Source organism: Centruroides vittatus, unplaced genomic scaffold (genome assembly GCF_030686945.1).
Source record: "Centruroides vittatus isolate TY-2023 unplaced genomic scaffold, ASM3068694v2 scaffold_712, whole genome shotgun sequence".
Classification (NCBI taxonomy): Eukaryota; Metazoa; Arthropoda; class Arachnida; order Scorpiones; family Buthidae; genus Centruroides; species Centruroides vittatus.
The window spans coordinates 1,146,935-1,291,113 of NW_027122715.1; the positions used below are offsets into that span (position 1 = coordinate 1,146,935).

At 30.1% G+C, this 144,179-nt stretch overlaps 1 protein-coding gene across 1 annotated transcript; it reads left to right on the forward strand.

The window, feature by feature from the left end:
* Positions 1-27,778: 27,778 nt before the first annotated feature.
* Dp1 (satellite-binding protein 1 Dp1) lies at positions 27,779-111,180 on the forward strand. The gene is made up of 23 exons (XM_067287796.1): positions 27,779-27,899; positions 27,987-28,062; positions 53,881-54,138; positions 54,447-54,671; positions 55,616-55,822; positions 56,254-56,469; positions 59,676-59,882; positions 63,490-63,597; positions 63,668-63,851; positions 64,058-64,197; positions 64,969-65,073; positions 67,300-67,500; positions 70,312-70,443; positions 71,169-71,387; positions 74,217-74,303; positions 74,420-74,554; positions 74,635-74,853; positions 78,676-78,817; positions 83,893-84,038; positions 90,096-90,335; positions 90,641-90,862; positions 109,722-109,940; positions 110,016-111,180. The coding sequence occupies exons 3-23, from the start codon at positions 53,914-53,916 to the stop codon at positions 110,244-110,246; spliced, it is 3,810 nt and encodes a 1,269-aa protein (XP_067143897.1). The 5' UTR covers positions 27,779-27,899; positions 27,987-28,062; positions 53,881-53,913; the 3' UTR covers positions 110,247-111,180.
* The last annotated feature ends 32,999 nt before the right edge of the window (positions 111,181-144,179 follow it).

Genomic DNA, 144,179 nt, shown 5'->3' on the forward strand with positions numbered 1-144,179 from the left:
GTCAACATGAATATTTAAAAATCTAGCGTCTGGAATAGGAAAGGTTCCCAAAGGGCTAGCGACATGTCTCTGGATCTTCGACCGTTGACAAGAAGTGCAGGTGCGAGACCATGTCTGGCAGTCTTTACTGATGGATGGCCAAACAAATTTTGCTTTTACCAATCTGGTTGAGCTCCTTACACCTGGATGGGACAGGTTATGGACAGTGTTGAAAGCAGTGCGACGATAACTAGGCGGAATGTATGGACGAATGCGACCTGTCGATACATCACAGTAAATTTCGACATCACTATCAGGAAGTTTAAACTTCTTAAGTACAAGTGATGAGTCACTTGAAGTCAGGAGAGACTGGAGCTCAGGATCTTGCTGTTGGTCTTTTGCAATTTTGCTATAATCTATAGATGGGCTACTAATTGATTCAATACGGGAAAGAGCATCAGCTGGAACGTTATCGATCCCCTTTATGTGTCTGATGTCTGTTGAGAATTGTCCTATAAAATCAAGATGTCTCAACTGACGGGGTGTACACTTATCGTGTCGTTGCTGGAAGGCAAACGTTAATGGTTTATGGTCTGTGTAAATGGTGAACTGTCGTGCTTCCAGCATAAACCGGAAATGTTTCACAGCCAAATACACAGCCAGAAGTTCTCGGTCGTATGCAGAATACTGACGCTGAGAGTTACTCAGTTTGCGGGAAAAGAACGCCAGTGGCTGGAGACCTTGTGCTGTAACTTGATGAAGGGCAGCGCCCACAGCAGAATCGGATGCATCGACGTGAAGTGCAAGGGTAGCACTTGGTGAAGGATGATGTAGTAAGGTGGCATCTGCTAATTGTGACTTACATGACTCAAATGCCTGAATCGAATTGTCAGTCCATTTAATCTCGCGCTGGTCGTTTTTCTTTGCTCCTTTAAGTAGGTCGTGTAAAGGAGCTTGGTGATGGGCCGCATGGGGTAGGAACCTACGATAGAAGTTCAAGATGCCTAAGAACCTTCTCAGTTGTTTGAGGGTCTGTGGTCGCTTCTGTTGAGTTATGGCAGATACACGTTCTGGAAGTGGCATAACGCCGTGGGGAGACACCATGTATCCTAAGAATGATACATGTGGGGCAGCAAAAGTACACTTGGATGCATTGATTTGCAGACCGTACTTGTCAAGGCGTTGAAACACTTGCCGCATGTGCATCTTATGTTCCTCCCACGAAGTGCTAGCAATGAGGATGTCATCTAGGTATGAAAAACAAAAGTTTAAGCCTTTCAGAACTTCGTGCATGAATCGTTGGAATGATTGGGCTGCGTTGCAGAGACCAAAAGGGAGGAAAACGAATTCAAATAGCCCAAATGGCGTTGTAATGGCTGTCTTTGGCACATCATCTGGGTTAACTGGTATATGATGGAAGGCTCTAACCAAATCGATCTTGGAAAATATTCGGGCTCCGTGTAGACTTTGACCAAAATCGTGGATGTGTGGCACTGGATAGTGATCGGGAACAGTTATCCTATTCAGGGCACGATAGTCTCCAGTAGGTCTCCAATCGTTACGGCCCTTCGGCACCATATGGAGGGGAGAAGCCCAGTTGGACTTTGATGGTCTGCATATACCTAACTCCATCATGTGCTGGAATTCTTGCTTTGCTACTTGCAGCTGAGCCGGATGCAATCTACGGGGTTTGGCAAATACGGGTGGACCGTGTGTCTTCGATATAATGCATTGTGTTGTGCCTGACTTTATCTGAAAACGGTCGAGGACGAGTGAGATGTGGAAAGTCCTTGAGGATATCCTGCATTGGGGAATTGCTGATTATAGTTTTGACTGAAGTAGGTGGTCCTGTATAATATCTTCCTCGTGTAGTAAGGGAAGTCAGGGGGTCAACCAGTAATCTGTTTCTGATGTCGAGAATGAGTCCAAAGTTGGCCAAAAAGTCTGCACCGATTATAGGCTTCTGCACATCAGCTATGGTAAATTCCCATCTGAAAGAACGTCTTAAGTTGAGGTCAAGTTCTAGCACCTTTGTTCCATACGTCGAGATTTTAGAGTCGTTGGCAGCATACAATTCAACCTTTGTAGGCTGATTCTTAGTGCGATTGGGAATGATCGATAAATCTGCTCCAGAATCAATTAAGAAATTTAGGCCAGTTTTGTTGTCATACACAAACAGACGGCTATATTTAGGAGCCAGGCTGGACCCACAGGCCGTTACTGCGGCTGGCTGCGCTCGTTTCCCTGATCAGCAGTTCGGTCGAAGGAACACGGCGAACGACATTTCCTAGCAGCTGATCCAAACTTATCATGGTAGTAACAATATCCCTGACGATTGAGGCTTCTTCCTCGAGGGCGTGAACTAATGCGATACCTCGAATTCGGGTCATGTCGGTTTCTCTCTCTACTACGATAACGGGGTCGAGCAGTACGCGATACATTAAGTTCTGCAACATTCGTTGTGAGTTCTAAAATCTGCATTTCGAGACTTTTGATTACGGGATTTTCGGCTTCTAAGTTGATGCTGGCCAGTTGGGTTGGTTCTGTAAGTTCAGCAACCTTGTCAGCAAGGATGGCTAGCTTGTCTAGTTCATCACCGCTAACAGCCAGAACTGTCTGTGTGAAATTTCTTTCCTGTCATTACCTGTGCGTGTAGCAATGATTTGTATTATGTAACCTTTGTATTATTTTTTTCTTATATAAATAAACGGCCATGATGTGGCGCCTCTATGGAGCCCGCCACTGTTCGGTTTGGTATAACTTTGCAACGGACCAACGTAGTCGTGTACGATTTTTTAAACTTATTTGTAAGGTATCCTGCTCACTATTTGCAAACACATAACTTGCAACAGTGATACATTTAACAGGTTATGGGCCCAGACACAGGTATTTACTGAGTGAATAGTGAGACAGAGTTTTATTTTACGTAACGGGTTTATTTAGCGTACGTGTACAAAAACAAAGACAAGATGGCCGACAGTGTGAAAACGGTTATCACGAAGTTAAACAGGAGTAATTATCCAGCTTGCAGGTTTAAAATGGAGCTGCTACCTATCGACAGTGACTTATCCCCCGTCCCTCACCACCCGGTCGCCCCATTGTGGGCCTGGCCAAACCCATAATGGGCCTTCTAAATGAGGCCCTCTTAGTGCTCACAGGGCGGAAAGAGTTAAAAAAAAAAAAAAAAAGACAGTGATTTATGGGATGTTGTATGCAATCCACCACCTGAGCCACAGACGAATGAATGGAAACTAAAAGATGGAAAAGCAAGAAGTAAAATCGGACTCGTGGTAGAAGATTCGCAATTACAGCTCATCAGAAAGGCAAAAACTTCAAAGGAAATGTGGGAATCGTTAGAAAAACATCATCGAAGATCAACACTTACACAAAAAGTAAGTCTGTATAAGAAATTATTTCACTTAAAGTATGAAGAGGGGCAGGATATGGAAAGACATTTAAATAGTATAGAGGATTTAGTAGATGAGTTAACCGCTTCGGGAGAACAAATGAGTGACAGAGTCATGGGAATTCTTATGTTGGGAAGTTTGCCTGATAATTATAATACATTAACGACTGCTCTTGAGGCAAGAGCAGATACGGACCTCACTCTTGGATTCGTAAAGATTAAGATCATGGAAGAGTATGAGAAGCAATCAAGAGGATCGATTGGACATACCATGAATACGGATGAAGCCACGGCTTTGAAAACAATGGTCCGTAAACAGAAAACCGGATGTTACTATTGTGGGGGTCCCCATTTGAAAAGAGATTGTCCTGAATTGGGCAGAGGAAAGAAAAAGAAAGAATACAAAGTAAAATTAACTGAAGTCCAGGAAGAGTATGATCCGTTGGACAATGATGAAACATACGAATGCCACTCTGCATGTGTGAGCGCACAAAATATGCCATTAGGTATGAAACAATGTCTTGCTGTGAAGACTACAAGGGATTGGTATGTTGATTCAGCAGCAACAGCTGACATGACAAACAACAGGAACTTCTTCAGAAAGTTGAACAACAACAACCGTGAAATTGTTCGTGTGGCTGATGGAAGAGAAGTGCCTGCAAGCGGAGTTGGACATGGTGAACTAATTTGTAATGAAGATAGTTCAAATGGCAAGTTAAAATTAGATAATGTGTTATATGTACCACAATTAAATGGGAATTTATTGTCGGTCTTAAAAATGATGCAAAGAGGTTATGATGTGTATTTCGACAGCAAAACAATGCAGTGCTACATAAAACGAGATGGCAAGACACATGCAAAGGCTGAGCTTCGGGGATCACTATTTGTGTTGAGCCAACACAATGCTTTACAAGTATTATCCATGCCCAAGAAACAGTGCGTACATCTGTGGCACTTGAGGTGTGGCCACCGTGATCCATCTGTAATGCGTTATATGGCTGCCGAAAGTGTCGAGGGTATGAAAATTAATGAGTGCGGGTGCACTGTGGGATGCGAAAGTTGCATGAAAAATAAAACGCCGCGGAAACCATTTCCAAAAGAATCGATGAATAGAAGTAGTACAAAGCTTGAGCTCTTGCACAGTGACTTGTGTGGACCCATGCAAGTGAGAACCCCTGGTGGAAATAGATATTACATAACGATTATAGATGATTATACTGGTTATACCAAAGTTTATCTGTTGAAGCACAAGACCGAGGCTAATGTAAAAATAAAGGAATATGTAAATTATGTTGAAACACAAATGGGATGCAAGGTGAAAAAGTTCCGATCTGATAGAGGAACTGAGTACATGAATGAAGACCTGCGTAAATTTTTCAAAGAACATGGTATTAAAATTCAGACCACAGCACCAGATTGCCCTCAACAGAATGGCAAGGCAGAACGGAAAAATCGCTCTCTTTGTGAGATGGTAAGAACAATGCTGCATGATGCAGAATTAGGAAAATGCTACTGGGGTGAGGCATTAATGACGGCAAATCATATCCAGAACAGATTACCATCAAAAAAGGATCCAATCACACCATATGAGAAATGGCAAGGTAAGAAGCCAAATATTGAGTACTTCCGCCGTTTTGGATGTATTGCTTACACAAGAGTTCCTTTTGGAGTAAGAAAGAAACTGGATGTAAAGGCAACTGAAACAAGATTTGTGGGATATGAAAGTGGCAGCAAAGCTTATCGATTGCTGGATATCGTAACCAAGAAAATTAAGATAAGTCGTGACGTTGTCTTCATAGAAGGAGATCCACATGACAACATGGGCTCGACCAACAATTCATCCCTCCCACATTACCACAGTGAAGATGACAGCAAAAGCGAAGTGGAAGTTAACCTAAATGAAAAAGCCATCTTTAACAAGCAATCTGAGGACAATCTGCCACTCCGTCGCTCTACGAGAAACAACAAAGGTCGTCACCCAGACAGATTGATTGAAGCAATGCCAAGTACGGTTGTTTCTGAACCGAAAACCTACGATGAAGCCGTCAACGGAAAAGATGCGAATGAGTGGATAAAGGCAATGGATGCGGAAATTTGTGCACTCGAGAAAAATGGAACATGGTTGTTGGCCAATCCACCACCAGAAGCAAATGTTGTTGGAAGCAAATGGATATATAAAATTAAACGTGATCCACATGGTAAACCGACAAGATACAAAGCCCGTCTGGTGGCACAAGGCTTCAGTCAAAAATACGGGGAAGATTATGACCAGGTATTTGCTCCAGTGGCAAAGCCAACAACCCTTAGGATCTTGCTCACTTTAGCAGCTAAACGTAAAATGCATGTGAATCACTATGACATTGAGACAGCTTTCTTGAATGGCGACCTACACCATACAGTATACATGCAGCAACCTAAAGGCTATGACACAGAGGAACCGAGCAAAGTTTGCAAGCTTGTGAAAAACCTTTATGGATTGAAACAGGGAGCTACTGAGTGGAACAGAAAATTGCATGAAGTACTGACTGAATGCGGTTTTGCGCAGAGCATAAATGACCCCTGTCTGTACACCGGAAAAAGATGCTATGCAACAATGTACATCATTGTACATGTTGATGATGTAATTGCAGCATCAACCTCCAAAGAAGCGTTAGATTGGCTTGAAGTGGAAACTAACAAATATTTCCACATGAAAAACCTCGGAAATATCGATCATTACCTCGGAATCAAATTTGATCGAGATGGTGATGGAATATTCCATCTAAATCAAAAACATTTTATAACTGACAAACTAGTAGAATTTGGACTCCAAGATGCAAAAACCAGCAAGATTCCCCTTGATCCTGGATATTTCAAAATTAAAGAGAGGGGACCAAGGATGGAAAGTAACAAACTGTACCTCAAGGGTATAGGTAGTTTACTGTACCTTGCAACTAACACACGCCCAGATATATTGGCAGCAGTTTCCATCCTCGCCCAGTGTACTAAGGAACCAAGAGCAGCTGACTGGAATGAGGTGAAGAGGGTGTTTCGATATCTGAAGGGAACAGCTGATTGGAAACTGAAATTGGGTGAGAAGAGCAACACTAGAACCACACTAGAATGTTTCGTCGACTCAGACTGGGCAGGTGATAACACAGATCGAAAGTCGCATACAGGGTATGTCTTTAAATATCAAGACAGTCCTGTATCCTGGTACAGTAAAAAGCAAAGTAATGTGACACTGTCCTCGACTGAAGCTGAGTATGTTGCACTTTGTGAAGCCGCTCAGGAGGCTACTTGGCTGAAGCGAGTGTTTCTGGACCTTGGGGAAGCCGTCGATAAGAAAGTAACTATGTACGAGGATAACCAAAGTTGTATGAAAGTGGCAGAGAATGATCGTGTGAGTCAACGTACGAAGCATATTGATGTCAAATATCATTTTGTAAGAAATGAAGTGAAGAATGGGAATGTATGTATTATGTACTGCCCTACCAAGGAAATGGTAGCAGACATTTTAACAAAACCAGTGTGTACTGGAAAACACGTTAAATGTGCTAGACAACTTGGACTCGATGACTGTAAGCAAAATGGGACAAATCATTGAGGGGGAGTGTTAAATTTCTTTCCTGTCATTACCTGTGCGTGTAGCAATGATTTGTATTATGTAACCTTTGTATTATTTTTTCTTATATAAATAAACGGCCATGATGTGGCGCCTCTATGGAGCCCGCCACTGTTCGGTTTGGTATAACTTTGCAACGGACCAACGTAGTCGTGTACGATTTTTTAAACTTATTTGTAAGGTATCCTGCTCACTATCTGCGAACACATAACTTGCAACAGTGATAAATTTAACAGTCTGAATATTTTTGGGGAGACGTTGGAACCACAAGTTTCTAAGAAATTCTTCGATAATCTTGCCCGTTGAAAGCTCCCTCATTTTACGGAGTAAAACGCTGGGTTTCTGATCCCAGATCTTCAAGCAGAATTTTAGCCTCTTTAGCAGCGGAGTTCTGAAAAATTTTCGAGGAGTCGATCTTTGAGTTTAGTAAACGGAGCCTCGGCTGGACGGTCAAATACTAAGTCACTGACGTTAGATAGATTCTCCGTGTCCAGGGAATTGATTAAATAGTTGTACTTAGTGTTCTCACTTGTAATCCGATTAATGGCAAAAGCTGCGTCTAGCTGCGCAAAAATAATTTGATGTTGGTTTTAGTGAAGATAGGCATTTTTGCCTGAACACGTCTGATTTCCAACTCGTTCTGTTCCGCCATTTCGGACGCCTAGCTATGCAGCTACAAGGAAAGCGGGATAGTCTTGGATTAGGCTTAGCCCGAGTCACGTACTCTTAGTCTTCTTATTGAATTTGCGATTCAGAAACTGATCATACCTGCATGTCCTGTTAAAAAATGTTCCTTCATAGACAGAGAGTTGTTCACTATCCAATTCAGTCGAAAGTCCAGGTAGTTCGTTAATCGAATCACGTTCAGGTCACCACTTTGTCATTCGATCCTATTGATCTTTGGAACTAAGCAGACAAACACGAACAGTAACAAAAAAACTTTATTAAAAAGGTGAGAACTGTCACCGACATCCTCGGCCAACACCCAGGCAAAATCCCCGCGAACTTTTTCGCGCCACCTTAACACGTTGTCAGCCAACTCTCGTTGGCAAGTGTTGCCAGGCAGTGTTCGGGATCTCTGGCGCTGGCGGCCACATATCTATAGTGTGGCTTTATTAAACCTTATTTATTTTCTTTTCTTTACTTTCCTTATACTATCTTCCTGTAGTAACAATTTTACTTCCGTTTTCTATTTACTTAACCACGCGGTAGTTAGTCGACACATGTGGCCTGGACGGTAATAAAAACAAAAAGGGTGTGACACCGAGGGGTCGAGGGGTTACGTCAGAGGAGATAGGAGGACAGGAGCGAGAGGAAGGAAGATTTTTCGGAGAGAGAGAAAAACGGGACGAACAGAAACAAAGAAAGTTATTAAGGAACGGATCCGAGGTTTTTTTTTCTTATTTATTACCGCCAGTCACCCCTTCGAACCAATTTTCAGTCTTATCATCTCTGTTTAATTCTCTTCCACCTTATCTTTCTCTAGGGCCCTGTACTTAGTTAAGCTAGATATAAGTTAGAATAAGTTCTTTGTCTTGTCGGCACGCGGGGACTAATTGATGACATTGTTACGCGCAGTCCCAAATGTATTTGTATTAGTAATTAGTAAGTGTGTGTAATCGTTTCTTTGTAAATTATTTATGTTCGCTGAAATTAATAAACCTCTTTTTTTAATTCTATCAAAGCCGAGCGACTCTCAGGGTCTTGTTATTTCATATACTCGGCTAACAATGGCGTCCGCGACAGGATTCTGTTAGTAACGGGATACGGTTTTTATTGTATAGAACGTAGCATTGTATTATCGTGCCTGTAGATTTAAGGCCCTACAATTTGTAATCAATTGTATTATTTTTATATCATTAATTATGGATGATTGTAACCAGAACAATCTTGCTACATCCTCAGGAGGCGAGGGTGAGGGGATCCCTCCGGTAGTCACAGGGTTTCTAGGAATGGTTCCCATTTTTTCTAATAGTGGCAGTGATTTGGTTAATGTCCGCCAATTCTTCAAGACCATAGATAATATATCTCGCCTGGCTGGGTGGAACAGTGAAGTGAAATTGGCTGTCTTACAAGCTCGGTTAAAAGGGGGGCCATTATCGACGTTCTTCAGCTTGGCTGACCAAGATCCTTGTACTTTTGAGGGAATTAGGCAAAAATTAATTCAATGTTACGAAAAGCGAGAACTTAAGGAAAAGAATGCACTCGACCAACTCTTAAGTATTAAGCAGAACCATGATGAGACGGTATGTGACTATGTCATCCGCATGAATACACTGTTGTCGAAGGCCGCTTCCAATAACGAAAAAATTGGTGCCTTGAGGGATGACATTATTAGAGAGAGATTTATAAAGGGCCTAAGGCCCCAGCTAAAGGGATACGTATTAAGGAGAGAACCCCAGACCTTAGATCAGGCAATTAAGGAAGCGGAGAGGGAAGAACGGGTCGAACTCGAGTGTAACGTTAGTAGAGAAAATAAATTTGTACACACCATTGAAATAAAGAACCCAACCGCTAATGAGGATCCGAATGGTGTGATGAATATTGTGAAAACAAAGGAAGACGATAGACTTGAAAGGTTGGAAAAAATGGTGGGGTCGTTATGTAGTACTGTTAATGGTTTGGTCGAAAGACTGGGTGGAAATCTAGATAAAAATAAGGATAGCCCGAACCGATCTGTCCTAAAAAGGTGTTACATTTGTGGGAATCCTCGCCACCTGGCCCGCCAGTGCCCTCAACGGAATATAAATGATTTAAACTAATTACGGGGCGTGATGATAGCCAGTATCACGTCCCATGCATCGAGCTAACCCTGGCCCCTAATGTGTTCTTCTCTAAAAAGGGCCTTCCCCTCATTCTTGGTGATGCTTATGGTACCAGTATCAAGTTTCTGGTCGATACGGGTGCGGAAAGGTCCGTGCTAAGCCTGAAGATCGCTCAGAGCGAGATATGGAGTAGGGGACCGAACGGTGCACTTCACAGGAGTTGGAAACGACTACGAGGAATCGGTGGGGAGGTTATCGAATGCGAATGGGAGTCTAATATCAAGATCGAAAGAGGAGGGAGAACTCAAAATGTTCAAATGACTTGCATGCACTTGCCATCCGAAGTCGAATACGAAGGAGTATTGGGTATGGATGTGTTAAACAGGTTCCCGGAAGTATTAATTGAAACAGGTGAGAATGTAACATCTTGGAATAGAACCGAAATTGATGACTTTTATCAGTGTTGTGGATTCAGAAGGGAGGAATCCGATAATACGATGGAGGTTAATTTATCCCATTTGAAAGACTACGAAAAAAAGGAAGTGGAGCGTATCTTTAATGAACACCCCGGATGTTTCGCACGGAAAATAGAAGATTTGACCGGTACTAAGGAATTTCTTCATACACCTATCATTAAAAGTAACCAAATAATTAATACAAAACAATATAGAATACCGCAATGTTATTTGAGTGAACTAAAGAAAATGATAGTTTCATATCTGAAGGCGGGGATTTGCGAGGAGAGTACTTCTGAATGGAATTCCCCCCTTCACATTGTCCCGAAGGAGTCCGGCGAGTTAAGGGTTACTCTCGATCTACGAAGAATTAACGAAGTAACCCAGTCCCAGGAGTTCCCTCTAGCCCGTGTGGATGAGATCTTAACGAAGTTTCAGGGAAGCAAATTCTTCTCGGTAATCGACCTAAAGTCTGGATATTTCCAGATACCCATACATGAATCAACACGTCATTTCTTTGCTTTCTCTACTCCTTGGGGAAAATTCCAGATGTGCCGCCTCCCGCAAGGTGGAAAGAATAGCGGGAGGTATTTTCAATACGCCATGTCTAGGCTGTTGGGGAGATTCATAGATATCAATTGTTTCGTCTTTCAAGACGATATTGTGTTGTTCTCCCAATCCTTTGAAGATCACGTGAAACTCCTAAGGGAGGTAATCTCTATATTAGACAAAGCCAACTTGAAATTGCACCCAAAAAAATCGAAATTCATGGTGAAAGAAGTGCGGTATCTGGGACACATCATCGATAGTAAGGGGATACGACCTGATCCCTGCAACGTGGATGCGATTAAAGAAGTCCAACCCCCGCGTAATGTGAAAGACGTCAGGAGTTTCCTCGGAATGGTGGGATTCTTCCGCAACTTTATCCCAAACTTTGCCGAGATTGCTCTTCCTCTTACATATCTGACTAAAAAATATGTAAAGTTCTTATGGGACGACCAGTGCCAATCAAGCTTCGAAAAATTTAAAGAACTATTATCTAAACCCCCTGTGCTATCTCATCCCGACTTTAAAATACCTTTTTTCATGCACTCGGACGCTTCAGATACCTGGGCTGGTGCGGTCTTAGAACAGGAAAGCGAAGGGAAACTCATTCCCATTGGCTACTTTAGTAGGAAGTTCCGTGGGCCCGAACTAAAATATTCCACTATCGAGAAGGAATGCTACTCAATAATCTTAGCCCTCCGCCACTTTAAACATCTTATTCTTGGTCAGAAGGTCACTGTGCTTTCCGACCACAAACCTTTAACCTTTGTGAAAAATATGAAAAATCACAATAACCGCCTCATGAGATGGGCCGTAGAATTATCTAATTTTGATTTGGTCATTACGCATGTTCAAGGGAAGAGTAACCCAGTGGCTGATTTATTGTCTCGACCACATGGTAGTAGAGAAGAAGCCCCCTCAAACAGCGATGTCATTAATTGCATCAGTGAAGAGTTGTGGAAAAAGGTAAAGAGGTCCCAGATTGGGGACAGAATTTTTGGTCCAATGAGAAATCATTTAATTAAATTCCCACCCTCTTACAATGATTACCCGAGTAGTGGCATACTTCCTGAGTATCAAGTAGATGGTGATGTATTAGTCCACGTACGACCGGGACGGTTTGGAATACGTCAATGGAGGCGTGTTTGTGTAGGGGAAACAGCAATTAATGACGTAATTAAAGCATTCCATGAATCACCATTAGCCGGACACTACGGCAAAGAAAAAACGTGTGACCTGATCAACCGTTACTACTACTTCAAGAAGATGAAAAAACTCGTCGATAGATTCGTGAAGTTCTGCAAAGTTTGCCAACAACATAACTTACATCAAGGAAGAGCCCCCTTTCAAGAAACGGAAGTCGCTAATTATCCGTTTCAAAAGGTGTCAATCGACATAATTGGCCCTTTAAATCAAACACATAAGGGTAATCGTTATATTCTCACCATAATTGACATGTTTACTCGATACACAGAAGCCGTCCCTTTAAGGGACCAATCTGCGGCCTCTGTAGCCAATGTGTTTTTCGAAAGGATAGTCTGCAGATATGGCAGTCCCGAGATCATCATCTCTGACCGGGGCACGAATTTTACGTCCTCCATCTTTAATGAAATGTGCAACATCCTTACCGTCAAGCACAATGTTACGACATCATATCGCCCTTGTTCGAACTCAGTTTGTGAACGTGTGAACAAATCCATCAGTAACCTTTTGGCCAGAATATCAGGCGGCAGCAACAACAATTGGGATACCTTCTTACAGACTGCTGTGTTCGCTTATAATAATGCTACACACTCCTCTACTAGTGAGTCACCTTCATTTCTTCTTTACGGATTTGATCCTAAATTCCCTCATGCGTTCCCTGTTGAACAGACAAATGACTACCCGGGTATTCGGGAGTATCGTGATTTCCTTATGGATAAGCTACGATGCATCCGTGAATCGGCATACGAATTAAGTCGCAACCGTAACAAACTTAACCGTAACCGCATCAACACAGGGAGGAAGGTGAGGAGCTTTGAGGTAGGGCAGAAAGTTTGGATGTTAAGGAAAGGGAAGAAGCAAGGCAAGTTTTCTCCAAAATATTTAGGTCCTTTCCGTGTCTCTCGCCTCCTGGGGCCTGTTAACGCGGAAATCGAAAATTGTAATAAAAAGGAAAAACTTGTTGTACACATAGACAGACTAAAACCATGCTTCTCAAACTTCCGTGAGCCTAGACAGAAGCGTAACATCCCAATTGGACACGAAGGATCACAATCCGGAGAGATCGAGGAGATTGAAGAGGAAGAAGACATCCCTCACCTACCCACTGCGCAACGGGCGAGCTACAATAGGTATAATCAACATAACCAGCAGCATCAAGGAGACCGCAAGGATTCGGGTAATGAGACCATGCTGGAACAGAGGGGTAATATCTCCCACCCGTATAACTTACGGGGGCAGAAAGTGGACTATCGCCGGCTTCACTTTGGAAGATGAACTGTAGTTCATCATCCATTAATGGTTGTGTATCTCCATATTAATGTTTCTGTTAATTGTTAATATGTCTTTTGGTGGGGACGTATGTGGCTTTATTAAACCTTATTTATTTTCTTTTCTTTACTTTCCTTATACTATCTTCCTGTAGTAACAATTTTACTTCCGTTTTCTATTTACTTAACCACGCGGTAGTTAGTCGACACATGTGGCCTGGACGGTAATAAAAACAAAAAGGGTGTGACACCGAGGGGTCGAGGGGTTACGTCAGAGGAGATAGGAGGACAGGAGCGAGAGGAAGGAAGATTTTTCGGAGAGAGAGAAAAACGGGACGAACAGAAACAAAGAAAGTTATTAAGGAACGGATCCGAGGTTTTTTTTTCTTATTTATTACCGCCAGTCACCCCTTCGAACCAATTTTCAGTCTTATTATCTCTGTTTAATTCTCTTCCACCTTATCTTTCTCTAGGGCCCTGTACTTAGTTAAGCTAGATATAAGTTAGAATAAGTTCTTTGTCTTGTCGGCACGCGGGGACTAATTGATGACATTGTTACGCGCAGTCCCAAATGTATTTGTATTAGTAATTAGTAAGTGTGTGTAATCGTTTCTTTGTAAATTATTTATGTTCGCTGAAATTAATAAACCTCTTTTTTTAATTCTATCAAAGCCGAGCGACTCTCAGGGTCTTGTTATTTCATATACTCGGCTAACAATAGACATTCCCATTAATCAATCATTTTAAAATAGAAGCAATAGTAATGAATAAAATATGAATTGTTTACATCTTAAAAGTAACAACATACAATACATTAAAATATATAATCATTAAATATATTATAATTATAATAATATGATAATATTTAATTATATACGAAGAACGTTCAATAAGTAATGCCTCTATCTTTATATACAAGCTCAGTGGCAAGATATCAAACAAATGAAAAGAAAAACTAAGTTGAATATTTCTAATTTAATTAACACACTTTATTTTTCTAAGTAGTCACCTTCGTGTTCGATTCAGATACGCCAATGTATAACCAATTTTCAAACTCGTCTCTGCAGAAATTTTCAGGTTGTTCTCGGAACCATTTCCTCGCGGCGGCTTGAACATCAACACAAGTGAAATAAATTTCTTCGCGATTTCTCTTGAAAGTAGAAAGCTACCAAAAATCTGAGGACGGCAAAACTAGGCTGTAAGAAGGGTTGTCCATTTTCAATTTGTAAAAAAATGTTCGATGCTAAGTTGTTCCGAATTCGAACACAATTTACCTGAGGATGGCTCATAAATAGAGTCAAAAAGCGTTTAGTAAATAAATTTAAATACCCCAGTGGGTAAGATGTTTTTTATATTTAGTTAAATTAGGAGCTTGGATAGAATACATTGCTGTCAATGATTTCAAACCCGAGTTTCTATGGCTTTCTGGTGCGAAAGAAATGGCGGAGAATCTAGCATAGTCATGTTGCGGAGTCATTGGCTTTGTCCACATTCCAGCATCATAAACTTCATAATTTTGCACAATTTCTTCGGGAGATTCATTTTCATGACTGGTCAATTTGGTAAGTGATCGTTGTTTCACTCGCTCCAATATAGTTGAAAAAGTATCATCTTTAACTGGATGTTACTTTTTAAACAATGAAATTTCAACTAAAACACGTTTCATATTTTACTATGCATTAGAATGTAACTAATGAAGCAAAGAATTATTTGTTTTTTTAACTGCTTGCTAAACGAACCATTTGCAAGGAGGCATTACTTATTCAACGGCCTAACATATAAGCATTAAATAACTATTAGCGAGGTTGAGGCCGAAATTTTCAACGCGAAAACGTGTGCGTCGAACGTTGAGCGCCGCTTTCCTGTAAGCCTAGAAGTTTGACAATAGTGTTTGGAAAGTCAGTGGAATCATGTTCGACATTCGAAACGCCATTACCAAACTTCTAGGCTTACAGGAAAGCGGCGCTAAACGTCCGACGTACGTTTTCACGTTTAAAACTTCAACCTCAACCTCGCTATTTACATAAATTTATACTTCTATACTTAAACGAAGAAAATCTTTTTCTATTATAAATTCATAAATTTTAAATAATATATATATGTAGTTATCTTTATCTAAATTTATAAAATGTATTCATGGTTACAAATAAGCTTACAGAAATTATCAGAGTTAAAAGCCATTTATTATGGAATTAGAAAAATTTACAAAAATAGAACAATCCCTTTCAGGTAAAAAATGCCAGGACACATGGGCACATAGCCAACTAGTGAAAAATAAAAGTAACGGTAAAAAGTTTAACAGGGTAGGACCCTGGTACAGGAGAAGTCGCGAAACATGCAAACATTGCCAGTCGGCAAAGTAGGACGCGAGACAAGGGCCCATAGCCAGCCTGTAGAAATACATAATGGACAAAACGTGAGACATGGGCATGCTTGCCAAAACAAAACACAACAAAAGAACGCGAAACATGGGCACGTTTGCCTGCCAGAAAGAAGTATATACAATGCGGAGTTAGCGTCGGTGTTGGTTGCTTAGGTGGTTGGTGTAGATATCTCTGCTCCACCTTATGCAGTTACTTACCAAGAGGTGACACTTGATTTTGGCGTAGTTACGTTTGATCCCTAATCGCTGAAGGACACTTTCATTTGCTGCATCGAAGCCGCCTATGGCACCGACTATGAAGGCATGTATGAAGGTGTCATACCCTTGGCTTTTGAAATGGGCTGCTAAGTCCTGGTATTTGTGTACCTTTTCAGAGCGTGCCCGGTGGAAGGCGTCTTCTCCATTTTCGAATGGCGTTTGGACATCCACAATGGTTGCAGTCTTAGGTTCTTCGTTTAATACTACGAGATCCGGGCGGCAGGTGCTGGGGTATCCTGGGATCTGTTGATTGATGTAGACGGTAAGATTACGGCGGTCGATGGCGTTGACAAGCTTATCCAGAATGGCGTTGTGCCGCTTGGGGATTTGATGGGAGTTCGGTGGGCAGTGGTTGATCACATGTGCTAGGTTTTCACTGTGTCTTTGGCACGTCTGACTGGCGTGGCCGAACCGCCTAAGGCTCCGCAGGGGAACCACGCTGAGCCTGGCTCGGTAAATACGCCAGCCAGCGAACCTGGTGTATTTACCTTCCGCCAGGAAATGGTTGCTGTTGGTGTTCCCTGCAATAAGTTTAAATGTCTTACCTTGGTCAGGCTTGCGAATGAGGGAAGCGAGGAATGACTCCTTAACGGCATCGGAGATTGCTCTGGTCGCAGTTGCTTTGGTGACGGGTTTGGTGTTGACGGTGAGGATGAGTTGCCCATCGTTGCCGGGGTGCCAGTCCAGGTCGACGCGCTTCTTCAGGCGACGAACAGCCATCCTAAGACGGGTCCATAGGGATGGTATGTCATAGGTTCGAAGCCAAACTCGTTGTCCATAGAGCCGGCGAGGTATATGCATAGGTCGGCGTCGCTGGGTGGACGCCGTATGAGCTTTTTTTTTTTTTTTTTTTTTTTTTTTAACTCTTTCCACCCTGTGGGCACTAAGAGGGCCTTTTTTAGTAGGCCCATTATGGGTTCGGCCAGGCCCACAATGGGGCGACCGGGTGGTGAGGGACGGGGCCCGACATATCCGAACGGACCACCCCCGAAAAATTCCTGGGGATTATTCGACCCGTTCGGATTCGATCCCGGGTCCCCCAGAGCGGTAGGCTACCACCTTTACCGCTCGGCCATCCGGCCGTCAGCCGTATGAGCTTTTCAACAACTTGTAAAAGGGATTTGGCTGCCAGGTTGGAAACGAACGGATCTGTGGAGAGGAAAAGGTGCACTGTGTGACTTACCTGTGCGATGTCAGCTAAGATGCCGCAGGGTGTCACATTGGTGCCTCCCTGGGAGTGCGGGGTGTACACTATTTCAGCACTAGCACGTTGCGGGAGGTTGAGCCAACGTTTCCCGCAGCGTTTTACACCTTTGTTGATAGTATTCAGTTTTTTCTTCGGAACTTTACCTAAGGTAAGGTGGAAGGTAAGCCTTGGTATAAGAAATGTGTTAATGCAGTCCATCTTCTGCCATGGGGCTAGCTGAGATTCGTCCACGCACTTCAGGTCTTTGAGGATTCCATCGGCCGTTTGGTCCGCTGATAAGCCCATGGTAAACCCAGTCGGGATACCCAGGTGGTGGTAGTGGTCTTCCTTCTTCAGACTGCGGATGGTGGTACCTTGGATAGTAAAGTGAGTATTGTCAGAACAATGGTACTTACTCGCTACTGAAAGTGCGGCACACTTTGCTGGGTTGAAGGTGAGTCCACAATTTTGGGCCCAAGATGTAAGGAGGTCGAGCTGAGACTGAAGCCCACTAGCGGTGGCGCTGATCACCGTGATGTCGTCGGCGTAGGCTAGGGTGGAGATGGTTTGGTTATGTAGCTGGTAACCTTCTTGGAGGTCGGCTACAAGACGAAGGGCTGGTTCGATAACGATGTTAAAAAGGATCGGACTCAGCGGACAGCCCTGCTTGACACCAGCTTTGATCGGGATTGGGTCAGTCAGCCCAGACCGGGAACGTATGCGTGTGTAGCAGCCAGTGAGTAGATCGCTGATGCACTGGACGGAGGGGGGATGGAGTCCACACCATTTGAGACAAGCGAGAATGGTGGAGTGTGGGACCGAGCCGAATGCATCGGCGAGGTCGAGCCATGCCACGTGGCATTCCTTATTCTTACGACGAGCGTCCTGGATGGCAGACTGTAGAGTAAAGAAGTGTTCAGAGCAGCCCTCATGCCGCATAAACCCCTTCTGTGCCATGGAGATGGTGTTGTTCTCCTCACACCAGCGGAGAAGGCGTTGGGCGATGCAGGCTGAGTATAACTTGCCCAAGGTGTTAGCAAGTGCAATCGGTCTCCAGTTGTTGATGTTATTCCGATCACCTTTCTTGTGCAGGAGTATCGTCGTTGACGTCTGCCACGCATGGGGAATGGTGCCTATACGTTGAACTATTAGATAATGAAACAAACTTAGTTGCTGTGATAATTATTAAGTTTCTTCTATCCAGGATATTCTGTAATCAGCACTAAAACTTTCTTCACTATTCCTTCATCAAGCATCACTCTTCCTTTTTTCCAATATTCTTTCAGGAATCGATAGCTTAATCATAAGCTTCTGCCACTTAGTCTTCGGTTCAGAAATTGATGTATTATTATAAAATTTTTTTTTTCTATTTTCTGATGTCAAATGTTGCTATTTGGTCCACGGGAAAAGTATTAAGGAATCTTTTGTAAATATTCCATTTCTAATTTCTAGTGCCAGTTGTTTCGGTGAAAATGTTTCTTTGTGAACTTACTCAAATAACCATCTTTAATAACAAGTAAATTAAATTCAATTACTGTATTATTATATAATTTTTAAAATACATTCCTTTCATTTATTTCTAGAAAACTTTTAATGAATTTTTAATAGGCCGCAATGATTTGTATAGTAAAGAAAGGAAAGTATCTATCTGGATTTTAAATTCCTAATTTATTTTCGAACAGTTTACGAATGCAATGCAACTGTCGTTTAAATTTTTGTAATATTACAAAACATTTTCGAGAAAAATATTTATGTTTTAATTTTACCGTTCTTTATTTTGAAGCAACAAATTTAATTCTTTACTCTTTACAGATTATACAAGGAACAAGCAGAAACTTGAAAGATGTCTGCCGGAGTATATTGCAGTGGTAGAGTTTCCTGTGTTTTAGCAAGTACAGAAAATTAAATAATTATGTAGACTAAATAAAATTTTTAACTAAAATCTTACCTTTCTGGCATTCAGTAACAATTATCCGATTAAATTCTAGATACAGGTGTAAAACTATAGAACCAGTATGTTTCTTTCTAAATTTTAAAAACTGTAGTTAAATATGGGTTAAATAGAAACGAAACAAATTCCTATTTAACCTATGTAAAAATGCAATTTAAGCTATTATTATTACAAATTAACCCATCATATAAATTTGTCACTGCATGCAAACATGTATTTAAACTCTTGTATATTGAGAGTGTAAAGTATAGGCTAATGATAAATTGCTGAGTGTACTGTAGGAATAGCTGAAGAAAGAATAAGTTTTTCCTTTGGAAATTTATTTTGTGTTAAACATTTATAAATGTGTTTAATTGCGAAAGATATTGCTTCACCTTCGCGTTAATGTAAGGAGTATGTGTTAGTGATTTTGAACGTTAATTTCCCATATTGTCATCTCTACAATCAATTAAAGATGCGGAAAGTGAGTTGAATTATATTAACTGTTTCCCTAATATATAGTCTAATAGCCTATATACGAAACATCCATTCTACAAACGTAATTTACGAAAGAAGATAATATCAGGTGGGTTATTAAATAATGTACTAAGTATATTTATTTGTAAAATTATAACGTAAAATATTATTAAAATATAAGCTTCTATATTAATTCAAATTTACAAAAGTCTAACTATAACCGTTTAATTATTATCGATATTAAACGAAAAGTATAGAAATTAGGCTACTTATCCCAATTCTTCCTTCTTGTGTCACGAGGGAGAAATGTCACAAGAAAATTCGATCTCGAACCAGGAATGATATTCAGCACAACGCTTATATTGCATGTATTTGACACAATCTTGTTCCTGTACTGATTTTATATAAGAAATAGCCTCTTTATGGTTACTTTCTGTCATTTACTTTATCTCGTATCGTTATTCATACATGAAATATATCTTACAGTTCGGAATTAAACTTCTCAGCAAACCAAATTATATCCTTTATAAAAGATCTTAAGAGAATTAAGCATACCTCCAGAATTGATTTCTGTTTAAACTAAAACAAAATTATCACACGATTATTGAGAATAAATACCAAATTTGAACGAAAATAAGCTTATGTTTAATTAAAATCTATTTTATAAATCAATCCAATTAATTTCATTCAATGATAATTTGTGTAAAAAACTTATATCTAAATGATGAAGATGTTTGAACTCGAGGCTTATTCAATTTTAATTAGATAAACAAGAAATTACTGACTTTCGAAACAAGTACCGAACGGAAATTCTGTCGAAAGACTTCAAAATGAAGAGAAAAAGAATAAAAATTTTCAGAGAAATCTTTGTCTTGGCCTACAAACAATAGAAAAAGGAACAATTTGAAACTATTGTTAATTAATTGTGACATCACAACAATGCTTCACTTACTACGTCGAAATTTGTCAAACCATTTAAATCATTACTACAAATGTCCAATATATTTATGTATAATTTTTATATTTCGTATAATTCAATTTAATTCAGAAAGTGAAGATGGGATATGAAATACGAGAGAGAAATATACTGTATTAATAAAACTCTATTACCTTTCTCCCAACTTTATGTTTAAAACCGACTTTTCTATTCAATAATAATTTAATTTAATAATTCTATTAAATTAAATTAACATTTGAAAACTTTTATCTTAAATTTAACTTATTCACTATTAGGGTTGCCATCTTTTGAAACTGGTTGGAAATTGCATTAAAAACACTGTTGATCAGTCTAAACGCTTAGATATTAATGACACTGAGGACGACATACATAAAAATAGAAAACATCTAAATTCCTTTATGATAATGAAATACATAGATGATTCAATGTGGCTACCATTCTAGAAGGCTTTAAATATGCAAAATACAATAATATCTGTTCCGCGGCTTACAGCGTATGGCATCATTTCAAGAGCCGAGGACAAGGGAAACGTCAAATGTCAGTAATTCATTTGTTACTAACATTGCAAAATTAATAAGTATAGTTTCCAGAAACTCATATTTAATATTCTTCAATATTACGAGAAACTGCAACAAAATTAAATATTTAGATGGATGTAGACATTTCGAATTTTTTAATATTATGTTTACGGCTTAATTTCTTGGCTTTTGTTTACAATAAATAATGTTTCGCACGATTACAACACAGAAAATCATATCCGAATACGTTGAAATTTTTTTAATATAACCAGAATACCGTTTATGAGACATTAGCCAGATTGAGGCCGAAGTTTTAAACACGAAAACGTGTACGTCGGACGTTCAGCGCCGCTTTTCTGTAAGCCTAGAAGTTTGACAATGGCGTTTGGAATGTCGAACATGATTCCACTGACTTTCCAAACGCCATTGTCAAACTTTAGGCTTACAGGAAAGCGCTGAAGTCCGACGTACACGTTTTCACGTTTAAAACTTCGGCCTCAACCTCGCTATTAGTTGGCAGTGGAAGATAGTGAATTGTTTCACCTTATATAAAACAAGCAAAGAATGCCCAACGTTGCACGAAAACTCAGGAACGGGATTCAATTATACTCATTTGAAGGTAGCGTATGTTTCCCACGGGGTGGCAGAGTAATTATGCAAAATTTGGTGAAAATCAGTGAAAGGATTTGACAATTTGTCGTGGATGAAATCAGGGGAAAAGTGAGAATCAGAGTTTTAAAGTAGCGTATAATTTTTGAAGGATTGTAGAGAGTAACTATGCAAATTCTGTCCAGATCGCTCAAAAGGTTTTCGGAATTTCGGGATAGGGAAATGAAATCAGAAAAAAAAGGAGTGCGAGTCCTAGTTTTATGGTAGTCCATGTTTCCCGTAAGTACCCGAATAAGTAGATAATAAGTTTAAAAAAGTCCATCAGATGACGAAAAGGATTAACGTCAATTTCCAGATAAATAACGATACAACGAAGCGAGACAAATGCCACTGTAAAAACATGTTTCTCGTACATTTTCCTATTTTAAATATGAAAATAGTATATAGCCTATGTTGATTTGGAAGGAATAAACTTTTCAATAACGAAAGAATTTTAAAAATCGGTTTAGTAGATTCCGAAATTACCTTCATCAAACAAACAAACAAACATTCTTGCTTTATAGCCTATATTAGTATAGATAAATATAAACACAAGATGATGTATAAAGAAGGCTAGAACTAGTTAATTGAGACTTGTTTGCTGAAATATATCGTACGTTTCACTAAAAATAATAAAAGGACATGAAAATGTAATTTTATTCATTAGTACGATTATAAGTGTATTTTACAAGTGGATCGTTATCGTATTTTATAAATTGATTTAATATACTGTAGGTCCATGTTGATGGCATAAAACACGTCGTTGGATGAATGGCCTATCGCTATGGGAACCCAGTGCGGAGAATTCCAATATATTTTATGGACGATATTTCTGGGATTTGTCGAATCCCGTCTATTTGGCAGCCCCATTGTGGACCTGGCTAAACCTACGATAGGCTTGGAATAAAGGCCATATTAGTGCTTACGGGATGAACAGTAATAAATAAAAAAAAAATTGGGGAAACAATCAGAAATGTATGAAATGAACTAAAATTATTTTTTGAACACGTCTCGAACAAATAAATTTCGTAGTAAATAAATAAAAGCTCATCAGCTAAAGAAAAATATTACATGTTTGATATCTAATAATATCTAATATTATCTAATATTTAATAACATGTTCGATATTTAATATCGTGTTTGATATTTGATATCAAACATGTAACTTAATTACATGAGACAATTTTTAAGTTCTGTGAATTGCATCAATGTATTTAGAGCGATCTTTATATATTGATGTGAACTCTAAGTTTTTCATTTAGAAATAATTTGAAACTATAAAATTATTCAAATTATTCATAAATATTTAATAAAAATGGTCCACTGTTATGACAACAAAAATATTTAATTGATATCTCCAGACATGTGATATGTGAAGCATTTTATTTATATCATACTAAAAATACTTTGATAAATACAATTAATGTTTACCGGGTGATGGTAATTAAAGTACAGGCGGCGCAGAAGTAAAAAACGGAATCGCAAAATGCATCTTTTCCACAAAATGCTGTGGCTACACTAGTAACATGCTGTCGCTTTCTCGCCACATTCAGGACAGAACAAGATGTGTTTGCATCTTTTATGCTTTCAACTTTTACTTTTATGTAGTTTGACCAATGGGCCGAGCGGTTAAGGTGTCAGTCTACCGCTCTAGAAACCCCAGAATCGAATCCTGATGGGTCAATTTTTCGAACCGTCTGGAGGTGGTCTATCCCGATAAGTCAAGCCCCCGTCCCTCACCATCCGGTCGACATTGTGGATCTTCCGGATGGGTCGAAAAATTCCTGGAGATTTTTCGACCTGTCCGGATTCGATTCCGGGTTCCCCAGAGCGGTAGACCACCACCTTTGATCGCTCGGCCATCTTCTGAAGTAAACTGTGATCGGTTGTAAAAATGGCGTCTTCGCAAAAGTTGGATCTCGCTCTATTAGCGCAGCATGTCAAAAAAAACGGCAACATTTTGAGGTTCGCGGCAACGAAAGTTATCACAAACTTATGTGCATCCAGTGGCGTAGCGTAGTGGGGGCTGCAGGGACGGCCCGCCCCGGGCGGCACTTTTAGGGGGCGGCAAAATTTTACAATAAATAATAATAATATCTTGTAAAAAATTTTTGTAATAAATGTGATTATTATATCGTAAAACATATATACATGACTTTTTTTATTTGTAACTTGTACAATACACAATAATGGTGATTGTTCTTGCCGAAAAGTTCTTTAGAATTACTGTATATTTTAGTTTTTTAAATTGAGATACCTAAATAAGGGGGCGGCGAAATTTTCCTCCGCCCCGGGTGGCTGACACCCATGCTACGCCACTGTGTGCATCCTCTACCTCTACGGTAACTCTGTCTGAAGAGATACAGTTTCGCAGGAAAACGGGCGATTATAAATAGGCGGTTATTTTGAATATTTTAAAATACATTTCATGTACAATACTTCAAACAAGATACAATACTTCAAACAAGACAAGATTTATGTTTTGATGATGATATCACTCATTCGTGTACAAACACACTTCATATCTTCGAAGTATGTCGTGAATAGAGCAGTGCAACATATTGTCGAGTGTGTTGTTGATTGAATGCCTTAAAAATTTTAATATTATTAGACGATCTTTCATATATCACACTCGTCGTTAACAAAATATTGAAATTCTTAACTTTTGTAAAAGATGTGAAGGATCATATTTGTAATGAGGCTGCGTATTGATCTTAAACATGTACTGTACAGTCTGCGGCCAGCTGGAGCTAGGCCTCATTGGCAAAGAAAGAAGCGAATGACAGCATTCGAGCTTCTCTAGTAATTGATTTTTCCCATGCAGAATGTTCTCAAGAATGTCATGAAAACGGGCAGAATACAAATTTACTTTTCCATTATTACAACAGTCGCTAAAATGAAAGTTGTTTCTACTACAAATTTTTCCGCATTCAAAATGTAAAGCCAAACAATTTTGATACACATGACAACGGTCCAAGATCGAAATGCATTAGTTGAACATTCGGGTCGAGAGTTATTTTGAGAAGATAGTCTTGCATTTGTGAATCAATCTCGCTCCCAAAATCCGACGAAAAGTCTAAATCAACAGCTTGCTGTAATGTCTGAACGGTTACAATTCTTAACCTGTTCTAAAGTCCTTGCGTATCAAGAATTTGTGTTTTTTGAGAAGAATCAGCGACGATATCTTCAACCAACATTGTCATATTGCGTGTTCTCCGTGCGATTCTTTACTTCCGATCTCGGTTGTGTTCTCTAACACCGGTAAAGCGTTTTTTTTTTTCTCCACTTTCTTTGCTGTGTAGTTTCATCGCCTTGAGTTAGAATAACTTTCATTTCGATCGGCTGTCCAGATGTTGAGGGTAACAGACCATCAACATGTAGACTTTGTTCATGTTCTTCAATGTTAAATAAGAAAATGGATGGTTAATTTAAAAATAGATTAATTATAATGTAATTAGTATGATAATTAAGATAAATAGCTTACTTTACGGTAAAATTATCGATTACACGATGAGAATAATTCAAAAAAATAGAAAAATAAAATGCATGCAGAAGATTAACTAAATTGACTGTTTATAACACTCACAACAACGGCGAACAATGTTGTTATAAATACTTAATGTACCGTACTTTAAATTGAACATTTTTTCTTGCCATCACATGGATACAAAATTGCTTTTATCCCTCAGGCAAAGCTTTAGTGGCGTGAAGTCTTCTTCTCAGTGAAAAGGTTTAAATTTGGTTTAGGTGGGAGAATGGTATGTGTGAAGAATCATGATTGTCCTGCTGATATTATTTATGCAATTGTTTCTCAAATATTATGCTTTTAATTATATTTGTTGCTTTATAATATTAAAAAGCACTTATTTTGTGCTTTTTATTTGAAATAAAATCATTTTCCATTGGTGGTCGTTTTTAAATAGAGAATAATTCACACTTAATTTACTCTTTGTTAGCAATCTTTTATGCCTTTGGTTGAGATTTGAGAGTTTTAGTTATTCTGTTTAGTGTGGTGATTTTTCTCTTTTCTTTTGAATAATCGACTTGTTCGTTTATATTCTATATCTACGGTTCCCAAAGTGTAGATTGCGAGAAGACGTGTGGGAATTAAAAGTTTTACAATCGCTCGTCATGTTTGTTCCGTAGTCTTAATATTGCATACCTTTGCCACTCCACCACGCCTAAACCATTGTACCTTTCTCAAATATCTCTTCAGGACATCATTCACAGCATAAGAGCTTTAATTTGATACCTGAACCGCATTTTTAGTCGTAACCGTTTACTCAAATTAAATCGGAAAACTGAAATCCTCTTTTAATTAATATAGCCTATATATACTGTATATAATTGTTACTGTTATAATAATATTGGTGTTCATAATTAACCAAATTAATATGAATATTTTTTTTATTTCCTATGGAACCTAAGAGAGCCTTTTTTTTTTAAACCATACTTATCATATGTTTGGCCAAACCCACATAGACCGAGTGATGAAGGACAGGACCGGTTGTATCCGAGATGAAAAATTTTCGAGAAGTTGCTTTCTTGGATTCGATTCCAGATTCCCGGAGCTGTACAATCTCTTCGGTCATCTCATTATAAAATAGATAAATAAATATAAAAGTATAATCTTTAATAACAAATATTGAAACACTAAAAAATTGAAAACGTTAAACGTCTTTTCGAAATTTGGACTCATGTTATTAGGGCTTCCCGTTTTCGGTTCCTAGTGTTAAAATTGAATAGATTTACTATATTGGAATCATTTAGCTTATTTCATTTTTAAGATCAAAGAGTCCTAAAATATCCTGCGAATCTACATCTGTTGCTTTATGATAAGATATTGAATTATTTCAAAAGCACAATGTAGGCTAAAGGCTGTTGCATTTAAAGATAAAAAATCTTTACGTTACCTTAAAATAGATTTTTAGATTTTCCTGCAATATAAAAACTATTGCAGGAAAATTAATTAGTTCAAATAACTATGTAAACTAACAAAATAATGTAAATAGAGAATCATAAAATTTATTAAATTTCAAATACGTAAAAACTGATTACGTAATATTCATTTACGAAATAATTTATGAGCATATCTTTTATAACACGATAATACAATAAAAATTTAAAATCCGTCTAACAATTGCATTGTTTGTTGATCCATTTTATTCAAAGTCCGTGAAATAAATAAAATTTGTAAAAAAAAAAAGGCAGTCGCGCACTACATTACTTTTTATGCTGTCAATGATTATTCGAACAAAAGTATTTACAAATTAATTAGGACAATTTCTTCGATCCAGAAGGGTTACTTAATCAAGAAAGAAAGAAAGGGGGGGAAATGTTAATTGTAAAAATGATTAAATGCGTTACATTTTATACGTGATTAAAATAAATAAATATAGGTCTATGTTAATTATATTTAACATACTAAATAAGAAAATAATAAAAATATATCTTTAATTTGAACTAAACATTAAATGATACGAGAACTGGAATTATTGTTTATATATATATACTGTATTACAGAAAACAATGCCTGGATAAAAACTCAATTTTCCGAATGAAAGATTAAATTTTAATTATCTGTTATATAAATTAACAAACGAAATTTTAATCAAATTTTTTTGAAATAAATAAAAGTATAAAATAACTTGGAAATTTTGATTAATTTATGGTAGAATAAGGACTATTTAACTATCAGTTTATTTATTGAAGATGAGGGTAAAGTAATGGCTATGTTTACTATCTTATGACCTTTTTCCTTCGGTGTACATTTTATCAACAACCACATATTTTGCAGTGTTAGAGGCTGCGTAAACACGCAGCTTAATCAGTAATGTAACTGATAACATTTATCAAAATGTTAGCTTTACGTAATAGAAACGATTATAAGTTATTTTTTAAAAATTATTTTTAAATAAAAAGACAACTTTTTACATATAATCGGTTCTGTCAAATTCTCATTATTTCTCTACAAAAACCTGCCAAGATACATTACATATAAAACTATAAACGTTGCGGATAGAATTTCACAAGCTCGATGAGCAATAAACAAAAATAGAGATAGGGATTTAAAAAAACTACATAGAAATCACAATGATTCAAAAAGAAACCCGTTTTATTGGTCGATTCGATCACGTGATTAAATGATATAACTAATCGTAAAATAAAAATAATTTTACGTCATCAAATCTTTTCTTATCATCTATTGGTTGTAATTTGCCACGTGGAGCTTAATGCGACCAATCGGGAAGGAAAAGAAATTACTGTAGACACGACGGTGAACTGGAGTCTTTCTGGTCTCGAAGTAGGAAGGAGGTTAGTACTATATTCGTTGTATTTAAGTAAAAATTAGTTAGGAAATTATATTTAAATTCGTTATTAAATGTTGTTTAACATTTCTAGACGGTCATCTGGCCACATTGGATCCAATTACAAGGTCAAAAACTAATTAGGACAGTCTATACCCGGACGCAGTACGGTGAGTTGTTAGGGCTAAATGGGTGACACGTCGACGTATTAGAATTAAGATCATTGCTATTAACTCTGTACATTGTCATTAATTGTTCACATATTTACCACCAGAGCATACACAAATACGACTATTAGTAATAATTTCTCTTCTTTTCATTGTCACAATCTTAACTTCTATTTTATTTATAACTCTTTTTTTTTTTTATCTTTCGTGTAATAATATCATCCCTTGTTATGGATTTAAAACTAATTTAGAACTAGTTTTAATGCCTGTAATTCAGAATTGTATGGTGGAGTTATCTACTTTCCTATTAGGAAATCTATCAGGTGGTGAGTTCACATTATATTCTATGGTGGTTTAAAGAGGTGTAACCTTTATTTGACTAACTATATCCACTTAAAATTAACAGTTGTAATAAGAGTGTCAATTATTATGACCGAAAGTAAGTTTATATACCACCAAAATATTAAATTATCTGTTCAAACAGTTGCTTCTTTTCGGTCGGTAAACTTGAAAATAGGTTACGTTAGATAGCTTAAATGATTCAATATGTTTTCGTATATTTTATTAATTTTATAATGAATTCTTATTATCTTAATATGTTTAGGAAATAAATTACTTAAATATATCCGTTTGTCAATTTGTTATATCCTATTAATTAATATTAAAAGTTATTTGAATGTAAATTTTGTTTATACAATATTTTTTTTTTCTAATAGCTGCGAAAGAAAATGATGATTTTCGTTATATTATGTTTTTATATTTTATAAAATTAATAACAGTTGTGAGTTTATTGGTGGTATGACTTTCATTATAAGGAAAATATACCTGAATTTTCTTTAAATATGGGTATAAAGTCAGCTTGTAATGGCATTACAATGAATCATTATCATAATATTGTATCTAAATATAGAAAAAGATATTTCTAAGGAATAGCTTTTTAATATATTAATCACATATATGTACTACGTACATACATACGTACATGCATACATACAAGGAAAAGATTTGAGCTACTTTTTTACTATAATTTTTATTTTGATCAAAGTATTTTTAATGTAATTAATTCATGCCTCTTACAATATTTCGGTTATAAATTATATAATCTTAAATATAGATAGTAAATAATCTTGATGTTAGTAATGTGTGTCTAATTTTTGTTAAAATTGTTAATAAATATTACAAAGTATTTTAATAAAAATTTCTTTTCTACAACCATTAACTTGTTATAATATTGAAATTTTTAATCAATAAGCAAAATTTCTTCTATTTTGCTAACAGATATAAGGGGGAAAAATAGTTTATTCATCAAATGAATGTGCAAGAGTTGCAATTATCAGCTTATGATTAGGACAAAATGTCAGTTATTTCTTTTGGACTTTAAAATCACACCATCATTTATATAAACATATTCAATTTATTAAAAATAATTGTGGATATGCAAAATTAATTTTAATTCTTAAATATTTTAATATAATGTTTCAAAGTTATAGTATTTATCAAAACACAAAAAATGATTAAAAATCATTTTTACATCGAGATTATTTTTATTAAAAAAATATTTAGAAATTTTGATGAGTCTAACATAAAATGGTTACTATTAAAATTTAATATAAGTGAATAAATATTTAAACAGAAGCAGTGATATATATATAATGTTTTTACATTTTCATTTATAACAGTTGCGAATTATTAGTGAATAGACTAATTTTTATCATGTAAATTAACTATTGTTACTTATATTTTTATAATTTTTTAATGATTTGATATAATTAGTATATATCATTATTAAAGTATTATTAAATTTAATGGCAGACAATTCATGTCATATTAAAAATACAAAAGGTAAATTGTAGTATAATTCTCATGTGCATTATAAAAATTCAATATTGTAAATTTTTCCTCATAGCTCCGATTGTGTTCTGTAACAGGTTTATTTGATTTTAAGTAATTTAAATGATCAACTTTTATAATGCAAAGAGATTGATCTGGAACTTTTAATTACATTAGCTTTTATAAGGTAGAAATATATTTTTTTAAGGTGGTTTTTTTTATAAGCTGAATTATCGTATTGCTTTAAAATAAAATTTGAAAAATTTTTTCACTAAAACTTATATTTAAGTAGAACTAAAACTACAAAATAAAATATATTTGAACATGATAATTTTTTAATAAAATTTATACATTTCCTATATTATAATCCTCTTGAATTTATCTTTGCTATTCCAATTCTTTTATTTATGATTTATCATTTCATACAGGATCAATGATTATAACTGATAGACTAAAGTTAAGCTGTAAACAAATTTATGTATATTAATATAAAACTCTTCTTCATCTTTATATTAGTGATGTAACGAATATTCGGTTACTACCCGGTATTCGGCCTATTTTTCACTATTCGGCCGAATACCGAATATTTAAATCACTATTCTGACGAATACCAAATACCTAAAAACAGGAGTAAGAAGTAACAAAAACACAGTAAATTAATCATTTTGGTAACTTTTATTAATACCGAACATTAAACTATAATTATTAAAGTTAATAAGAAATAGCATCTAACTCTAGTATTAAATTATTTCGTAATTAAATAATATTATAGCCTTTATCTAGCCCGATATCTTATGGCATTGATGGCATGTAGGTTAGAATGTATTGGGCATTAATGTTATTGTTTAGTTAATTACATTATATTCGTATTCGCGTATATTTTAATATTTTTTACGATGTTTTAAAATGATTTACAAAACATTTTATTGAAACTTATCGTATTTAATTAAAGAATTATTTATCTATTTCAAGATGATGAGTAACTAATATATAATTTATTTTATACATAAAGCAAAGAATGAGCATTTCTCATTATATGCAAAAGATAACATTTAAAATCTTGTTAATTTTAAAAATATTGACAAAAACAATAGCAACAAAATATCACAAAACTTTACAAATAGAAACCCCCCAATAATATATTTGAACTGTTCCACAACTGGGGAGAAACTAGACCATATGTCTCCACTAAAGTATATCCTTAGGGTACTATTCAGTCTACAAATACATAGTAAAAATAAAATTTTACTGCTTAATTAAAGAGTTAAAAAGATTGATTGCAAATAAAATAACTTATAAGTTATAACTTACATCTAAATACCAACAACTGCCGAATCATATCGGGCTATTTACGGCTATTACATAAATTATAAACCAATTTGGCACTAGAGGTAGACGTTAGACTCCATTTCATATTAACTTTAATAATTATAATTTAATTAATTAATTTAAATAATTTAGACCTACTGGAAGAAAAAATCGTAGTGACAGTGAGCCAATAGAGAGTAGGGCATGCGATCCTTGCCATAATACGGTTTGCGCGCCAATTTTCGTATGTGCGTTAATCAAGCTGGATATTCGGCCATTCGGCCACACTCCTGACCGAATATTCGGTATTCGGCCTGAGCCGAATATACTATTCGTTACATCACTACTTTATATGTTGGACCTGTTCTCTAGTGCCATTTCATCTTTCTTTGGATAGTCTTATCTTTCTGCATAATATATAATGTTTTTTTTTTTCCTAATCAAACTGTCTATTTAGCATACATGATGCACATCACAATTGTCTTGTATATATTCATTTGCTGATTTTTGTATTCTGCAAAGTTCTCTTAAGGTTTTTTTTTTAAAAAAAATTACAAGAAAATAATTGAAGAAACAAAATTCTTTATATTTCTTCATCTTTTTTCCATGTCACACCTCGGGAACAAACAATCTTATGACAGAGTCGACCTTTTATTGTAGGCTCTTATCAATATATGTTTTGATTTAGCCATTGCTGAAGGAAAATTTTATCTTACATATTTTACATATTGAGATGGATAAGAGTTTACAATAAAAGGTGAACTCAGCTGTAAGACTGTTTCCAAGGTATGACATGGATGAAAGATGAAGAGTTTGTTTGTTCAATTATTTTCTTGTAAAATTTTTAAAAGTATATATAATTGTTGTCCTGGCTATTTTGTTACTTTTTATTAATATTCTTTAATATTCTTGTTTTTATTTTATTTTTTCTTGTATTAATGATACTGAAATGAAAACATTCAACATCTTATGTAGTTTTGACATTTTAAACTCTTCCTACTGCATAAATTAATCAGATATATTATGGTTGTATAAATTCTTACCTTGGTTTCAATTCTTGGTTAATTATATTGTATCACTCAAAATTCTATTATTCTGGATGTTGTGATTAGTTTGTTTAACTTTTGATTTTAGCTTCCTGTTACTTATCATTCATATACAGGAGCTCTTCTACTTATGAAACATTCGACTTATGAAAATTTTGATCATATGTCTAAAATTTAAATTTTATGTGGATTCTGACATTATCTTGCCACTTGTGGGGTGACATTGAAGTCAATCTTTGGTTGGCAATAAATAATTAATGTAGACCTATTTCTATTACATATCATTATTTTTTGTTTTTGCATGCATATCATCTGAGGTTCAATTGCCACTCATGAGGTGGCATTGAAATTGGAGTAATGGCATTTTTTTGCTATTGTTTGCAACTTTTTACGAACTTTAGTGCTTCAAAAAAGCATTCAAAATGTAATAGTAAATCCAGCAGTGGAGATAAATGCAAGATGAGTTGCTCAATTACCATGGAAACTAAACTGGATATCATAAAACTAAGTGTGTTAGGTGAATAAAACTGAATTTGAAACACCTGTTATTTTTAAGTAGTAGCAAGTGGATAAACGAGTGTAATGTATTCTGTTAAGTACATTGAAGGGTCAAACACTAACAATAAATGGTTATTCTGTATACAAATGTACTTTCTAGGTTAGTTTTCGACTTATGGCAAAACTTTGGGAACCTAACCTGTTCATAAGAGGGGAGCAACTGTATCTTAGGTGTTTAGATTACATTACATTATTTGATTATCTGATCATATAGTAGTATTTTACAACTGAGATGATCTCTAGACTGTTGAACATTGTCTTTTTTTGTTGATTATTATATGTCAATATCTTTCATAACAGCATGCAAACAAAAACTCATTGTAGTGAGTCTTTATTATTTGCAGTAAGTAATACTACTACATTAGCATGGCAAATTATATTTATAGTTCTTTCTGTAATATCATAATTTGTAAGATTATGGTATTGGAAAATCTATAGTTGCAGTAATATCTTTGAGATACTCTTCAGATCAAATTGTTGCTTTTGAAATTATGTAATATCTTTGATATTGATATCATTCATTTACCAAATTAAAATAGAATTTTCATGTTAAACCAGAGCTGTGAAGTCAGAGTTGTGGAGTTTTGGTGTGTTTTAGTAAGAGTCGGCAGATTTTTGATGACTCAGACCTTTTTACTTTCCAACTTGTTATGTATATAAAACAGAAAAGTATTGGAAACGTGTCAAATTTGACCCTCTGAGTTTTTTGCAAATCTATACACCTGGAGACCTCCCGAACCCAAAATAATGTCAAATAAAGAAGGAAATGGTTGCGCGTGTGTGTGTGTAAGTCCAAAAATGTAAAAATTTGGGAAAGGTGATTTTTTTTTACCAATTGCTACACTTTCCTTCTGTTATATAGAACAATCGGGAAAGTAAAAATTATCAAATACATATTTATATATTGACTGTGTCATTACTTAGAGGAGTGTTTTAGCTTTGGAATAAAAACATTTCTGTGTTCTATCTTTATTAGAACTCTATTTATTGAATCTTTTATTCTGAGGTCATGTGATGATATCAAAATCCCTGGGCCTATTTTGGTAACAAGTCTGCCCCTGGTCAGAGTCAAAGTTGAAGTTTGTAGATTTTTACACAACTCCACAGCCCTGTGTTAATCTAAAGGCAACGGAATAAAAATTAAATTTAAAATTTCTTTTTAATGTTACAGATTAATTTATGCTCTTTTTGTTTGTGTATTACATTTTAGAAATTTTTGTTTTTGTCTTGATCTGACTTTGCAGCTTTCTCTTGAATTACACAATCATTATTTATTTATAAAACTATCATTTATTCATGATGGTGGGAAATCCCTGCATTTACAAAGTAAGCTTAATGTTTTGCAAAGGTTTAGAACAGATTTACGATAGGACTTGGCCAGCAAAGCCATCTTCAATATCTCTACAAAACTGGGATTGTATAAACACACAATGCACGAAACCAACATCAGCAATATGAAAAGAAAAAAAATGTACTAAGATTTGAATATATTCCTACCGTCATTCTACCACATTACTCCCTCTTGAGTATCATTTATTCATATGATTTCTGTCAAAAAGACAAATAACTTTTGTTAAATTTAAATATTTTTGTTGTGGAGTTTCACAGGAGTTTAAAAACAATATGGAATTTAATGCAGCTATCATAAAATAAATATAAGAGGAGATAAAACTGTCTGTTGGCACAGTATTAAAAGTCTTAGAGTACATAAAATATATACTCGTTAATTAAAATACATTAAAATGTGTTATAATTAATTGAATGTTGAAAAATATTTTGTTATATAAAATGTAACTCTGAATCTGTCTGAAATGTAACCTTTTCTTTTCTCAAGTTTATTTTCAAAGGTCTACATTAAAACATGATTGGAATACAAAAAAGTAATTGAATTTAAAAAATAATTTCATATGGAGTTATAAAATATATTTAAATCGAAAGTTTTATAAACCAAAACAGCATATTTTCATGAAACAAAAAAAGCTTAGATTGAGAAATTGATATTAAGAATTAAATTTTCTCTTTAGAGTATCAACTTTGACTTTTATTTTAGTTTGATCTAGAATTCTCTTAAGTTTTGGTATTATAAAAAGTACCCATTCAATGAGTAGCCAATCAGAAATTAGTTGGATCAGTTTGTTTGCATGTGAAGGAGAGATACTGTATCCTGCAGATAACTTAGTGTCATATATCCTGAAAAAAATTTGCTAGAATAGAAGTAAAACTTTTGCACAACCCAAGTCACCTTATATCTCAATCCTCTGAAGTGCTTATTGAAAAAACCAACAACTGCCGAATTATCGGGCTAGCAAATGGCTATAGTAATATTAATAATTTAAGTTAATTTGGTACTAGAGTTAGGCGTTAGGTGCCATCTCTTGCTAAATTTAATAATTAGAATTTTAATTAAATAATTTAAATAAATTTAGGCCTAACTGGAAGAAAAGAATCGGCCCGAAGCGGGACTCGAACCTGCAACTTCTGCTATCCGTGCAGACATGTTACCAGTTACGCTACCCGGACCTTCGGTCCAATCTCCCCTTCCAGTTGTTGTTTGTTTATGTGCTTATTGAAAACATGACAATAGTATTAGTGTATAGCGATGAGCTATCTTTTCTGGTTGCAAGCTGCAAGTGCACTTTGTAGCATATGATGTGCTGCATGCATTTTTTTTTTTTTTTCTTCATGAAGCTTTGCTTAACAGTCGTTAAGCCTGTTAAGCAAAGCTACCAAGAACTTTTATGGGCCCAGGGGCAGAGTAGGCCCTTTTTTGTCTATTGTTTTTTTGAACAAATGAACTATGTAGAGTTTTTTTATTAATAAAAAGATATTAAACATTTTATTTTCTGTTAGCAAAAAGTAACATAAATTTTATAGGAATAGGAATCAGTACAGGCCCTTAAATTTTCTCTGTACTCTGGAGAAAACTCCTAGCTTGGTCCTTTCAGTGCCCTTCTGCTGCTTCCAACATACATCAAAACCTCCAATATACTACATACTAAAATAACAGTTAAACCTGTCTATCTTGAATGTCATGGAAACAAGGAAAAAATTTATGGTAGACAGGTTTTGAGATATAGATGTTCCTACAAAGTAAATTGTAATAGGTTTGTTTGTAGTTATTATTGTATTAATAAAAATAAATACAATAGCAAATACAGTACATACCTGTATTAGATATAAATGAAACATTTTTGACATACCTCAACAGAAACAATTTGTCAATAGTTTCTGATGCCTGACTTTCTTTAACCAATAAGATGCAAGCCAAACTTGCAGCCAATTGGAGAAAAGCATATTAATTACAACTGTATACTGTATTGCAAGAGATGTTTCTCACCTGCAATTTATGCTATCAAAATATAGTTGCTGAGCTTTGAAACTGTAATTGACACTTCAGTCCATAATTTGAGTTAGGTGTTTGGGAGAAAATTATTTGAGATGAACATGGAAAATATATTAAATATAGGCTGAAAATTCAGGGGAGAAAAGTAAATTTTGAGATAATTTGAGGTAATATACAAGTTCATCTGTATATGCTAATGCTATGCGAACTACTAATAAATAGTTTATTCTCATCTTTTTGCTATTGACCCATGAAGTCAAGTTTAGTTTGAATGTTTTTTGCCAGGAATATCAGCTTAATTAAGGTTGAATAATGGCATTAGAACAAAAATGAAATTACATTATCAAAGTCACAGTAGCCACATATCAAACATCACAGACTGCTCATGGCTGGTTTTAGAAGGTATTATTTCAAATATTCTGTTTTCTCCTATTTTTTTTTTTCATTTTATTTTTGTTCATTTAGATGTAATATAAAAATAATTGAAATAGAACAAATTGTAAAAGTAGAATATTTGAGACAGAATCCCCAAAACAGCAAAAATGCAGCTGAAGAATGGCTGTTAAATGCCAAAATCTTTTATTTTGCTTTATTTCTGCTTTATTTATCAATTAATAATAATTATTAATATGTATTTATTATTATTATTGTGTTTTTGGATTGTATTATGTTCAATTTACACCTGTGACTAGTGCTATGCTGGACCAAAATTAAGTTATATCTATAGAAAAAAGCTGTTACAGTATTTTACTTATGTTCTCTTTGTGTGTATATGTGTTTAAGAATTTCTAATAAAATTTGGCCAATAAAATGAAATTAAAAAACTTATGCCAATATAAATTTTCGAGCTTTTGTTAATTAATTAAAAATCTATCAGTTTGTTTTATAATTGATTTTATTAAATGTTTTGTTCTGCTGGAAGTTTATTTTTTGATGCAACATTTTTTCAATTTAATTTTTACTATACTGCACTCTAATAACACACTATCTAATTACATAAATAAATACAATGGAAACTTGATGGGACCAGGGATCTTTTGGATAAATGAAATTTCAGATAATCAAGAAACTCTCCTGTTTTTGCATTTTGGGTACCTCAATCATTATACATTTAGGGTTTCATGAACAAGAAATATTATAGTGAAATTATTGTATTTGAAGGTAAATTAATATTTACTCAAAATTTAACATAATTATACATATGTGACCTAGTTTTATGGTGCTGTAATTGACAGTGATTTCCAGTTACATGCAGAGTTTGGTCTCTGTGTTATGTAATATACAATGCTATGTTTTTTAATCATTTTGGATAATCAGGTTTATATTGTGTGTGTGTGTGTGTATATATATATATAAGTGCCCATTAGTGATGCCAAATGAGCTGCCATATTATATAATGGGTTGTAACAAGTAGAAATAAAGTAATTTGACTAAAGGTAGACAGTTATTAGTTCAAATTAATTCACTTATACAAACTTTTGAGATTTCTTTACTGGCATTAAATTAAATTAATAGAAATTGAAAATTATTATTTTATTTTATCAGATTTTCTGATTATTCTCATATTTTGTTTTCCCATAATTAATATGATGTAATATGAAAAAATTAACATAGGACAACCTTCATCTTCAATAATGCCTTCTGTTATCAATGTGATAATTTTTATATCATCTTGACTTGTCAATAAAACAAAATTAATGAAACTTTCAAAAGGAATTATATCAAAACGAAGCATATTAACTATTATATTGAATATATCAGATGACTGTAGTATAAATAATCATTAATGATTTGTTCTGACTTATAAATCTGATGGCTAGAACTACTGTAGATGAAAGACCAAGAATGAAAACTTTTTCTGGTAACAAATAGAAGAAAGTTATTTGTAAAGCAAATGAGTAGGATTGTCTCCAAAACATAGGAAATCTTTCCATGATGTTTGTCATTTCAGAAGCAGGAAATTCTACCTAGGCTGCCATAAACATTAAACTTTGGATCATTATCATTTTAGTTTTTTCTCCATAAGTGGATATTCTTTTCTGTTCATCACTCTATGGGAATCAGGTATTGTATAACAGTTGTCCACTATGGATGATTAGTGACATTGTTGATGTGTTACTCTTGGCTTTTCTTTCCATAAATCTTATTGGCATAAGTGACCCTAATATGAATTTGTTTCCACTAGCATTGTTCTGTGATTCATTGGAATTACTGATTTCTTTCACCTTGACAAAGGTAGTGTTATCTCTATCATCATCACTCATTGTAAATGTTTCTCTCATTGTTTGTTACCACAATTTATAATCATTAATTACTAATGATGAAACTAAACTTCTATTTCCTTGATATTGACTAATTCATTTCATTCGATTAAATTGCATGTCAAAAATGCCAAGATCATTTGAAACTATTTATAATTGTGATTCCTAATACAGCCTAAATGTTGTTAATTTCAATTTAAATTCATTAGTGAAGTGTAATTTTTCTAATAATTGCAACTAATTATAAAATGCAATTGTAATTATTTCTAGTTACATATTTTATAATCTTCAAACACTTACTGTTTTTACGAATGTGTAGAAATGTTATCCATTCTTTAATTATCTAACTGTATGTGGGTGTAAATTAAAAAATATATATATATTTGTGAGCTTACATGAATGTACTGTACATTGAATACAAAAAGATCATCTGCAATTTACACTAAACTGCTATAATTAAAGGTATATTATTTAACTATTTCTCCTATAAGACAATATTTAGAAAATATATTGACTTTCTGTGCAAAAAATTTGCTTATTACAAGAAATTTTACAAAATTTACAAGAAAAGAAGGCAAGTTAAAAATCAAAATTAGACTGAAGACACAGTTGAATACTGCTAAACTTTTCTACTATATTTCCTCATTTCTAGTATCAGAATGTCTTATTTAATAACAAATTTTATTCAATATTAAATGAAATATTCAGTGTATGAACATTCTAGTCTGTTCTATAACAATAATTTCATTTTGTCCAAAATTTACAGTCTTTGACAAAATATATTCTTAAGTTACAGTTTAATTATTAATAAATTTCATATTGAAGGTATACAGTGCTGCCTACCTTTTTTTAATGTAATAAAATTTAGTAAATAATAATGAACTTGTGATAAATTTAATGATTAGGAATTAATCTATAAATAATCTAGAAATATCTGGAGGATAAATCAATCTATACAGTTGTATTGTGATTCAAAATTATTTGTCTTTATATTTGTTCAGCATGTAAGAATTGCAGATTAAAGTCCTATTCTGGCCACTTTTCTCTACCAAATTGAAAATTGATTTACTAATAAATGATAACTACAAGTACTAAAAATGTGTGTGTTAAAATAAATTCTTTTAACTAATAATTTTTTTTAAATATTGGAAAGCTCATTCTTTCTGCTCTTTTCTTTATCCTGACTTGAAATTCTTGCATTGCTTTATTGTCTTTAAGAAATTCCAAAAACAAACAATATCCTAAGTAATTCAATTATTATGCCTTTGTGTCCTTTATCATAACTTAAATTTATCTTTGTATACTAGTACATTTATCAATTAACAGGACTTATTATACTGGAAAATTATGGATGCAGATATTTAGTCTTACAGATCAGAAATAATATATTTTTTTTTATACGAGGGCTATTTTTTAAATAAGGTTTGTTTGTGAATGAAAGTGAGAATAATGCGCAATCACGGCGGTATGCATGCGCTTCTGCTCCGAGCAAGCTTGGCGCGTGTTTTGACGCCAATTGCAGCCATATCGTCTGTCTGTATGCCGAGCTGTAGAAGTTTAAAATGTTTAAGAAAATTGAGTCTCCCGCCGACCGTGAGATACGATCTGTTATTCGATTCTTGAATGCAAGAAACTTGGCAGCAGCGAAAATTCAACGTCAGATTTGTGAAGTTTACAGTGATAATGCTACGAGTGACAGTAAAGTTTGAAAATGGGTAAGAATGTTCAAGGATGGGTGAGTTAATGTGCACGATGAGCCATGCCCTGGCCAACCTTCTCTGATTTCTGAAGATTTGATTCGTGATGTGGATAACAAAATTCGAGAGGACCGACGATTCACGATTTTAACATTATCAATTAAGTTTCCACAGATTTCAAGATCAGTTTTGTATACCATTGTTTCGGAGAAACTGAGTTATCGAAAACTGTGTTTTCGGTGGGTTCCAAGACTGCTTTCTGATGATAACAAAACAAAAAGATTGGGCAGTGCTTTATCGTTTTGACTCGATACGATCATCCACACAGTCCAGACCTTGCACCCAGTGATTTTCACTTGTTTTGATACTTAAAGGAGTTCCTTGGTGGTCAACATTTCAATGATGAAGAAGAAGTGAAAACTGCAGTCGTGGATTGGGCTTCTTGACAGGCAGCAGATTTCTTTGAAGTCGGAATTCAAAAAATTGTTGAGCGGTATGACGAATGTTTAAACAAAATGGAAATTATGTAGAAAAGTAGATAAAAGTATGTAGAATATGGAAAAAACTATATTTTAATGATATTTACAGTATTTTTCTTTTTATTAAAAAACAGACCTTATTTAAAAAATAGCCTTCGTATATATTTAGTTCACCTGTGAACTAAATAAAAAATATTATTTCTGATCTGTAAGACTAAATATCTGCATCCATAATTTTCCAGTATAATAAGTCCTGTTAATTGATAAATGTACTAGTATACAAAGATAAATTTAAACATCCTAAGTAGTTGCTAAACTGCATATAAATTGTGCAGTTTAGCAATTACATGTTTTCTCTACAAGATTGAATTCTATAAATTGAAAGTTAGCTTCATGTGAAGCTTACATCTGATTCATTTTAGTTATGCTAGTATATCTTTGTACAGACTGCAACTATGTCTAAAATACATCAGAAACAACTAACATACGTTACATTTAAAATAGCAATAGACTTAATGAAATTGATTGTATTTGATTAATAGTGTTATCAACTAGAGTTCTGATCAAAACAAAATATACTAATAATAGTTTTTAATCATTATTTTGTGAATGTCATGATCAGCTGATACTGGTGTCAAGTACTATGCTGGACTAAAGTCAAAGCATAGAAAAACAAGTGTAACATTAAGCTGTGTTATTGGTATGTCAACATCTAGAAACTTCCTAACAATGTGACATGTGTTCAATATTTCTGCTTTCTGTAATGCCATGTATATGTTTTTATTAAGGTTTAATGTTTTTAGACTTTTGTGTATTGTATACAGTATGACACCAGTAGAAGAGAGGACAACAGGTACTGTACAATGAATACCTTATCCATCCTCCACATCTGTCTTATTTCTTGAGCGAGTGGAGTGTACTTGTTGACTTTTTTTCAGTGTGAGCAATTTTTATGTTATGACTGTTTTGAACAGAGATGTCTATTATTTAAGTAATCTTATTGCATTTGTCAATGAGAGTGATGTCAGGTTTATTGTGATGAATTGTCACAATCTATGATTATGTCTCTGTCACAGTATATTTTGTGTGTTGTTTTCTAATACTGCCTATTGAGTATATTTGTAGTATGGTACCTGGGTGTTTAATAATGCATGTTTGTGTGCAAGTTCTTGATGTATTAGATTTACTACTTTATTACACCTGTGTAAATAGTCTGTTTGTTCTAAGAACTTGAAACCAAAGATTATATGTTTTATTGTTTCTAGCAGAATGTGGCATTTTCTGCAAGAGTCATTTGTGAGTGATGCATCCTTCGGGATGTGTTTTCTATAGTTTTTAGTGTTTATGACTTAATCTTGAATGGCAACCATAAGCCCCTCAGTCTCTCCAAACAGGCAGCCCCTAGTCATCCAGTAGTTTTGAAAACACAGTCCTGAGCTAGGTCATAGGCATGCTTGTCGTGAAGTGCCTTTTGGGCCCACGACTACTTAATGGTGTCTGTTATTTATGTGTTTAGCTATGTTCAGGTGCTCAGAAGGTTTAAAGATGTGTGGTTACTGTCTGCCAGACTATATTAGTCAGGCCACAGCTCCCTCCTTATGAGGAAGAGTTAATCTTTCTACGAAAGATTTTGGATGTATTGTTTATGCTTAGTAAGTGTTGTTCTTATTTGCCTTTGGAGTTGCTCGTGTCCAGTGTATAACTCCAAAAGAATGAGTGAGTACAGGGACAATATATGTATTAATAGCTCTAATAGTATGTTTTGCATTTAGATGCATTCTTTGTAGTGCATGTAATCTGTTCTGGTATTCAAGTGTTAATTTTTGTTTTATCTGTGCATGTTCTGTAAGTTTGGCCTGTTGGAATTTTAAATATTTGTAAAACTTGCCATTTTCTATTGATTCGATAATATCTCCACTTCTGAGTACAAAGTCTTCTTTTTTCAGAACTCCTTTTTTTCATTTATTAGTATAGTGTAGTGTTTTTCATTTGTCTATACCAAACTCCATTTGTGTTTCATTTGAGTGTGTGTGTAGTTTGTAAAAGATGATCAAGCTGAATCTGTATGGATGCATATTGTCCATGTACTGTACATGAGATATGATAATGTGAACAGTGTTGTTTTGTTGTGTGTGATATTGTAACCATATTGTATTTTGTTTAATGTGTTAGATAAATGGTTAAGTGCAAGGCAGAACAAAGAAGACTCAAGGAATCTACTTGAAAAATTCCTCCTTTTATGTATATTTGATTTGTTTTTATTAGTGATGTAACAAATGGTATATTCGGCCTAAGCCAAATACCGAATATTCAGCCAGGAGCGTGGCTGAATGGTCGAATATTCGGCCAAACTAATCGGCTTGATTAACGCACATATAAAAATTAGCACGCAAACCTGATTATGCAAGGATCGCGCACCCTGCTCCCTATTGGCCCGATGTCACTACGATTTTTTTCTTCCAGTAGGTCTAAATTATTTAAATTAATTAATTAAATTATAATTATTAAAGTTAATATGAGATGGAGCCTAACATCTACCTCTAGTGCCAAATTGGTTTATAATTTATGTAATAACCGTAAATAGCCCAATATGATTTGGCAGTTGTTGGTATTTAGATGTAAGTTATAATTTATAAGTTATTTTATTTGCAATCAATCTTTTTAACTCTTTAATTAAGCAGTAAAATTTTATTTTTACTATGTATTTGTAGACTGAATAGTACCCTAAGGATATATACTTTAGTGGGGACATATGGTCTAGTTTCTCCCCAGATGTGGAACAGTTCAAATATATTATTCGGGGGTTTCTATTTGTGAAGTTTTGTGATAATTTGTTGCTATTGTTTTTGTCAATAATTTTAAAATTAACATGATTTCAAATGTTATCTTTTGCATATAATGAGAAATGCTCATGCTTTGCTTTATATATAAAATAAATTATATATTAGTTACTCATCTTCTAGAAATAGATAAATAATTCTTTCATTAAATACGATAAGTTTCAATAAAACGTTTCGTAAATCATTTTAAAATATTGTAAAAAATATTAAAATATACAAGAATACGAATATAACATAATTAACTAAACAATAACACTAATGCTTGATACATTCTAACCTACATGCCATCAATGCCATAAGATATCGGGCTAGATAAAGGCTATAATATTATTATATAATACGAAATAATTTACTAAAGTTAGACACTATTTCTTATTAACTTTAATAATTATAATTTAATGTTCAGCATTAATAAAAGTTACCAAATTAATTAATTTACTGTGTTTTTGTTATTTCTTACTCCTGTTTTTAGGTACTCGGTATTCAGCCAAATAGTGATTAAATATTCGGTATTCAGCCGAATAGCGAAAAATAGGCCGGATACTGGGTAGTAACTGAATATTCGTTACATCACTAGTTTTTATGTGAGTGTTATGGAGGTTAATATGTAATGTTTTCCAGTGAAGCATGGTAAAATCAAAGAGTTGGGATGAATTTTGTAGTTGCAAAGTGTGTGGGACACTGTCAAATGCTTTTTTGTAATCAATGTATGCCATGCGTATTGTCCACCATGTGCTGTGTTTGCTTATGAACTTGCCATAGGATAAGAGATTATTATTATTATTATTTGCATGTACCCATGGTTCTTATGTTGACTGCTAACTTACAACTATATAAATACTTAATTTGAAAACAGATTTTTCGATTTATTCAAGTATCTACAATATTTATTCAATGTTGTTCACAGATAAAGCATATATAAATTGTTCAATTATTTCATTATTTTTCATATTATCAGCAATCAATACTGCAATTTTTAATTCTGATTCTTAGTAAGGGTGATTATAGAAAATAACCAAATTTCTTGAATATTAAACTAAACTGCTAAAATATAATGTTGAAACTCCTTAAAACTCCAAAAAAGGCTACATTTTATTTAACCTAATGATATTTACTATTTAGATAATTTAATTTTAAGTTAATGTCTTAAACAGGATTTTAAAAATAATTGTAGTTCATTCACAATTTCTGGTGTACACATACTACCACTACTACTACTGTCTGACCTCAGAAGATGGAGTTTTATGCTTGAAAGTGTTAAAGTGCACCAAATTTTTGTTTACAAATTCTAATATAGACACATTTCAATCAGAGAGTGCTCTGGAAAATTTTAAAACATTGCCAACTGTTTCTCCAGTTTTAAATTATTTATTGTCACTAATTTTAGTATTAAATAATGCAAGTGCTTGCCATAGGATACTTATCAGTTTGGAATCTGGGATGAAAAAGTAACGTGCTAAGCTTCCACTTAGAAATAGGAATCATTTTTGAATAACTTTTTTTTTTAATGAATAATTCTGAATAATATATTTGATTACAATGCTTAAACAGTATTTTCACATGTTCTGTTGTGTCAAAATTTTTATGCTTTAGTCTACTGGAAAAAGATCAAAATGAAAAAAGTCACCCCAAAACATTCCTCAATTATTCTGTCAGTCAATAGAAAAATTCCCTATCTGGAAATGATGTGGAGCATTGCATAAAAACTGCCTTCAGTTTTCAGCATCATTTCCTACTTTCCTGTTCCAACTTGCCGTGTGATGTCATGACATCACTAGGTGTGTGGTGAATGGGACTCCCATAGCACAGGAGATCGACATTCTGCTGTTTTCTTTCCTGAAGCTTGCTTTGTGATTCAATTGGTCTAGGGTTTTTATCTCCAAGAGGCAATTTTAGCACTGTGCAGTGTGGTCCTTGTTCAATAGTATATCAAGTTAGGTTTCATGCTACTGTCATAAAGTGAATATTTCCTTAAAGCAAACCATAACTTCTCTTTTCTCCCCTTACTTGCAAATGCATATATAGATAAAAGCCTAAAAGCATATTTATAATATCATTTATTAGGCATGCAGTGGCACTAGATTTTAATATACAATGTAAAAATAATGATTGAATAAATCCTGAAAACTTTCTTAAAAACATGGCAAGAAATGAAAATAATAAATGTGACTAATCGAAAAGTGTCATTATAGTGAAGTGCCTTAGGGGGGTACCCATACATTTGCTATTAACCAAATTTTTAATATTTGCCTTTCACTAAACTATTTGCTGAACTGTTTGTCACTTGGTGAGTACACATGTATGTATGCTCAATTATTTGCTGAGTGTCAATTTATTGCAGGAATGAGGAATGTCCATCCAAGATCTGGAATATGGACATTCTCAAATAATTTGTGCCACTATTTTCATAGTTATGATCTTTCATAGTTTTCTAGTTCATATCTGTTAATGAAAAACAGCTTAAAGGAAGATGGTGGATGGCACCGCTTCACCAAAGCAGAAATATATGAATATTAAAAAGAAAGGAATTTTTAAAAACAGCACAATAAAATCATATTGCAAAAAAGACCAGAGAAAACATAGGAAAAAATAAACATTTAAACTATAAACCCAATTCAAAAAAATAAACTAAATTTAAAAATAAGGCTAGATCTAGTTTAAAAAAGACTAAAATAGACCAAAAACAGGAAAATACACAAATGTAGGGGTGATAAGTTTCATCTTTTTTTATTCAGGACAATTATTTTGTATAGTAATGAAAAGAGCTAAAATAAACTTTAAAATTTTTTTTCTAGTTAATTTTTTTTAACGTGAATAGTATCTGTAATGTTTTAAGAGCTTGCTGGTGTCTAGATTAAGTTTGGAATAGAATCTTTCTCAATGTTACTAGTGGCAAGAATGTTTATCAGACCAGATAGAGTAAATAAGTGGTAAATAAATAGTTATTTATATCACTGTAGTTGATTTTACGAAGAAAGTTTCATGTACATGTTACAGAATTCAATAATACGAGTTCAAGAGTTGATCGTTTATGTTAATTCTCTGTAGTAAATAAGAGCTATGCTGAAATTGACAATCAGCTTCTAGTTTTTTGTCATAGTGGAAATTATCAGAAATGTACTACTTTTCAAGATATAAGCTTAAGTAGAAATGTGTGATAATACCAATTATCAATACAAAGTAATTTGGTGTAAAGATATGTAGTTATGCACTATCGTGTACTAATATTAATGATCAAATATTCCCTCATGTCTGGTTCCATAGTATTATCTGTATTAAATGCTTAATTTTAGGTAGCCAACTGTTTAAATTTATGGGTGAGCTTTAGCTTCTTAATGAATATGTCACTGTTCAAACTGAATTCAAACATTTTATATTGTTTTTGGTGGATCAAACAATATTTCAAATTATACATTTTAGAACTTTAATTCAGGTAGCCAAAATGATATAAAACATTTAATACAGTTAATAATGATTATATTAACTTCTTAAAATTAAATTTAACAGTTTAGAATATTAAGAAAAGATTAACCCAGAACAGAACTCAAACCTGCAACTTGCTATTTAAACTTACGGGTTTAATATTTTTTTCAGACCAATTAATTTTTAATTGTACAGGTTAAATCAAATTATTTTTATCAATAATCAATGGTTAACCTGATATAGCAAGATATAACCTGAAATAATCTGGCATTTAGAGATTTGATTATTATAAAGTTCACATTGGTTGTTTAATACATACACATTTTTTCAAATTTTTAAATCTCTTGTATTCTTGTTTCAAGTCTTCTTGAAGATATTTTTAGATATTAAAAAATGAAGCTACTTTATTTATTTGCTTTATTTGAATTTATCGGTTAAGGACTTTCTTTTTCTCTTACTACATTAATAGATTTTGTTCTAGAAATAAGAATTAAATTTGATATACACACCAACCGAAACCTGATGTATAGCAAATAGACATTTACAACAGTTGTGGATGTCTATTTGAATTAAATTTGAGTTTGATTTTTCAGTTTTTTTAGTCTTTAAATACTTATATATTATTAAACCTCCTATATATATATTTTAAATATTAACCTGAAAATTTGCTAATTTTTATATTTAGGCTAGAATTTTAATAAAAATATCTAATTATGTGAATTATTATTGAGTCATAATTGCCATTTAACAGTTTTAAAAAAAAATTAATTTACTGTAATAATGTACAAACTGAAATCAGAACTACTTTATTTGAAGTTAGAAAAATAAAGCAGTTTTGTGTTTAGTTTGAATATTTGAGAGCAATTTTATATTAATGTAAAAATTCTGAATTTTCAATATGTTTACATGTCATTTTGACTTCTAAAGCATACTAAGTTAGACACTTTCTGATGTCTTCTAGATATATATAATTTATGGCAATTTACCAGAAAGTAAATTTACAGTATTCACAAATCAAAGATAGGATTTCAATTGAATAAACTAATGATATAGAATAAAAATACCATTGCTACATTGTTTTTAATACAGTTTCTTTGACAGTTGACACTTAGTCACAACGTACATTCTGTTCAAAATGCTATGTAATGAGTGTTATGTCCTTGTATTGCACTAATGATGACGTAATAGCATGTTTGATGATGATGTCAGGACATTGTTTTGTCTAATAATAATGACAAGTGTTTCTTCAAGGTGGAAACATGAAAATTGCTTTATGTCAAATCTGGGTTATGTCAAGGGTAAGCTGGTATTTTTCATTATCTTTCACAAATTTGAATCTGTTTTTTTTTACCATGTTTGTTTTTCTACTCTTTCTGGGTTATCACATCATTGCTATATACTTCTACAAGCTATTGAATGTTATTGGTTGCCAACACTTTTTCTCACAAAAATTGTATAACTTCTTGAATATAAAGCTGATCTTGTTTAGAAAGATCAGTTTTCACTAGTGTCATCTCATCTTGTTAAACATACACTTGTGCTCTTCTGTCATATGCCTTAAGTCATGTGACTATAAATACTGGCATCTCATTAGAAATATTAACATTTAAAATTATCAATTTCAGTGCCTTTAATAATAATACTTATAAGTGGATCATGTAGTAAATTTATATTATAAAAATAAATTATTGAATTACCCGATTACTGTGTTTAGTTATTATCGTAATATATAATTTTAATAAAATATATATGTATGAAAACATCTACAAACAAACAAAATTTTATTAACTTCAATGGTTTGAATGTTCAGATTATAAAACAGTGATACCTTGTACTTCAAATGCAAAATTTGACAAAAATTTGCTTTGGAGTTCAAACAATGCTTCAAAGTTTGAACTGTGTGCATAGTGAAAAATACACTTGAAGCATAAAATAAACTTCTGAACAAAGAATATAATTTCAAAATAGCAATAATTTGTTAAATTTTACAACTGTTATAATTAAATTCTATGTTAAGTATGGACAACTGTTAAAAATATGCAAATCTTTTTGTTCAATTCAATATAATGGTTACTCATTAACCATGGCATCCAAGAAGTGGGTGAAAACAACAAAGTCTAAGAGGAATATTGACTAATGAGGTGAGAAAAAAACTTATTGTGAAGCAATAAAGCGATATATGTGTGGTGGATTTGGCAGTTGTTTAAGATGTTGAAATCAATGGTGTACGACCAGTACGACCATGAATAAAATGTGTATTTACACATTTTATTCATGTTTTAATTTATAATTAGGATATTTAATTGAGTTATTTTTACTTTAAATTAGGTATATTTCAGTTCTACTACTCAAACCTTTAAAATGCAGTAGTTTTAATTTTCAGATGTTTTCGGATGTCGTGAACAACCTTTAGAACATAGAAATAAATTTGTTATAATGAAAGTTTTTTTGTTGTTTTAATAAAGGTCATTTAAAATGACTGAAAACATTTGAAAATTAAAACTGGATTTTAAATGTTTGAGAAGCAGAATTGTGGTTTATGACAAATGCAGTTTTCAGAGATGTGTATTTGCTGTTTTAAATTTATCAAAATGAGGATTGTTTAGGGTCTGGAAATGGATTATTTCACTTTCCATTATTTCTAATGGGAAAAATTGATTATGACTTTGAATGATTCAGAGTTCAAATGGAATGAATTAAATTCGAAGTACAAGGCACCACTATAATTGATAATGAACTCATTTAGTTTAAAAGTATCAGCTTTAAATTTTTCTTTAATTCATTTTTATTCTATATTTTTACAAAAGTAAATTATGATTAATGCTATATTTAAAAAATATTTATAAAAACTAAGTATCCAAAAGTCTAGTAATCAGATGCAAATTAACTTCATAAATTTTTGTTGTTTTGTTGTATTCTGAGTAGTTTGGCTTTTGTAATTCTCTGAATAGAAATATTGGGTTGTTCAGAAAGTAATTTTGTTTTTTTATTACTAGAGGAATTAGTTGTGTTTTTACCAGCCAATTTCATTTTAAACCACATTTTCATTATATATTTTGACAGCTGACATATTAAGGCTTATTTGTAAAAAATTTTGTTTGATTCTGTACAATTGTTTTTTTTTTTTTTTTTTTTCGGTGTCCCATCAAATATGGAAAATCGAAAGCATCATTTTCGGAATATTTTGCTTTTTTATTACCAAAAAATCAAAATACTGTTAAAAGCAAGAAAAAAGTTGTGGTACATGTATGGAGAAGATATGTTGAGAGAAAGACAGTGCCAAAACTGGTTCACAAAATTTCGTTCTGGCAATTTTGATATTGAAGATGCACCACGTTCTGTATGGCCTGTTGAAGCCAATGAAAACAAAATAAAGGTACCGATTGAAGCAAACTGCCGAATAACAACACTTGAAATCACTATATTGATAAATCACTTGAAATCACTATATATCACTATGCAGCTCATATAGGCTATTTACTCCAAGAGAACGAGAATTATGGACAGGTGTGTCTGATTAGCCAGCTTGTAGATGGAATGGCCGTATGCATGTGGGAGAAATGATGCCTTCTGGGAGGTCTTTTAAGGGAAACTTGCCCCTATTCGGGCGTTACAGACGTGGAGAAAACCTGGAAAACTCCATGTGGCCAGCGTGGCGCAAATCCACAACCAAACTCCCAGTGTTCAGGGACAAAGACCACTTGGCCACTGGTGGGCTTCCTGAAATTCTTGGCAGTCAGCATTTGTGTTGTCTAAAAAATGCCAGCAGTTATGTCACTTCTGGCAGCATCTCACTGGATTGATGCTGGGATTTTGAATACGCCCAATTCCATTGCTTTCCTTTCCTTTTAGCTCCATCATGGGAAATGCCATGTTAAATGTCTAATGTAAAGAATAAATGGATATTTATTCTTTACATAAGACTTTTTATATTAATTTATTATTGTTTTTAGTATTAAACACTATATTTGTTCTCTAAAAATTTGTTTTTGGTATGAATTTTGGAGTGTCTAGAATGAATTAATTGAATTTACATTTATTCATATGGAAATTATTGCCTTGGTTTTTGTCGGTTTTGGATTTTGCTGATTGTTTTCAAACGAATTATCGACAAAAACCGAGATATCACTGTATTGAAAATTAAATTTTTAAAATTTAATCATAAAGTTATAATTAGTTTGTTATTTTTAACCGCTAAGATCATATTCCCACATTATTTGGATTTCAAAACTTGACATTCAGCTGAATTCCTGATATACTTAATCTGGAATGAAAAATGTTTGTTTAAATGATGTAAAATTAAAAATACATCAACCAATCAGAGCAAGTATTAAGTGGCATATTCATATTTCATAAATAGTATCTTATTTTATCACTACTTTTGTTGTTATGAAAATATTTTCTAATTGTCATAAAGCATAGCTTTCTAGAACAAGCACTTTGAAAGCTCGAAAGAAAATTCTTGGAGTAGTTCCTCATTTTTGATGAGGATAAATGTTAAAAACAAATCAACCAATCAAGGATAATATTAGATTGCAAGTGCAGTGAGTGGTATTACTTTGCAAATTGCTTCTTTTTGGATTGGTTGAACATGAATCGAAAATGATTACACGTCTCAGTTAAGAAGCATGTTCTTGATGAAATAAGTGTGTGGGTGATGCAAAGATTTAGACAAAGATATTGATGTTAGATTTCAATTTATGCCAGATTTATGTATTCATTGCTTATGCCTATTGCATTTTAATTTACATTTTAATTGAAAAAAAAGGGGGTGCCTCCAGGTTTCACTCATAGGTATGATCTGGAGGTTGGGGGGGAAAAGTTGGTGAAATGGGAGTGAGGGAGATGAAGGATAGGGGATGAAAAGGGGGCAAAGTGAGGGAGAAAGGTAAGAGTACATGGCGCCTGCCTCGCAATTACAGAAAGCATAACAATACATAATACACAAAGAATTGACTGAAATACATTGATGTGCGCCAGATAACAGCAAGTACATAAAATGTATATGTATAAAGATTTATGCCTATTGCAGATAACATTAGCAATGTGTGTGTGTGTGTGTGTGTATGTATGTTTCATGTAACTTCCGTATGACTCCATGTGGGTTTTTGTGTATTTTGCTTTGGAGCTCAAGCCAAGAGATCAGGTTTGTTAGGGTTAAACTCTAATCATTTAAAATTACTAGTTATGAATAAATTCATATCTTTTTTTATACAATGAACACAGTTTTCAAGTTGAAGTTATTTTGATTTGATTTGAGGAAAAACTAAGTGTTTCAGTATTGAAATTTGTTCCTTATTACAAAATAATCTAATTAAGACTGTTACCCAAAAATGAGTAACTCCCCCACCCCTTGACCTTCAATCACCAAAATTTATTTTAATAGCATCCATCCCCCTAATAAACAAACCTCCCTGCAAAATTTCAGAAATTTTTAAAAAGTGCAGGAGTTATCAAGCTTCAAAGAGGAAGTACAAAATCATGCCAAATGAAAAACCCCTCTGAATTTTTTTGCATTTCTCAACATTTCAAGGTGTCCCAAGCTTGAAATGTAAAAATTCTGTGTGGTCATTTTTTGACTGATTGCAATACTTTTCCTCTGTTATATAAGACAACTGGGAAAGTAATAAAGCATATTTTTAAAGAAACGAATTATGAAGTGAAGGACTAAATAAGTTTAAAATTTTAATTTTATAATTAATTTATAAAATTAAAACATGTATTGCTTAAATGAATTTATTTATATAAAATTTGGTCAGAAAATGATATGAGCAGTAGTTTAAAATAAGTTTTCTGGGTCTTTTATTAACAGGAATTTTTATTCTGAAGACAAGTATATTATAGATAGGAAGATGCATTCTCATTTTATTTTTTAACTTAGTCTCCATTCATATTGGTTCAATTGTCATATTGCTTCACCTGGTTAAAGAAACATATAGAATACTCTGCATACAGATGAAATTTCAAATCAAATTGCTTTTTCCACTTCCTAACTTTGAAAGATGCACTAATAGGGAAGTTGTTGGCATATGGTCTGAACTATAAGGGTAGTCATTGAGATGTTTCCAACCAAATTTGGCAACATGAGATGATGATGTCAATTACACTTGTTAATTACCATTATACTCATTACTTGAGCTATTACATTAGCTAATTTTTTGATTTTGCTATTTAGCATATTAGCAGTATATTAAATATTTTTTGATTTGATGTACTGTATATCATATATAGTGAATTTTCTTCTGGAGAACCTCATTTAAGGAAAGTGGATTATCCTATTCAAATATATTTTAATTTTAGATTCAGTAACCCTCAAAAATGATTGAAATATTTATTTTATCATTTAAAAAAAGTGATACTAAATCTATAATTAGTTAACAACTTGATAAATGATTAAACATTCTTATTATTTATAGGGTTATAAACAAAAATATGACTACTTCAAACCAGTGACTTCACTATAGGACAAGAGAAACTAGATTAACCCAGTCATACTCAACATCTTGTAAACAGTTGTATGCATAGAAGTAAATTCAATGATGATTGATTAGTTAACAAAGAAAGTTACAAAATTTTATTGAAAATATAACTTTATTTGTAATTGATTTGATTGTGCACCTCCTACATAAAATATTATTCTAAATTGTGTTTTGTGACATTACAAATTTCAAGTCTCATGTCATCTATTGTTGCATATTTGTCCCTTCCCACCTAACACCTAAAAAGTGTGATGTAACAGATATTAGCAAGATTCTCAGGCAGACAGAAATAAAATACATATGCATTTCAACTTACAAATTTTAGTGTTTGTTACAAGTGCTTTTAACAGTCATAATGCATATTTCAGGCCTTTTAATATGCATATGTTTGTGCATATATTGCAATTTTAAACACTCACAAATATAGCTCTTAATTATAAATGATTATATAATCATTTGTAAAGTATTATTACTAATGTAAAATTTTTTTAATTATTGATATTTTAATTTACATTGTCATTGAGATTACATAATTAATGATTAAAAAATTATTTCAGTTGTACTGTACGACTTGGCACGAGTAATCGACTATGAACCCGGACACGGTTCAATTGGCATCCATGTCTTCTGAACAGAATTCTGTACCGTGTAATGTAGCATCTCTCTTGGAGGAAAATGAAGTTTATGAACCATCATATAGTTATGATGAGGTTTTTCCAGCTCTTCCTGAAACTGAAGCACGTCATGAACAACCACAGGCTAACTTAGGACAGTGGAATCAAAAAATGAAAGTGAAAACTTCTGTAATCACCCAGGTAGCTTAACTAGCTTATTCTAATTTAACTAATAGTACAGATAATTGTTTTCATGTTATTAAGTTAATATTTTGTAATTTTTTTTTAGTGCTTTAGTTATGCAATAACTATTATAATGCTTGATTAAATTAGAAGCAATATTAGAATCATTGTTTATATACAATCTGTATATAAACAATGATTAAAATCTTGTGAAGGAAAGAATCAAAATGTTTAAAAATTATTATTAACTAATTTAAATTTTTTATTTGTACCAAAGTTTATTGAAATAATTAATATTATTTTTATGGAAATATTTAAATATTTAGGTTTTCCGGGTCCCTGTTGAAGAACGAAAATTTCGGGAATTCAACAGTCAAAGATTTGGAGAACAGGGTGAACAAGCTAAAATCTGTGCAGAAATAATGCAGAGGACTGGTGCTCATATTGAGATTAGTTCATCAAAAGATCAGAGTCTTACTATTTTGGTAACTGGTAAAGAAGAAGCAGTTTTAGCAGCAAGACGTTTCATTGTTAATGAACTGCAAACTCAGGTGCATAATTTGCAACAATTTTGAGTTTTATTTCTAGAATAAATTTAAAAAATTATTTATTTGCTTGAATATTTTCTGAGTTGTTTGTTTTTTTTTTTCTTGCAGCTTTTTAAAGTTGAACAAAACTTATTAACTGTAGTTAAGGTTTAATTGTTCAGACAGACATTTGTTCTAATAGTTAAATAATTAGTTTGTAAGTTTTGTTGTTAGTTAAGTAATTAGTTTTGTTGAATGGATAAATAATTAGTACTGTGGATGTAACCAGAAATTTGAGTGGGGTCACCTGCATTACTTATGGCATAAGTAGGTAGGCTACCAATAAAAATACAATTGCCCAAGATCACTAGCAACACAGTATTGTGCAGGGAGTTACCATATCAATATGGCTTCACTTTGCATGTCATACATAATATATGAAAATGTTCAAAAAAAAAAAAACAAAGGTTGAACAAGAACTAGTATTAAATTTCATTTTGTACCTTGTGGCTGTTCATGTAGCCTAGTTATGAGTCTGATGTGCTAGTGTTTTGTTTCATTCAGTAGTCAACTGCTTGTGACTTTCTATGCAGTTTACTTTTAAACTATGGAGCATAGTGGAGGCTGGTAGAAAGTCAGTGGCAGAAGAGCTATTAGTGTGAGAAACACTGCATCTTGCTGCCCTGGTGGTTACATCCTCTTATTACATATGTTTTTTGTTCTGTTTTAATTCCAAAAGTCTCTCCTAAACACACAACATTAAATGGACTTAGACAAAGTACTAACAACCAAAGGATATTTGTCAGATTGTTTTTGCTTTTAATTTTAATTTTTTTTTCCTTGTAAATTAATCAAAAGTATTTTGAGATGTATAAAAAGTGTTATAACAACTTGAAATAAGATGGAATTATTTAGTACTATAATTTTTTTAAGTTTTTTAATTTAAATCTTCTATCTTAAAATTGTAGGCCATCATTACAATTCCCATTCCGAAAGAGCATCATCGTGTAATACTTGGAAAAAATGGTAAAAGATTGGCCGAATTAGAACAAAGTACAAATACAAAAATTATGGTACCACGTTCAGAAGAAAACTCGGATTTGATAAGGATTACAGGAACAAAAGAAGGCATAGATAAAGCTCGTCATGAAATTCAGTTGATATCAGATGAACAGGTAAATTCATTTTAATTTTTGTAATTTAAATATTAATACTAAAGACAGATGATATAATTACATTAGGTTTTGTTAGTTGAATTTCAGTTGTATTATCAATATTTCTAAAAACCTTTTCTGTTTTAAATAGAAAACAATTATGGTAAAAATGAGAAATATGAAGAAAGGACAATTTTAAACAGAATAAAAACTTAATTCACAAAAAAATACTATTAGAGATTTTGAAAAATTATTTTAGAATCTCAAATTTTTAAATGTTATTTCATATTTATCTTGAATTGGTTTCTATTAATCATTAAAGTTTTCAAAATACTGTGAAATTATTTTAATTTGTCATTTTAAATAATTTTATTAAATAGTTCATAACCGAAGAGACTTTTTTCAAATAGGAATTTTGAAAATCAGTTTTCAAATTTTTTTTTTTATTTCAGGCTAAAATGGCTTTTGAAAGGTTAAACATTCCAAAAATATATCATCCATTTATAACTGGCCCTTTTAATAACAACATTGTTCAACTTTCTGCTGAAACTGGTGCACGGATCAATGTTCCTCCTCCTAGCATTCAGAAAGATGAAATTACAATTGCTGGTGAAAAAGAAGCTGTTGCAAAAGCAAAAGAATGCATTTTAAAGATTTATGAGGAAAAGGTAAATTTTTAAATTTGTATGTGTGTGATGTATTCTATAAAACTCATAATTACTCATTTAATGCTATTAAAATTTACAATCATATGTAAAATAGAAATGAAAATATATTATCTTTTACTCTTTAAGAGATTATAATCTAGATAATTTTTTATTTTTATTAAGTACAGTAGTGTTGTTTATCTAAATCAATTGGGGACTGGGGTTGTTCGGATAACTGATTTTTTTTGGATAACCGATTATGTACGAAAAAATATTAACCTATCCGATGTTGAAATTTTTCTCCATTGCATGTTGCTTCGTGTTGAATTTTTCTCTGTTGTGTGTCACTTTGTGTTGAATTTTCGTCGATTTTAAGCCTAATGAAAATTTTTATAATAATAATCGAGGCTATTGTATCGTTAAAAATTATACTTTAGAAGTTAATCTAGTATCAAAAACGTTCAATTCAGCATGACACAGTCTGACTGGAAAGCTTTTGGTTAACCGGCTTTCGGATAAAAGACGCTCTATTGTACAATTATTTTAAAAGAAACCAAATTTAAAAAATTTTCTGAAGTTTTGTATTATTAATCATTTTCAATTTCTTTGTAAGAATAAATGTAATTTTGAATTTTTAAAATTATATTAATAATGTAGAATTGAAGAAAAGATTATTTATGAATAATAATTCCAGAAATAAATAAATCATAACTTTTAAATAGTATGCCATTCTGAGTGGCAAGATAAAATCTCACTGTCCCACCAGGGATGTAAATCATTTTTGTCCAGTGTATGAACATTGTATATGGCATCTGCTCATAAATACATTAGTAGCCATCTCAGTTATCAGATCTACTGTTGCATTATTGTAGTACTTGTGTTCAGATAACTCTTATTTTACATAATGTACCCAAAGTGTAAGTGTAGCATCACCATCTCCTAGATGTAATCTTTTTGGTTCATGTTCTAATTATATTATCGTGAAATTGGATTGATTGTAAAATATTTTTGCTAATTTGCTGGTAATTTGAATGTGCCAAAGAGAAGCTGTAAAGTGTTTCTTCATTTGCACTCTGAGTGAAAAATAATAAAAATGGAAAAGTTTGTTATTTTGGTTCTTTTAATTGTAATTTGATAAGTAAATGATTTATAAAGAAAAATTTATTAATAACATTACTTTTGAAGAATGTAGTATAGAGTACAAAGAAACAAACTAAAGTCTTCTAAATATTGAAAACCAACAAAAATGAGAAATAAAATTATATAATGTAACAGTTATCATTTCTATGGATGGTGAAGTAATATTGAAATTTGTTCAGTAACCAAATTCTTGCATATCCTACATTCAAATAATTTAGTTATTATAGCAAAGATAAATGAGTTGCTTGGGAAAACAATGGCAAATGCCATGACCATCTCCTAGATGTAATCTTTTGGCTCATGTTCTAATTATATTATCGTGAAATTGGATTGATTGTAAAATATTTTTGCTAAAAATTGATATTAGAATAAAATTATTCAAATTTTTGGTTGTCAGTTTTATTTTTTCTGTATTCTAAAACTTCTGTTTTGGCATTTACCATTTTGTTTCCCAAACAGCTCAAATGAAAACAATCTGAGAAGTTTCTATTATTTATAAAATGTGCTTGTATATATATATTTTAATAATGTGTGTTCATCATTAGAGTAACTAATGTTATCTAATATGTATACATATTTAATATTATGTGAAAACTTTATGTATAATACATGTTCTTTTTAACAGGTCTAATATTAATTTATAATTCTTAGATTATTACAATAATATAGGAATGTTCTGTTGGTTCAATATCTACAATTTGCAAAAACATATTGGTAACATTATTGTGTTTAGAAGATTGCAGCAACAAAAATTACACAGGACTCCAAATGAAAAGCTATGAATTAACTGATATAATTTTAATGTTTCAAATATATTACTATATTCAAATCACTTTTTAAATTCTAATGTATGTTTAATACCATCCTTAGGAATTTTTTTTGAAATGTTCTTACAAACTGTGATGTACAATATACATACTTTATGGATGTGTTTATTAAGTAGAAATCAATGAAATATTTTTGCACTTTGGTTTTATTGAAATGGTTCAACCATATGAACTGTAAAAATTTAGCATTTCTAATGTTATGGGATCTTTGTTGAAACAATGAAAAACTTAGATGTCTAATACAAAATGACATTTACCTGCCAATGTGCAACTTTTATTCAGAAGTCCATTTGTGGTGAATAATGTCCATTGTTCTAGTTTATTATTAGTTATTGTTGTTAATCTCTTACTGTGTGTAATTTATAAATTAAACTTTAACATAGGTATGTATATGTAGAAAAAGACATAGTATTTATAAGGTTTGGGTTGTTATGATACTATCCATAGTTTTAGGCATCCACGAGAGAACATACCTCCTGGAATAAGGGGTCTACTATATATACATAATTTGGATATCATATAAATGAAATGAGTATAAGTACAGTACTGGATCAAATATCCAATAAAGTTGAGACTGGAAGTGGTGGTTTTTCTGGATACAGGCTAAATATATCCTTAAATATAAAATAAACAATGGAAAGTAACAAATCAAAATGTATTTAAAACACAAACTAATATACAGTACTTCTAAAGTAGGCTCTATTTGATAATTATTAATCTGCTCTTTCAATCATGATTATAAATGTAAATTATAAATTCTGACAAACAGTTTAACTGTGATAGGATCACCTGCACCCAACAGCAATCTCACTAGAACTGGCATTGTGCTAAGTGCTTACCACAGAAATCAAATAAAGCAGCCACATGGAAAACTACAGTCAAAAGTAGCCAGTTTTCTGGTAATTTCAGATTTCTGGAAGCAAGATATTTGGTTTCATACTATGTGTAAAATTAGTATTGTTTATATACAAATTATTATAGACATTTTGTTTTCTAATAAGATGATAATAGTTTATAGAATAATACTAATTCTAAATCTTTGTAATAGAATGTATAAAATTTTTTAGTTTATTTTCAATTATCAGGATAAATATAGTAATAAAATTAAAAACTAAAACTGATAAAATAAGAAATTTATTGTAGTTTATAATTCATTTGTAATTACTTTAAATATTTGGTACATAAAAAACAGTTTATATTTAATACATTTACAAATAATCATGTTATATTTTTCTGATTAAAATAAAATTTTATTTACAGAAATTGAAGTGCCAAACAGTATCTGTAGAAGTAAAAAAAGAACAGCATAAATATGTTATTGGTCCAAGAGGACAGACAATACAGGAAATTTTGGAACAAACCGATGTTTCTGTTGAAATGCCATCTCTAGATAGCCCATCTGAAACTGTTACGTTACGTGGTGAACAGGAAAAACTTGGACCGGCTCTTACTCTTGTATATGCAAAGGTAATATTTTATACATAAGTAATACTTGAAATAATTATCTCTTGAACTTTGAAATATAAACTCTGAATTGAAAATTATTATTTTAATAACAAAGTTTTAAATAGCTATACATGCCAAATATTAATAGAAAAAGATAATGTATATCACTGTCTGTCAGCATTACATAAAAATAATTTATTTTGCAAGTACTTTTGGCAATACATAAGTAATTTGAAAAAAAATGTTGGTTGATGTTTGGGTTCTTTTTCTTGAATTCAAATGTTTTGTTCTCTATGAATGATTCTGCCTGAAGAGGACAGTTATATACTGTCAAAAGTAGTCACAAAGTAAATTATTTTTCATAATGCCACCAGACATTAGTATGTTATTTTTTTTTATTTCAATAACAACTTTCAATTCAGAAGTTTTAATAATTTAATTGAAAATTGTTCCTTTGATTTAAAATTAGATATATATATATATATAGAGTAGAGTCTCACTAGTCCAAACTGCTAATCTGAACATGTTTCAGTCAGAGGAAAGGAAATTTTTTAGCTTGCAAAATATACATTTTTTTGTGTTTTCCAGTTAAATTTAAATGGTTTTAATGGTACAAAAACATCTAGAATTCCACACAAAAAAAAATTGTATTTTATTGCAGTACTGTTTTAATACTGTACAAAATTAATAAATCAGTGTTTGACATGGCCTATTTAAAATGGCAGATCTATACAGTACTTACACACAAAAACAGGAACGAAAGTCATTTTTCAGAAATAACAATGTCTGTTAATTTCTTTTGACGTAACAATGAAAGTCAGCTAGATGATGCTATGTTATGCAACAACCACAATTAAGTGTGCTAACTCACACAGTAGCATCAGTCAACTGATTGGAATCCTGGACTGTGTATTAAAAATAATGTTTTTTACATAATTAAAATAATTTTAAAGTAAACATTTGAAGGCAGGTTGCCATTTCAAAATTACAAAACTTGTTTTGTTTTAACTGTTTGCACCCTCTATTGAGTACAAGTCAGATGAAATAAATGGTGGAGTACTGATGTCATTGATAGCGTTGGATATCTATATAAACCAGACCTATTTTACTGCTTGCTTCTGCATTATTTCAATTATTCAGCTAATTCGAACAGGGCTTGATCTCAAATCTCAATTAGTTCAGACTAGTGGTAATTAATAATTTTTAAATGTAAACTGCATTTTAAAATGCATTGAAATCACACTACAAAATACTCTGATATCAAAGTAATATATTTATGCACTACAGATGATTTATTGTATTATAATGTTATTTGAAATATACCAAAAATACATTTTTTATCTTTTAAATAATGTATGTAGCATACTTATAAAATGCCTTGTATGACTAGCTTTTGGAAAGTAATGTGTAATAAAAAAAAAAATAATATATACATAACTAGTTATAATTAAAATGTTGTTTGCTAATATCCATCATTATTTTACCATTAAATATAAAAATAAATTAATAAAAGTGTTTGTTTAGTTATTAAATATTGTTTATTTTTCTGGAGTTTCAATGTGTTGTTAGATTTATCATTTCTGCCAATATTATTGTATAGTTTTAGTAAATTGCATTTAAGTTAACAAGACTGAAAATTAGTTGAAATTATCTCACATGCCAGATGCATTGGCATTAATTTCAACTTAGGTTATCTGACTGTTTAGTTATATAATCTCATTAAATATATTTTAAAACAAATTTCATTCAACAGCAAAAATAATCAGAAAAACATTATTCTTTGTAATGTCTACATCATTTGGATTGTAATTTTAATGAAAGTGTCTTTTAATACTATATAATAATTATATAAACTAGTGCAAATATTATTGAGAAGTATATTTCTATAATACTAATGTAAATACTCAGTTGTGATGATAATGAGTAGTAAAGTACTTTGCAACAAAATTACATTTAAATTTAACTTGATAATTGTAAACCTTATATCATTTATATGTGAAGGCATAAAATCATGAATTACAAAAAAAAGTCTAAATGTTTTTGTACCATTAAAACCACAACCAAAACCACAAATAACTATTAAATTAATAAAGTTATTATAATAACAACTTTACAGAATTTTTACTTTGTGATTAAAATTCATTACATCAAAACCAACTGCATTATAGCAAAATCAATTCAGAAAATAAAGTCTGCATGATAATAGAAATGTCAATTTAAATTTTATTTAATTTTAGTATAATTTGTCATCTTTAAAGATATGATCAGCCTATTGTTGTAAATTGAAAAATATCAGCTACATTGTATTAAATTGCACAAATTGTTTTCATTGTAAACAAATATTTGTTCAAATTACAAGCTTACTATCAACAGTGAATGTGAAAAATGAATTAGATTCTCACTTCTGTTTCATAGAATGAAAACAATGAAATATGCAATCAATCATATGCAAGCAAAGGCAAATATTATTAGGACAAGATGGCTGCTGACAACAGCAAATTATTGTTGATGCTTACTTGTGCATTTATTTATTGAAAAATTCAAAAAGAATTGTAACAAATTATAATATAATTAGGCAGTATCTTTATATAAAGAGATTTAAATGTATAGTAGCTTTATTTAAAGAAATTCATCTTTCTAGTTGACAATAAATATTTTTTACTAGCTAAGTTCAATGTGTTGGAATACCAGCACAATTGTGAAATAGAAAAATTTACAAGAAACAACATTATTGTCAATACAATGTTTACTCTTCTTTCCAGTTTTTAGCAATAGAGATAATCTATTTTATAGATTGTCTTAATGGTTAACTAAAAGGCCTAGTTTTGAAAAGGAATGAAGAGAGATTTTATTATGCAGTAGGAAAGAAGATTGTTTGCAAAAAAAAAAATGTTAAGGTTATGAAATTTTTCTTTGATTCAGTGGATATTCTGACAACAAAATGAATTATAAAAGTAAAAAGAATTTTAAAGTATTGGCTTTCATATAAGCCTACATTTAATTTTAGCAAGTCTTTGTTTTTGGCAAATGTATTTCTTTAAAATATTGATCTCATTTTGTTAATTCTCAGATCCAGTGGGTCCAATAATTTTGTTTTACTAAAGTATATTGTATTGTATAAGGCAGCGGTTCCCAATCTTTTTTTGACCAGGGACCACTTTGATTTCATTGTTGTTAGCAGGGACCACAAGGTTTAAGAAAAATAAACTGTGTTAACCTAAAAATAAACTTTAATCAAAACTTTTAACGTAAGTAATTGTTAAACTCAAGAGTAACATGCTTTAATAGTACTATTATAATAGAAAACATAACATTTTTCGTAAAAATTAAATTCAGTTTGTATCAATGTGGGAATAATAATTTAAAATGAATAAAAGTTTTAAATCTTTCACGGACCATATTTTAGCTCTTGCGGACCACTGGTTGGGAATCGCTGGTATAAGGACTAACTAAATTAATGCTTAATACATGAAGAGGAGGAAGTACAATACATAGATCTATGAGTATTGTGATATTTTTATTGTATTGTTGTTTAATATTTTCTAAAAGATTAAAGTATATAAAACGTGGAGTAAAATATTTAGTAATTAATTAATTAATCTTTATAATAAAATATTTAATTTTTTAGGCAAATAGTGTAGTAGTATTAGAAGTAGATGCACCGAGCTGGCTTCACAAATTTATAATAGGACGTAAAGGAGCTAATATTCGCCCATTTGCACAAGATTTTCCTAAGGTATTGCACATTTTTTAAATGATTTAAAATTATACTTAAAACATTGCTATAACTGAATCTATTTTTTTAGGTTCATGTGCAATTCACAGATGGACAAGACAAAATCAAAGTAGAAGGTCCAAGAGGTGAGGTTGAACAAGCACAAAAGAAATTAGAAGATATGACAAAAGATCTTCTGTCAAAAGTATCTTGTGAGAAAATTACAGTTGATCCACGATATCATCGTCACATCATAGGAAAGAATGGAGCTAATAGTATGTGATGATTGATTGTTAAACAATGTTAAAAACATTATATTTTTCATCTAGTATCAAATAGGAATTCTTTAGTGTTAAAATTTTTTACGTTGCATTTACTGTTTTTACTGTTGCATTTAGAATATTTATGCATTTTAGTTGTAATAGAAATGTTTCCTATAAATGATGGCACTTTAAAATAAAAATGAAATGTTTGTTTTTAGTTAATAGATTGAAGCAAGAAACAGCTGTAGAAATTCAGATACCATCTGATAATGATAGTAGTGGAATAATATATATTGAAGGAAATCCAGCTGGAGTAGCTCATGCAAAAAAGGAATTATTGGATATGGTCCATAAAATGGTATTTAAATTTAACTTTTTAAAATCCATTCTGTAAGTTTGAAAATTTAGTACTGCCTTAATAATTTTTAGCAATAAAATAATTTAGAACTGGATAAAGATTAAAAATGAAAGTCTTGCAGTTTTATTGAATTTAATTGTTTGTTCTCAGATTTGTTTCTTTGAAATTTTAGAACAAAAATATTTATGAAAGGTTATATCCTGGTTAACATTTTTATGTAGATTTGTAACTGTATATTTTGCACAAATTAGATAAAAATAGATAAAAAAAATCACTCCTTTAAAAGATCCAGTAATGAATTTAATAAAATAAAAATGTTTTCATTGATATTTATTCATTCATTGTTATTTTATTTTTAATTAATATATTTCTGTGATTATTTATTTGATTAACCTCAACTATTTATTTATATATTTATCTTAGAATTTGTATTGTTTTTAAAATTTTAAATTTTTGTATTAGTATTCTATTCTGTCATAACTTATGATCGGTAAAACTGATCAAAAACGTTTTTATTTTATTAAATTCATTACTGGATCTTTTAAAGGCATGATTTTTTGATTTATGTAGATTTGATTATAGACCTAAATAAACCAGAAAAAAATGCTGAATTATGTAGCTTCGGTTCAAATATATTTTTGTGTGTTTTAATTTTGGATGATGTTTCACAATTAAAGTAGTAATATTAATCAGAATTGAATTAAATATGATAAAGTTTATTCTAATAATTATGAATAAATGAAATAACTGAACAATTTTTATATGATATAGGAAAATGAAGTAATAAAGGAAGTGATAGTTGAGCATAGATTTCATCGAACAATTATTGGTGCAAAAGGAGAGAAAGTAAAAGAAATAAGAGATCGCTTCAACCAGGTAAAATTTAAAGTATCTTAAAATAATGGTTTATTCCTTTAGTTAATTTTGTACTGTGTTAACATTTAAACTTAAAGAATATAGAAATGTATATAAATGTGTGTATTTTCTTTAAAGTTAGTTATTAATATTTATTTAATCTTATGAAGATTATCAATTTATATTGATTTATTTAAATAATACAGTTTCAATACATATATGTGAATAAACTGTTTCTTTACTGATAATACAAATAAATTAAAATACATGCATATATTATTTTTATTAGTTTTTTAAATTACCAGTAGGTCATTTTGTATACTAATTCTTAATATTTTCTTCATTTCTTTTTTTTAGTACTAAAATTACACTACTGAAATCTTTTGATTATATTTTCAGTTAGATTATTTTATGATATAACATTTTTTATTCTTTATTAAAGAACAATAAAAATGAATATAAACACAGTAAAACTTGCCTAAATAGAAAAAAATGCCTTCACTTGCTGATGTCACAGAAGGACATTTGAGATGATGTAAAACAGATGGATATGTTAAGTGTTCTCTGGTTGGAAGATGTTTAATTCTATCTGTACTGTCCATTTCATCACTTTTTTTATGGCTTGATTTTATCCAAGGTATAATCATTTGGAAGAACAAAGGAAGATCAAACAATACTTAATGTTTCCAGAGAGTTTAGAATTTCAAATTTATAGATTCAATTACACTGTAATTCTAGATTCTGGTCAATATTTTGAAAAATTTAAACATATATCAGATACTTACAGGAGGTTGTTGTTGCTCTTTATCAAATGGGAATACTAACATATTGCTGATAGTGAAATGTAATTATTACAGTACTGCCAATCAGATTGTAGCTTGACTAGATAGAAATACAGGTATACAGATATTGCTTTTTCCAAAGTCTTGTTGGTTTAACAAGACTTTGGGAAAAGGATGGCCTTTATGATGTATTCCTTTACCTAAAATTCATCATGTAGCTTGTTTTCAATGTTGCCATTATCATAAAGGTCTGCACACTAGATTACTGAAGAAATGTGCAGTTCAGTCATTTCAATCCATCCCATTCTAAATGTCAGGAGATCTGATATGAAGAAGGAACTGCTTGTAGTAATACAAATGCTGTGGAAACAAACAGTGATGCTGATATTATGATTTAGAATGGCACAATGCTGAATGGATATATTGAACTAAAAGTACCTGACAAATGGACTGTAACTAGTGAATGCCTTATTTAAAAATGTATCTTCTGCTATGTTTGTTCCTTGGGCAAAGAATTCATTTTCATGCAGCAAGTAAAGGAATTGATGGAAATTGTGTTGGGTCTCTTTGATCTATAGTCCGGTGGACACACCAGGCAGGGTTCCCCTTATCTAGGGGATGGGTTTCATTGACCAATAAAGTGAGCAATACTTTCAATGGTAGAGCATTCTAGTGCAGTACAGGCTGCACACAAAACTGCATGACAAAGTAAGAGGGTTGGATTTGAGAGCGAGGAAGGCTGGTCCCCATTGGGTTGTACCACCAGAGCCTGAGCATTAACTTGACTCAATGTCTCAATGACAATGAATGTCTCAAGACTTCAATGTCTAGTCACCTAATCTCTTTGTACTCTGTAGTACCATTTTGGCAGAGTAGGGTCAAATTACTTAGTGTTGTGATATGAGGCATGGATGATAATGCTCAGGCAACAGTAACAGTGGATGAACAATGGAAATTGAAGGTATTTATTGAATCAATTGGCTATAGTGCTCTCCAAATTTGATCCCATAGAACATGGGTGAGACGTTCTGGGAGATGCACTACTGAAATGAATTTCACCATCAGAGTATAACACAGAATTTACCTATACTCTTGATGGAAATATAAATGAAATTAACACAAGAACTTTTGCATCATTAGATGCACAGCATGTCACAATTGTAAGAGAGCTGCAACACTGGATGACCCTACTAAGTGGTCATGCTACATTCTGTTTTTGAGGGTATTGTAGTAATATCCCCTTTGCACTTCCCAAGAAAAATTGCATATTTTTACAAAAAAGTTAATTTATTCTAAAGTTTAGCATATTTTTATGTATGGTATGTTAATTTACTGGAATTTACTATCAGATTTAGCTGTATAGTGTCTGTATAGTCCATCCTTAAGTTTTTGAACGAGTGTATATTCATAATTATAAAATGTAATAATTTTTTAGCATAACATTTATTCAATATTTTTATTTTAGGTAAATATCACATTTCCAGAAGCAGGTGTGAAAAGTGACAGAGTTATTATTCGTGGAGCTAAGCAAGATGTAGAGCAATGCTATCATTATATGTCTCAGATGAATAAAGAATTAGTAATGAACAATCATCAAGTTGAAGTTCCAATTTATAAACAGTTTCATAAGTTTATTATTGGAAAGGGAGGTTCCAATATTCGTAAGGTAATTAACGTTTGTGAAGTTTATTTTTCATTAATTTATATAATAATTTTTTTTGAAAACAACTGATTTTGTGAACATAAATAGGGTCTCTAAAAAAGACATATTCAAACTTCAGAAATATGTTAATGATTTTATTTTTAAAAATTATAAAAATTTAAAAATTTTATATATATTTATAGTCATTTTGTCCAAAAAATTAACATGGTAAAAATCAATTGTAAACAAAATTTTTGATAATTTTGTGTGTTACATCTTCTGTATACAGATATTTGTTCCATGGATTTTTGTATTAATAGACAACAGAAATTTATATATTGTCTTGAATATAAAATAATTGACAACCTTCTTAGAACAGGAAACTACTTTATTAACTAAGAAAACTGGCTATATAAAATTAGTCCTGGAGTAGAATCATTCCATGAATTAATTTCCAGGTTTTTGAACAATTTTTAAACAGTTGGTGTGGCCTTTTTCTGAATGAAGGTCCATTCAACAAGAATTTCCTTTGCAATAATTTTTACATTAATTGCTTTTTATTAGTACTGACAGATTTTGTTGGATGTCATGTACTAATTTTCAGGTAGACATGATGCAAATAAATAAAATACATATATGACATGAATAGGAAAAACATTCAGCACATTCTCTGCTTATTTCACTATAAATTTATTCACATAAAAGTATGAGTAATAATTATGCCAACAATTTGGTCTAAATGGCAAATGGGTATGCAATTTGATAAAAATAATTTTCATTTCTCTTTTTTGCACCAAATCATTTGATCCTTGTAAAGAAAAACCCATCAGTTCTCAAAAATCTAAATGGCTAATAATCATAATGTTTTGGAGAAGTGAGACTGTGTTGAGGTGTCAGACGGTTGTGTTCTTTGTGGTCTGTGTTGCGTGTCTTTTTTTCTTCCCTTCCTTTCTTCTCTTTCTGATTAATTCATCGTCAGGGTGCAATACGCAGGGTTGTTGCTTTCTGCGCCAGGGACTAGGCATTTTGCAAGCAACACATAGCCAACACACAAAACATGGCAAGCAATACTTCGACTACAACAATAGACAATAAAAGTCCTGTGTTAGAATGTACTGTTCAGACGAGTTGCAAACAGATTGTGGTGTATGTTCTACCCACTACAGGAGGACAAATCGATTTGCATGTGAGCCAGGACATAAGTGTCGAGAACCTCAAGAAGTTAATCACCGGAAGGTTAAAAGTACCAAAGGACAAGATAGTTCTGTTGTTGAAAAATAGACAACTGACAGAAGGCACACTACTGGAAAATCACGTAACTGACGGTGCTAAAATCACATTATTACCCAGCATAGAGACTGGATTGCTGGCTCAAAGACCCGAACACTCCGTCAAACAGGCTCTAGAAGGCTTGACAGACGTACAGGTGGATAATTTTGCCGAGCGAGCCCCGCTCAACCTGGCGATGAGGCTAGGCGATCACATGATGTTCATCCAGCTACAATTGTCCACAGCTGCCAGTGTGGGCAACAGACCCTCCCAAAATTCAAATGTCCAGGTGCGTTCCACGTGCCTGCCCACTCTGCCCCTCACTCCAACGTCACCAGGCTCTTTGGCATCTCCACTTTCATTTCCTCTGCCCCAATATTCGACCTCTTCCATAAGCCACAACTCCGTGCCTCTCTCTCCTTCTCCGTTGTTTGGATCGGACGACAAAAACGAAACCCGCCTCGACTCACTGTCTGAAATTGCCCGCTCTCAAAATTACAAACCACCCTGGACACTAAGACTCTTGTCAAAGCTAGTCAGAATTTGACTCAAACATTGCACCAGTTATCCATGGCAGCATTGGGAAAGAGAAAAGAGGAAAAGTGCATGGGTCATTGCTGCAAAACTCGTCAGAGTGGTGTCGTTATTGAAAGCATGTATCATCATGGCAGAGGAGTGTACTCTGGAACATTTTCTGGAACTCTGTCCTCCACTCCAAAATAGCAACGGACGCCCAAGAAGAGATATTGGGACCATAATTCACATCCTTAACGAACTATTGGGAGCATCTTCTGGATGTTGTCAGTGTATGAACGGACACAGTCAGTCCACACATAACTGGTCAATGTTGTGTGCCAAATCATCGTCTGTTAATAATATGGAAGTGGACTGTCAGAGAGAAGATGAAAACAAGGTGACGAGAGGTAAAGTGGAGCAATTGCAACTGATGCTGGAGGAACGTCGCCAGCGACGAAAGGCCAGAAGGGAAGTAAAATGTAGTCCCTATTATTTCAATCGCGTCAGCAGACATCCTAAAAATAATAATTACATTAAAAATTTTTAATGTAATTATTATTTTTTAAGAATATGTATGCTACCGCTAGAGGACTCTATAACTGTTTTACATTGGATGGCGGACAGTAGCCTCCAATAAAAGGTCAGTTCTGCGGCAGACTTGTTATTGCCTCTGAAAAGCATGTGAAGGGACTGGAAAGATAGAGACTCATGTAAATGTATAGTCTTGTAAGAAATTATATTTTTTCTTAAATGTGAATTCGTCCCAGCAAATTTTTAATGTAATACTAAAACCTGTTCAAAACAGAAAAAAATATTTTGGCACTGTTTGATTTTTGTTTACATGTACTTAAGCTTGTTTCTCTTCAATTTAATTTTTTTTTTTTTTTTTTTTTTTTTTTCTCTTTAACATTAAAATTATATTCTGTGCTATGATGTGCTATGATTTTACAATAAATATGACTTAATTTCCATTATAAATGCCATTATCAAATGCAACTTAATGATGTCATTTAGTTAATCAAGAATAACATTACCTTTTTTGATTTTTAGATACGTGAAGAAACAGATACAAAAATTGATCTTCCAGCTGAAGGTAGTGATTCTAATGTGATTACAATTACTGGAAAGAAAGAAAATGTATTAATGGCTCAACAGTTGATTTTAGATAAACAGAATGAATTGGTATGTATGTATGTTTGGAATTTTGAAAAATAAATTAATAAACTAAAATTTTAGATTTTATTTTATCAGATGTAATGCAAATATTAGAATAGCTATCAAGAATAACATTTGGTTTAGCATCTGTAGCAATCTACCTACAAACACTTTAGATTAGAAACCTATTTAGAATAATTAGATTATTGGCCATAAATGAAGAAGAATGCCTAAGCCTGTAAGAGCACTTGCTGGACCTTTTCATATCTAAAACATGCAGTATTGAACAAATTGGTCTAATGTCCTCCTAGCCATTGGCATAATTTTTTCAATTGTAATATTTATAGGTACTTCTTTTGGCCATATTCTTATTTTGAACCTTCTAGGAAATTGCCAAAATTTTATAACCACACCTCTTAAGCTTCGTCGGATAAACGTATTTTAAATTACCTACTTTGATGCTATATTTCTATTTCTTATAATTACAGTTAAACTTATTTAATTCAGTGGACATTAATTTCAATTTTACATATTGAGAATTATTACTGGTTGAAAAATGATTAATAAAATGCATCAGAAAATACTTTGTAAATTCTGTAAATTTATCTGTATTAATAACTAAATTTTGATAGTTACTAAATGTCAGATAAGATTATATTCATTATATATCTAATTTATAATGAATGAGAAGCTGGAGTTTTGCTTAAATTAAATAAATCAATAAAGTAATTAATTAGAATTCTTTTATGTAGGAAAATGTTGTACAGCAAGACATTATCATTCCTGCAAAATTTCATAATTCTATCATTGGGGCCAAAGGGAAATTAATTCATTCAATCATGGAAGAATGTGGAGGTGTCTCAATACGTTTTCCTCAAGTAGGATCTGGCAGTGATAAAGTGTCAATTCGTGGACCGAAAGATGATGTCAATAGGGCAAAGAAGTTACTGGTTGAATTGAGTAATGAAAAGGTATATATTTTTCTTATCACATTTGATATTTATTATGTAATATAGTTTTATGAAAAATTTTTTATTTAAAATTGATATGTTTACTGAAATTGTCAACCTGAAATTAAATATTAAATGTTGTTAGATTTTTACAAACTATTTTCAAAACTATTTACTGTTTTTAACTTTTTTATAAATGATATTAAAGGGATTCAACTGTATTCCATTAATATCAGTCTGTGTAATTTTTCTACAGTTCAGTGTGTCTGATAGATATGAATTTTCTTTTATTTGTTTTCATCAATGTGATTAACTATCAATATAAGAGGTAATTAATTTGATTCATGTCGATACTATTAATATAAATTTTCATTTTATTACAAATTAGTTTGTTTATTAAGTGATTAGCATTATCAGAATACATAAATCAATTTGAAGTGTTTTTTGATCACATACACCAATAGTTTACATTGTGTGGAATACTTATATATAATTTAAGTAGTTAATGTAATTGAATAAAAGTTATGGTTAAATATAATTTGGCAATTAGCATTTGTCAAAAACTTGTGCTAATTGTCAAAACTGGATATTGATTAAGTTAGTTGTTCATCGGTAGAAAGATACTGCAGTTTTATTTTTGATTATTCTTTAAATAAAGTTGTGATGTATTACAATATCACTATCTTCATAAAGAATCTTATGCAATCTTTACAAAGAAATAATTTTTTTAATCCTGATTTAAACAATATTTCAAAGAGTCAATATTAATAAAAATAAATTTGATATAATAGTTTGTTACATTTTTATCTGAATGGCAATCTATATACCAAATTTATAAACAAATCATATATTTAGTTGTCATAAAAAAAATCATAACACATTTAAATTTTTTAGAATAAAACCTGTAATTGATGATCTTATTTGTTCTTACAATGATTACAATATGAATATTTATATTGTAAAATAACATATTGTACTTGCTAGAAAATAAAAATATTTATTAAAATTAATATAGATATACAGTGGGTGATCGATTATCGGTTTACCATAGGTTTTTATGGAAATTTGAATATTAGAAATTAATTATTTGACTAGAGATAGGACAGATCATGGAAATTTCCGGCAATACCTACATCGATTTGGACTTACGGAACATCCCTATTGTGACTGTGATGACATCTCCTTACAGAATGCCACTCACTTGATCTTTGACTGCCCTAAACACGACAATCACCGGATTAATCTGAAAAGAGTAACGCTAAAAAAGGGCTTCAATTGGTCCTGTCTACCACAAGCTCTCGTGGAAGATCTGGATATTTTTGCAGCCCTAGAAAAATCATCTGCGCTACCGTTGCACTGGACCCTACCTTTAACTAGTTCGTCCTACTGTTATTGGACCTTTTGTATGTTTATTACTGTATTAATGTTTGAGACTAGTTATGTTCTACTGTTATTGGACCTTTTGTATGTTTATTACTGTATTAATGTTTGTATGTTTATTACTGTATTAATGCACCCATTATGCCTTACTTAGTTTTTTCCTTGTCATCTAATAAATGCGATGCAGGCGCTCATGAGTCTTCCTTCTTCACCATCTATCCTATCTTACTTTTTCTTCACCTCCTGCCTTCCTCAACTCTTCTCATCTTTCCTATCCCCCTTTCACACCCAGGCAGTACCTATGAGTAGTCCTGGGTTTTCATCCCCTTTGTGCTACTGCTACTTAGTTATGCTGCCATCTTGTATTAAATTCAATAATTATAAATAATTAATTTTTAATTTAGACATTTTAAAAATTTAATTTGGAATTGATCATTAAATTTAGTATGAGATGGCGTGTTTATTATATAACGGGCTATGAATGTCAACATTTAAACGTAATATATGTGAACACGAGTTTGGAAAAATGTGTGATCATGAGCAACACTAAGATGCTAGCAGAATGAATGCTAAACACAAACTGATGGAGCATGTGCACAATCCAGGATTTCCCCTCTCCTTGTCACTCGTTATGCAAAACATCGCTTGCTAAGCAAGTCAATTTTTTACAATTTGTTCTGCTCGTTATGCGAAATACTCGTTAAGCAAGGTTCCACTATATTTTCTAATTTTAATATAAAGTTATCTGAATTTTTTGTATAATATCACACTTGTAAATTTGAGAATTGGTTTTAGGATATTGTCTGTTATATCATCATTGATTATCTTATATGATATATATTACACAATGCTGATAAACAAATCTAATATGTTTTGTAGATGCTTAATAATAAGGCTAAAGTCTTATTATTAATGATAATTCTAAATACCCTCATAGATGATTAAAATTAATAATTTTTATATTTGTATAGAATCAATAAATAGAATAAAATAAAAGTTAATATCTGTTCATAATGCTATATAATATAATTTTATATTAAAATTTATTAAAACTATATTACTTAAGTCTATATTTTCAATAGCAGAATATAGGTAATAGTACAAAACTAAGGATTATTAATATTTATATATTAGCCATTTAATATTTTTTTATATTAATGTAATGAAAATCAATATACACAGCTGCAAGTATTTAACTTTTTTGTGAGGATGATAGATTTTTCAAGATTCTTTTTTGGACCTCTTTGAGATTTCTTACGTTAATGTTTGTTTATTTAATACAAGGCAAAAGCCCAATGTAAAATGTGCATATATATTAAATAAACGTAAAATACAATAAACAACAAATTTAATTTAAACTATCAAGAATACAAAACTTAAAAATAAATTAATTTGAATGTTTCTCTCTCCATGAATATTTAATTTATATTGTTTAAATTATAATAAATTAAATGCATCTTAATTTTTCAGCAAAATGCTGGATATACAGAAGAATTGAAAGCAAAGCCTGAACATTTGAAATTTTTAATAGGAAAGAATGGGGCCAATGTTAAGAAGGTTAGTAAAATAAAGATATTTGTATGTTGGATTTAGTGTATGTGTGTGTGTTTTTGATGTATTAAATAAATTACTTTGAAATATTTTAACAATTATCTCATTAATTTTTGTTATAGATAAGAGATAAAACAAAAGCAAGAATTATTTTTCCATCAGAAAAAGATGATGATCGTGAATCAATTGTTATTATTGGCAGAAAAGAGGAAGTGATGCAAGCAAAGAAAGAACTCCAGGATATGATTAAAGAATTGGTTAGAATATTTTAAAAATGTGAATAGATTTGAGACTTTAAAAAATTTATTCAAAAAATATTAATCGTTATTTATTTTAGGACAAAGTAACAGAATTGAAAATGAGAGTAGATCCAAAATATCACCGTCATTTTGTAGCCAGGAGAGGAGAAGTATTGCGTCAGATAGAAGAAGATTATGGAGGTGTTGTTGTCAGTTTTCCACGAATTGGTAACAATAGTGATGAAGTTACTTTGAAAGGTCCAAAAGAATGTATTGAAGGTGCAAAACAGAGAATATTGGAGATTGTAGATGAGTTGGTAAGTTAAAATGATTGTTTCACAATTACTGGTAAATTGATTGATTGTTAAAATATTAAAATATCTTGAAATTATTAGAACTTATATTCAGTTGTCATTATCAATAATTTGAAGAAGTATAAGTGTAGTGAAATAATACTTAAATATAGTATAATTTTATAATGCTGTACATTATAAAACAAGAATAGACTAGTATCACTGCATAACATACAGGTATCCCTCATATAACACAGTAGTTATGTTCCTAAAAAGTGCAATGTTATGTGAATACATGCTATACAAAACAATGGACTAATACAAAACTGGGTTCCAAAAGGTTAGGTTCCAAAAGTATACTATTCTTTATTGTTGCTACGAGAAATATGTTTATTAAAGCAATCAATAATTAACTAATAATCACAATTAAAAGTACTGTATTATGTATTAATATTAATTTTTGTTAAATGAGGGCATTTCTTTTTACAAAGTACCATTGTCATATCAGCTTTTTTGTTGATCTTGATCAGAATATCAGCAATGTCGTCTTTTTTTATTTTTACCATAAAAATTTTTTGTGTATGACAATAAAAATGTTATTAATCGAAAATTTGTTCTAGTAAGTCACATTTGTTCAATTGAAGACTGAACATTTTTTTTTCCTCCAGAATTTGTGTTCAATACCAAATTGTTCAAGTTAGAGACAGTTTTAGTACTGAAATATTGCTGTATTTTGCTCGTCATTTTTACGAATGATATCTATGGTTAAAAAAAGTTCAATAACACTTACCTAAACGTGTTTAAATAAACTTTACTAAATATGAAAATTAATGTATAAAAACAAAACACTGTGACAGTCTTAAAGTCTGAAAGCAAGAACAACATGTGGTTGATAGGAAAGGTGATGCAATTTTTTTCTTCCTTTCCTATCAGTTCTCATTAAAGTAAACCTGAGAAAAAGGTGCAAAACAAATTGAAAATTTCAATATTCTAAAATCTGTGGTCAAACTTTAGACAATATGCATGCTTTCTTGAAGAAAAAAGTAATGAATAACAGAGTTTGTATTTAAAAATTGTGAAATTTTGTATGGAGGATTTTCTAAATTCTCAAACTATGTTAGAGCAAACCAGAAACTGTGTTGTATGGAGAGTATCCTCAGTTTTCAAACCAAGTTTTAGAAGTGCATGTTTTATGAGGGATACTTGTATATATTTGTTGTCATAAGTTTAACCTGTGGACATGATTTTTCAAATTAATTCAGTTATCTTGAAGAATCATACCCACAGGTTTAAACTTAAGCTGACCAATAGATTCTTCCAACTTTGGGATTTTATGAAAATTGAATATAACTTAAATGAGTTAAACAAAGAATAACTGAAGCAGTTGTGGAATCAGTATTTAGTACTGCTGTGTCATCAAAAGTGGCTAGATAATAGTAGATGAATAGTTGATATGTAAGCAAAAGATAAATGAAGATCAAAAAAGATGAGACTGCAAGCAAAATTGAATATTCTGAGATTGGTAAAATGTTAAAGTGCATTTCAGAAGATATAAGGAAATACAACTGTGACTGAGAGAAAAGAATTGACAATAACAAGAGAGTGACAGCTGAAGATGAAGTACCACCAGTACCTAACAAAGAGATATCTTATGATATTAAGTGTAGAAAATGATGGAATTATTGTGAATATAGTGAAAGAAACTGGAGAATACATAATGTACAATTTTTAACAACTGTTTCTAAGTGCTTGAATAAAAGATGTGACAGACGATTAGAAGAATGCAGTGATGATACTATTATTTCAAAAAACAAAACAATGATAAAGGAATTAAAGAATAATTAGTCCTTTTTTCAGTTTCACAAGAACTCTGAAGATTTTGTATAAATCAGTTGAAGAAAATACTTGATTTTAGTCAGCCAAAGAACAAACAGAATTTAGAAGTAGATATAGCACAATAGCTTGCATTCAAGTTTTAAAAGAAATCATTCAAATAACTAATGAATATGAAATTCCATTATTGACTATGAAAAAGCTTTTGATTTTGTTCATCTGTCAAGTGTTGAAAACCTTAGAAAATAACATAGAACCAAAATATACTCATCTCATCAATATATTTTGGCTTACAGTAACAATAAACATACATTCTTAAATTTTGTTTCCTTAGGTATCATTCTGTTGTATACTTTTTACAATATCACAACTTTTTATTGCCATTGTTCAGGAAGTTTTCACAGAAACTACCATGAGCAAGGAGGATTTCAAATTAATAGTGATTACTTAAGTCATTTTTGAGTTGCACATGATATCAATATCATTGCTTTAGCTACTGATGTTGCAAAATGGCAGAATATTATATCAGAATTATTTGAGGAGTGTATTTTTACTAGGCAATTGGGCAAGTTAGGCTGAAGATAACTTTTGTCTTAAGTTTGTATAATAGTTTTGTCAGAGAGGTTGCTATTGAGGTGGATGGAATAGTTAGAAAAATATTAATTTTCTTATCATGGTCAACAGGCAGTGGTGATATTCAGCGGGTTCGCACAGATTCGGCCGAACCCGTTGTTAAAATTTTACAATTTACTATCCTTGACTTTTTTAAAATCGTACCATGCATTGCTTATGTTTAAATTTTATTGTTTTTAAAAATTCAAGTGCTATTTGTTAAATACTTATACTCTAGCACTTGCAAACATTGACCTCTTTTTGGCAGGAATAATACAGGATACAAGCATACTTGTGAACCTTGGCTAATATTTACTGTAGTACTTTTTTGGTATTAATCAATATTAATGAATTATAATAATAAAACATTATTCACTTTGAATTTAGTAGAATAAAGTTAATAGTGGCATCTAATATTTAAAAACCAGGTTTTGAAAACTGGTTAACTGATTTTGAAAATTTCCAGTTTTTGTCATCACTACTAATCGAGTATCGTCTAGCATCATCCTAATGGTGATAATCTAAAATTATTTTCATATGATTTCAAGAAATACATTATAGAAATTAGATTTTATTGATAAAGTAATGTTTATATAATAATTGAATGATTCTGTTAATAAATCAAAATTATAATTTGTAGATAAGGGTTTATACTGGAGATGCTATTCATAATTTTTATTATTGTCATACAATTAATATTTTTTTAAAAATTATTCTGTTATTATGCATAATAAGAATTAAAGTAACTTTATAAGAGTAGATGAAATAGAATTTTACTTTAATGAAATGTAAAACAAACAATATATATGCAGTAGAAGCTGCTTATTGTAATTAGTGTAATGTTATCAGAATTAGCATATATAAAACATAAGTTAAACTTATAAAAACTGGTTTTTTAATTGCATTTTGGTTATAGTTATCACTCTTCAGGTAAATAGATATTTTTAAAGTATAGATATTTGTCTTTTTGTACCATCAGCTTCAACTTACGGTCAATAACACATGATCATATCAGTTGTTATCTGTCACTGTTTTTAACATTAATCATTTTAATTATTTGCTTGAACTACTGTAGTTTAAATTGTTAGCACTTTCCTCAATTATACTCTGCATGCATTACTTTCATTGACAATAATAATTTTAAGTAATAAATCTTCAAGTTATGTTTTTGTTTTAATCTAACCTATTAACATTAATGAAAATTCAAGTTTTATTAACTAATCATAGTCTCATTTACTTACCTCAACTTAATATTACCAGTAACTTATTGTAAAATGACTATAATAATTGGATTGGATTCTGTTATATAGGATAATTAAATTTTGTTGAAAATATGTAATATAAAAACTTTTTAAGAATTTGTGTTTTTGAAAATCATTTGGAATTAAATTTTATTTGCAGGCATCTCTAGTAACAATGGAATGCATCATACCACAGAAAGATCATAGAACAGTTATGGGGCCAAGAGGACAGAAAGTTCAGAATATAAAAACTGAATATAATGTTCAAATTAAATTTCCTGATAGAGAGTTCAGGCAAGATGGTAAGTGAAGATTGTCACTAAATTATTATAATAAAGGTTTTTTTTTTTATAAATACAAGTATTTATAAAATATAATAAAATATAAATATAAAATACAAATATTTAAAAATACCAGTATGTTTTTAGTTTTTTAAAATTATGAAAAAAATAATCATGCAGTATGTTTAATTTAATCTATACACCTATCCCTCGTTTTACACGGTACTTTTTTTACACGTTTTCGCTTTTACACGGTTTAAAAAATAAATGTAGAAAATAAACTGGCTATGATCAAAAGGAACAATTTTTAACTCTAATCTACATCTATATTCCAATCCACCTTAATTATATGTTATAGTTGATATTTAGGATACTAGGTGACAGTTTTATTTCAATCTGTCAAATACTAACCGATAAACCGATATAAGGTACTCCCCCATAAGCACGAAGTTGCATTCATTGCACATAGTTTTAAACTAGAAAATTTTAATTTTTCGTATTCATAAGTAACAAACGATTACATTATTTTTAATTACATTTTTTACATTACATTACATTACACAATTACATTACATTTTTATGAATCTTTCAGATTTTATTTTTTGTTCCTTTGTACTTTGTATTTAATTAATAAAAGAATATATTTTTTTGCCTTTCAATATTTTTGTTTGATTTATGTACCTTTAAAAAATTGAAAAAAATTCATAATTAATAAACAACGAAATTATGCGTTTTTTGCATACTTTTCGATTTACATGGTTTTACATTCAAAAAGATACAAATTCGATTTACACGTTTTTCTCAGGAACCTATCTTCCATGTAAATTGAGGGATAGGTGTATATATAATCAAGACAAGTTGATGATGATAATCAGTGCAGAGCCCAAACGTTTAGGAGTTGAAAGTTGAAATTTGGTACACAGTTAGGGTATGTCACGAGAACGCACACTAAGAACAGATTTTTCGAAATTCCTCCATACGGGCAGAGGGACAGGATTAAGTCTTAACACTTCCATCAACAATGGAAGTGTTAAGAGAAAGCAACATGCAAGACGCAGATGCAGTTTTTTTTTTCGTTTTTGCAGAAAATCAAACACATTTTAGACCCAACTAAAAATTCTCTAATTAGTCTGGAAACAGGGAGACCCAATTCTTGCATTCTGTGAAAACGAGTAAGGTTGACTATAACATAATAATCTTAATCTTTGCTATTGTTACTTTTCCCGAGCAACGCTGGACCTACCTGCTAGTTAACATATAAATAATTTTTTTTCCAAAATCTATTTCAAAAAAGTGTGTGTGTACATTTATACTGTTAAAATGATTTTAACATATGTTTTATATGTTAAAATCATAAATTTAGTTGTTTATTATGTAATATTTGAAAGTAATTACGTAAAACATTAGTACAGTAATACCTTGGTTTTTGTTGACTTTGGTTATCGTCTGTTTCGGTTTTCATTGATTTTTTTTTTGCAAAAAGTTTGTCTCGATTTTTGCCTCAGATTTTGTCAGTTTGCCCATGTGACCTCGCTGCTAATTTTGTGAAAACAAGGGGACAATTTATGCATTTTCCTGCTCAGTGTAGAGTTGTTTCTCGTTGTGTAACCATTACCCCATGCTTCTAGCCAAACAATGGGCATATTAAAAATCTCAGTGTGCAGCCACAGCATTTTTGTTCAAAATCTCAGACGACTTCCAGTTGCTGCCAGTGTACTTCCAGCAAATTGCAAGCGTTTTCTTCAATGCTCAATACACCAGCAAACTAGATGGCAGCCACCATGAGGCTTTTAAGAGCCCTATTTTGCATTGACAATTTTGATTTTAATTTATTCATTGATGAATAATCCCTGAATAAATAAATATTCAGTTACTACATTAACCTATTCAACATTGAAATTTTTCTCTGTTGACTGTGACACCATGTTGAATTTTCGTCGATGTTAAGCCTAACAAATTTTTCTTTTTTTAAAAACAATAATCGTGTTTATTGTGTTGTTAAAAATTATTTTTTTATGTTGCACAAACAAAATAAATATATTGAAAAATATAAAAACAAAAAAAATTATATTTTTAAAGTTTGTTTTAATATAAAAATAATGACGCATAGTGACATCTAGTATCAAAAATGTTTCGATGCAGACACGAAAATATTCGGAATCGCTCACACAGGTCAATGAGGTCATCACAAAAGTTTTCGGGAACAACGCAGGACAGGTTAATAGAATATTTTAATATACTAGTATATTTACGTAAGACATTACATAATTTTTTTTAGCGATTAAAGTGTAATCTTAGGATTGATTTAATTATATAAAACACCTATGAAAATTTAAAAAATCTTCATCCCTATTTTTCTTTTTGAAATATTCATTTTTTATTAAGCTGTTCTCATTAAATAAGTTCAAAAATAAATTTAACGTAACATGGAAGTCCACATTGTTTACCAATTTTGTTGTTTTTCTCTCCTGAAATTCCCAGCAGTCAGCATTTGTGTTCTCTAGAAAACATCAGCAATTGCATCACTTCTGGCAGCATCTCACTGAATTGATGTTGAGATTTTGAATACACCCAACTCCACTTTCTTTCCTTTTAGCTCCGTCATGGGAAATTCCATGTTAAATGTTCATTTATTCTTTACATTAGTCTTTTATATTCATTTTATATTAATATCTTACTTTTTTAGTATTTAAACACTATATTTAGTCTCTATAAAATGTGTTTTTGGTGTGTCTAGAACGAATTAATTGGATTTACATTGATTCATATAGAAATAATTGCCTCGGTTTTTGTCGGTTTTGGATTTTGCCAATTGTTTTCAATGGATTATCAACAAAAACTGAGGTATCACTGTATAAACAAATACTTGTGATTTATCAATAGTTTCAGTTGTATCTTTTAGTATTGAACACTAGGAATATTTTGTATCCAGATACTTAACATTTTATTACTTGAATATTTTAAATAATTCAAATAAAGTTGCCTGTTTTTTTTTAAAGCTGTTTTAACTTTATTTGAATTGTAAAGATAGAGTGTATGTTATTGTGTCAGAATATAGATAATCTTTTCAAATAATTCTTTAAGTAATAATCAAAACTTGAGTTTACTTTTTTTTGCTTCAATATTTTTTTTAATAATTCATTATATTATTCACTTTCACTTTGTTATATTAATAAACCGTGATTAACTGTTTTTATTTATATTTTATGATAAAATACTAACTTTTATAATTGTATCAAAATCCCATTATCAAAATCTTGTAGCATTGATGAGGTTTATACATTTTATAGTTTAGTTATACTAATAAATTCTATCAAGTTCAGTAAAAAATATTGCTATATATCAGGCATGGGCAAATGCGGCTCTTTTTGTTATGTGCGGCTCTTGCTGAAAGTGCTAGCCTTCCCAGCATTACCATACTATCCGCCACGACAGTACAGAACTGCGGCTCCCATGCATTTTGCAAAACCCGTATTTCAGCTCTCACTGAACTCTTGCTTGCCCACCTCTGCTATATATCATTTTTATATGTATTTAAAGCTGTAATTGGTGTTATTTAAAATTAAGTCTAAATTTATAAATTGTATCTGAAAAGCTAATATATTAGTTATCTGTCATCCATTAATTATTAGTATAGTTATTAATTAAATCATTCCTAAAGATCTTAGTTTGATCTTTAGGAATGTTGGATCTGTTTAAATTAAAATAATAATTTCTTAGTACAATTTAATATTACTATAAATTCCCTGAGAATACAGATTATTTTTAAAGTTAATTTGAAAGCACATATGAATTGTGCACTGTTGCAGGTTGTGTGTTATTTTAAATTCAGTTATGAACCTAATGTTTTTTTTTTTCTAGAGATGGCCCTAGGATTTATGATACCATAGGCAAAATTTATTTTTGAGGTTAATTAAAAGAGCAATGGATGTAAAGGATAAATTTATTAGGTCTATAATATGAACGTTTTTAATATATAAACAGATAGTAAAAAACACAATAATATTTTGATGAAAATGTGTACAATAGTTTTACAATGAATTGGAAAATTCAATTAAAAAACTAGTCTTCTGCTTTTAGTAGGCTGAATTAATCTATTACTTTTCTGTAGCAATATCTCTTTCAATGGACTTTTCAGTGAAGAAAGGTGTTCTTGATCAGTAGCAGATCCAGAAGAACCCAAAGGGGATTAATTCAAAAACTAAAAATTTTTGAATAATTAATAAAGGTCTTTTATTCAGTTGTATTGTGGGTGATTCAATAAGCCTTATTTCAATCGTATTATCATTATTAGTATAAAGAGTGGGAGACCTGTTATTCAGGGGCTAAATAATTATAACTATAAGAAGAAAACATACATTTTACAAACAATAAATTGAAAATTTACATTAATAATTATTTTCTTACAAATCCTTAAATTTTATAATTTAATAGTTATATCTTCTTTCACAATTTTAATTACAAAGTTATACAAATTGTACAGCTCCTTCGTTGAGAGTTTAAGTTGTCTCTAAAGTCATGAGTTGAACTTTGCTGTATTGTGTGAAATGTTCCAAATAACATTCATATTTGTGTAAACTTCTCAGTCTTTCAGTATGTGCAATATTGAAAAGTTGCTGGAGTCACACCAATAACAATTTTTATTTAAAAAGTTTATATATTTATTTCCAATGAATAATGAACTTTTATTTAATTGCAATTGAATTTAATAATAATCTTTTAACATTTATTCCAAATGGGTAGTTTATATATGGTTACGAAAATACTAAAAATTCCTTCACTAAAGGAATTTTTAGTATTTTTGGATACCATGAGTGATGATTGGATTGATATAAGCTGCTTTGATCTTTGTTTATACTTTGTGATATTGCAGAATCTAGTAGTAAAGTAAATCTGTATTTCCAATTGTGAATATTACTCTCAAACAAAAGGTTACTTACACTGAATGTTTGTTGTTTAACTTTGTTTGCCATCATTGATTAAATTTATTTAAAATTTGTTTTAACTAGTAACAAATTTATTTTTAATATGTAGAATTATTAATTTATGATATATGACATAGGTGCTAATATATAAATATTATTCATGTAAAATAGATAGTTTTTCAAATGAAGAAGAATTGACAATGAATGGAGAATTTAACTATTCTATGAATGGACCTGATGAAAAGCCAAGGAAGAGCGATATAATTCTTATAACTGGTAAAAAAGAAAACTGTCAAGCAGCTCATGATGCTCTTCAGGTATGTGTGATTAATATTTTTGTTTACTACATGACGTGATTATGAATCCAAAATACATCATGGGTAAATTTGTAGACTAGTATAAAATGTGCGTGTATGTGTGTAATTATATGTATGTACAGTTAGTTGTTTTTCATTCATTATTTTTTCAGTTTCTAAAGCTAAAAAAAGTGACTACAAGATATGGAGTAATTCATTTTTCAGTTAATTGATTTCTTTGCTCATTATTGGCAATAAAAAACTGTTTATTCTAAAGTTTATATTTTTATTGAATAGTTTCTTTAAATCTAATTTTTGTGGTCTATATTAAAAATTCTTAATGGATTGATGGTTGAGAAACTACTATACTGGTATTCAAAAGTAAAGCATGTTTAATTATATCAACTAATATCTCAAAAATTATTAGTCAAAAAATTATGAAAATTGAGATGTTTATGAAACAGAGTTAAGAGTAAACAAAACAATTAATTTGCATAAATTTTAACTATAATTTTTTTATTTTGCATAATTAAAGTAGTAAAAATCCAAGTAATCATTCAAAATTTGTAAAGTAGTACATTTGCAGAAATATTGTGCATTAATATAATGTGGAACGTCTTATAGCTACACATGTTCCTCAGCCAATGTCCTGATTATCAGATTGTTGATCATTTTCAATAATATCCACTCTTCAAGAAGAACCATATGTATTTCCATAATGTTTCTGATTGAAGGCTGATATGATGCAATTTATTGCCATATAGAATTTCACATACATTTTACAAGATTTATATTCATAGATATTTCTGGCCACTATGATGAATATAAAAATGTTTTACAAGAAATTGCTCACTATCTGACTTATGTTCATGCCCATTATCATCCATGAATGTGAAACGCTTCTGAAAAGTCTTAATCCCTATATAAACCTTTTCATCAGTTCATCTCTATTTCTTTGATTATTAATTTATTGTTACTACTGGTGAAATAATTATAAAATAGATTTTTAGAATAATATAACAAGATTCTATAAATATCATTTTTGACTTTGGAAATACAGTAGAGCATCGATTATCCGACTTAATTGGGGACTGGGGTTGGTCGGATAACCGAAAAGTATGAAAAAATACATTATTAGTATAGTGTATTAGGCCTGGTTTAAATACTAGGCTTCCTTTCATGGTCAAGCCAGTGCTGCCAGCTAAAACATGCAAAAATTTAACAAAAATAAAATTAAAGTATCCAAGACATAACCAAATATTGTAGCGCCACATCACTAGCGGATGCTTGAATTTGCCAACTAGAACGCGGTCGGTTAATCGGGGGTCGGATAGTCGATGCTCTACTGTATTTTGTTTTTTAGATAATTCTAAAAGAAATGCACAAAATTGTCAAAAAAGAATATTTATTTATTTTCAATTTTCTAATTATCTGATATTTATACCAATATTTTTCTATTTACTTTATACTCAATCTTCTGTAATTCTGAAATTGTCATAAAGATCTATAACTTAGTTTTTCAATTCTTTTAATTATTTATCAAAATAAGTCAACTTACAAAATGCTTGTATTTATGTGGAAAAATGGTATCCAAAATCAATAAGACAAGAAAAATTAGATTAGTATTAGAAATTTGAAGAAATTGATGATGATAAAGCAATAAGGGCAACTATTTACACCTTTTTTTGTTGTTCTAAAAAAAAGAAGACTGAACCAACGTAAGGCTGGCTATAGTTTTTATGATATGCATTTAGTGTATCTATAGCACTTCTTTTGTCCAATTAGTGACTATAAAGGAATGCTATAGGCACTAAATGCATATCATCATAAAATCATTGTAAAAACTAAAGTTGTTGCATCAGATTATGCATTGGTTTTGTCTTCTTTTTTAGAACAAATAAAGATAAGTAGAGCAGATAAAGAATTTAATAGTGTACTCCACAAATAAAAACTGTTTATGTATTAAGTAAGTTTTTAATTATGAGCATAATATAAAATTCATGTTTTTGTGAAATATTTTAAATAATAGTTCATGTAAAGGAGAATTGCTTTTTCTTTACCTTCCAGTTTCCTTTGTTAGAGCATTTTTTATTAAAAAGAAGTTAGTTTTGTATTTTATTCTGTATTAGCAATTAATGTCTGATAAATTATTGCAAATTTAGTTGTTGAAATGTTGGTATTAAAATACACAGAGAGAAGAGCACGACAGAAATGGTCTTAGTGGGAAGTATCACTTTCAGTTTAAATATTATATAACTTACTTAATAAATGTAAAACTCAAAAAGTATTTAATTGGAATACTTTGAATTTAAATTAACAATAGCTTCTCAACCAGTATTATTAATTCAAATTGCATGTTCTAATTAAGCAGTTTTTGGATTTTATTAGAAAAATTGAAAAAAAAAATTGAAATTTGTGTTATACATATAAATAAAACTTTTTAGCTAAAATACATATTCCAGCTAATCGAATTATACAGTATAATAAACTCGGTCATCTCTCATTCTGGTAATATTTTTTATTTATAAACATCTCAAATAGATGTATTATGACATGTTTGTGTTTTGCATTGGCAGCCTTGTCAAATGTTTTTTCCTTTTATTTTTTTGGGGAAAATTTATTTATTTTATTTTTCCTTTATACTGTTCCTATGAAACTGTTTCATTGTATTTTATATAAAAATTTGAAAAAACCCCACAAATTTGCTTCAATGACTATTAAAGTTCATTTTAGCAAGAAATGTGTTGTCACTGCCTACAGATCAATTTATCATTGAAAACACAACACATGTATCTTCATGTTTGATTATTTTTATTTTGGAAGTTATAAATAACTGTGTGTAGCAGGCTTAAATCAACCATGGGATTGTTACTACTTAATCATTGTCTCTTCAATCAAATTTACTTTATGGCTTGCTACATTAAAATCTAATGAAAGTGCAACTTGAACACAAACTATATGGTGTATTTTCTCGGACACATGGCAAATTTCATCACTAAGTTTTCTTCAGTTGATACGTGTATTAAGTTTTGTACACGTTTCGGGCTGTTGACGCCCCTCTTCAGCCAACTTTAATTCACAGATTTTGCAAACATAAAATTGTTTTAAAACCTCTCTGTACATTAATTAATTTTTATCATCTAGTCGATCTTTTCTCATCGAGGCCAGAGATTCTGTTGTACAAACGAATTCTTATTGGTTTTGTTGCGTATGACTCCATTCATTTACATAGTGATGTGGTAGATGGGCCACCTCATGGCAATCTTCTGTTTATAGGCATTAATTTTTATTTTATTATTTTACATAAAAATAATAATTTACTTTTTAGTTTATATAGAAATAATTTACTTAGTTCCAATTTATAATATGCTGAGCCAATTTTCGTTTATTTTTATACTAAAGTTTTTATTTATACATTCCTTGCTTTTTATAATTTCAATGCTTTCTTTAAACTTTCTGTTATATGTTTCTTTTTCTTTATGAAGGATTTCCACATTATCTTTATCTATTTTGCAACCGTTTAGAGTACAATGGTCATGAAAAACGGAATTTATTCTATGATATTTTAAGTCGGCTATATGTTCTTTTAATCTGACTCCCAGTTTTCTTTTTGTTTCTCCTATATAGTGCTTATTATTATTACAAGTACAAGGGATCTTATATACTACGTTTTTAGCTTCAGTTATTGCTTGTTGGTTTTTCAATGGGTTGAGGTGTTTTAATCTGTTAGACAGTTTTTGGTATGACGGTGCAAGTTTAAAGTCTAGTTTTTTGATTTTTTTGTTAATTTCTTCGTATAGGCCTTTGATATATGGGAAAGCAGTATACTTCGTATTATTTGCTTGTTCATTGTTATGTGGTATTTTTGGAGTATTTAATTTAATTTCCCATTTATTTAATAGTCGTTGCGGGTAGCCCGCTAAAAGAAATTTCTTTTTTAATTCATCTATGTCCTTATGTATATATAACTTTTGACTTGTTCTATGTTTAATCTTAGAGTATTCCATTTTAAATATATTATATTTGATATGCAGTGGTATATTAGATTGATATCTGATTGTTATGTTTCCCGAACTTGGCTTCTTGAATGTTCGAAATTCTAAACTCTGTTTTAATCTTTTTATTGTGATATCCAAATAGTTAATTTCTTGACTGGTTTCTTCTTCTACTTCTACTTTGAATTTTATTGCTTCGTGTATGTTATTGATTTGTTTTTTAATTCCTTCTATTGCGATTTCTGCTTTATTATATATTAATAGAATATCATCAACGTATCTTTTATAGAATTTTACACCTCTTATGCTGCTAATTCTGTTATCTATATCTATCATGATTAGTTCCGCTAATTTTGGTCCTATTACTGATCCCATGCTTATTCCATCCGTCTGTGTATAGTAATCTCCATCAAATTCAAAGTAGTTGCTTCTATATGTAAATTCTATTAAATTTATAATTTCATTATTAACTTCCAGATTTTTTAGTTTATCTTCTATTAAGTCCCATGTTATTGACGGATACATATCTACCACATCGAGGCTAGCTATCCTAGAGTCTTCTTTAATACTGATTTGGTTTAGTTCTTCTATAAGTTCATCTGTATTTTTAATTGCGAATTGTGAGTTTTGATATTGCTTAAGCTGCTGTTTTAGAAATTTCTCTAAGTTGTATAACATGGAATACTTAAAGTCTACGATTGGACGAACCTTTTCTCCTATTTTGTGGGTTTTTAGTTGTATGTTTAGTTTTGGTGTACGTTCATTTCCTTCATTCAGAATAAACCACTTTTCGGTTTTGTTGATTTCATGTAGTTGTTCTAATTTTGTAATTCGTCTTTTAAGTTCTAAATATATAACTTCAATAGGGTTTATAGGAAGTTTTCTAAATTTGGTATTATTCGTTATTTCTTGTTTCTTATTTTTAACCCATTCTTGGGTAGCTATTACAATTTGTTTTGATTTATCAGCCTTTATGATCTCTATTTTATTTTCTTGTAAAAAATTATGTAATGCTTTGATTTGATTTATATACTGGGAGTAGTTCTTGTCTTTAATTATTGATTTTTTTCCTTCTTTAGTTACATATTTTTTAATTCTATTACTCAATTCCATTTTCATAATACTTGAATCTGCCTCTGGGAGATTATTACATAATTTGTCTAAATTTGGTATTATTTCTAAAGTATCCCATTTATTCGGACCATTAAAGTCTAGACCTTTATATAATATTTCTTTGATGTTTGCTGGGATGTCAATTTTTGTTTTATTTAGAATAAGATTCTCTTTCCATGTGTTTATTTCGTCTATGGTTGGATATTGAAATTTCTTAACTAATCTTTTATATTTGTTTTCTTCATATTTCTGGCTATGCACTACAATCTAATGAAAGTATTTACTTAAGAAATCTTTTCCATCTACTTTCAATGTTTCTTTGAAATGGAAATAGTCTTCTGAAGTATATCATTTTAAGCTGTTTTATTCTTGATTGCTTTAATAAGAATTACATTCTTCATCATTTGCGAGAGATTAAGAAAAATCTTTAAAAATATTTCTGTAAAATATGGAATGAGCCTATACAAAGATACAGAAATAAAGCAAAATTTATTATATTAAGAGAGGATTGAAATAAAACAATGAAATTTGTTGATGCCTCAATGGAAGTGATTATTTACCATTGCCAGCTACCATATGTAGTTTTCAAACACGTTCACTGTTCTCTTAAGATAACCCAACCATTGCCAGATGCATTAGCTAGTATTTTTATATTCATATTTATATTTATTATGTACATTTGGAATTTTATGGTAATTTTATTGATATATTGTTTTAACTATAATATGTTTATATTATTTAATACAAACATTTTGTTATATCACTCAGGTAAAAAGTTTATGCATATTTGTTAATTGCTACTTCAGCTTAAAAATATTAAACAACATATTTTTTATTTTGTTATATTATAATTAGGTCATTTTTTTTAACTGACCATATACTTCTGTTCAACTGATATTATGAGAAAATAATTCAAAAGAATACTTATATTTTATTGTATTTTTACATAATTTTATTATTTTTTTAATAGGCTCTAGTACCTATTAGCATTGATGTAGAAATACCGTATGATTTCCATCGTTATATCATTGGCCAGAAAGGAAAGGATGTACGTGAAATGATGAATAAATATGATGTTAATATAGAAATTCCTAGACAGACAGAGCAAAGTGATGTTATAAAAATCAGAGGGTCTCCTGTAAATGTTGAAAATGCTAAAACTGCTTTATTAGAAAGAGCTCAACAATTAGAAGAAGAGAAACAAGATAGGGTATGTTTTAAATTTAATTTTTACATGTTTTTGATTAAAATTTTGAATACTTATGATCAGTACTTATTATTTTGCCACCAATAGTAATTTTTATTTCATGAATGATTAAATTTTATTTATATGTATTTTAAAAACAGCTTGTGGGTAATAATTTTCAAAGAATTTCAAAAATAAAATCTGAAATTTTTTAAAAATTTGATAATTATTTGAAATAATATAAACTTATTGTTTTAAATTGTAAAATTCTTAAAGATTTTTTACAGTTGATTACTTTATATTTAAATTTGTTATTATATTTTCTTTAGTTACTTCGCAGTTATAATCTTACTGTTGAAGTTGATCCAACGTATCTTCCAAAGATAATTGGACGTAAAGGTGCTGTAATTAATAAGATCAGAAATGATCATAAAGTTCAGATTCAGTTTCCTGAACGTGGTGAATCTAATGATAATATTATAACAATAACTGGTTATGAAAGAGATGCTGAAGCTGCTCGTGATGACATTTTGAAAATAGTACACGAATTGGTAAGTTGTTCAAATATTATTTTAAAACAAAAAAAAATTTGAAAATTTATGTAGATTATTAGATAAAATACAACTAAATAATTTAAATAATTTTCAATAGTCATTTCTTAAAGCTATTGAATTTTAGTACTAAATTATTTTAATACAGCAATCTAAAGAAACAAAGAATATGTTATTACAAATTTCAAGGAAATTCAAAGTAATAACAAACTGAAATTTTTGCTAGATGTTTTTGTATAAAGCATTGATAAATTTTTTTTGTCAATGCTTTAGATTTATTATTTTCAGATGGCATTCATTTTTTTCCTCATTAAAATGATTTTTCTTAACAGATTGAATTTGAAAACATTTTAGCCTGCTTATAATTATGATTGAAACAGCTAATTTATGAGAAATTTGTTAAAGTATTTAATATGAAATTTTTTTCAGTTTAAGTCTGTTTTTAAAATACAGTTATGATAAGAACACACTGTTTTTTTTGTTTAATTAATATAATTCAGAAAAATTATTCAAGAAAATTAGAAAATCTTAAATTTATAATTATAAGGAAAGAATTACTTCTGTCAAATTAAACTGAAAATAATCGTTTTATATATATATAACATACAATTAACATTACCATGAAAATTTTGTTAAATTTTTTGAAAAATTCTTCTTAATGTAATGGGAACAAACAGCTAAATATAAAATAAACCATTTATTAGTTTGCAAAGGAATTTCCAAAGAAAATACAAACAGCAAATATTGAATAGTTGCATTTTGAATGCTTCTTTTTAAAATGTGTATATATATTTAGCTATTTGTTCTCATTACATTATCAAGAATGTTGTAAAAAATTTTTTTTTTAAATTTAACAAAATTTTCATTGTAATGTTATATTGTTAGCATGCCAAATGTGTTATTATGTTATTAGCATATAATAATCAAACAGAATTATTATTGCAAGTATAATTTAGTAGAAAAATAAGTGTACTTTTTAAAGTTTGAGATTATTTCCAAGAGATTTTTTTATCTGCAATAAAAAATGGACTATACTTTGAGTTTGAAAGTGTTATTAATTGATTTTTATTAAAGCTGTTTTTTTACTAAACAGATTATGGTAGGAAATAACTATTTAATTAGAAGAATAAATAGTCTAGGTGAATTTAAAAGCATAAAAATTAATTGCTATATTTTGTCTATTGTTGCTATCTTCATAATTATTTTATCATATCTTGTTTTTAATTTAAGATTATATTTGATTAAATTATATTACAAGGTTATTCAACATAAATTATATCAGCAGTTGTATATATTTTTAAAATAGGGTAATAAAAATACATCAATTTTGATCAAGACTGATGACTGATAAATAATTAATATTAATTCATAGTCCTAGTATGAGAAAAAAGTGTAGCCTCACTAGCACCAAGCTTTCTTCCTCTCTCTGATAATTGAGTACTCATTTTTTTAAAGCAGACTTGACCAACTCAAATTTGTGAGTTGCTTTGACAATTTACAGTTTATTTAGGGCTGCAGACAGATGTCAAGACAAAAAAAATGTTTGTGATTTATTTTATTTATAAAAAGATGATATAAAATGGTTAAGTTTAACTATTGATACATTCAAAATAAACAATTACAACAGGCCCCAATCAAAATCTTGTCAAATATTTGTCAAATACAAATTGGCATGCTATAAATTAATGGTGATCAAATTTGGGCAAACCACCAGTGTCAAAATTTTGATTCTGTAGTGATTTTCATCTATCAGAATTTTTGATCCTGTTGAGATTTTAATTGGACCATTACAACACATTGAAAAAACCTTAAATACCTAATTGCAAAATATAGTATCATTTTATATATAAACATTTGGTATAAAATTACGTGATTAGTGAACATACCAATAAATGAAGGTAAAAAAATATAATTAAATTATAAAAAATTACTTCTTACAGCTAAATATACTGTATATAAAAATATTTTTTCTTACCATCTGTATGTTACACAAACTTTTAGCTTTTGTCATATAATATAAACAAAATCTCAAGACGAAATGCAGTAAAATGGATCACTAAAAGTAATACGAGGGTGATTCAAAAAGTATGGTAACAAGATCTCTCCTGTACAAATTTTGTTTTGCAAGCAGATAGTGATACAGATTATTATGGCACTGGTGCATATTATTTTTCAACATAGTCACCATGTTTGTCCAAACATTTATTTCAACAATATACCAAGGTGTCGATGCTGACAGAAGAAACCTGCATCAAGTCCATTCAGCCATGCCATGACGGCTTGCTGAACTTCCATATCAGCTTGGAATCGCCTACCACCCAGATGCTTCTTCAATGGTCTGAAGAGATGGAAATTACAGGGTGCCAGGTTGGGGCTATAGAGAGTATGTTTCAGTACCTCCCACTTGAAGCACTGTAGCAGTTCAGTTTGCACATCTGTCCTGTTTTTATTGAACTCAGTGCACCAAACCCACACCTGTTTTTGTGACATGACATTACCACTACACCTCAACAAGTTGATGATGAATTTCTACTGGTGAGTTGCCCTTCAGACCGAATCACACTATGCACTTCCACATTTGACCACATTTCCATGAGCGTAGCCATTTTCAAAATGATATTGTGAGAGTCTGACGCAACATTTTCACCATCTAATGCCTGTGTGATAAAGCTGTGGGTCTTCTGCTGCTGCCCTAATGGGAAATTCGAACAAGAGGAGGAATATGACACCCATTAGAGCTCTTGTTACCTTACTTTTTGAATCACCCTTGTATTTCTAGTGGCAAATAATATATTTAAAGCTTGAACATGATAACTACATATATGAAATGTAGCCAGTTTATTGAAATTATGAATGGGTATGGTAATTATGTATTTATTTTAATCATGTGAAACAAGCATTATGTTTCTGGATATTTAATGGAACATAGAAAGTAAGAATCTACAGTATACCACAGGTAAGTGACATTATACCATAAATAAGTACTGTAACAAAATTTATATTTGTCACTTATGATGATAATTATTTAATGCTGCTAAAAACTAGTATCAGAAATGCTTATTATAATACTTGCAGTAGTTACAAATAATAATTAATTTAGTTAGCCTTTTTTGTCATTTACTGTTGAATCAGAAAATAATTTTTGTAATAAATTTAATTTTAAAAAACTGGCAAGAGCTTTTGCTAGACTTTGCTAGCACTAGAACAGGAGTTAAAATTTTATATCATAGTATAATTGAAAATTAAAAGGAAGCCCTCAGGGTCATATGCTAACTCACAGTTTATGGCATTCTAACGTATTCAGTTATGAATCATGCACCCTAGCATCAACATACATCCATATTAGCTAAGAAAAAGTACACTGGAACATTGCTGATTGCAAAAAATAAAGTGATGATATGTCCCTGATATGGGTTCCTGAAGCATACTAAAGTTTCTATTACCAGACCAAGGCAGATGACACTGTTGTTGATGTGCAAAATATTAATTGGAAATAAATGTTTTCTAAGTGATTCTCTTTTTATTTTTTTCATTAAGCAATGCTGTGAAAATGTAAAATTCTTGTAGACATGGTGTTGATTACCACATTACCTTGATCTCAAAAATCTTTCTTGTGGGATTTTTTTTATTAGATAATCATAATATTTTCTGTTTTGAGCATGAGATGACAGCCATGTATACAGAAAAAGTTTAGAGAGCAAAAATATTAACACAGACCTATTCTTATGATTTTAGGATTTTTTCAAAAAAATTCAAACTCAATTACCTCAGAAATATGATTCTGAGGATTAGCATTACATGTCCCCAAGGGCTTTAAATAATAAAAGCTTAAAAGGAGTAATTTTGTTCCAATTACAATAAATTTCTCTGTTTAAAAAATATATTTAAGTATAAAAAAACACTGATATATTACTTAACGTAGAAGGTGTGGATGCTGTGAAAATAATCTTGTGTGAATTGTCTTTGTAAACCAAGTAATGAAACTGGTAGACGCTCCAACAGCAAACGGTTAGGGAAACTTAGTTTCCCTAACCGTTTGCTGTTGGAGCGTCTACCAATTTCATTACTTGGTTTACAAAGACAATTCACACAAAACTGATATATTAGTTGAAATATGAGTTTATGATGCATTCTGTTATAAGATTTTGTTTAAAAAATAATTTTTATATTATTTATTATTATTATAAAAACGTAAAAAGCTTAATTTTGAGGGTAGAAATGAGTTTTTCAAAATATTGTAAATGCCAATAATGAGTAAAATTTTAAGTCTGACCCTACTCAAGATATGTCATATGACCCTCTCTATCTCTTAACCTGCTTGACCTTTAACTAACGAGATTTAATAGCATCAATACCTCGTATCTAGAAATAATCCTAAGTTTCAAAATTATTGATTCATTCAGCCCTGAGATACAATACAAAATAGATATATGCCATAGCACATAGTGTTGTAAGTAGATGTATTTTCATTTTGGATTCCTGTAGTGTTAAGCATCAAAAACGAAAAAAACCAAGGGGTCAAAATTTGATCTACATTATATTCTATAATGGACAGAAAAGTAAAAATATTTATTATCAATATTTATTTAAATAATTTTTTTCAGTAAAAAATGCTTATTGTCTTATACTTTAACCATTTTTCTGTTTTGTAACCTGCTACTGAATTTGAATACTCTGCTTAACCATTAGTATTTATAAACAAATGTTAGATTTATTTACATTGAGTAAATGACATAAATGAAACACAAAATAAGAAATATTTGAAAATATTTTTTATAAATTGATATAATGGCTGAGACAGTGATGAGATAAGTAAATTAATTAAAATATCAAAACAGTGAAAAGTGTTTTCTGTTTTCTAGTCATTTATGTGTGATTATTTCTATACACTACTACATTTTATCATCTAGACTGTTTAAATTTGTGTCAAATTATGCCATAAATGATATTAAAAGAATATTTAATTTCATATTATGTAGTATTTTAGTTGCTCATAGAAATTGTCTAGTTTTTTTTTTTTTTAAATAAAAAAAAAAAAAGACTTAACTAGACAATTTAAGTGTAATTGTACTTTGGCAGCTCTGAATACTATGGATTAGTTGTATGTAAAGTGAATTCAAATATAAAGTTGTAAAGAACCATATGTTGTATATGTAATATAGGTTAAAAAGAAACATAATTAGAATTAAATCCATACTTATGAAAAGTAAAAACAAAAATACATTCCTGTAAATTATTAAGCAAATTGCAGCAAATATGTTAATGGTAAAAATTTCTTTGATGTTTTGATAATTTAATACACAAAATAAACTTGTAATGTAGATCATCTTTTGAGTTCATTTTTTGATATGAATTCTATAGAATTACAAAAATCCTGCCAAAACTTTAGAGTTTTATCTAAAAATAATAATAAATTCTAGAATACTTTAAAATTTCAAACTAGTTAGAATTTTGTTTCTATAATTTAAAATTACATATAAGTCAGACTGATAAACCTTATATTTTCATAATTTTTAATCATAATGTAGCCTATTTTAATAAAACTGGATATTTTTGTTGTTAAAAATTTTTATATTTTGAAGTCATGACAAAAATAATTATTTCAATGGAAAAGCAAATTTTGAGTTTAAATTGATAACCATAAGATCAAAATCATTATTAGATCAGTTATAAAAATAAAAATTTTATATCAAAATTTTCTCAATTAACTATGTTTATTCAAATTGCATTGTGAAAACTTGATAAAAATATTCTCTTATTTTGAAATAAATATTTTCAGAAATAAAAAGTAATGGGTTTTTACTTTAACCTACAAATAAATGACACTAAATCTGTATTTGTATAATGAATCTTTTATAATAATAATAATAACAACAACAACAAAACTCCCATGGTCACCACCTGGTCATGGTGGGAGAGCCCAGTAATTTTACTGAACCATTGAGCAATGCAGGCTAGAGCACAAGCTCCTGGTAGGAACACCCATGCCAGTAAGGTCTATGGGGAGAAATGAAGCTAAGAGTGACCACAGTCACATTCTGTGGAGATCTTTATCATTGTAGTAACCAAATCTAAATATGATACCGGCTCAGATGTCACCCGGGTTAACAAGATCCACATTCGAAAAATAAGCAACAGTCTCCCCTTAGTTACCGGTGGCGAAAGCAGCACTGGCCCAAGCATGGCTACTGCAATGCCCTCAACAGATGTGAGGCACCTAGCCTTGGTGTTTCTGTGACAATGCATCCACAGACCACAAAAGCTGGAAAACCATGCCAACGGATGAAATGGACAATAGAAATGAACGAGTTTATCATCCGTACTTACTACACCATCACAAAACTTGAAACAAACATGACAGCATACAGACAACAACTACACCATAAATTTACACAACACTATCCTCACCCGACTGTCACCGAACAAAGGGTTGTTGATAAAAAAAGAACAATTATACACAACAACCTTATCCCACAAACAACACTTGAACTTATTAAACAACAGGTTGCTGATCAAATACATCAACAGACAGAAACATTTAACATAAATGAAGATTACTTAATCTGTCAGGATAATCCAGCAACAAGCACTGATTACAGTGCACACACTACTACTACTACTACTATTGATACTACAGACACTTCCTCATCCACCACTGATAATCTAGACATAGAATTAATTAATACGCTCTCACTTATATTTCAGGAAACACTCACAAAATATACAGGCACAGATCCCACACAAATACCACGAATACCAAAAATCAACACATCAAAGGTAGTAGGAAAAACACTAAATTATGTAAACACTCACTTACTACCACACTACATTCATTCAATTTCTACTCTCTCATACATTCATACATTAGATTATGCCGGGGCAGTTACAGTAGTGACACACCATGGACTGAAAATACAATTGCAGACAGATACACACAAAACATAGTACTATCACAAGCCTGCCTGGCAGAGAAGAATAAAAACATAAATAAATGACATTAGACAGCAATTAGGCAGGCTGACACAATACACTAAAAATATTATACATAACACCCAAACTAAAGAAACAACTCAAAAACATTTTCAAAAAAATCAAAACACACACAAAACATGAACGTCACAACACACACATTACAGAATACATCGACACACTGAAACAAAAACTCGCAGCCAAAGCACGTAGACTCAAACGATACAAAACATGTTCACTATGAAAACAACAAAATAAATTATTCACAAACAATGAAAAACTCTTCTACAGACAAATCATTACCAAAACAAACACTAATACACAGCACAGTGGCACACCAACAGAAGAAGAACTCACAACACATTGGTCTTCTTTTTGGTCCAGTGCTGTTACACACAATGCTGATGGAGGCTGGATCGAGAAGGAGAACAAAAATTTGCATAACATGCCAACTATGCCTTGTGCTGAAATAAACATACATGAAATCCAATACACTGTTAACAGAACACACAACTGGAAGACACCTGGTGTAGACAACATTCACAATTTCTGGTACAAAAAGTTTACATCATTGCACCAGGAACTAGCTAAACACCTCACACACATCATCATCAATCCACAAGACATGCCAAATTTTCTTACTCAGGGCATCACCTACATGAAACCTAAAAACAACAATACCACAGACCCCACACAATACAGACCAATTACATGTCTTCCAACACCTACAAATTATTGACATCCTGTATCGCAAACAAAATATACAAATATGTTGAAGAACACAACATTCTTACGGAACAACAAAAAGGTTGCCGTAGAAATCACAGGGGATGCAAAGAACAGTTAATCATAGATTCAGTCCATTTTACGGCAAGCACACAAACAACACAGAAACATACACATGGCATATATAGACTACAGAAAAGCATTTGACAGTGTTCCACACAGTTGGGTGCTACATATTCTACACATGTACAAAATACATCCATCACTCATTGCATTCTTTCAAAACACTATGCAGCACCGGAGAACAACACTACATCTCAGGGTTAGTAACACTTCCATACAAACAAACCAAATATTTGTTGAGGCAAGAAATTTTTCAAGGAAATTCCTTGAGTCCTCTCTGGTTCTGCTTAGCCCTGAACCCATTATCCAACATGTTAAACAACATGCAATATGGTTACAATATCAGACATGAAAAAACAACACAGTTTACACTGTCACATCTCATGTACATGGATGACATAAAACTTTATGCATCCACACAAAAACAACTTCATCAACTCCTACAAATCACACATTCATACACCAAGGACATACAAATGGAATTTGGCCTAGACAAATGCAAAACACTTCACATAGAAAAAGGAATCCTGAAGAAAGAAGATTTTGCACTTGGAAATGGAGGCATTATTGAATCCATGGAAGAGGGCAAGTTCTACATGTATTTAGAATTCCAATAGGCCAAACTAACAGAACATGCACAAATAAGGCAAAGATTAATTAAATAATACCAAAGTAGGTTAAATGCTATTCTCAGAACAGAGTTAAATGCAAAACACACAGTTAAAGTAATAAACACACATGTCATCCCAGTACTCACTCATTCTTTTGGAGTTATATATTGGATTCACACAGATCTTGAGCAACTCTAAACAAAAACAAGAATAACACTTACTAAGCATAAACAACTTCATCCTAAATCCTCCATAGAAAGACTAACTCTTCCACGTAAAGATGGCAGACGTGGCCTGATTGACATAGTTAACCTTCACTACAAACAAATACAGTCACTGCGAGAGTTTTTCCACAGAAAACAAGAAACATCACAGTTACATAAAGCAGTAACTCTAGCAGACTCGAATAACACACCATTAAACTTACACTCACATCATATGAACACAACACAACATATAAAAAGCATAGACACCATTAAGCAAGCGTGGGCTCGAAAGGCACTCCATGGCAGGCATCCTTATGATCTGGCCCAGGATTTTGTTGACAAAACTGCGTCAAACAGCTGGTTAGCTCGGGGATGCCTCTTTGGGAAAATGGAAGGATTCATGATTGCCATACAGGATCAGGTCATAAATACTAAAAACTACAGAAAACACATACTCAAAGATACAACACTCACAAATGACACATGCAGAAAATGTCATATCATACCAGAAACTATACAACACATCACTTCCGGTTGCAAGATCTTGGCACAGACAGATTATTTACATAGACATAATCAAGTAGCAGATATAGTACATCAAGAGCTTGCAAAGAAACACAAATTAGTAGACATCCATGAACCTTACTACAAATACATTCCACAGACAGTATTGGAAAACAACATGCACAAAATTACTATGACAGAGCCATAATCACAGATAAAACAATTTACCACAATAGACTAGACATTACACCCATTGACAAACACAATAAAATCACATACATTATAGACATATCCATTCCAAACACTTACAATGTACAAAACACATGCACTGAAAAAGTCAGCAAGTACACAGAACTTGCCCAGGAAATAAGGTATCTGTGGAGGATGGATGGAGAGAGAACAACAGGTGCTTATTGTACCTGTCCTTCTCTCTTCTACAGGTATCATACCACACACACTACACAAAAGTCTGGGCACATTACAATTGAATAGAAACACATACATCACATTACAGAAGGCCACTATATTGAATACATGTCATATTGTGAGAAAATTCCTGAATATACACACACACGCACACACGTCTTTAATTTTTGTTTTGGTTACTATGCCTTGACTTTGGTCCGGCATAGTACACAGCCACCAGTGTTAACTGAATATATCTCACTTAACCCAACATAATAATAATAGATTAATAAGTTTTTCTAAAACAACGACAAATGTAAAAATATAATATAAAATATAATGTAATATCTTGAATAATTTACATGTTAGAATATGTAGAAAGTCTTTGATGGACTTTAAAATTTCAATAATTCAGATTCTATGAAAAATAAAAGTAGTCTATAGTATATGAACATTCATTATTGGAATATGATAGAATTACCTCATCTACCATATTTATCTGACTTTGCAGTGTTTGATTTTATCTGTTCTGGTCTTTCCAGAATTTTAATAATATAATCATATTTAAAGCCTAAATTAGTGGGATGCAATTCCATTTACTATGCAAATAAAGAACTAGCTGGGAAGTGTTAAGGTAGCAGTTGAGCTTTAACACAATCAAACCCCCAAACTCAACATAACAAATAAAATTGAAAATAAACAATGTAACTAACTAAATATAACTCTTGCTACCTCACAATGATGGAGAATAACCTGAAGATTTCTACAGAGATGGTTTTAAAAATTTGTTGAACATTGATGTATTTGTATTGAATGTGAAGGGGCTATGTAGAGAGATGAAGTGTGTTCATTAAATTAGAAATACTAAACCTTGTTCTTTGTTTTGATTGCAGTTTGGTAACTTACCAATGAGCTTGTATATAAATATGAAGGCATTACTTATTGAAGGTATCATGTAATTATAAATTTACCAATCATCTAAAATACATTGCTTGTTAAAAAAGATTAGTGTTTCCAAAATTATTGTGTGGTTCTGCAAGTGTGCAACTTAGAGATAATGTTATATGATATGTATGTATGATATATTCAGATTTCATCTGAGTTGTTCCAATTTTAAAGTGCATCAGAGTGTTTTAAAAAATTTATGATAAAATTCATGATAAAATTCTTAGTAAGTCTATTACTGCTTTATGTGGATGACTTTATAATAAATAAAATTAAATTTTTAATGAAAGCATCATCACAATATGATTAGTACTTAAATACAAACATAATTGGAAAATAATTTTAAAATTTTAGGTCTAACTTGCATGCATTCTGTATAGTCTTCCAAAATCAATTTTACCATTTTTAATTAGTCTAATTACATTAATTATTATCGGAGAATGTGCAATCTACACCAACCAATAAAGTAACTGTCCAAATTTTATCTCCCAGGAATCTGCATTTAAACATCTTGTTGTCTACTATTTCTAGGAAGCGTCATAAATGAAAATGATGATTCCACAACAGAAAAGGCATTTTGTGTTCTGTAGTCTAGAGCTGTAGAATTTATGGCTGTTATGGAGGAGTGACAACGTGCTGTATATCAGAGTTTTTCAACCTGTTTTATCTAATGGCACACTTGAACCTATAATTAAACTTCCACAGCGCACTTAAATTATGATGATAGAGAAAAAAATCACATGATTTAAAGTTGTTTGTAAACATTCTATGGCCATATTACTTGCTACTTAACCTAATTCTTTTGTCTATATTTTTTGTAAATTAAACAAAACAGTACTGTTGCTCCTTAAAAATAGCAGCAGGTTACAACAATAGTTGTTTAAATTAATCATTTTCATTTGCATAAGAAAAGCAATCAATGTTGTCTTAATTTACATTTAAAAGTGGGAGGATAATTGCTTTTAGAAACTTGCCCAATGTCCTGTTATTTCTAAATTAAAATAATTTGAGTTAACTATGAACAGTTATAGATATATATTTGATTTAATGAAAATTTCATTTTAAATGAATAACCCAGTGTTATGCACACATAATTTTGCTTATGAATGTATATTTTTTACTACATTATGCAGGGGTTGCTCTGAAAAATTTTTAAAACTCTCCAACCAGTTTCTCCAGTTTAAAATTTCTTTTGTCACTTCAAATTATTTATTCCCACCAGTTTTTACTTACTAATTAATGTAGATGCTAATAAGGCTATCTGTTTGGAGCCTGAAAGCAAAAGAACATGTTAAGCTGTAACTTAGAAATGGGAAACATTTTTGAATGATTTTTTTAATGAATAATTCCAAATAACACATTTGATCACAATGCTTAAACGTTATTTCACATGTTCTGTCATTTCAAAAATTTATGTTTTAGTCTACTGAAAAAAAGATCAGTGAAAAATCATCACTCCAAAAAATTCCTCAAATTTTCTGTCAGTGGATAAAAAAAACTCCCAATATGGAAATACCAAGCTGCATTGCAAGAAAACTGTCTTCTGTTCACAACATCACTTCCTGTTTTCCTGTTTGAACTTTTCACATGACATCATGACATTGCTAGATGTGATACATGGGACTCCATCACACAGAGCTAGAAATTCTGCTGTTTTCCCCAAAGCCTGCTTTGTGATTCACTTTCACACAATGTTAAAATAAGTGGACTAGTATTTATTGCCAGTATTATATCTTTATTGCCACTTTAATAGAAATATCACCAGGTGGTGATTTTGGCACTATGCTAACCCCTGATTATTTATATATTAATTTATTATAACAATGAAAAACTTGTATAATCAATTTAAGGAGGTTTTAATTTTGGCATGTACACTTATTGTTCTTTGGGCTTCTTTTCAAAAATAATTTATTTAAAAACCTTCAAAAATTTTTGTGGCATGCCTATAATACTCTCATGGCACATCAGTTGAAAATCACTGCTGTGCGTGCTGATGTGCTGATATGCTATACTGAGTATAGGAAGAATTTGAGTATTGGATGTGTGGTATGTGACATGAGATGCATACATAAAGAAATTGTAATGGACAAATTTGAAACTCTGAAAGATTTTTTTCAATGTTCTGAGAATAGTTTAGTGCACACTAAAATAATAGTTACCATTTTAAATTATTGTGATTATGTTATCATTCTTTTGGAAGACCATGTATTTTAATATTTTATAAGTTATATCAATAATTAAAAAGAATATCAGCTATATAAGTAATTTTATGTACTGAGATATCTTTCAGTGACTTAAATCAAACTTATAAGATGAAATTACAGTAGAACGTCAGTAAGTGGAATGGCCGGAAAGTGGAACGATTTTCAGTCGGACTGTGTCGTGCTGAATCGAATGTTTTTGATACTAAATTTACTTCTAAAGTATAATTTTCATGTTTTTTTATATTCTTTAATATATTTATTTTGTTTGTACAAAATGCAGAAATAATTTTTAACGATACGATAGCCTCGATGATTATTATAAAAATTTTCGTTAGGCTTAAAATCGACGAAAATTCAACACAAAGCGACACGCAACGGAGAAAAATTTGAACATCGGACAGGTTAATGTATTTTTTCGTACAAAGTCGGAAACTGGAACAAATCATTAACTGGAAGGACCCCAGTCCCCAATTGGTTCCACTTATCGACGCTCTACTGTAACTGTTTTCAGATGTTTCACTTGTCATCATTTAAGTGAATTTTAAGCTTTTTATTATTATATTTAAAAATATTCTCAGTACTAAGAATACATGAAATAAAATGACACCACCATTTACATCTAGTTTAAATTTTATAATTAATACATAGCTTTCAAATAATTTCTCCATTTGAACTAAGCATTTGGTGCAAAATTTTGGCTATGGTTTATTTATTAAGCAGAAAAATTCTGTCACAAAACTTCTATATTTAGTGACTGTAGTAAAAAGAAATCAGAATTTGAAAAGTGATCTATGCTTGATATTATCTTTATAGACATAGTTATGTAAGGTGACTTCCATCAATAAATTAAAATTTGTCAACGTATATAAGCATATTTTTCATACATTTTATTAAGTGTTGCTTGAGTAACCAGTTATACAGCATTGATTATATAATATAATTAACTTCTCTCTAATGGATTCTCATCAGAAATGGATAAGGTATTGTCTCTAACAAATAAGTGCTGAATTTCTCTTATGTAAAAGAACTTAATCTGTTGTATTCTTGGTGAAATACTATAAGGTACAAATTAAATATTATATAATCAATACTGATAGTTGCTGGTTATTCAGATAATGCATTTAATTTCAAACAAAAACATCTTAATCTCTTTATGTAATTTTCTAGAAATAATATTTTTACCAAACAACTCTACACAAACCGATACATTATAATCATCTGTAGTCAACCACTGCTGTATGCACCGGGTTATACAGCCTGATGGCATACAGCAGTGGTTGGCTTTATGATATTTTTACCTAAATATAAAGAATTATTTTCTTTAGTTATTGGTCTAGGGCTAACAATAAATCAGAATTTTTAAGAATGATTTTATGCAATTATTTAGTAAAGGACGTACCAACAGAAATAAAAAAACGATATTTATTTATTGTTAAATCATGCTTCTAGTCTCAACACAGTAAGATTTACTTCAGGAATATATGGTATTAGAGTTCATGAACATCAGAGGAATATTCCTTTTAGTAAATGAAACTATTAAATTTTATTTAAAATATTTTCTGCTGCAGTGGATACACAATTTCTGACTAATTACAACACACATTTGTACAATTATGTTCAAGAAATGATTGAAATAGTTTGAAAACTGCAATAATTCTATTCTGTATCTTTTACTGTTGGAATAAATTTATTAAAAATCTTAACAAATTGGTTATTTTCCTGAAATGTTTCTTTTTCAGTTCCATTTGATTTCTATTATTCTGAAAATATTTCTTTACACTTTTTACATGTCCTTGAATGCATGTTTCTTATTGTTTCTTTAAAATGTTGAAAGCTGATTTAAGAAATAAAATTTTGTGGTCATAGATTAACTCGCATTCAAAGTTAATGTAATACGTAATCAACTGCAATTCATTTAGGAAGAAATTTTAAAGAACTAAATTAGAAGTTGTTTGTGCTTAAATATACAAATTAATAATAATTTCAAAAAATTGCATTTTTCTGCAAACTTATAATATAGGGCAGTGTTCTGCAACCGATGTGCCGTTGCGAGGTGAAAGGTGTGACGTGAACTTTTACGTATTCTGTTAATTTCAAGTTTTATTTATATATTTTTATCACAGTTGTTGTTTCTTATGCTTGTATTTCATTCTCTGCCGCAGCACTGATGAAATAAGATGATGTTTGTTTATTCTTTATTTAAAAGCCATGCATTTTTATGTATTCTAAGAAATTATATGTAAAATAAATTTGCTCACAGGTGTTGATGTCTGTTTAATAATAGTAATAATAGGTTAGTGGCATTACGTAATTCTATTAATAGTATCATATCATATATGTTTTTGAGGGGAATAACATTTTGGTGTGCCGTGTTGAGTCATGGGTGTGCTGCAAGCAGAAAAAGGTTGCGGAACACCGATATAGGGATTTTTTAAGAATGAAAGGTAATTACATATTTGAAAGTTAAAGTTTACTATACTAAAAGAAATGTTCCATAATTTCCTGCATATAACTTATGGATTATCTCTGTTTTTTTAAAGTCTTTGCGGACTTTGTTCACTTAACAATTTTTGTGAATTATATATAGGAAATATAGGATTTTGTTTTGTTGCACTTGTAAACGGTAGTCTCTTTTTTCCTTGTTTAAATCCATAGCCCATTTCTTTTAGTCTCCATCTTGATATTTCAGAAATAGTTTTTTTAAGTTATTTCATGTTAGCTAACATTTAAGCTGAATTTTCCCAGAACTTATAAGACTTCTGAGAACTTTACCTTCTTTCTAGTATAACATGGTCTTCTTGATCTTAGTTGCACATCTGTTTTTCCAGTTTCATTGTATTTTTTAATAATTCTACCCACAGTAGATTTATGACAATTAGCTTGCTTATTTCTGAGTTGGAAACACCTAAATGCTTTTAAATTGGAAAACATGTGAGAGAGTTAACTTATGAAATAATTTTATGAATTTAATCAAACCTGTAGGATTTTTGTCCATGATATGTTTTTTACTTTTTTGTATTGCAGTGTAAAAATAAATAATTTCATAATAAAATTTTCAGTCTTTATATGGAATAATTTCAATACACCAACTAATTTACTACATACAGAAGGTTGTCATTTAAGATTTCAATAATTTAAAAATTAAATTTTTTTGAAAAATTCTGAGATGATGATAATTCTAACACTTAATAATCAGCAAATAATAATTTCATGATTTTACAATGTAAGAGGAAATCTCAAAATCAGAAAGAATATGATTCACAAATGAATTCATTATAAAAAAATGAATTTGTTTTGAGATGTTATATTCAATGAATGATGGAGGCAACAAACTCTTACAATAAATAACTAATAGAATATTTGAATGTATACCAAGAAGACTATCATTTATATGAATAACCATTTTCAATTATCATGTTTCAACTTTTTCCCCACTATAATCTCAATTAAAGCAGTTTTTGACAATACATTATCATCCTTGAAAATGAAACCAAAATTAAAATATGTAAAAAATACATAGGATTCTAGGATTTCATAAATTCAGGTCTTTAGAATTGTATCTTCATTTGTTGAACAATGAGGTGTCTATGTTCAGCTGTACAGAATGTTTCAGAATTATTAGGATAGTGTTTGAAGTGCCGAAGAGTACTGAGAAAAAATTGACTTAAGTAGTAATATGCTCTCTATTGCCAATATTTTTATGCTAAAAGCACTTATTGATTACAATGACGACAAAAAGAGTATCTTTACAGAATAGAGTTTGCTGTGATTCAGAAACTAAAAATGCTTTTGTGAGAGCAGCGATGTTTTAAAACTGAATTTGGAAATCCACCACCAAAATATGAGACAACATTCCAGATAAAAAATTACTATGATTCATTGGGGAATGTGTTAAACCTTTCCCACCCAAATATGCCTGCCTCTGTGTGTAACGAAGTCAACAAATTTCGCCTTGCCACTGAACTGAAGAGTTCTTTGGACATTCATTAACTGAATAATTATCTGCTAAACCTGGATACTTTGGAATTATCCATTTGATGTGTTGTATGAAATGTGATTCAGCCTCAGGCTTCTCTTGAGCTGATTCATACCTTCCTTGAGGACAGTCCTGATTTATGCATGCAGTTTGCTGAAAAATAGATTAAGAAGCTTCAAGAGGACCTGGATATGAGTAACCATGTCATCTAGTCTGATGAAGCCAAAGTTTGTTTTGTCTAGAAGTGTTAACATGCACAGTTGCATATATTGGACTACCAACAATCCAAAGTCATTGAAATTGGCCACGAGTCCAGAGATAATTGTGTGGAGTGGAATAATGTCCAGTGATCTCATGAGGTCACTCATTTTTAAAGGATTAGTAAACAGTCAAACTTCAAGTTAATTAGATAATATTTACTTCATTCTGTATGAACAAGACAACACAATGGAAATATGGATATAATAACAAGATATCACAATGCTTCAATTACAAAGTTGCATCTTGTAGTATCTATTTAATGTTATCTCTTTCCAACTATTAAAAACAGGCGGAAACAACAATAAATTTCTAGTTATTTATATATGAATATCAAAATGTGTTAGGAATTATTTTGGAGAATGAATTTGATCAGTAAAGAATTTTTGTTTACTGATTTCTTTCCAATAGAAAGATATTAATGGAACATCTTATGATTGCATGCATGCAGTGTCTTTCATTATCTTTAAACCATATTTGATGAATGCAATATTTATAAGATGCTTTGTTTCAACTTCAAGGGAGAGTTGGTATGATGACATCACCCTATAATTTTTAATAGTTTGACTAGTAGTAATAATAATCATAAATAATCATGAACTTTAAATACTTTTGCTTATGTTTTAGTTTGTCTCAATCTTTCCAGTTGCACACATTTTCCTATCACATTCTAGAACTGACAAACAAGTTTATTTCTTTCTGATAACTTATTATCAATTTTATACTTGACTTCTTATTTGTAAATTGAACAATTTAGTTTTTATGAAATATTTATAGATTTTTAGTATGCAAATAATTTATGTAAAAATGTTCATTTTCTAAAAATTAAAATTTGACAAGATCCAATTGTTCAGTTTATAGATGAGCAGATAAAATTGTATATTTATAATTTTATATATACCATATTTACTTGCATATAGGACAAGGTGTGACCTTAAAGATCAAAATAAAGAAAATTAGATTTATTAATACAATTTAATTTTATATCAAATGCACATAAATGCACACATTGTCTTGCAAAAATTACTGGCATTTTAAACTTCAAGGAGAGATCTTGTAAAATTGACAACATAATTTGTTCATGCAAAGCTGGACAATCTGGAACCTTTTTTGCCTGTTCTTAACTTACACTTACGAGTTTCTCTGAATTCTGATTTTCAAATAATCATCTGTTTTCACCTGGGAGTAAATTTAAACTTATATTGGGCTTCCATTTGATCTTGAAATTTAATTCAAAAGCTTTGCTTTTCTTATTGCTATTCATATTAGTCTTGACAATACACAAGAATGATTCAAACGACCCAGATAAAATATTTTTGTTTTTAAATACCATAGGGTGAGCATCTGGTAAAAAATGTGAATACATGATTCACAAAAATTATTGCAAAAATGCAAAGAATCCTTTGCTTGCGCATATAAGATGACCTAGGTTTTTGAAGCAGTGAAAAACGAATAAAAACCTCGTCTTATATGCGAGTAAATTATGCGTAAAGATAACTACAAACATTTTTATAAGTTCTAAAATTTTAGTTTTTAATAATAAAATTTAAAATATATATGTATTTTTTAATTTAACAAACGTGTGTCATGAAGTATAAAATTTTCGTGATTTTTCTATTTTAGTTTTAATTTTTTTTTTTGTCATCATCCAGCTGATATTTAACACAGAAAATTGCTCTGTTCTGATGAATTTTTTTTTATTTAGGCAGGTTTCCATTTTACTCGGATTCTATTTTGGACAGATTTTAAATATATTAAACTCCGTGGTCCTTATATGATGGCATGCTTATGAAATAACTTAGATATTTTTTTTTTTGTAATATTGTTACTAATATCCATTCTATTAATAATAATTTATTTTTTTTTTATTGTCACTAAAAATTTTTAATACATTCTTCAAAATGATTAAATTTATTCTTTTTTTTTATTTAGGATGAAATGGTCAGTGATAGTATTGAAATTGAAAACAGTGTTCATTCACGGTTAATTGGCAGCAAAGGTCGAAATATCAAAAAGATTATGGATCAGTACAAAGTCGAAATCAAATTTCCACGTCAGTCGGATTCCAATCCAAATTTAGTTGTGATTACAGGATTGCAGGACAACGTGGATGATGTTAAAGATGTTCTGCTAAATTTTGCTGAAGAATATGTACATATATTAGTTGGTAAACTTTAATGAATTTTCTTTTAATCCCCCTTTAAAAATTTATTAATTCCATTGCAGCTTCAAGACATCAATGAAGCCGAATGGATGAGAAAGTATACAACTCCACCAAGCCGTCAGAATGACTACGAGGGAGACCGTCCCAGAGAGAACAAAGGTTTCGTTGTCAGGGGCGGACCTTGGGAGCAAAGATCTGCTGTACCTGCCCCCGATACCTCTAACACCCAGGAATTCCCGTCCTTCGGCTCGGCGGATGTGCCTAAACCTGTTGCCTGGGGACCTCGTCGCTAGTTCCACTAATCGAAATGCTTCTAACTGTGCGCCCGAACGCCGCACGGTTGTCGGCGGGGATAGTGGCTCCGTGCTCCATTTGGTGGCATGATTGTTCGTTTTTATCTGAATGCCATGCCCTCACCAGCCATCACATCTTTTTTCTCCATGATTCATGGGTACAACTGTTGTGATTTGTGTTTCTTGGACTGACTGTTCTGTCCTTGTGGGACCCATTCCAATAATTGTCTTGCCTTCCTTTAAATCAAGTTGTTGATCATCTGAATTTTGTTGATTTTATAGGCCAAAAGAAAAAACTATAAAAATTTTCCATAAGACACTTTCAGGGAACATTGTCCTCTGTAATAGTGTCTAGAACTGTATATTCTAATGTATTAATATAATCATCTTTATTAGAATTTTTATGTTATAACATCACGGATTAAATTATAGTTTATTATTGTTATTTTTTCCTTAAATGTTCTTATATGGCGATTTAGATATATTAATATCAAAAGATCTCCGCTCACAATAATTCTTTGTTTTTAGACATTTGCTGTTTTGTAAAGGTAGAGAATACCTTAATTTTTTTTTTTTTTGTTCTGTGGGGAAAATTTAGAAAAGAAGGAGATTATTTGTAATATATGTTTTAATTTTCTTATATTCCACCTCCAAGTGCTAATGAAATCATAGGTGAAAGTAATTTTAATTTTTGACAGTATCATTACAAGATTTGGTATGGTGGGGTGAGGAATGACAACAGGTGGTGTTGCATATCAGTAGATTCCTTGCAAGGTGTTTGCACATGGGTTGTTTTACTATGCAGATACACTTCCAGTGGCACAGGGAATTACATACTCCTTGATGATGCCAGTCATGCTTTGAAAAATTAATTTGTATATTCCATTCAAAATGTATAATAATCTAAAGAGGAAATAAATGGAGAAAAACTTTAGTCTTTTCTTTTTTAAATGTCGAAATTCGATAAATTGCACATCAAGAAACATTTTAATCCACATTATAGAATTTGTATCATTTAGAGAACTCCGCGAGTGTGGTACCATTAAAGATACAAGTTGTATTTAATAGCAGTTGATTATTCGTGTATAAATATAATTGCGTCTTATTAATTTTTAATAAATATTTCTTGTTCTTAAAGCTAAGAAATACAGAATTTCATCCAGAAGACGTCAAGAGAACCTTTTTTGTATATTCATCGAGTCTCTTACTATATCATATGGCTGAACGGTGAGGAACGAGACTCGACATACTGAACTCCCCACTGAAAATTTGAACCGATTCGGACTAAGGAGATCATCTAGACCGATGAATCTTTAACACCACAGCCATTCCTTTATATAGTATACAAATAATTAACTGGGATGATGATGATGATGATGCTTAGAATTACAAAGTAATAGTTTAATTTCTTTTGTGATGTTCTTTCGTATTAATCTTTTACTTTAAAACTTTTTTTTTTTAATCTTAAAAATTCAAATTTATTCAAATAAACTTTTAAAGCTGATCAAGAACTTTTTAATAAAAAAATCTCTCAAATATTTAAAAAAAACTCGAGTTTGTTTTAAAAGAAAATTAAATATGCAAAAGAATTGTTTATTAAATTAATCATTTTTCTATTCTTAGCATAAAACTTGAATTTGACAAATATATCTGCTATACAATTTTAATATGAAAAATTTTTTTTATTACTTTTCGTATTCATGCCATAATATCTGGAGAAATCAAGTTAATCTATTGTAAAATTCACAGATATTGCAGAATAGGATTTCAATCCACAGCTGGAAGACTTCCAGAGAGCTACCAATACAAAAAAAAAATACACTAGATAATTTTTATTTGGATCGTCATTTATCCTTAAATTATATTGATTTAATTCAAAATTTAGCTTAATTTTTAAAAATATTCGTAATATTTATCACGACAATAAAAGTTTGTGTTTAACGGTAGAATCCAGTAAATTAATACAATTTCTATACACAAAATTGGATGTACAGTACAGTACTTTTATATAAGGGGAGAAAAAAAAAAAAAATATATATATATATATATATATATATATGCCGGCTCTGATTGTCAATAACTTGAACTGTGACCAGTTACGGAGTACATCGTGACATTTATAAGTCACGATCGACTCAACGTGACATCACGAATTATCTTTCAACCATAGAAAACACCTGCTGTGTGCACATATTTCTTGTGAATCTTCTGCGATACCGTAATATTTTCCATTGTTAATTATCGTCATACTTTAAACTCATTTGAATATCATAAACATTATTTAAAATTAAGACGGCAAAAAGAAAATAAAGGATGAGGGCCGAAGCATGTTTTGAGCTTGAACTGTGGAAGGTCGACGACAACTCGAACGAAAATTAAGTGCAAAATAATGCTGAACAAATCGATAAATTTGTGTTTGCTCGTAGTTATCCAGTCAATTGTCGATGTTTATTGCTTGTCGATTCGTTTTTTTAGCTTAGGACATCGTTAAATTGTCACGCAAGCCGTAAATTCAATTAATTTTTTTTAAATATGAAATATTTAATATAAATTGAAGTAATTATTGAGTCTTTATATTAAACGATAAAATTCAAATATATTTACGTGACAACGTACACAAAAACTGTTTCTATTTAGCGCGAACAAAAGGGTTACAAATCAAAATCAAGACAGGTGTATATTGAATTGAAATACATTGTTTAATATATTTTTTTTTTTTTGTTGTTCATTTTAAATGTATACGCAATAAAATTCTGGATCGTTTAAACGATATTTTAAAAATGGTAATGTAAATTTAAAAGCACGACAATTGTTTAAAATAAAACCATTCTTAAATACTGTATAGGGAAATTTACATACTATAGTTTAAATATATTGTGTTTTCTTGCTATACATTCTAATCATAAAATGCAACGAAATGAGATGGATATTTTTAATTCGACATAGAAATTTCTGTGGAACCAAGCAATACATTTCGAATATCTGAACATTTTGGAAAAATAATGTGCCATCTTCAAAACTCTAAAGTGGATATATTATTGTAAGAAATCGGAACAAGTAATTCTATTCTCTTATAAAGAGAAAGATATGTTTCACGCGATGTATGCTACATGAACACATGCTAATTTTACAAATATGTAGCACAAGATATTTTACTATATTCCAGGAAAGGCGCACCTAAAAAGAGGTGTGCTGAATTTTCTGACGAAGACGCACCTAAAATGCAAAATTACACTGGAAACCTTTACGTGCGAATACAAAATTCACTAAATTTCACAAATATGCCAAGCATATTTAATAGCAATAACCATGGAAAAATATACATAAATACATATATATACACGTAAACAAAGAACGATTTTTCTTCAAAGGATTAAAGTAAATTCAATCTCGATTGCAATAAGCAAACTCGTCTAGACTAGTGCAATGAGGCGCGTATTCTTCGAATAATAATTAAACAGTCAAAGTATCATTCAACGTTATTGTTAATAAATTAACAAATATCGAGATATTGTTAATAATATAATACCCAAGCTTTAAAAATTACTGGGAACTACAAAAGAGAGAAACTAGGAGAAGAGAGAATCTGAGTTATGATGGAATTATGGACAATGCCATGTTGGACAGACGAGGAAATTACTGACAATCCAAGGTCTTTTCATGCAGTAACTCTGATCACGTAGATGTTTCACATGACTTGGTGTCCAGCCGTGTAGTAAATAGGGAATAATCCTAATTGGTATCTTTCTGTTGAAACATCCAGAATAAATGGCATGACTCCTTCCACTGGCAAATCTGGTTTCGATTTTTTTTTTTAATTATGTTTTTATTATAGTTCTTCTTGCATTTGATATAATTTAACCGTAGTAAATACACGAAAGTAATTTATAACGAAAATATGAGGAGTAGATTAACAAAGGAATGTGAAAAGTATTTCTTTCTCGATTATCTTCGTGGTTAAGAATAATGGCATCACACTTAATTATCTTTGTATTCTTGTAGTGACTTTCCAGAATAACAAAACACTTAATCATAAATAACGCCAATGTAGTCACACTTATTTAAATAATTTTGGGAAACGAGTCATATACACCGATGATGGAAAGGATAATTCTACTACACGAAATATTTTACTTACGTTGATGATGATGAGAAGAACATTTAAATAGCAAAATGGTAGTTAACGCCTCACTCGTGATGATGATGAATAACTTCGAGAGTTGTTGATGAGCCTTATTTACGTTTGACATAATCTTCGATATTCGTAAAGGTCGATAATTACCGCTATTCATTTTCTCATAGCAATTTAACGAATAAATTAAAAGAAAATCGAAATTTTATTTTACTCAATTTTAAAAAGTGTTGTCAGCCATTTTTAACTTGTCTAATTCTAGATATAACACTATTAAGTATAATAGACGAAGTGGTCGTCAGAATATTCGCGAAGTGTCCGTGTAAGACGATTATTATTCGCATGATCTCGTAAGTTTCTGAAAATTTCTCTTATATTATTATTATTATTATTATACCTTAATGTATTATATACAATATTTATGGGGTTATACTCTAATGAGAAGGTCGTAAAAGCTCTTAATATTTTGGATAAAATCCAAATTGTCAACCGGACTTGGATACGTGTCACGAACCGAATAAATATTAATAAGTAATAACCGCACTTAATTTTATTACCTTAATTTAAAGAAAATTAATGAAAATTATAATTAATGAAATAGTAAACAACATTAATTTGTTGCGATTTTCAATTTTTTCCAATGTCAGAAAATCGTTTAAACTTTCGTGATACGGGAAAATAAATTCGATTTATTTCCCCCCCCCCTTTTTTTGTATGATGTATGCGGGTAAAAAGAAGCATAACAGATATATAACTTATCATGCAACTTTATAAGTTTATTAACCAATAACACATTGCTACAACGGCATTAAAAATTTAGAAACACGCAAAAATGGAAAAGAATCCAAGCGTGCCCATCACACTCGTTGGAAAAGAAATGATTATTTTTAATTACTATACTTTCGTTAATATCGAAAATTGTATATTTTCTATCTAATATATATATATATATATATATTTTCTTTTGTTAACTGTTATAGGCTAAATTAAATTGATTCGGTCACGCTTTGTTATGTATTACACACCTATTAACAAATAACGCCAACTGAAATGACCGAACCAAGATGGATGGATGTCTGAATATATTTTCTGTATTATTATTGATTTCAAAAGCCTTTTTTTTCTAGAAAATTAACTATTAATAGATTACACTTTTATTATTATTATTTTTTTTCCGACTACTTAAATTTTTATATTCGTGATTGGAACAGAATAAGAGTGCTGCTTGTGTGAACCACACCCAAATAAAAAATCGCGATATAACATATACTCAGGTAGCAACTACGGTAAAGAATTTTGTTATAATGCCATTTCGTGACAGTTTACGAAATATATATATATATATACACGTAGAAACCAATTAAAAAAAATATTTTTAATAGCTTTAATGTTGTTTAATGGTTAATAACCGTAGGTGTTGCTAAGGTTTTCTAAATGATAAGTAGTACCACATTTTAATTTGTCGATTAATCGCCATTATAGACTGGATAATTCACTAGATTAATTAAAAGTTTTCGGTTCTATCATTTATTTTCTCGGTTTTAAAATTAAGTTTTTTTAAACTTAATATAACTTTATGAAAATATAAATTAATATATAATTTATCTTTTTTCTAATATTATTCGACTCGATACATTCTAAGAAGTGATACAATTTAAATTCTGATTTAATCAGCTACTGTTACTTCGATTTTTCTATATTTTTAGAATAATAAATTTTTATAGAAGCCGTTTTTATTATTAATAAAACAATAGGAAAATGCAGCAAAAAAATAAATTTTTTTTTCTTTTGGTTTATTGATTTTTATCTTTTATTTTTTTTTTTTTGAATTTATTATAATAAAAATTAAGAGTGGAAGTGTCGTTGATTTAATGCGGTTTCCTTATTAAATGGAGCTTAAATTTCTTTCGATGATATTTTATCGCTTAATTATGTTTATAAACGAGTTATAAATATTTATATTTTTATTAAATTTGTATTAATTTGTGCTGAAAGAGTGAACGTCTCGTGATGTAGACATTATTCCAATTTACCCCTCTTGTACTTTATTAACCGAGAAATATTAAAATAAAATAATTTTTAATTTTAAAATTAGCTTATATATTTTAAAAGATAATTAAAAATCTTTTATATAAAAATTTATTTTAAAGTTCTCGATAGTTTCTATTCTTTTTACCATAGTAATAGACTTTGGAGTCGATAAACCTTTTGCCAGACATTCTATTCATAGCATTCTATATGTGTTTTTGGCAAGATTTGTTTTCTCATTTGCCAATGTAAATATTTTATTGAAAGGAATAAACCACTGCTAATTGAATCAGAAATATTGGTATGACCAGCTGCCGTATCACGTGATGCGCCCGGAAATTATTCTTTAATCGTTCTATCATAATTACACCCCGTCCTAACTGAATATAAAGATATATATATATTTTTTTTCTTTAAAAAACGGATAAAATAGGTTCTAGTGTTATAGAAAATGTTAATTAATGCATGAGATACGTGACAGCATCACGCGACCGCGTGACTCACGCATCTAATGAGTCGAGGGGAGGATTTCGAAAAAATATTTCAGACGTAAACGAAGAGTTTAAAGTTCAACATGTTATGTTTAATTCCGCGGATGATTATTGTTAACCGCAGTTTTACTTTGACGTGTTGTTGTTGCTACATAAACAATTGCATCGGCAGGTGAAAGAACAGGTTGTAACCGTGTGCATGATACTTCAGCAGGTGCTGTTTGCCCCTTTTGGTTGAGGTAAAAACAACTTTATCTTCGATCGCTACGGCTTTATTAAACAAGACTAGGAATTAAATCTCTAAATGGAGTACGATTCTGGTGATAATAATTCATTTTTATACAGAAAAATCTTGTAGTTTTTTTTCCCCCTTCTCTTCCGACTTATTCATTATTCTCGTCATGGTAGCAATTGATGTTTCTGTCTAAAAGGGAAGTGCCCCACCCAGTCGCCAGGAACTGGACTAGGTGTGTCCTTACTTCGTTCTACTCGCGAGTAGTTGGCTACCGAATAGTTCCATTGGTTACTAATAGCAATGTAGCGCATATAGTACCTTTTTATTGCTATGTCGGATCGTGTATATTTATCTCGCCACACTTTCCACTAAACATTAATTACGTTCGTTTACATAACAATCGAGTTCACTCTTGTATGCAAAGCGAATAACAACAATACATCTCATACCAAAGGTCTCATAAAATTATTTTATATTATTTATTTTAATTATATCCTTAATTATATTTAGTTTCTTTTTTTTTTTTTAATGGGCTGACATCCTGAATGATGGTACATTGAACTAACCAGAAAATTAGTCAACGGTGTAAGAAGATATCGCGTGTATATTCGAGCGTGTTACGAGCTATAACTCTGTTTTATATACGAAAAATTAAACAGTAAACTGTCGAGGATGATACTGATTAACTATATAACGAAGTGATTAATATTGTATCCTAGTTAAGTCGTTAATTTACGTCTACGTAAGTTTACAGTAGATAAAAATCATTCATTTTACCCCTTTGCCAGTCCCCAGATATTGAGTTGAAGGAGTAAGCAGAGTTTCAATGCCAGTCCCGCAAGGGGACTGGCATTGAAACTCTGCTTACTCCTTAACTATCAACTCACTAAATATAATTATTTCTTTTTATGAATGAACATAGAAAGTCGAAGATTGTTTTTCTGAAAAATGTTAACAATAAAGCCTCGAAATTAATGCCCAAACGTTTCCCAGAAGTTCTTTAAACTGTTTCTCAGAACAATAATCAAATATAAAATTTAATTTCTCGTTTTATTACTTAAATTTTTTTCTTTTTAAATAAAATTTAACATATTTTCAATTTCTATAATTTATTCTCTATTTTAGAAAATATTTAATGTTTTTTTATATAGGCTTTTATATCTTTTTTTAAATTAATCCACATATATAGGCCTAAGCCATTATTGATTAATTCGATAGTTTTTAGGAATGGTTACATAAAATTCGTCTAAATATTGTACTAAACAGATTACAAGTTTGGCAACTTTTATGTACTTTAATTAATGAAGTATTAAATAGTTTAGAGCTGAATTGTAACTAAATTTTAAAGTATAATAAAGCGAGATTTTAATGTAAAACGTGCGACTTTTTAAAAATTTAAAAGGTGATCCTAAAATGTTGATTTATTTTTTAAAAAAACTGACCTATTTTTGTCGAGAGGATATAAAAAATAAGCACTGTAATGTCTTCAGATTGTAAATTTTACCGCAAGTTCAAAACTATTTAAAATACATTCAAAATATGTAGGAAGTTAAATATTAATTATTAAATTAGGTCATTTAGCCGGTTAGAGTATTAAAAAACTAAGCAAAAATCAAAATGTAAATGTATATAAATAACAAATTAATAAAAGTTATTTTTTCGGTTTACAAGAATTAAAATTGTCATATAATTAAGTATATGCATATTCAAAATTCTTAATGAAGTTGCAGTCATCTGTAGGGACAGGATGTACTGATCTGTAAAAGAAAAGCTCATTTCGTTCTGTTTTGTAATGTTTCTATGGCGACTGACCAACGACTTGTGGAGAGCAGACAATGATGATAATTACGATAACAAGTTTAATGCCTTTGGGGACACTTCGGATGAACTAACGACGTCACATCATAGCTATACAACGTTAAAGGAAACGGTGACCACAGGAATCTAAACAACTTAGGTGCAGCACTATAATTTCCTTTAAAATAATTACCATCTTATTGATCTATACCATTAGTTATTTATTGTTTCTGATTTATTGAAAGTAATCTAATTTTTCCCCCGCGTTACGGAGCTTTTTACGCTTATATAACACCTTATTTAGAAAAAAATAATTAATATTCGGTTATATAATATGCAAAAATACACCGAGTAATTGTTTATGGTTGATACTGGTCACACCACTCGAGCTTTCCTTTTTTAATGTAATTGAAACTCTTCTCCAATTTTAACAATTCGCCTATCCCGAAAGAAAAAAAAAGAAGTAATCAATTGGGGTATGGGCGAATATATTTTTTTTTAAAAATCGATCTCTCCGTGAAAAGTTTGGATGCTCGAAAAATCTGAAAGATAACAGCTGTTACAATAATTATATGTGTTACGTGAATGCATTTGGCTTATGTCCAATGACGCCATGGTTCATCGACTTTTCTTCAAGTACTCATGACAAACTCCTTTTACTTGAAGTAGTTCTGACCAGTTTTAGTGTTAAGGTGCTAATCCCGTATTCAGATGATGCAAAGAATGCGGTTGCAAATCTCGTTTCGTTATTTACGTCAATAATACCCAAGTCTTATGTATAAAAACTTGTAAGGGAATTTTAACGGGTCAAGGGCACTTTAAGTAAATTCTGGTGATGGCCTTGTTAAGAAATCGACTCGTTTCTTCATATTATAAAATATATTAGAACATTAAGACCTGTGAGAAATATCTGAATTCATTTTAATATTATATTCACATCTCGCTGACTGTTTATATATATATATATATTAAAATTTATTATAACTTGTTTTATTTTATACATTTAAAATAGAATATGTAGAAATTTCCTGTGTTTTTTCTTGTTAACGTGTTTCGGTTTATGCCGAAGGCCGAATAGTATACTGTATTCACTTTTTTTTAATAATATATAGGCCTATATAATTAAATTCCATATATTTTAAAGTAAGTTTAATAAAAATTGAGGTACTAAGTAGTTTTAAGTACATTTACAACGCCTTTAATATCATTAAGTGAATTGTGTCACTTAATTTGGTTTTAATAGAATATAATGTGCCGTCATTTTTAACCTTTTACATTCTTTTACTTATATTTATTATCATTTTGTTTTGTTCGCAGAATAAAAAGTTCTTTAAAGACATTTTTAACAGTATTAAAATTGATATTTTAATGTACAATCAATTAAAATTTACTTGTTTAACAAGTTTACAAATTACATACATATATATATTTTATTTATTTATTTACACAATTTGCAAACACTGTAGACACTAAATATGATGTATATGTCATATACAGAATTAATAATGATTATGTACAACTATATTGTTACATGTATTACATAAATGCATGCAGCATTTGCAATTGAAATTTCTGATTCTGACAAAACTGTTAACTTGATAAAATTTATTTATTTGCTCTTAAAAGTTGGCAGAGTTTAAAATAATATTTTAAAAACCATTGCCAACTTTTGGAATTATAAGATGATGATATCACTTCTGGATAAGCTCCATGTCAGAAAGAATTCTCTAACACACAACATTCTAAATATTGAAGCTTTAAAAGTTTACTTAATTAAGATATTCCTGAATGACTTTTTATTATTGTCTATTTATTTAATATTTAATTTATATATATATATATATCGAAATTTTAATGTTTAAAACGTTCACGTAGAAGTCAATAGTTGGAAAATTTTGAAGTGTCGAAACACAAATCGGGCGTGGCTTGTTGTTGGAGACAACTACTCATAACAAGTTAAATTTTAGTACAGTTTGTTAACATCAACGCTCTACTTATTTGCCAAAGTTTCAATATTCAGTTAATGCTTTAATATTTTGTTTTAATGCCTCTAAATCGATATACGAACTGTACTACTTTACAAAAGAGAAATAGGTCTGTCTGTACTAACAATCTAATTTACATATTTGCAAAATGTGTTTACACGAATGTAATTTATATATATATATATATATATATACAAAAAGCATTCAGTTTCTTAATCATTTTAAACATTTATCTTGACTTTCAAAACAGTTATTTACCAAAATTTGATAGTAATAGTTTTGCAATAATAAATAAGTAATATTATTTGTTCTAATCTCTATAGACAGTAAATTATTGTTGATAGCATCAATAAATTTCTATTTATATACTAAGGATATTAACATTTTAACAGTTTAGTCTACAGATCAATCTTAATTGGATGGAGAGATATTCCACTTAAAAAACAAATTAGTTTACATTTAATAACTAATTAATTTTTAAAAATAAATATAAATTATTAATGTAAACATATTTATTAATATTGAATTTCTCTCTTTAATTTTTTTTATTTTAGACATATAATATATACAACATTTAAAAAATGCTTTTAATGATATTAACACCATCGATACAGTAATAATTTATTGTTATGACATTAATATATAATGCATGCCCTATTTATTTGCCATTATCCAGTTAATTTTTAACAGTTTATTCCATCTAAATTGGCTTAAGAGATGCTCCACTTAAGAAAACAAAATTGCATTTATAATGAAAACGTTTATTAACAACCTATTTACATAGTTTATGAATTACATTATATTTTATTGTTATTTGTTAGAATTCCAATTACAGTTTCAACAATAATGCTTATAAAGTAATGCTGAATTCATAAACAATATCATTTAAGTACAGTATAATTTTCTATCAAATCATATTTAATTAAGCATGCCAATTAAAAATATCACTGCTTCTCATTAACATGTTCTCCAGAAAAATTTTAAAAACTTCTTGTTTTGATGGCAATATTGCTTTAAATTTATCCCTTAGGATGAACATAAATCATTTTATTGTACAGTAAAAGGCTAATTATATCAAAATATGCTTATGTAGGAGATTTTGATTAAAAGTAAATAAAACTTGTCATATATCACAATTTAATGTCTTCATCTCATTTAAATTTCAAATGATTATATTGCACATATCTAATTAATTAACTGAAAAGATTAAGTACATAATATTTTAAATGTAATAAATTAATTATTAAGTTAATTATTTTTATATAATATAATTGAAGATGATTATTTAGTTTTTCAAAAATTCAATTTAAAAATCACCTTTTATTCTTCATTTTTATTGATGTATTTTATCTTCATCCATCACTCTTTTTACATATGAAATTCATAAGTTGTATTACTATCAAAGGAATTATTTGTTATAAAAATTATAATTCTATTTTTAAAATGTGAATAAATTAATGTAAAAGTCTTATATAAAATTTTAAAATTTTTATTTTTATTTAATTTCTATTCTTAACAGAATTAATTTCTATAAAACCTTTATAATAAATTAGTTATAATATAACTAATTTAAATAGATATAAACACCATAATGAATTATCTAAATAAAATTTAAATATTCACTTATTAAAAAATTATAACCATACATTTATTCATGTTTATTTTAAATTCATTATGAGGAAAAATGTACAGTTGAATAATTGTTAAATAGTTTTGATTTAAATTTATACATCTTTATTGCTTATTAAATAGTTTCTCTGGCGACAACAGCAAATATTGTGGAACAATTTAAGCATGTTTATAAAGTACTCACAACACTCAATCAATTTTATACATGTCAAGAGATTATTCAACGGCATTATCAATTTATATGATTCTTACATATTTCTCTAGCAATATTTATATGTCAAAAAGTTTTCACATAAAATTTAATAATAAAAAAGCTTTCTAAAAATTCTACATTTTCTTTTATTTCATAGACATATTCATTTTATTTTAGAAAATAGTAATTGTTTATAAACATTAGAATTTTAAAATAACTTAAAAAAAATTGTTAAAGAAGCTATTCTTTTGAATAATTTGAATAATTAAGAACTTGATTAGTTTCTTTTACAGTTGTTTTTATCTGAAAATAAAAACAGAATGTATATTAAATAAGATAAAATACATATATAAATATATAAAAACTTACATAACTTATAAATTTTTCATTCCAATTTATTTAGCCTATATACATAAAAAGAAAAAAAGAACCTTTATCATTGTAAAAATTTGCATTAATAAGTTTATATAAAAACATTTAAAAATTATATTTAAAGTTATTTACATATATTAATCATTTATAAAGGAGAAATCAAAAAATAAATATAATTAATCTTAAGAGTAAAAAAAAAGCATAAAAATTAACTAAATTAAGTAATTTTTAATTTAATATTTCATTAGTAATAAAATTAAATTAGAAGTTTTCATATTGAAATATATATTTATTGTAAGTTATGTACAGTACAATGTATTTATATAGTTTGTAACATGAGAAAATTTATATTTACTCAAAATTAAAGCTATTTTAGAAGCTTCGCATAACCGAATTTATTTTAAAAATTAAAAATACTGAATATATATAATAAATTTTTGTAATTTTGCTATGTAAGTTATATATTTTAGTGTCAGATTTAATTTATAAATCCTCCATTAAATAATGCAGTGAAACCATTCAAAAGTGAAAGTTTAAATAAAAGAAATGATAAAAGGAATAAAGGCTATTTATATTTTTAAAGAAAAATTGGAACAAATTGTCTGGATGTTGGAATTGCCATGAAAATTGCTAAAGAAAAATATGCTTGTTGGTTCTATCCAAAATTTAAATTACATAAAAGTAAATATTCTATAAGTATGCAGTTTAAAGTAGGTGAGAGTTTCATAATGGTTTTTTTTTTTTTTTAAGGCACAATTTCTTTCTGTGCCACAAAATCAATATAAAATCAATCTACTAACAACTGTAATTATTATAATAATTTTAAAAAAATCTGTGAAAAACTCTTACAGTAAGAGAAATAATTTGCTGAATAATGTATTAATGAGTGAAGACACATGTTTTCATATACTACTAGTTTATAGACATTATCAATCTGATATGATACTCACTGAAAGATCAGCATGAGTTGAAGTTGAACAGGAAAAGGAAAAAAAAAATTTTTTTTTCTTTTCAATTCCTTTCAGATGTCGATTTAGTATGTTATTTCGTTGTATGACTGGCAAGTTTATGAAATTATACCTTTATTATGTCAGATTGAAAAGCCTTGAGGTCATGTAAAAATTTTTAGTTTTGTCTCAGTTAAACTTGTAATGAGATGAATAGAAGTATAATGATTGTATCCATGCCAAAGGGAAAAAGGGCTAAATTATAATGGAAGCTTCTTATATGAAAAATATTCTAGAAACTTTTATAGAAATTATTCTACAATTTAATACTGAATATATTTTTTTTTATTCTTTAAATTCTATTTGTAGTAAAAGCTGAAAGGGTTCTTCCATAAGCTAAAAGTATTATTATTATTATTATTATTAATGATGCGTATACTTTAAATAAGTGTTTTTAAAATTAAACTTTATAATATATTATAAAAAAAGGATTTAACTTTTGTAAAGGCATTTTAAAAAAGAAAAGTCTGAAAGGCATAACCCCAAACTCGTACTTGCACGCCAAAGATCAATTCATATATAACTTATATAATTGGAATATTTCTTTTTTTAAAGTATTACTTAATTTAATAAAAATTACAAATTGTTTACAATAAAAAGAGATTTTCATTTATTTAAAGGAAATGTCGAAACAGAGAAGCAATTATCTATTCGAAGTGAAAGTGAAATATCTGAAAGCCAGCTGTTCTATTCGTTCACAAATCCAATAAGTTGACTTAAGCCTTCTGTTCCTGTTAAAGCATCTTCATCATCAGCCAAACGAATATGATTCTCATAATATAATGCAGTTTTGTAAAGTATATAATGATAAATTTAGATGATAGATTACTCTTATCCCTTGTTGGCATATAAATGAAAATGGATGTCAACGAAGAACGATCCAGTACATTATTTATACGAGGAAATCGTAGCCAGCTACTATAAAAAAAAAGGAAGTTTTGTCAGTTTATGTTAATATTTACGTATAGTAGAGACTATTCAAAGATTGAGAAAGTTAAAACGCTTATGAAATGATATAAACTTTGATTTTTCTGAAAGGAGTAATTCTCATTAAATAGTAATATTCGTGCACATTTCTTCTGATTTATTTATTACACCAACAGAGATATTTAAATAGCTGAAATAATAGTAACATTTTAATACAAATTGGATTATTTTATGCTACATTATCTTCGCGAAATGATTAAAAAAAACCTCCAATTTTAGCCCATTAAAGCAACGAATTTTAAATCACTGTATCAATTAAACTTACACATTATAGTGAATAATGATTTAGTTTTATTTACACGCCATTTTCTAGCTTTACAATAGTTTATCAATAAATAATTTATTGAAATAATCTATACTAAATAGCTTCCTTTTTCCTCTAACTGTAACAAAGATACGCAGACATTAATTTAATGTAATTTTAATTAAAATTAATTTAAAATAATTATATAATAATATTACCAAAACCTATTTACTTAATCCGATTTAAGATATTTGTATAATTTAATTTAATATAATAAGAACTTGAATTTTAAAGTCATATAATAATAACTCTATAAGTAACCCCCCCAACTGAGTTTATCTTTACTGGGATTATTGTTTAATCCAATAAGAGATTTAACAGATGGAAATTTTTTTTAGCTGCTGTGTACATTTATATGAGATTATTTTCATTAATATATATATATATTACGAGAGTCTTTTAACTCGACGAGAGATTGTCACCTATCGCTTGTCTGTCTCAAGACACACGTTCGTTCATTGTGATCGATTGTGAAATGTCTAAAATGGTTTAGTGGACGTCAATCGAAAACGTTTCATGCGAATGAATAACAAAAGAACCATTCCTACCGTACCAAACGGAATGAGTAAGAGTCAAATCCATCCCTCGCTACTCATAACCTAATTTAAAAGATGCTCCGTTCTACACATAAACCCACGTGTAGTAAAGGAGAAAAAGCACGTGTCAAGCGATTAAAAACTCCGAAAAACTGAAATAAGCTCTGAAACACGTCATTAACTACTTGAAAATATTAATAGAAGAGCTTGTTTCAAGCAAGAGATCAGTTTCAAATATTGAAAAGTGAAAAGGAGGAGGGGGAGGAAAAGAAAAAAAAAAGTGTTTGCTTATTATAGAAAAGATATAAAAATTGAAAATAAATAAAATATTAATATAAGGAAGATGATTTATGTTAACATTACACGAAGATAAACATCTAAATGAAAGAACAATGTAGAGAATGTCAAAAGGTGCTTTCGTGAATAAATGATTATCATATATTGCCTGATCATTCATGCGAAAGTACTGCACGATAGTGAAAATGTTTCTAAGATAATTCATTACTCATCCTATCGATATTTTGTTTCTTAAAAAATTCAGTTCATTATTATTATTATTGAAGTGAATTTATTCGGTTTTATTTTCTATTCTGTCTCTACGAGATTTCTAAGAATTAAAACCGAAGCCATGAAAGAGGTTAATCCGTCGAACTTACGAAGACCCGCAAAAGACGTAGGATTTTAATGGTATCGCGTTAGATTTTCTCTTCTTCTCTAATAATAATTACTTAATAAAATTTCAAAACGTGTCTAATTATTTTAAAATAATAATAATAATAATAATAATAAAGAAATTCCTTCAGGAAAACGGTTTAATATTCCATATTTAATGAATAATTTTAAATTCGTTAACTCTATTCAATACTGTATAATTTTCGTGTGGTAAAGGAATATTTTAATGATGTTCCTTTTATCCTTTTTTTTTTTTTCTGGTTTCATTTAATCTCTCTCTCTGATTGTCTGTTGTTGTCTAGGTTTTGTTACCATAGTAACATGAGGTTAACTAGAAGATCACACATCGGGTGTGGTTCTACTACAGTAATATAAGCGTAAAAATGCGTTGTAGTCTTACTAAATACAGTATATGTATATATATGTATGTGTGTGTGTGTTCATATATTAACTATATACTAAAATTCTGTATAATTTTACAGCTATTTAATAACATAAAAGTGAGAGAGTGTGTTTAGATATTTTGCTTCTGTTACATTTTAATACGCCACAAGTTTTATTTAATGTATAAATGATACACAATGGTTTCAAACTTACAAAGTATGTTGCCTGTTGACAAATGATAAATTGTCTAGACTAGGAAGTGAATCAGTTGTCTTCCAAAACTTCTTAACTAAAAATAGACTAAACTGTACGGTTTGGTTAAAAGTTTATTGGGAATTAGAAAGTTGATATATTTAAAAATAAGATAGATTTTTCTTTCTTATTTTGATTTTTATTCCCACGTAAAATACTGTTATAAAATTTAAAAATAATAATAATATCTAAGTTTGAGCAATTAGGATAGCTTTACAGCTGTTCTATTCGAGATATTATGGAAGAAATATTGAATTTTTAAAACACAGTTTTCTATTGTTACTAGTGTTAATTTGAATACAATATATTAGAGATACAAAGCTGATTATTTATTAAAATATTTTTTAATTACTTCGAAACTAATCTGAAACTAAAACCTTAACAAATATTCTGCCAAGATAAAGTCATCGGAAAATAATTGGACGTCTTAATAAATATTCTAGTTTAAGGCTATACTTGGAATGAATAATAGCTCAATTGACTCATATGGCTAGACACATATGATTGCCCTAAAAAGGCATCATTTACCTGAAACAAGCGTCCTGCCAGAGGAAATGCCTCGCAGCAAAAATATTTAATAAATTGATAAGAGCACCCACTTAAATCTTAGTTGAACCACTGACAGAAAAGACTGAGGTCAGATATTAAAATTTCAATTAAATACCTTACTAAAATTTCTTTTATTAATAGAATTTTAAGCTATTTAAAGTCAAAATTTTTACTTTTTAACAAACTCTGATTGAATATGAAACCACAATTCCTATTCTAATAAAAACAATCAGAAAGATCGAAGGTAAGACCATAATAAATATTCAGTATTGTTTTTTTTTTTACCATTTTCTCCATAATAAATGAAGGGGAAGATATGAATTTTACTTTAAAAAGCGAGATTCGAACATTGCTAACAGTCTGGCATTGATTGGAATGACCTATATGTTACGTAAAATGAGAAGATGCACTACAAAGGAAAAACAGATAATAGGAAATCCAATAATAATAATATAAAAAAGAAACAATTGCTTGCTAAAAATTGACTATTCGATTTTTCAGTCATTTGTCACAGGATAACATATACTCGTATCGAAAATATTCTCTGTCTTGTGTAGTTAGATAAACGACCGTAACACCTGAATTTTGTAGCTTATTTGATTTATCATAACTTTCTAAATAATAATTACTGTGTTTTTTTCCTTCAGAAAACGATTTTTAATATCCATTTATCCCGATTTTTTTCTTAATGATCCGGATTATTAACAGATGTTTATTCATAACATATTCATTAATTAACTAAATCGTTAATGATTTTTTTCTCTTCTTCTTCTTCTTCAATGAGTTCGTGACGTTTGTCGCTGCCGATTTAACAAAATGTCAAGAAAAAACTTTTATTTTTTTCTACAGGAAATTTAATCACGCTATATGATTGATATTTTTCTCGAAAAATTTGGTGTAAAAATATACTAAAAACGATTTAAAAATTGACATTTTTAAGAGACATCCCGAAAAAATTGCTAACGGAAGCTCGATTTAAGTTACAGAAATTCCGAAAATTCGAAATTCTTGGATATCGCGTGAACCTAATTTTTTCACTACACCTTCCTGATATTTAAAAACGGATGCCAAATATTACAATTTTAGTAAAACAAACAAAAAGAAGAAACAAATCTGCACCTAAAAACCGAGCCAAAGTTCGAGAGCGGCTGAATATAGAAGAAGAAAAAAAATAATAATAATAATAATAATAAAATTAAAACAGATAACAGACTGAACTCTAAATTATATACAGTAAATAGTTGTAAACATCCTCTTTCAGAATGGGTTTACATGGAGGATAAAAATCAAAAAAAAAAGAATCGAAATCTTGAATGGTTTTAAAACCCACTTCACTTTGTATAACTGGTTCACCTTCACCTTTTATATTGACGTTCAGGTTCAACTTCTATAACATCTGAATAGAAAATGAGTTTTTAATCTTCATTAATATCAATCAAAAAAGTAGAAAAATAATTATTTCGAAATTGAAGTAGCAGATAGCGGCGGCCATGTTATTTTAATCGCATGTTTACAAATGCTGGCTTTTAAACTTCCAAATAAGAATTTTTGTAAGGATTTTTAAGGTCCGAAAATTCTTCTCGAATTTAAAATTTTTTTAATGCTTTATAAACTCCGGTTTTCACGTAAAATATTTTATTTTTTCCCCCTCATTTCTAGGGTTTTATTAATCAGATGGAAAGCAACGTACGTGGGCATTGATCAAAGTTTGACCTACTTATAACAGGCCCACGCTCAAATATTATTTTGGATCTTTTTTTTTTTTTTCTTTTATGTCAGATTTATCACTTTGTATCGAGGTTATTCTTAATACACCTTTTTAAATCTTAACTTTTAGGTGTTAATAATGAACATCTGCTCTTGATAATCTTCAGAAAAGTGCATTCAACCGCTGGGGAAATAAATAATAATAATAATAATAATACAATTACCCTATTATACATTGTAACCTTTAATTATGGCATGAGTGCAGGTGATGTGAAAATATCCGATTTTAACTTAGTCGTATAACAATAAAAGTATAATCATTTATCTCTCCGTATGCGAAAGTCGTTCGTCGCTTCTTAATAGCCACGACTTTAGATCCATCATTGAACGATTTTAAATCGAGATAATTTTTCTACCTTAGCAACACTATTTCTATACAAATGTATTTTAAAATATATGCTTATAAATCTTTAAAAATAACAACAAAAAATAGTACTAAATAATGTAGATAAGAATCTAACTTAACATACTACTGGAGTGAAAAGAATTCCCCTCTTTTCCCCTCCTTTTCTTTTCTACATTTGAAACTCTATGATGTTCGAAGGAAATTAAATAATATTTATTCGATCGGTAAAAACACAATAGAAAGTTTTTCATTTTGTATTTTTTTTTTTCTTTAATAAATTTTTTTAAATATGGAAAAATTCTATTCTTGAATCAATCAACGTCAATTGAAAATATTTCTACACAGGGAAAAAAGTTCTAAGTTTATAAGAATAAATAATAATAATAATAATAATAATAATCTAATTTAAATCGATATGTATATATATATATACTTTTTATTTTTGTGAAAATTCAAAAGAAGAACAGAAGTAGCATAGTAATGAGCTCTCCTTTAAAGATTTAGATATTAGATACACCAGAAGGAGAAGTGAGCACATCTATGCAAATTGAACACGTTATAACTTTAAATAATTTATTGAATAGTAATCGATAGGATAAATTTAACATATAATCGAAAATTTTTGCGGATTTGTAATGGAATTTTTACACGAGATCCATAGGTGTAAACATACCATCGAGCTATTGAGGCACACAATCAATCCTGTACTATTTTTATTACTTTCTCGGTATATAAATCAGGTAAAAACACGATTATATCGATCTTCTAGGAGAAACTCTATTAAGATAAAAGATCAGTTTAAGGAAGAGTTTTCAAAACTTGGCTAATTTACCTTTAGGAAAACGGCGGATTAATGACAATAGATGGATATTTCTACACAAATCATTGACCTTGAGTTTCATCGCTTCTGGGGCAATATCCTTAATATCTAATATATATATATATATATACGGTTATTAAAAGTTACAGTTTCATCTGAAAATCATGAATTATTATGCGATTAGAACAACGCTTTTATAGTCTCGAAGATTAGATCTTTATGAACACACTTTAATGATTTTTCCCCCCTTTTTAAAGTTAGTAGCTTCATTAAACGTCCGATATACAATACAGGTAATAATTTAATTTAAAAATTATACATATTTTAATCAAAAGAACTGTATAACTTACCTCGGATACGAAAGAGAAAACGATGTATTCTTGAATATATTTATTTATTTATCTAAGAAACCATACTCTTGAGCATAAATGGAATTTTAATTCTATATAAATTCGTGTTAAAGCGACGTTTTTATTCGCAGAGATTTATATAAATCATAATTATCTTCGTGATATCTTCGTAAGTAGTAACAGGGATCTCGTAGACATCTTTACCTGACAGTATTAGAGCTAAGAACAAATACACTCTAATGCTGCCCGGTAAGATGGCATCGTAGATCCCATCATCAAATTCGAGTATCCTACCATTTCTTCGGTCACTCCAGATGCACATTTCTTCTCTTTCGATCATCCACAAATGACTTCGAAAGAACATTATCTCTTTCCATTCGGGCGAGGTATTATCATAAAAGAAATATATATATATATATATTTGTCATAATCAAAATTAAAATTGAAATCATCTGTTATTTTATCGTATATCTTTTTCACTGTAAGGTCAAACGGGGTCAAACTTCTGCACGTAACACAGGAAACTTTGCATGACTAACCAAGCAACCAAACCATTAAATGTTAACAGTAATCAGACTATTTAGAAGTTTATAAGCACGATATCTACTTTATAAACAACTCGCACCTTTCCAGTAGAAAATTCTAATAATTTAATATCGAACTGGCTCGAATATTTTCTAATGTAACACGGTTTATAGTTCGATAACGATTAAAAGAACGTCATAGATAAAGAGACTTTTGTCTATACCTGGAACAGTTCGGAGACAAACAGTTGGAATAAGACCAAATACAGTATAATCCGTTAAAAATAGAGAACTATATGGATTTATATAACCGAAAAAAAGTCATTAAATATCGAAAATACAATACGAGAAGTTAAAATATTCGCCTAGTATTTCAATTTGAGTAATGGTAAATGAAGAAAACAATCTTAAAATAAGGAATAAAACAAAATATAACTTAGTTTCTAAGCTCGGGTACTGCGTATAATCGATTTTAAAATATATATATATATATATATTTTATATATAAAAAATAAGATATTGGCAAACTTCGAACTTACCGAGAGAGAACTTTCCAATTGGAAGTTGGACCAAAAAGTGTTAGAATGTTTAGCAATATAAACTGGCAGTGAATAGTTATTGTTCACAGCATTGAGTTATAAAGGCGAAAACATTAGAAACGATCAGGAAGGAGAGAAAATGGGCGAGATTGTTCCAAGTAGGTGTACGAGAGGCGGAGAATGGCATCGTTCCAAACGCAAACAGGGAAAAAGCCAAATCGGTGGGACTAACTGGAACTAGTGCAGTATCCGTAGGCACGCTTTACGTAAAAGTCCCAACTTAAAATCGATTTTCGACCATGCACGATATAGGTGTAGACGAAACGAAATTTTTGTGCCAATTTTTGTTTTTACTTTTTCCAACAATACAGTTACGTTTCTCTTCTCTCTTCTCTGACCCAATTTCCACAATGTATCGATTGGAAGAAGTGTCCCGTCTCTACAATATACTCTCGCTTTTCTACCACCTACGCTGGCATTGCTCGTGACAATATTTACAAAACCAGAAAAGAGAAGACGAGGTCTCTGCCCACCTTGCTCTTGTAGGTGGTGTATGGCCTTCCGACGCAGTCAACCGTTCCATATATGGTATAAAGGTGACAGGTGGAACACTAGTTCGCTTCCTTAGTAGGTAGTCGAGTGCTCCATTCATCCAAAAACATCCCATTAACTCTGCTTTCGTGTTAAACTAAGTGGGTGAACTTTTTCTTTTTTATATGTATATATATCCAATTTAAAAAATATCGCTATTTTTAACAATTATAATGCAATTTAACGCAATTATCGATTGTAATAGCTCGGTTAGGCTCGTATTAACGACACTCCACATCGTTTTTAGTATTTAAGTAAATCTACCAGAGTACTTTGCTTCATTTAAACAAAAAAAAACTATAAAGATATTAACTGGTAAACTTAACAGAATAATCATTGGCTAATATATAATTCATTATAGAAATGTCGCAATACAGAAAATAGTTACAGAAACAGTTAGGTGTGGTTGGATTTTTTAATTTCGAATAAAATTAATGTTGTCTTTTTAACATTTACTGTGTTTTATTTTCAATATTCTGCGTGTGATTTAAGATTGCAATTGAAATTTTAACTCGATATCAAAGTTTAAAACGATAATCCAAACACTGACCCTTTTCCCATATGGTGTGATTGATGATCATAGATAGACAGTAGATTGAAAGATGGTCTAAGTGGTCAAAGGTTCGACAAATAGGATTATCTTCTTATATAAAAATTTTAAAATATATATATATATAAAGATTCATCTCGTTTTATCTTTGAAATAAAAGAAAATGTCGCCTGAAATTTTTCCTGATAACTTCTTCTTCTAATCGAATTTATTGAGCAATCTATCGGTTAAAATCATTATAATTATCTAAAATATATATAAAAATGAAGGATTTTAACTGGTAAATATATTAAACGTATTCTTTAATTATTTTATATAAGAATATATAGCCTATATATAACAACGATGCAGGTAAGAGCATTCGATATAAGAAAGAGCGAGTAAACGAGGGAGATTTGTACAAAAAAATAATAATTAAATAAATGAATAATAATTAAAAATAAGTAATAAACTTATTAAATATTAGATATTTCTATAAATTAGAGTTTATAAAGTAAAAAAAAAAAAATAATAATAATTGCAAATTAGTAACGAAGTGAAAGAAGAGTTTTTAGTATCCGTATCACTTAACCCATAAAACTTAATCGTAAACGTATCAAATATTTTCATAAATCAAAATATAAAAATCATTTTAACATCAATTTTACCAGGAAAATGAGAAGATTTTGATTAATGTTATTAATTTAAACTTTAGTACATTTTGAATTGACACGTAATTAAACTCTTTTGATTCAAAAAAAAAATATATATATATACGCGTATATATTGCAAAACTTGAAAGTTTAATTATAAAACTTGAATTATTCGAGCTTAAATAATAATTATTTAAGCTCGAATAAGTTATATTTTAAACTTTTTTAAAAATGTAATTAAGCTTAATATTTAATAAGTAATCATTTAAAGAACAGGGAAATTATCAATTGTTATTAACAATACGTTTTATAGATTTATTATTACTGCTTGGCATATATATATATATATATATATATATGTAGCAATTTATATCGATTAATTTACGAAATGGTGCTTAATATATATGTATTTATTGTGTGTATACGAGAATAGATATACATCCGAGCTGTCAATGAGTGAACGTTTTGGTAACCTACTTAAACGGTCGATATACGCGTAATTAATTTTATGAAACTTGGAAGACGACTAATACAGTTAGATTAGCTTAGTTTTATCGCATTTTAAACCATTTTTAATGTTCTTAATTGATTTAATCGAAGATTAAGAGTAACAACAGGATATTCAGAAGAAGATGGGACGATAAAAAGATGCGACGTTCGAAAGTAAAGTATTTATTATATTTATAATTAGTAACATTGTTAAATTTTAATAATAATAATAAGGCAAAATGGGAATTTCACATTAATAAAACTTAATTTAATTCTTCTATTAAGAGGTCGATTTTTATCCGTTCTTTACAAACGAATCAATTAAGAACGACGTGGAAATTGAAGATATTGTTAAATATTATATGTATTATTTAATAAAAATGATTTTAATTCATAGAAATTTTCGATTTTCCTAAGAGATTTCAATCAATAAACGTGTAATTATATGGCTTATCATCTCGCAAAATCGCAAAGTATTTTTTTAAATATATATATATATATATTTCGAAAGAGAAGTTAAAAAAATTCGATATTTTGAATTTAAAGACACGAAACTTTTATTTATTTTGAAGCGCAATGGGAAATGTAAGAATTTTTAAAAAGTAGCGTGGATAAACAAACCGAATTCCACGAATTAAAATTCTCAGACATGAATCTTATTATGATAATAAGATACATTTAGTAAAACTTATATACTCTTGACCTATATTTATCGAGCAATGGTACATCGGTGTTTATCACGTCAATTTCTAAATCGATTAAACACACTCGGAGATTAGTGTATTGTGTATATATATACACTAATCGATTATACGCAAAATTGGGCTATTGTATGGTGCATATCTTACTTTAAAGTACCTAGAGAGATTTTCTTTAATTATTAACATATATCAGAATTACCGTAAGATTAAATTATCCTCCCTCTTATCTACAGAAACAGTAAATTAAACACGATTAGATTAAGTCTTTACAATTATTTTAAATAGGAACACCAGCTTGTAATTAAAATAGGTCAAATGGGATAAACAGGGCAGGTTTTAAAGCGGAGACAACTACCACCACCAACACTAAAAACTTCTGGGCCCACCTTTGGCCTCCAGTTTTCAATTATTCTTGTATTAGAAATTAAAGTCCTATACAGTTTTGCAAATGTTCTTAAATGATGATGATAATGACGAACAGACACGCTTACCGACTCCGAAACTTCGACACGATAAAAGTACGAAGTAAAAGTGTCGTACGAATGGAAAAAAAAGTGTGATAAATGATAAGGTATCCTATAATTACGTTACGATTAATATTCATTAACGCCTTATGGTAGAAAACATGCAATTCGGCATTATGGTGAATAAATACTGCATTTATATGATATATATTGTATATAATGGAGGAATCTAATATTTGATAAGACAACCTAATAACCTAATAGATACGTGTAGACATAAATCTAAGGATGTTTATCTGAACAGTAGCTGATAAACTAACTAAAGGATTAAGATTTCTCATCTTTTGGAAAATTTTGAATTTAAACTAATAGTTGCAGCTATTTAAGATCATTTTATATTTAAAAAAATGTTCAGTTTTATATATTATATTGCATATATATATATATATTATATTAGTTGGGTTCTTTGTGCCAAATTGCATTTTTATATCTCTTACAGAAATGCCCTTGAATTTTGATAAGTCAATAAGTCAAAGCAAAGTATCTTTTATCGAGACGATAAAAGAATAAAGGAGATTCTTTATAATATATATATATATATATTTTATTCAATTTAAAGAAATTTTTAATTTATTTTTTAATAATAAATGAAATTTTCAGCTATAAATACGCTCTTCTTAGTATAAGATAAGTCGACTCTTCCTGATTCTGTTTGTGTGTAAGCAATTTAAATCTTCCTCGTGGAATATCGATAATCACTTTCTAGTAAATTTTATCAGGTTATTTTGATAAATAAAATCCCGTTTACTATAGTAGAAAAGTTTATTATAATATAATGTAAATGTAAAATAGTTTAAAGCATTCTTTAAGTGAAGAATTCCTAAAGAATCATCAAACAAAACCACAGTAAAAAGAAAAAAATAAAATAAAAAGAAATCTGATGATTCACTTCCACATTTTACACCACTTCAAACCCAGACATAAAAGGAAACTTTTAACCATTACACAACAAGATATAAGCTTAATAATATATATATATATATATTTTTACTGATCGATACAACGTATTAAGTAATTAAATATATTTACGAGATTGAATAATAAATAATTCTATTACTTTCAATCATTCGCCCTTCAGAAAGTGGAAAAATTCGTCTCGGTATACAATTGATAACACTTAGTTTGGTATCCATAAACTTTGACCTTGATGGAGGGGAGAAAAAACACACACATAAAAAAAATAAAAAAACATTTTCCGATTGAGACGGAGATAAATAAGTTCAGTTTTCTTAACCTATAACAGATTTACGATGGATAATTTTAAAAATATACGTATTTAATTAGTAAAGAATGTGTCTTTTATAGCATCTCGGGTCAGAAACCAGACGTAGTGTTTTTATTATTATTATTATTATTATTATATATATATATATTTTCCTAACTGCGGACGTAGTTACATATTTGAGTACATCCTGATGTCGAGATGTCCTCTATTGTGTTCGTCCCCCCCTTCTTACACATTAACCAACGAGGATATAATATATATATATATATACGTGGCAACGATGTGGCAAAGCTAAAAAGTCAGGGACACCTCGTTTTAGACGAATGTTTTGTTCATTCATCTTTGCCACATAGTATGGCATCTGGTTTGGCAAGTTCCAATTTGGAAGAAACTTTAGCCGAATACCTTTCGAACTTCGTAAGACGTTTCGTAACGTCAACTTTCCTAATATTTTTTTATTTTTGGTATGTTTTTTTCACCTTCAAAATCGAACTTCTACTTTTTTTTATGTATCATAAAAAAAAGAAAGGAAGGAAAAATAAAATAAAATAAATAATAATAATAATAATAATAATAATATAAGAAAGAGTCGAATCAATTACTTACGGGGACCTTCTCAATTATCATAACTCGGTTTTTAACACTTCACGGATCTGGTTACACCGGTCACGTGGTGCCCGTATGCGTGTGGTTGAGTGTAGCCAGTGCATGTGTGAAGTGGAAATTGCACATTATAAAAATATTTAACCGGTATTATATACACGCCCGGATCGTTTACTTCGCCACCTGTTCCCACCGAAGCCATTTATAACAGTAGAGGATATTTGCATGTTGTGTATTACACTTACCGCGTCTATTGGCAGTGCTGCGATGCAGGATATTCGATCGCGGTGCGGTGGGTGGTTTAATAAACGATTAAATTGGCCCTGGCAAGAGTCAGCTGGCAAAATGAAGTAAATACGCACCTCTTTCTCCCTGTCCCCAGGCTATACAACAACAGAGCCGTTGCCATGCGCGCAGCCACGTGGATGGCGTGGTAACTCTAACCACGTGCGTACTTGTCCAATAGCGGCACCTTTCTGCTACACTACGACACAAGTTGCGTGAAAGCGTGACAAAAAATGCCCTCTGTTGGCAAAATTTTCGTGTCACGATAAATTATTATTATTATTTATTGTTACTTTTATTTATTTTTTCGTTAACAATTCTACGTTATGTTGTTAAAAAAGCCAATTTTTTTACACTAAAATCGAAGAGTTTTTTTAACATTTTTAACATTTTTAACTGATTAGTTCTAATGTTAACAAGGGGGGATATATATATATATATATACATATATATATTATATTTTAATTTTAGAACTAATCGATCTGTTACAGTTTTTAAATTTTTAAGATAATTCTTAAAGATAATTATCTATAAACGAATGTTTTTTTTTTTTTTTTTAAATATGCTCCACAAAGTAACACATAATTATTTTAAAAAATCGATTTACAGTTGCATAAATTTTTCATACAAAAATAGATTTTTATATATATTATTTTATGCGGATTCTTTGAATGGGTGTATATGTATGCAATGTATTTATGCAAATATATAAATCTTATTTTATCATATTATATCATATGTGCTGCTTATGTGATTAAACGGATATACACATTAATAATAATTTATTTCTATATAAAATTAAGTAAAAAGAAAAGAGATGACTCCATGTTTAAAAATTTTAAAACATGCATGATATGTAGTATATCAAATTTCAAACTATATTATCTCAATTTATATCCGTATAATATAGATCTAGGCCTATAAAGATATATTATAATTTTCGTTTTATATAGATTTAATTTAAATATTTGTAATACACATACATATAAAGCGTAAAACGTAAGCTTCTATATATATATATATATATATATAAAAGCTATATAAACTTATAACTCGAAGCCATGTCATAATGATTTTTGAATGATATACAATATATCCTTATTATTGATTTACAAGTCTGATAGATAAATCGTCTTTGAAAAATGGAATAATATTTAATGGATTAAAGATTTATAGGTAGGAAAGGTTGCCTGATCGAATTCAATTACTATCACGAGCCTACCAAGTCTAATTTAAAAGTAAAAGAAAATAAGTTAAAAACACAAGTTTAGAAGGAAAAAAAGAAGAGAGAAAAATTTTAATTACAAAACTCACCTAATTGATATGCAATTAGTGAATTAATAGCTATCAATTTACAAGATTTCTGCAGACTAACAAATAGTTTTCTTAATCTTATCTTCGTGCTATTTCTCAACTTATGAACTCTATCAGGGTCACCGGTTGTATATTGTAACATCATCCAGAAGTGTCTCTATGAACTGGACTCTAATTTTAGGTACACTTTAATATATAGATAACGAGCTATGTAGTCACAGGACATAAAAATAAGATAATTGTATTTAATATACAGTCATTTTAGAAAATACTTTAAAAATCGAAATAATAAATATAAGTAGATCTGTAATGATTAATGATAAACATAAATCAGCCCTGTAGACATTATTATTATTATTTTTTTCCTTATAAATTACGGTCGTCAACATCTTTAACTACAGGATATTAAAGAAGAGAAGTAGATAAGTCTTTAGAAAGGCATTATACACGGTAATTAATAATCAGTTGTCAATTGTATTTGAATTTAGCAACTTATAAATAGTATGCATATTAACCTGTAAAATGAAATTTAATTTTTATACAGTATAAAGGAAGGGCGTAGGTTCGAATTCATAACTTATTCTATTATTCTCCGGGCGGTATCGTTCATAATTCTTAACTAATGGAAAGGACGGATAAAAAAAAAAAAACAGTTTTAGTATTATATAAAATAATTTAAGAAATATACACAATTATGTTTTGAAACAATTCATTTATAATTTAAATCTAGAACAATTTAATCGATTGAATTCGGTTCTAATCTGAGAAAATTTTAATTAAGTAGATGTAACTGTGTGGAGAATTTAATTGAGTTTGAGTCGATATAAATTAGGAAAATTTAACTGATTAATATATAAATTAGGTAAATTTGAATTGAATAGTATATATTATATATATATATATATATATATATATATATATATATATATATAGGCCTATATATAAAAACAAAGCGAAATTTTAATCGAGTAAGATGCAAATCGAGTTCAAATGTACTGTTTTACCTCCATCATCTCAAAATGATAACTAGGATCAACCATTATTATATTTGAGTTTGAACGTTGTTGATTTTAAAACTGTGAATTACTATTTTGTGATGATATATTTTTGGATAATAAATTTTTCTGGAAGGAATTATAGAAAAGAAAAAGCGTTTGAGATTTTTACTTGAAGAATATATTTTAAGAGAGGATTACTGAATTGATGATAAAATCGCATGTCGAATAAAATGCCGGTTGGAAGGTGATTGATGATACGGGAAAATTTACAAGAAACATTTTTTTAATGTATTAAAGATCACTGTTTATATTACGTGATATTCTTTACGTTTTTGTGTACAGTAACCCCGAATATATACAAATATATCATATATTGAATTGACTAAATATGACTAAATGTACAGAATGAAAAATACCTGTTAATAACTTAATCGTTCATAAAATTAATTAAATCAGAATGAAAATATGTTTATTTACTCAGCTGAGTTTTTCAACACTTTAAGTTATTTCTTTCGCTCTGTTTCGGGCGATGAAAATCCTCGAGTTAATGGTTTTTATTGACTAAAACAGAAAGAAATCTAACTTTAAACAAGTTTTTTTGGTGTTTATGAGAAATGGATAAGATAAATGTGAACTCATTTTCTTTTTAACTTGGTACACTAATAGTAAAATCATGCATTACTTTCACATATCTTTCACCCTCATTCTTATTATATACCTATGTTTTAATTAACTCTATAGTTATTAATTTACTGCAAGAATACATCACATTTCTAGAGGAATTAATTTATTAATTTGTTAAAAATTAATGTAATAGTGGCACCTAACAGAAGTCCCTATACTCGGATGAAGTTGTAGTGACTGTACTACTAATGAATCTTTGTGACCTCTTAAGTCATTTAACTCCCTACACTGCAGAGTTTTTTTAGTATAGAAGTTTTTGTCTAAATTAATAATATTAATTGATTCGACACGGTTAATATAAATTTTATTACGTTATAATTTAACCAAAGTAATTATCATAAATGGTTTATAAAAAATTAAAACATAAATTCAATCAAAATTTGTGTTTTTTTTTTTTTTTTTGTTTAATATTAAGCTTACGAAAGGTCAAATAAACATTTGACTTTTTGTATAGAAATTTAACTCTATTAAATCTTATATATATTATTATAATGGAGTAAAGTATATAATAAAAGCTAATGAACATTATTATTTTCTTAAGCATTATAAAACACAAGAATTTGATCCTTACTCTTCATCTTACACACTTTTTCACAAGAATTTGATCCTTACTCTTCATCTTATACACAGAAATTTGATGTTTTTTTATTTATTATTATCACTTTAAACTTTTAATTATCCTTTAATGGGATATAAACCAGAAAAAAGGTAAGTAAATATATTTTTTAAACTATATTTTCCACTTAGAAACTATATTCATTACTGTTCTAGTTACCAATTTAAGTATATTCAAAATTTATCTTTTTTTTTTTTTTTGTTTTTTGATCCTTTTAAATCACTTTCTCTCTATAATTCTCTTCTGGTTTCCTAGACAACACATCACTGTCTACAGAACGTAATTACGCATTATTGTTAGCGAATTTAAACATAGGAAAATTTCGAATTTTTTAAAAAATATCTTCTATTGAAATTATAACTTACTTCATTAAAGTTTAACATTCATCATTTGCATCCTCGTTATTTATATACTCTCATATATAGGTATATATATGTTTATATGGGATATTATTTGCTTAATTTTAAGAAATTTTTGTTTTTCAATCTTAATTTCGAAGTTTTAAATTGAAAATTTCGATTCACGAGTAGAAAGAATTTTAGTAGGAGTCTGACATTTTTAATACTGTTAAATGATAATTTTATTCATTAACGAAATTGCCATCCATATGCATGTAGGTTATATTTATTAAATTTTGCTTAAAAGCTAATAAATGCATTGCATGTGCCTAGAATGTCCAAGTGCTGCTATCTTGGCATGACGAGAATTGCTGGAATATATCCAAGAATTGATTCTTTACCTTTTCTAGGTTTTTTAAACCCGATTCTTTCCTAAATATTCTCTTTAAAACCGATTTTCTTTTAACGTATTTAACGGTAAATTGATATTTCTTCAGTAAATTTTCAAAGAATTTCGTTCACGTCGATTTACCTTTTTTTTTCGTTATTTTTAAAAACAATATTTATTTAAGTTTTTCACTTAATTAAAAAAATGATACTTTAAATATTATTTTATGTTATAGTAAAGCACATTTTTACTTTTTTTTCCTGTTTTTAAAAACTGCATTCAAGTCCGAAAAAACTACGCTAATTTATAAAATTGTTTAACAAAATTAATTATAATTTCGTTCACCAGATGGAAGCATATTAAATTTTATTTATATATTAATTTTAAATTTATAAAAATTTTTTTTAAATAAATAAATATATATATAGTTATGTTTTAGCTACCATAAACGGAAATAATTGTTTGGTTATTTTAAAAATAAATTTAAAAAAAAATGAATTAAAATATAATAAATTAATTTATGTTTTGCGCTCTAGATGGCAGCAGCAAAGAAATTAAAATATTAAATTTTTTTTGTTATATTTATTAATAAAATCTAATTTGTTAAATAATTTAGAAATTGAATATTATTATTATTATTATTTTTAAATTTCAGTTTCTCCAAATTTTTACAAAGAAAATAAATTTTTTAAATCGTTTAAGCTCGTTAAAATGTGAATTATAGTATTATAGGGGTGGATTACTTCAGGAAGAAGAGAAATAAAAGGCGACAAACTGGCATTCAACTTGAATTAAAGGTAAATTTCGATCTGCTAGATGTCATTAACTCTCCGAACACATAAGATTAGTTTATCAAAATTGACGCGACAATCAAAGACTCCCCAGACAAAACTGTTATTAGGAATTCAAACAAGAAGACAGCCAAACCATTACAGAATACAAAACTTTCAATCAATAAAGGTGAAAACAAACGAAAAATATCAATAGAACTATGTAAAATTTTCATTTAAGCGATCATAATAGTAATTAAGCGCGCTAATTAATCATAGAAAATGCCAGAAATATTATGAAATTAATTCGAAAACTAATTATTATTATTATTAATTACCTTTATTCGTTCTATTCTTTAGATTTCTCTTATTATTATGTTTTAGAAAGCGAAAAAGGTAAAGAAAAAAATGATCATAATTAAAATTCCTTTAATACTAATTGTAATTTTAATAATTAATATTAATTTTAACTAAATATAATAAATATCAACGCTAATTAGACATATATATATATATATATATTATATTTTAAAAAAATAAGCCACTGTATTGGATTAATGCTTCTATAATAAAATATAAACTTTATAAGATGTCGTAATGAGTTAGAATAATTAAGGATAATTACTTTTCTTTATTTTAATTTATAAATTTTTAATAAGTAAAAATTCCGTTAAGTACATTAGCTACTTTTCTGGACATAAGCCATAATTTTCTGGACATTTTTCCCAAATCTCATATAATAATATGAGATTTAGGAAAAATACAACTTATTGAATGATTATCTACTTACTATCGATGAAATGCAGTTTATATATCATTTTTCTTTCATCGATGACAAAAATCTTTGAATTGATTGATCATTTACAAATGTTTAGAAAACTTGAAGAGAATGGAAGGAATAACTACATTATAATAACAATACTAATTAAACATAGCAAAATGAAGTCATGATCAAATGTTAATGAGACATTTTGTAACATGACTTTATCATTCACACATTGAGAATTTCGAAATAATATTAAACAAGTTACAATCTACGACACAATACGTTACAGAATATTTTGAAAAATATAATATAATAAATCTAACAGTTCTTACTGATGTTAAAATATGACGAAATATTTATTTAATTAATTTTTCTATTAAGTTTCTAATAGTATAAACCATACAATAATGAGACAAAGAGCTAAGATCCGTTTCAAGCCATGAAGCCAATGGAGTACGTCATTGGCTTGCTTACTCTACTCGTCACCTAAATGTACCCCAATGTATAATATTTACATTGACAAGTTTCTCAATTTTTATAGAATTATATTAATATAAATC

Coding starts and splice junctions, on each gene's coding strand:
- Dp1 (XM_067287796.1), top strand. CDS start 53,914: ATGAACCCGGACACGGTTCAATTGGCATCCATGTCTTCTGAACAGAAT. Junction 56,470..59,675: donor TAAAGATTTATGAGGAAAAG/GTAAATTTTTAA, acceptor TTTTATTTACAG/AAATTGAAGTGCCAAACAGT. Junction 74,854..78,675: donor TGGAGATTGTAGATGAGTTG/GTAAGTTAAAAT, acceptor TTTTATTTGCAG/GCATCTCTAGTAACAATGGA.